This window comes from Enoplosus armatus, chromosome 18, assembly GCF_043641665.1.
Source record: "Enoplosus armatus isolate fEnoArm2 chromosome 18, fEnoArm2.hap1, whole genome shotgun sequence".
Classification (NCBI taxonomy): Eukaryota; Metazoa; Chordata; class Actinopteri; order Centrarchiformes; family Enoplosidae; genus Enoplosus; species Enoplosus armatus.
In genome coordinates this window covers 5,161,699-5,305,877 of record NC_092197.1, presented here as the reverse complement: position 1 = coordinate 5,305,877, position 144,179 = coordinate 5,161,699, and the positions used below count along the sequence as shown (strand labels likewise).

Below are 144,179 nucleotides of genomic sequence, written 5' to 3'. Positions count from 1 at the left end.
TATCAATTTGGGATCTAACAAAGAACTTTTTTTAACTACTAGGTACTATTCTGTCACATTTATTTCAACAGTTTATAACCTGTAAAAGTGTCTCCTGGTTCTTTGTCTTATACATTGCATCCTTTAGCTTCCATGTCTGTAGTCAGTTAATCCCATAAAACTTTAATACCCGACTGAGTGTCAGGTCTTGTGTCTGGGATACATAGATGTTTTGCATTAGGCAAAAGAAATGGCTATATCACTTGAGTGCAAACTTCTGTTTGCCTGAAGAGGGTCTATGACCCAAAACTTGTATGTAATATTAAGTGTGTTGACTGTAGCACAAGGGTGCTGTTCTTTGCAGGCCCTTTGTTGTTACCTCACCTGGACATGTTTGCCATTCTTCTATTCTCTGCGTAGCATCAGTCATATGCCAATGAAAAAATAAATAACTTGGGACATTGGGACAGCAGGTTTCCCTTTCTCCACTGCCCTTCATTCCGATGACTGAGGACTGTGTTTGTGTTTGCAACCCACTGGATTTTTTTTGTAGTTCATTTTCCCTACACCCTTTATCCAAGTACTCATCCACTCATCTTTCAAACCTGCTTTAAAGTCTTTTTGTTGTTTTCCAAAGGCTGTGCAAACAGTGGGGCTGGAATAATTCATATGGCAACTGGGATGCATTTGGTGTAACACTTCCTCGGGCTGTTCACCGTCCACAATCATACCTTTGTGTTCCAAAGAGTTTCCTGAGCATGCAGCTGGAGAGCGAGATACCCTGCCAGCTCATTCTCCTGTCCTTTTCTTGTGCTTTCCTTCTCTTTGAATGTAGTCCTCCAATTTCTGCTCAAACCTCTCCAAATTGGTTGTTTCCTTCACTTTTCCTAATTTTTGCACGACTGTCACCATCATACATCTGTTTACAGCTACATTTATTTCCTTTGCATTGAAAAAATGCTGTTTGTCCTTCATTCCTAGAGACAAAATGGTAGTAGTTTTTTCTGGCAACCTGAAACAAATAAGCTCTTATTTATCAATTACCAGTCTAAGCTAGGTCTAATTGTGCTCACCATAAGGAGAGAAAAAACAAATCTTGTTACTGGAGTTCTGCTTTATGTCATCATGACAGTGTGTGTTCATGCTTTATTTGGCTCAGTGTACTCCCATTGTAGCCAATCCAATCATCTGCAAGCAATAGATCAAAAGAGCCAATATGAATAGAGGTCCCTTGTTATTGAGTCATAAATTAAATACACATTTCCTCAGATTTCACTGACGCTCTAAACAGGACCGTGTGTGATGCATCATGGATGTGACAAAACCAGTAAATCAATTTGTGGCAGTCTTTCACAACATGGATAGAGGGAGCTAATTTATTTGTAAGCATGCTTGGCTACTATTGCAACACTGACTTAGATATGAAAGGATAAGCATTACCATCCACGGGTATAGCGAGTAGTTCAGTTAATCTCAAAATAGATTTTTTTTTTTTCAGTTTGCAAATGCAGTTTTTGTGCTCATGAATAATCAAACACTGTTGTCTTTCCTGGATGATGTTTTGGTCTATAAGTAGGCTAACACTTAATTGGTGACCAGCACTGAAAATGGTGTAGACAGAAGGGCTTTTTCAACTTCAAACTATTAAATTTACTGTTATTTATTTCAGTATATGTCTTGCAGTCAAATAGATATCTTAATACATATAACACTGTATTATCCATATTGTATTTGTATTGCTTTTCTATCCTTGAGCTAATAATTACATCATGATGATGTGCAGGAAACTGTTGCATATGAAACGACTGTCAGATGATAACATACTACTCACAGTTCAACTGACATCCACTCCCAAGTGCTTATTTTCCTTGTGCCATCCCATGAGATTTTCATGTCAGGACATACATCCATTTAATAAAGATGTTGGGGCTCCAAGCTGGACTGGAAGCCTCTTGTGTAGAGTTTTAACTAAAAGTAAACTAAAAGCCTTATCACACCAGAAAGTTGCCAAGCAGATAAGTCAGGATAGCTTCCTCCATTTTGGACTCTCCAGCTCTCTGTTCCCTCAAATGTCAACATTGTCATTGATTGGTCGACGGGCACATTCATATGTCAATAAGTTGAACTCAACATAAAATTGTGTGAATATCCACACTGCTGATTCCATGGGAATGAGTGAATTTCTGTATTTTTACTGTTTGTCTTCTCATAGTCCGGTTATGTAAAGTGTAAAAACAATGATCGATCAAGGACCTACAGCATAAAGCCTCTTTTATTGGGTGAGTTTTATTTTTTTTAAAGCAGCATTGCTGTCTGTCAGAAATGTCTAAATCCTACACACAGGAGAGATGGAGAGATTCAGGGAGAGACAACCAGACAGACAGACATGTACAGGTCTTACAGCCTTCCACATAAATTGCCTCATCACAAGTCAAGATGAAAAATCTATGAAAAATCTTAGCAAGAGTGGCTATAAAGTTAAACTCCCCTCTCTAAGTGGAAAAATGCAGTGAACTGTAAACGTCATTTTGAATGAGACAATATTGAAATGGATGAGGCTTTCATGTTGTTGCTTTGTCTGCTGGATAAACAATATTAAGATTAATGTGTAATTTATCTAAACATGTAAGCACCTGATGAGTGTATCTAATTTTCCAATTCATAAAAGCATTTGAAGTCACACACACAAAGAAAAAACATGACACAGCTGTTCTTTAGTCACAATAATCAACAAAACCACCATAGTTTAAATTTGTGTTTCTAAAAAGGAATTCCAGGATCTGGGTTTACTGGGGTGTTTTTTATATTATCAGATTATTATATGATCAGATTCATCATTGTATACATCTTTGCAAAACATCTGGCACAACATGCCAAGCCAAGACTTTCTTTTAGGTGTGTGATTGAGGGGAGTGAAACAGCCAAATATGCTTTTAGCTTGTAGTAGGTGGACGCCAGTCATGCTCCAGACCCTCACTGTGCCAGGTTCTTCGTGGGAGAGGCTGAGTAATTATTGTCTGCTCCTGAGCAAGCGATTGGCTGTTGGCCACCTCTCTCTCTCTGTTGCCCTGGCAATACTGCACTGTTATTGATAAAGTTGATAAAGAAATGCTTGGGCATGCACCTGACAGATTAGACCTGAAATCCCCTAGGTGGGGAACAGCAGCAGCCAGACAGCATACACTAAGTCCCCTGACAATCAGTGGCTCACAGAAAAGTTTGGCTCAAGTGCAGGGACTGGGAAAAAATGTCATCTCCTGTAGATTTGTTTGCTTTGGTTTGTCTTGTTTATAATGTTGGTTTTAGATACGTGTTTATGGCAGATTCAGAGGCTGTGAGCTGAAGTATGAGAGCTTTGTTAGCTGAGGCAGCATTGATTGGACATAAACAAGCACTGACTGGCGTTTGAGAAAGAGACTAAAGTTCTCATCACTCTAAAGACTAAACAGACTAAGCAAACTGAAGTTCCCATCACGTCCCCATCTGTCTATGATGAGGACTTTCAGATGCAAACAGTGCGAAGCCATGATTATTCTTGTAACTACACACACGTGGTGGATTTGTAAAAGCTTTTCTTTAAGCTCTACATTTGGTGGAGTCGTCTGGCTACAATGGCTGGTATACAATATAATGGTGCATAGTAAAGAAAAACAAAAAAAAAACTTTAAAAACTGGAAACAAAAATGTGAATTGATGATTAGAATGTATTTTAACATATGTGCTTCATAAATACATTGTAAGTACTAAGGCCATGACAAGTACTGTATCTTCTTTTATATTTAACATCACGTAAGGATCTCTGTGCCATATTTGTTACAACAATTTGACAGTTTTATCATGCAGCCATATTATTCACAGTGTGTGTGTGAGAATGACATTCTGTATTATAAACACCAGAGTTTACTGGTTCTATACCAGATGGTATAGTTTACAGTTCCAACCAAAAACACACAATACATTTAATGCATTATGCAATCAATACATTACAAGAAAAAGTATGAGCATGAAGTGCAGCTGCATTCAGAACTTTGTGTGTAAAATCTATTTAACTTCAGAAACCTGAACTGCCGCAGAGCCCCGAGCAATAATGAATCCATTTCAACTGCTGTTGAGAATCCAATTAATGTCCACCAATCTATAAATTAGATAGGTATTTCACCTGCCAGTCAAGCTGTCAGCCTGATGACATGGTTAGTAATAGTGGGCATAAATATTAAAATTCTTAAATGGCTACGCAATTTGCAGAGATGCTTTGCAAAATACCACATTATTCCGTTGGAGGACTTGGCGAACTTGAAATATGAGAGGAGGTGAGAGGTGAGTTTCTGTTGTATTTGTTCCCTTTTCTGATGCACCCTGAACTTAATTAAGCATGTTTGAATAAGTGAAACACAACAGGTGGTCAATGCAGATTCACAGATCATGTATCTAGGAACTGGTTCATAAACATAGTATCCTACAGTGTGCTCTCAAGTGACTCATGCAGGGAATTACAACATGTGGGAATTATTTTTAGTCCTTCCCTCAGCATCTAGTTGTTAGCTATTCATTTACAGCTATTTCCTGACTTTTTCCCTACATTTTTCTTGGTGTGAACACCAGAGGAGGTAGATTATAGCCATCTTACTTAGCTAAATTCATCAAGGCTGTAAAAGGATTTATTCTGATCTGATCCCCTGCAGGTTACCAGCATGACTAACAAACACAATATAAGCTACTTGTGTGGCCATATGATTTGTTCACAAGCTGCTGACTTGTAACTGAGCTTCGCTATCTCAACAAACCAAATCCAAAAAATGCAACAGTGCAACCTTACATGTTGGACACTAGCACAAGATGCTGCATGCTTGATTCTTGATAGTCCTGAGGGCTGCAGGGCATGGAGCCATGGTGAAGGCCAGGCCTTTGTGGCAAAGCAATGAGGTGGCAGGTGTTGTGTGGTTTGGCACGAGGAGCCCGGGCTGTCTGCCTGTGGGTGCTGATTGACAGATGGGTAAAATAGTGAACCCTGTCTGGAGAATCCCCGCCGTGTGATGGATGGTGGTGTGACCGAGTAGCACCGGAGCACATTTGGATGCAGGGTATTAATCTGGTTTGACAGAGGAGGAGCGGTGCGCTGATTCTGCCAGCTAATGTTGTTAAGGCCAGTTTTTAATCTTGTACAGATTTCTCCTCGATGTGCAAGTTTATCGATGTATCTAATATTATAGCAAGTTTTTCTCTGCAACATTTCAAAGGATAAAAGTTTCCCTGCTACATTTACTACTATCACTGAGCTAATACAGACCAAGGAGGAGAGATCATCTTATTCCCCCAATCTCCTTAACAAGTAAAACTGATGTTGGGTAGTTAACCCACAATAAACATCAGACGTCTTGTGTCAGTCGTGTTGAGAGAAACTACTCTCTGAAACATCTCTGGCAACATTACTTATCATGTTACTTTCATTCATCAAGGTAATCGTTCCATCCACTCATCTGGTTTTCCATCCATCAGTCTAGCCATCCAGACAGACAGCTGTTTTCTGATTGCATGGAGACTTTCAGGCTATTAATATTAAGTATTATAACAGAACTCAACTTGAATGAACGCAACCAGTATCAAATGCAGTGACAAAACTTCATGAGTGGCTGGTCATTTCAGTAACCAATCAGCAAAGTAATGATATAATAGGACATATTTGCTAAATAATTTGCAAAAGAAAGACGAAAAAATTACTGAGAGCTGAATGTTTTTACATTCACACTATTGAAACTATATCACCTGCTGGCTTACATCATGTACATACATACATCACAGTCAGGAGAGACTTGAATGAGTAAATAGTGCATAATAAAGATAAGAAATGTGAAAGTCTTTGGTGATTAGTGACGGCATCATATTTTGAGGGGGTAGTGAAGCCTTTAGTATTGGATGAGGAGTGGACTTCTGATGAGCGCAACCCGGACACTGGATGTGATGACTGGAGGTGAATGGGGTGGAGGAGAGTCGCAGCGATTCCGCACTGAAATGACAGCTGAAAGCAAGCCAGAGGAGAACAGATTTATGTTTTGGCAGCAGCAATATGATTGGCTGATAGAGATTGGGCAAAATCTGGTTGGATAGTGAGAGAGTAAACCCCCATGATTAGCTGATTAGAGAAACAGGAAGAGAGAGAGGGAATGAATGAGCAAAGGAGAGATACTCCTCCTGATTGAACTGAGCTGAGCTTCATAACCATGAACTTACTTGGCATTTGCTGATCTTAAATTGTAATTTAATTTTCTTACAGAGTGGTACTTGTACAGTTTACAGAGTGGTACATCTAATCTCATGGATACAAACAATTATTTCTGCAAGACAGAATGACACACTAGATAACAAAAACCTGTTAAAAACTGAAAGTTTTTTTGGCAAGACATCCCTACAGTGGTTATTTGGATTAGATGAGCTGACACAGACAAGAATAAGGTTTGCGTGAGGTCAAAACACATCTTCCCCCCCCCCCCCACTGTGTTGGGCAAATATTTTAGTATTTGTATTACTAAAGAACCCACAGGTCATTAGTTTAACCCCTCAATTAAGACTGTATATACATTGTAGAGTAAATCTCAACATAAACACTGAATAAAAATGTGTTTTATTTCTGTTACAGATATGACAATGTGTGTCTATCCAAATGATTGATTTGACAAAGCCACTCATCATAACAAATCCACAAACGTGCTCTTTCCTGATCTTGTCAGCGCAGACAGAAGGTCTCTCAGCAGGATCAGTTTTCCAACAGTTCACCTGTCTCCTGAGTGGGATGGATGCACCTTGATCAGTGAGCGCGGCAGATGGGGATTCCCCAGGTGCATTTGAAAGGATATGGAGCAGATGAGTCAGTTTTATTAATTTACATTTAGTTCATGTGGGGTTTAATCATGTGAAAAAAGACATTTCATCCCATTCCTGTACTGTAGTTATATTTCGCACAAGCTAGCCAACATTATTAGACAGACAGAGTGAATATCAGTTGCCACAGGCCACACAGACTCTATGCTGTGATGTTGGGAAATATGGCAGGTTGGACACAGCGGCTGATGTAGCTTGCAGATCACACACAGATTTCTGTGCCATTAAAAACCAGTGAAGACGGCAATTTTCATCAGTGATTATCTTGTCTGGATGTCCCAAAACTTTCTCCAGCTAAATGAAAACAATCATTCTTGTTGGTCCAACAAAATACAAAAACATCTTAGCTCCCTGTCTACAAATGTCAAACCTGCAGCCAGAAAATTTGGTGTAATATTTGACAGTGACCTTTCACTCGAAAAACAAGTTACAAAAGCAGTTCAATCATGTCTTTATCGACTGAGGAGCATCTCAAAAATCAAGTCTTTTCTCTTGACCTGACCTCGAGAAGGTCATTCATGCTCTGAGTTCATTGTGATAATTCATTGTAGTCAGGGTTAAGCCCAAAAAACGATCTCAGGCCTTCAGCTTGAACAAAACGCAGCCGCTCGACTTTTAACAAAAACTAAAACTCCTGTTTTCGCCTCTCTTCACAGGTTACCGGTAAGTTTTAGAACTGATTTTGAGATTTCACTGATTACCTTTAAAGCCCTTCAAGGCTTAGCTCCCAGTTATATTTCTGAATGATCCTACCCACCCTACCCCCCTCACCAAAGTCATCTCAACCAACCAGCAGGAGTCACTAGTGCAGCAATGAGGACATGATCGCCGCCAAACGTGTTTGATCAGGATGGTGATTGATCCTGGCTCAATGCAGTGGTGGGTGAGTGTTTGTCTCTGGATCCCCTGGGTGCACTTTCTTAATTAACATCATTAGTATAAAGGTTAAATAAATTGTAGGCAGTAAAGAAGAGTTAAACACACATATAACATGATATAATTCAAAATAATTACTTTACAAATGCTCAGGAAGTATTGAATTAGATCTGAAGTTATAAAGAAGAAAGTATATATAATATAAAGTACAGACAAATCCATTATTAAGGATCATTTACTGTTAGTGATATCAATAACATCCTGCTGATCCATAGATGTTTTTGAAAAACCACCTCATAAATCAAAATGAATCAAACGTTACATACTCATGTTTTTCCATCTATTACCTCCAAATGTGGCTTAATTATTACTGCAGAAACTCTTTAACTTGGCCATAACCCATCTCAAGTATTAGACACTGTTCATTACACTCTACCTCATGGTCTACAAGCATGATTTTTCATTACCTTGGATAAATCACAAATATTAAATTGAATTAGTTTAATAACCCGCATGTATCATCAGCAAATTGAGCAGTTCATTCAGTCAAAAGTGTCGCTTAAACAGTCTTGATTGTAATTTGATTTGCTCTAGTCTCACATCCTGCATTTTTTAATGGGGCTTCCATATTTCCACCAGATCACCTCAAGATCAATATTTGTTAGATTAGCCCCCTCAGCTCTGCTCTCCTTCCAGTTAAATATGCGCTCTTCAGCACATACAGCAGGTACATCTCAGTCATACATTTTTTATCCTTAAAGATCAGGATCACTCAGAACCTCTTTACTTTGAAAATATTGAATTTAAACGAAGAGATCACACAGCAGATCAGTTCAGTTTTCATATTGTACTGGAGGCTCATCTCATATATATATATGATATCACAACAATAGAAACATATCGATATGTAACAAGTTGTCATTACTTTTAAAGTGACTGGTATTTGTTAAAGGGGCTAAGCCAACGCTTTAAGCCACTGAGGCGCCGCACCAGGGGTGACCTAATTGATTCCCGTGTCTGATGAATGAATGAAAGTCCGGAGCAAACTTTGCTGTTGAACACTCAGTCCATTTGTTTTTCTTTGTAAACTGAGTACTGCCCATTTAACTCGAGCGTCTTTCGGCAAAAAACCAAACAACAGTTACCTTCAGAATACCAGTATCTACCACAGCAACACGCTGCCTCAGCTGTTAAAAATGTTTTCTCTTCTGGGCTGAACACCTAACCAAACAAAGATTGGTTCCTACTTGTAGAACACAGCACTAATTACACCTTGAAACCTGCTACACCACTCAGTTGACAAATCTGTTAAATTATGGCTCCTATAGTACTTATATATAGGAGCTTTTTTTAAGAAGAAAACAGTGTGAGCCTGTTAAAGGTGCCTTCTCACTTCAATCCAAACTCTATGTCTTCACACAGCGGCAGGATCGTATCACACTGGCTTTGCTTTATTAAGTAAAGAGTGGGCAAAGTCTGCTTGCTTGTCCCTCACTGTGTCCACTTCTAGCCTCCCATCTACTTTCATGTGCTGGTATGTTTGATCCCAGCAGGCTTTAGTATCACGCAGGACTGAACTTTACCCTTGCACAACTTACAGCTGATTCCATGGTTTCTTGTGACATTGGACCATGAGTCATCTGTGTCCTATGTGGTTGGTGTCAGTGGTGTGCGCAGAAGCGATTGGCCGTGTTGGGACTACAGAGCAGGATTAAACCCTTTTCATTTATTCTGGAATCCGCTGCATTAAGGGTGTGAAAGCAGTACTGCTGTACATCCACCACTATTAAAATTGATGAGCCCACTGTCTATACAAGTCTTGCTTAGTTTTTTATTGATTTCTGCACTACTCACTCATTTCCTATATGCAGTATCACCCACTGACTCTCATTAGTATTCTCCTCTGTGTCCCCCTTTACTGCCCTTCAGCGCAAGCAAACATGCAAGCTTCTTAGTAGCCAAAAGAGAGAAATTCATATTTTATCATTTTTGGCGAAGGTGACCCTGTGTGTGTGCATCCACCAGTAGGTGTGTCATTGGATATCCATCTAGATGGCGACCTTACTTGCATTGCACATTTCCAATTAAAAAAGTTATTTTTATTTGCATTTGCATAAAGCAGGATTAATTATTGTCCGATCACTGACGTGTCAGGCACACCGACTGACAGCTACACAGAAATCTATGACACAGACACACTCACACACACACACACAAGACTGTATATCTGCAGTCAAACTACACACACAGTACAGGACACATTAGCTTGTAAGTTAGTCGCAGTGTCTCCTTTTTCCTATTTTGCACCACCAAGCTGATCAGATGGGGTAATATTATATCCAAGTTTCTAAAAACCAACACCTGATGAAGGCAAGAAAGATTCTGTCTAAACTGCAAAAACAAAGCGAGAAAACACAAGGCCAGCACCAAGCTTTTCAAATATAAATAAAAAATATGGCCTCACTGCCGCAAAGACAAAGGAGGGGCCTGATGAAAAGCCAACTGCATTTAAGCAAAAACAGCCTTTCCCGACTGAGTGAAGGTGTCCTTTATAGCTATATCAGATTGCCTGCACACAAAACCCACACACTGTTGGTGAAGATCTAATTCGACCTGCTGCCAAAGCCATTATTCAGGGAATACTGTGTGATGAGGCTTCTAGGAAAGTTGATAGCACTGTTCTCTGACAAAACAGTAGCTGGGGACATAAATGAGATGGCCCAGGACATTTCATTTCAACTTTTGGAGGAGGTGAGAGCCAGCTGATATTTAATATTGTTTCTGAATGAAAACACATTTGTAACTGATGCTGCGCAGCTGCTTGTTTATATTCTCAGTCTCTATGAGGAGCATTTTGTGGAATGTTTTGGTCACCATCCCACTTGGGGCAGTGGACAAGCTCTCTCTCACACACACACACACTCAAAATATATTAGACACATTATTAAACATATTTACTGATCAGGTGTGGCTTAACTGAGATAGAAATGATTTCTTGAAGATAAAGAAAGATAATGATTGCTATCCATCCCCAAACTTACTCTCGAAGATGTGTGAGATTAACGAAGAACACATTGCTTCATCTCCGCATTTGTGGTAATTTCCTGTGATGACTTTTGGTGCATGATCTGCTGACTGCGTGGATTAGTTGCGCTATCTCTGATTCTAGTTGTTTGTCCCTTCATCATCATCTGTTTCCTCGAACAGATCAGAGCAGATTGGAGCCGGCCTTAATCTGAGAGATCCACATTGCTAAGGCAGCTGCTGGCTAGCCAAGAGGTTGGCACTGCCACCACCTTGTAATGACCACGACAGCTGGTATGGCACAAACTCGCGTCATGGAGTTTGAAGACACAAGTGTGCTGGATTGTTCCACTTTCTCTGTCTGCCATCTCATAGTTTATGAGCATTACTGGATTCTGGATGGCAAACCTTTAGTTATACCGGATTTACTGCATAAGCCTGTGTCACTGAATTGTACTAACATTTGAATTGTAAAATCAATCATGAGACAAAAAATCCCAGCATACCATTCATCGTGTTTTGTTTTTGCCCTCCATACATTTAAATCACTCAGTTCCTTTCTTCTCATATCCTCTGCTATCCTACGCTACAGACCCTCCGCTCTCCTCCTCTTCTTTCCTTTCCTGCAGTACAGACCCTCTCTTGGAGTGTGCTGCAGCAGATGCTCGCAGGGCTAAAATCTGGATGGATTACAGGATCTAACAGATGCTGCTACTGTTTCCACCAGCCATGGTAGCTATCCCAAATCAAGCAGAACACAGATATGCATGTGTGCATATACTGTACAGTCACTGGAAGGCTGCATATATTGAAGACTGCAGCACTGTATTGCCAGCATTTATGAAAATTATAGTTTCCAAGACACCATTTGTATTACATGGATTGCTGCAGAGAGATACAATTCGGGAACAGACTATTGAGTGGTCATTAGAATTCTACGTTGACTCAACATCTTTTTGAAGAAACCTTCTCTGCTCCTTTCTTAGTGCAGCTTAATGCCTCCTGCAGTGGTAGCTGCTGGATGTGGTGGAAATACAATTACAAAACTGCTCTGATCTTAATACTTTCATCCAGAGCCCCCTTCACCCTGCTTTCTCTGACAACCCAGTCCAGCCAAACAATTTGTGAGAATCCTCTGTAAGTCTTTGCCCTTTTCCACCCTCTCACTTCTTTGCCTTTGTCTTTCTCTAAAAAAAAAAAGGATACTGTTGACCAATGAATTAGGTGTCAGACCGAGTAGAGTTTCTGCACACCAAACGTTCTTGTTAGGCTTTTCCTGAGGCTCTGCTAAACTCAGCATTATATTAAGAATATGCACACTTACAAAATTGCCATTTAGTGCAACACTAATCAGAGACGCAGAATAGCTCATCCATATTCATACCTGATTTACAGATTTGAAGATGTGGAAAAAGGGGTACGCATATAGAAAATACATCACATCTAAACATCTAATTATCATCATGTTTATGTCCTATTTACTATTCACTGACAGACTTTGACTCAGACTGTTTGAGTTATTTAATCAACGAAATACAATAATAATATGAAGGAAGCATGGTGGCAGAGCATGGTTTGGAAATATTTTGTGTATAGTCTGAGAGGTTTATATCTGATGTGATACGTTGTGTTCAATCTACTTTGTATTTAACCATAAACATATTTCCTAATACAAAATAATGAAACTAGGAAATGAGAGATAACCTTTACAACACATGTTTCCGCCCACTCTCACTAACAAATAACAAATAACCTGAGAAATACAGATATATGTATCATGAGCCTTTGCCTAAAAAATGTTGTTTCAGTCTGATTTGTCTACAATAAAATATTGTTGGGGAAAGTAATTTGCAACAGATGGCTGGATGTAATTTTAGACTGAAACTATGAGAGAGGCAAAATACAATTCAAGAAACAAGGCAGATACAAGGAAGGGAAATATTGCTTGATGCAGAGATACATATGCTGTTAGTGGAGCAGTGCTTCAGTCTGGTTTTAGGGATTTTGTGAAATGAACACTGCAATGAGCTTGCAAAATAAATTGGGTGATGTATGGCCCTTCATGGCAACAATATTGTATGAAGATAACATTAATAAGAACAGATAGGAGTCTGACATTGAAATAATAGTGTAAAAGAAAGGGTGTCATGGTCAGGTGGGGATGAGGCTGGTTGTATGCATTTGCTTTCAACTCTGACAAACCATGCTTGTTTCCAAGATGCAGCTTTTAATAGTGGTTCTGAATAGTGACAAAAACTTTTTCCTTAGCCTTCACCAAATAGATTTAGTTGCCTAAATGTAGCAGAAGTTGTAATTGCACAAAATACAATTAACTTATTTAGTTAACTATTCCTTGCTCGTTGTTTTACAAGGCTAAACTTTGTATAAAACAAGATATAATGTAGCTGAATACTCACAGAATCTAGTATAATATCTAATCTGCTTTTCAACATGAATAATACTTTCACAACATTACACTAAGCTTTGTTGTAATATTGTACAATGTTCCAGACATTTTCTGTGCAGGTCTGACATCAGGGACAGTGTTAAAGACGACAAAACACCTTTAGAATATGCTGTTGAATACAAAAAGAGAAACTAATGAAAAGGACTTTCCAAAATGCAGTGCATTTAGACATTTACTTTAATTCTTAGCTGCAGGATATGCAGGACCTAAAATCCTGGTCTTGTACTGTGTTAGCAAGAGATCATCATCTTTTCAATCCCATATGGATCTTCATGAAGATGCAAACAAAATGGAACAAAAGTCAGTCAAAATATCAACACAATTGGATTGGCTTTTGATATATATATATATATGTTTATTTATTTAGTCACATATGTGGGAATAAAATATTAGAAAATTAGCTTGAGCTAGCTTCAGACTCTACTGCCATGAACAATTGTGGTATTGTGGGGCTGAAGCTGCATATTGTGCTTTCCACTGTAGGTGCAGCATGTTGCTAAAGTGCCTGAGGGTTCATATAATGAACTGTCATATTGTGTTTGCCTGTACATTTCATATGTGCTGTAAAATGTATCATACACATTGAAATAAATTCTGAATATTGAGACACTTGCGTTGTATGAACAATTCTCATAACTCACTATGGTTTATTCTTTATGAACTACCTATTATTCTTTTCTTTTATGGATCTGTACTGGATGAAGACAAATAAAATAGTATCTTTCTGCTCCTCCATGTATGTTTACGATCTACTAGGGCTGGATGAGACATAGCAGATATATTTTGGATGAGAGAAATCAAAGATATGGGTGATACAACCTAAATATGGGGAGAGAGGAAAACAAGGTGAAACAGACAGTGTGAAAAGAGAGAGGCTCTCAGTGGAGACCAGTAACACCTGTTAAGTTTATATGAACAGCTGTCCCAATGGCAACCTCAGGGAGAGCGCAGGTTTTGGGACTGAGTGCAGTTCTGTTGTAAACATCTATAATATATGCGCTGAAGGTGTGTCTCAAAGCACAGAATACCAGTAAAACAGAGGTGTGGGATGAAGGTTTTCAGCATCCTTGCGTTCCATGTATTGATCTTTATTGGGCTTCATTTCCCTCTTCTTCATAATTGATTTCAGTCACAGTATGGCTGTTGTGACGCTCGTTATCTGAAATACTGATTGCATTACATTTAATATCACAGATGTGACAGTTTTATGCCCTCTCTCTCTGAACTATGAGTCACTGAACGTTGACAATTATGGAGGGAGACAATTAAAATTTAATGCTACCGCTAATTCACTCAAATAACTATTTCATTGGAAATATTTTGTAAATGGTTAGTCTCAGCCATTCTACTTAATGACTTCCTATTACTGTGCTACCTTAAGAATAGCATGAGGACAAGCTGTATATTCAGACAGCTGTTTATAATGAAACTGTGTTACTGACTTTACACTGTTTTTCTAACTTGGACCTATGGCCTCACAGGTTAATTGGATCTTTGATGTTTTCACCCTGCACCTCCTCCTGAAAACCAAGACGCAACACCCACCACCTGCTTACCATCAATCCTAATACCTTGCAGGCAAATGTAATTAATTTCCTGGTAAATAATCAGCAGACTCAATGATCCTTTCACATGTTTAATTCTCACCTTTTAAAAACAGTGTGAATGACAGCCAAACCACCTCCTGTTCATATAGTACGCTCTACGCAAGCATAATGTATTGAACTAAATTGAATGAAGACAATGGTGAAAGTCAGAATTTCTGGCTCATGTGTGAAATGTTTCTTTATTTTAGTCAAATAGTGATATCTTGTATCATGGCTATTGGCTTTGCAGACACTTCTTTCTTTACTAACCCCCACCCCCCCAACTCTCCCCAAACACTACATATCACTCTGACTCACCATCTATGACTCACCAATTACAAATGGCTCCATAATCCTTATCTATCATATCCATTCATTGCAAACTGCCCTCAAGTGTTTTCTGTTGTTTCTCTTTCTTCTTCCTCCAAGATGGGCTTTGTTCCCTCCCCATTGTTTTTTTTTTCTGTTTCTGGTTATCTTGGTGTCCCTGTTCAGATTAGTGTTCGCATTTCAGTGTGAGTTATTGGAGTTAGTTCTGGAGGTCACGTGCATGTTTATTCAAGTAGGTATGTTTATATCTAAAACATTTTTCAGTACAAGTACATACACATATGTATGACAATATGTGGATTTGAGCCAAATAGGAAGAACAAGTCTGCCTCCTCTTCATTCCCCTGTGGAGGTTCAATCAGGTGTGACTCATGGTGAATAAAGGCTTGGAGGGCAAATGGAATTCACAGTGAGCCGTCATGCTGACAAGCTTGTCATCTTCTTCTCCTATAATTGTCTTTCCATGTCTCAGCAGGTCAGCAGCGATACAGCTGAAATATGTAGTGTTGCATTCATGTCTCCCTGTCATGTCCAAGGAAGGATTTTAAAAAGGCGAGGAAGAGATTTTGATCGTTTCTTTAGATCCTCTTACTCTCACACATAGGTAAATGAGCTTGGGTTCCAACTATTAATCCCACAAATGCAAATTTATTCAAATTTCCTGCACAATACTAAGTCATAGCTGTTCACACAAGGCCCTGGTCAGCAACTGGATCTCTGCTAAATGGGGTGACACATTTCACCACCATTAAAATTCATCCTTGCTCAGTTGTTTTGTGCTGAAATCTGCAACAACAGATTATTTGGCCACCTGGGGGCTGCAGAAACAAGCTGTAAACACAACACTGGCATATTAGCGCCTTAAAAAGATGATATGGAGAACACGTCCAGCTGATATGGGTTAACATTAGCATTCATTCTGAGTTGTTTTTCTCGCCACCTGATAAATGTCCGTCCAATATTCACTCTCTTTTGCTCTCCACCAACTTCTGAAGGAAATCTGTGGCTCTTTAGCTACTAAATGCTCCTTTATACACACACAAAGCTAGTCGGTAGCTTTGTCTGGCTTGGTGCTGGGCAGGAAGTGTATAGTGGGTTTTTACAGCTTTTTCGATGAAAGTAGCTGCAAGCTGCGTCTGACTATATGTGGGTTTTTCACTTTGAGGGACACTGTTGAGATAAACGTGCAGGAGTCATTTGATCCATTATTAATATAAGAATATTGATTACAGCAGTTTTAAGATTTAACAGGGTGGGAGGTGCAATCTGGTGTTTGGTCAGGCAATCCTTGTCTCTATATCATTCACTCTTCTCTTCAGCTGGTTGCCTTAGGAAAAGTTAATGCAACAGCATACTCTCTTTAATCGTGTTCATTTATAATATGGACAGGTAGAATTTGTCTCAGAGGGCTAAAACTGGCTGCCAATTTCAAGGGAGGACAAAGGCCTCAACACACTCCTTAAAGATGAGCAGTGCCACACCGGTGCAAAAACCCTGGTTGACAGCAGCATTGAAGACAATGCATGAACAAATCGCCAAAAATGTTATTCACAGACAAAGAAATGCACAGTTTGTTATCCTATACAGTTACGCTTTTTATGTTTGGGGTCAATGAGATAGTAGAAAAGTCAAACCTTCAAACCTTTTCTGTAGCAGACTTCTGAAATATGTTTATAGGCTATAAGTTTCAAAGTGTTAAGATTGTTTTGTTAAAGAGGCATTAGGCTTAAATGTAAAATGCAATTGGATTAGTTAGATTTTTGCAAGATACCCGTGCATATGTGAAATCAGTGAAACACCCTTACTGAATTGATCATAACTTTCTATTAAGACGCAGTGTGGTGAAGGTACAGCCAGCTCTGATCATTTATCAATATGAATACAACTCCTACATGATTTATAATGCAGTGAGAACTTGATTTGCGCAGGAGTGAAAGTGAAAAGGACGGAATGCAGAAACATTTTATACAAGATGAAGATGATTTATGCACTAATTAAAAAGAAAATGCTGGGCTGAGGAGTTTTTGGAGAGAAAACCAAGAGGTCGGCTTTTTCAGAGTACAATACGTTGACATGAATGAGAGGACTTGTCTTTGCAACAGTCCAGGAAGCTTTGAAAAAGTTGCCAGCATGATTGACAGCTGTCAATGTTCCTGAAGTGTGGATGATGAAGTAGGGTGGTTGATGTAATATTATGATAAAAGCAAAAAAGTTAAAAGTTAAAAAGAAAATGTAATCAATGTGGATAGGAATACACACCCATATCCATTTTCTAAATCACTCATCCTGTTCAGGGTCATGGAGAGGAAAAAACATTTTGTCCTGAAGATATACAGCTGACTCGCAGTAAAAATACTTCAGTGTTGGAAAGTAACTCAACGCAAGAAATTACACTCCAAAACCACCTATATTTAATACTTTACTCAATGAGGAAAGTATCCACATTACTCATTATCACTTTTCTTTCCAACAACTCTTTAAGTTAAATACAAGTATGGGGCATTGTGTTATTTTTAACCTTTAGGTCTCCCTAACAGGGTTAAGTAAGAACTAATAACTCCGTAACTTTAACCATTACCCATTTGATTACAGGAAAGCCACCCCACTGATGTGTTCAGCAGGGTTGATCTTGCCAGATTTAGTCTTTCATAACCATTGGTAAAGACGTTCTTTGACCACTTAAAGATGACGCAGGACTGATTTAATGAAAAGTTCAATAACTGATTACACTGACCACTTCCCCGCTGTCCAACCAGCGGGTGGCAACCGCTCTCTTTCTCTCACCTTTTACTTTCTTCCTTTCTTCTCTGCTCTCAAAGGTCTCTCCTCTCTCACACTCTGCCAGGCTGCAGCTCGCTCAGATCTTACCCCCCATGTACTTTAGCTATAAAGCTGTATTCATTTGATGGCTTGTGATCTTATGATGAGATGAATCCTAAATGTCTTCACTCTGCGGATGCCTGGGATGACTCTCTCTTTCAGTATCACTCTCTTGGGTTAGGGATTGGTGGTATGATGATGGCCCACAGCTGTGCATCATCAGAGTATAATCATTACCTCTGAAATCTGTGCTAAAACAGATGCCCTACCTGACAAGTCTTGACAAGGCTTCCCTAATTTCAGCTACATATTGCCACTGTCAGCGCTGGATGTATTCCAAGTCTCTGTTTTACAGACCAGTGAATGCTGCATTATGTGAGGAGATTCTTTTTTTCTCCTTTGTATTTCATAAACAAAGGTGAAATTAAACTAGGCACGGGAATAAATAAAATGACTTGACACACAGCATGAAGAAGGCTACATTATGAAAATGTTCTGAAGAACAAAAGCATTAATCTTTTAACGAGAGTGAAAGATTATTAGTAGAGGTAGTGCATGCTTACGGTAGTTGGTATCAAAGTACTAGTAGAAGTACAAACAGAAGTCACAGTCGCTTTAAGTACCAGGTATTCAGTGTCGGCCACGTTACTTGAAAAATTTATTAAATTACTCATTACACATTCAGCTATTCATTGCTTAACAGCAATTAATTAGCCTATTTACATTGCTCATTACATTATTTTCGTTACGCAGCCCACCTTCATTAAAGGTGCCTTTAAAAAAAACTCCAATGCATCCACATCCACACGTCAGTGATGTCACATGTAATGTGTCTTACATACAGGATTTAACACTTGTAGAAGCCAGCTTACTGTTAGCACCAGTGACGTCTTAAAAGGTTTGTGTCTTGTGTGCCTTAAAAGGTAAGGTTTTAGGGGAGTATAATTTTGCCTAGGAGAGCTTTGGATGTGGCCTTCTATTTAGACAGAAATGTCTTTTTTTCACTTCATTCATTTATTCATTCATTCATTCATTCAGTTTTATGCCTTTATTATTCATCTATTCAAATTGCTAAAGAAATAAGAGATTTGGGTGGAGATTTTGAGATCTGGAACCAGGCTACTTTGGGTTTGAGCAGGTCCCTCAAAGCTGCCCGCTGCTCCTTTACCATTAGGAGGGGTCAACTGCAGAAGACAAATGTCACCATGGGGATAAGAACTTAATTTGACTCCAGTCCCACACATTAAATTAGATCCGTGTTACCATTTACTGTAGAATATAACACAATTGAATTCTGAGCTATCATAAAAATCTAGCAGATAAAAAGAACCGAGGGTGCAGCAGAAGACATGTCTAAATGTGAAGGAGATTAAAATTGGATAAAGAAAAAAAGAGTATAACATCCTGCATTAAAATGATAAGGCACTTAATACGTAATAGGTTCACAGCATTTAACGCAGGACACACTTTAAAGTTAGCTGCAACAGTATGGAAAATGAATAATACACATTTAAGACTAGGCCAATGCGCCTTGAGTCATTTACTTTAGGACATGGAAAGTGAGGCACAAAAATGACGATGGCATTTTTTACTTTAATGACAAAAGGGAGAATTATCCAATTGCTGTAGTGAAGTATGTCTACTCAAATCTTGCACCATAAAGTAACCAAGCCAGCAATAAATGAAATACAGTTTCGGATATATCAACATACTCCTCCATCCACCGAACACACACACGCTTTGCAGTGCATACACTGTTAAATCCACTTGGCAGGATGAGAGGAGGTCAAGCCAAGGTTATCAACATTTGTCTTACATATTGATCAAAATGTGCCACTGGGAAATGAGAGGTCAGAGGGTGGCAAAGTAAATCAAAGGCAAATACTAACAGTGACTAAATGTGGGGCAGGTGTCTCTCCACCTGCAGTTAGCCAGTGTAAATTCTGCTTAAAATTTGTGAAGTGACATGAGCTCTGAGACCAATTAGGCTCAAGGCCGCAGGGCATTACCGCATATACCCTTGCTGCACCTCTCAAGAGCATGTTTCAGGTCAGAGAAAAACAACATACAAAACAAGCACACACACGACCAAACGCACAGAATAGAAAAAAAACATTTATTACCCCACCTAAGATACATTATGCATGATTTGTAATGAGTTGGAGGGATTCAGTGGAGACTGTTTCTCACCTATGTGTGACCACTTTTTTTTTTTTTTTCGACAGAGGTTCATGCATTATTTTACAGAGAAAACATATTATCAATTCAGCCACAGCAATGCTTCACAGCTTGTGATATTGATCGCAGGATATGAGGTCCAATTGCTTGTTCAAGCACATTTCAGCGGGGTGAAATGCTCACTGTGAGGGGGGACTTGAGCAGATTTCTCCAGTTGAAATGCTGTATCACATTACAGTGTATGTTGTGAGAATAATAGAAAGGAGATAACAAATACATGACTTGTGTAAAAGTGCATTCAAAGCACCTTCTCCAGTTGAGTAAAGGCTAAAAATCTTAAACTAGGATAGGGCACATAGTTATCCATCCACTGTCTCATTCATAACAGGACTATTCTTTTAGTCACGGAAATTTAAATTGAAATCTTCCCTTTTTGAATTTGTGGAACTGTATATTATGATTAGTCATGTAGCCATCCTGGTTGTTGTTGTTGTCTAGTGTCTTGTGAGTCTACATGGCTGGGCACCATATGGTGCAGGACACAATCAATCAATCAATCAATCAGTCAATCAAAGCATTCAGACAGTTATGTTACCCTGAATTTTTTTTGTCTCTGTCTTGTTATTACAATTGCTGTTTTCAGAATGGGAAACAGCTACCTCACACCTTTTATTGATGTAAAAACTGTAATAACCTTTTTCATCAAATAACCTAATAAATACAATAATAAATAAAGAAAATTATTATAATATTTTAGGGAAAATTGTAAATTTGTAGAATACGGCAGGCAAAATTCTGTATTTTTAGCTAGCCAGCTTGTTTTTTGGAGAAGCTGTTGAAGCCAAATGTGCATCATTGTGTGAGTATACTGTATATGTGTGCATATAAGCGTGCATGTGTTTGTGACTTCAACCAGGAGGGCATTCTGGGAGAACACCATGGCATGTCTTTTCCTGATTTCCTCCCTCTTTAATTGAACAGACGGAATACATGGATAAAATTTGAGACATGATTTTGATTGGATTTTTATATAAAAATACTAAGACATTGATTTTTTGTAATTTGTATGGACATATATTGTTTAAAAAGGTGCACAATATGACAGAGGATGCCATCTAAAAGGGTTAAAAAGGTTTTTCCATTATATCTCAACTTTAAATTCCAGTCCAACCATTTTTATATTGTCAAATGTGTTTCATGTGTTTCATGTTTGAATGGTTATACTCCATTATAGCAGGCTGCAGCGATTCAACAATAAACCTTTTAGGTAGGCATGTTGTTTCATTAAAATTCATGCATATGAAAATTGCCCTTGACTTTCACTGGCTCCATTTTATTCTTTTACAGTTCCATCAGTTCAGCTGCAGCATCCAATTATTAAACCGATTTCAACCCATCACGAGCCAGCCGATACCTTTTTAAATGATAAATGAAGCTTGTTCGGTACAGCGTTACACTACTGTATACAGGCTACACAGACTGGTTTAACTATGTAGATCACTCACAGTAAAGAACTTGTAACAACAAATAAACTCCATACAGGGATCCCATAACACTCCAGTGCATCAAAGGATCAATCAATCAAGTTTATTTGTCACATGTAAACATATAGGGTAATATAATCACAGTGTTCCTTCCATGTGATGTTTCAAGCATGCAGACTCTTCTTGAAACTAAAGTCTGACAAAGACAGAGGACTATAAATCATAACAGTAAGACATTTGGAAAGTAGACTTTCAGTGGATCACCACGTCAACGCTGAACAAACTGATAGGCATCATCATCACAGGCCACAGGAGAGTGTTGGACAGGTGGCTTAGACAGGTCATCCTTCATAATTGTCTCAAGGACCATTGCGTTCCATTGAGTCCCACTGTGTTAATAACTTTGACCTTTTCTTGGGTGAGATCCATTCCTCTCAAGCAAAGTAACCTCCATCCACACAGTATGAGGCTCAGTGCTGCCTGGGATTATGGGCTCATCAGCAACAAGTAGGTGCAATGGGAAATAATACTCCAACTGAACCACCACTTGATCAACAATAGGTTTAATAACATCATGAATTCCATCAAAATTACACCATGTAATAAATATAGTGTCACATCACAGAGGAAAGCATAGTTTGCTATTGTGTTAGTTCCTTGTTTGTTATTGTAATTTTCCTATTGTAATCATGTTCAAATTGTTCAACATGAAGCATAAATTATCAGCGAATGATACATGATGTGACATTATTCAACCAACTTCATTCCTAGTCATTATTACAAGTTCTACACTCATCTCTGGAATTTATGGTGTTTAGATCTCAGTTATCTGTATTAATACCACTTGTTTTTCAGTAAAAGAAAGTTTTGACTATAGTTAAGACCTGAGGAAAAGGTACTGAGGGATTGTCACAGTTTAGCCAGGATACTAATCTCAAACCACCTAAACAAAATGTATTAGTATCATAATCTCATTTGGTGATGAAAGCTGACAGATGTGATTTTATTCATTTCTACATGAACATTTATTTCAAAAACATAGAATTAACCTAAAAACAGATTGTAATAAAATTAACATAAAGCTGTCTGTGGCAATGTGTGATCCTTGTAAATGTATGCATGGCATTTGTGGCAGGTGAGGCTGGTTTTGATGTCGCTTGGAGCACAGCGCTGGGTGTTTTCCATCTGCTGCTTGAACATAATATAGTCTCACACATTCATTTCCTATGGCCGGCCATTTTTGACTGGGAACACCGCAGATGAGTAAAGTGGTCATCACTAATTTTACATGTTCAAGTACCTAGTGTATAGGCATACATGAAGTCTTTGCTCAGTCAAATGAAGTATACCATATTTATGACAGAAGAAATCCCGGAACATAATAGAAAGAAGAAGAAAGGAGGCGAGATACAAAAAACAATGAGTTTGTGAATTCATGTTATCAAGACATTTTTTCCTTTTCTGCAGCAACAGCGGTGACAGCAGTCACTCCTCCACTTATAGCCTGAGTTGCAAACAGTAGCAAGTACCTACATTACCAAGAGAGGGATAATCTTTTCCACAAGTGACATCATTCACTGAGACGAATTTGGCATTGCAAGAAAGAGTCCTGGAGTCAAGTTGATGATAGAAAACATTAAAACATGTTTTTTCAATTTTTGTGGCGCTCATCTGGTATCAGAGTCTGAAGAGCAAATCACGCTGACATACTGTAAACATTTCAGAAACAAAATGAAAGTCCATTTTACAAATCTGCTCCACCTCAACAAACTATAAAAGTAAAATCCTGCTTTTACATGAGTAATAAATAATCTAATGATATAATAATAGTATAACAGTCACAGGGGACATTTTTCTTGAGCACTTTTACTTTCTTGATTATATTTACATACTTTTACTTAAGTAAGATTTTCAGTGCAGAACATTGTGGTGTTAGTACTTTTACTTAAGTAAAGGACTTGAATACTTCCTCCTCCCCTGGCTATAGAGAGTGAGAAAATCTGCACAGCTGTCCAATGTTGACAAAAAGCTGTGTGGTATGACATTAGCTTCACTGGCAGTGGAACCAAACTGTTCAAATATATGCTTAGCATCCACTCCAACTGTTTTTCTGTAAGTCATTATTATGTTTCTGTCTTCATTTGTCTGCGTTCAGTTTTGAATATACTATAATATAATATACTATAATATCTGGTGAAACATTAAGTTGAAGAATATGAAGGGTTGTTTCTGCCTCATTTATATTTTAAGTTGCAATAAGATGAGAAGTACCTCGTCCTTCTTATCTGAATTAAGTGAATTGGGTGTAAATGTGTTTCATAACTAAATCATAATGCATCAAGGTCCAACAACAGTCTGCATTAGGACGATACGTCTTCGCACTGGGTCACCCTTTATGAACCAGTATCTATCTTTTCTTTCATGAGGACTATGTGGTTAAAGATGAGTCCCACCATTAGCTATCTGTAAGAATCCATGAATATTTATTTTCTTTGGCATCAAATCAAATAATAGCTTTTTCCCCACTACACTCTATGCTGTATAATTACTGTAGCTTATTAAGAATGTGCATTAGGGTATCATTAATATGCCATGACATTAGACATCAGTGTCTGGTGTTCCTTTCATCCTACTATCAAATGAGAGGGCAAAGGCTTTTATCATGCATTCTATTTATCCTTATTATGCATGTGGTGACTCAACATAAAGTGTTTCTGTTCATACTGTATGGTCCTGCTGGTCCTCATCCATTCATTGTACACATGGGATCTAGAATAGAAGAGAATAAAATACAGCTTCATTGTCCAGCCAAGGCCAGAAAATCTCCTTTGGTCTCACCAGATACAGTAAAAACATCACAATACAGCAAATCTCATCACATCACAATTGTACAACAATTAATACGACAGACACACAGTGTACAGCGTACATTCAATTCACAGGAGCGCAGGTTAGTGCAGTTTGTTCATGGAATTTATTGGACTATAATATATTTGCCAGGGTAGCATCACCCTGAGGGGACGAACTCAGTATGGGGGGGTGTTTATTGCCACCAATGATGGATAAAGCTTTCCTATGTACAGCTGTACAGCAAAGTTTGTCCAATGACTTGTTGGTGGCCTATCTTTCCTGCTGTTTTGACAACATTAAATTTTGTGTGTGTGTGTGTGCGTATGTGTGTGCGTGTGTTTATTCCGAACTCTTTATTCACTCTCAGAAAGTAATTCTTTGCAAATGTGATTAGATGTGAGTAGAACTCATCAATCCATGAAGATAAGGCAGCTGCCCTGGAGCAAGTGGATTACAGCCAAATGAGTCAGTATGTGGTGGAAAACAGCACCAAGTAACTCTACCCACCACCCAACTACCACTTTGTTCATGGCTCAGTTGCCAGCTGAGAATGAGTCATCTGGTATTGATGCTTGTGTACCTCCAGCTGAAGCTTTGTGGACAGCCACTGCACTGAGATCCTCACATGATCAATCACAGTGTGAGCAGCTATATTTGAAAACACCTTCCCCTTCATCCATATTTGTCTGTCTGAAAAGCAGCCCAGTAACCCAGGGACCATATTGGACCATTTCACACATCACGATTTCCATCCAATGCCAATGGCAGAAACTAAGAGTGTGGAGGTTGAGGTGTAGCTTGTCTGACTTTCATGCAGGAGTCTGGGCCAAGAGCCTTTCCCTAGCCTTAATCATGTGTTTTAGTTGCCTAATGCCAACAATATCTTACAGATACTGTGTTTTTGACCATAATAGATCTTATGGAGCAATGTTTTCAATAGTTGGTCAACGCACACGGGTGATGTGATACATATTCCTGCCAATGGTTTCACACTATTCAACTGATCTACAGGTTGCGGCAATGTGCCAAGAAACACAGCAATGTGCCAGCAAAGGCAGGGAAGGAGAACTCTGTCAGCAAGTAAAATTGATGTAAACAATACAGGTTTCAAAATTAATTTCATTATTTTATTAGTTCACGCTAAATGTAAGCAGAAACCTTGAAAACTCGACAGAGAACCTTTAAGTATTTTAGTTGCCCAACCCTAATCCTACCTTGACCATATTTCATTTGCTATAACCACAATCTTTGGTTGGGGTGGATAGGTTTGTGTGAACAGCATGTAGTCATAGCTTTCATACCTGCTGATGAAAGGAACTGTGCCACCTGATGAATACAATCATCTGATTCCCTGAGCAAGATGAGAGTAACATGTAATTTTAATCATGAATATAATGCCTGACCTGGCCGAGCCCTAATGTAAAGGAATGGCTTTCTCAAAGCACTGTGGGCTACTAAGCAACTCCACGGCTTGTATCAAATAACCTAGGCTTTAGTTTAGGTGCAGCACCATGTCTTGGAAAGAAAATAGAGCACAAGCGTGGATCCCAAGGGGTCTACAGAGTGTGGATTGATTGCTTTTAACATATCTCATCTCGCTTTACCCTCTCCGCAATGTTAGGCAAAGTCAAGGGCTTTCTACATGTCCAATAGATATAGGCTTAACAGCTGAAATTTACAGACAGAATTTTGTTTTAGATGTTTTACACTTTCTCCAGCTGGTATAAAGCTGTTCATAAAAGCAGGTCTCTTTTTTGAAGCTGACTGCTACTGAAAATGATGATGCTAAGTGTAGGTTTTTGCAGTTCTGCGACTTTTTCAGAGATACAGTTAATTTCAACATTATAGAAAAGAGTATATTTTGCTTTCCCGGCTCACCTACTAGAAAATAAGTGCTGAGTCTTGATGGATGCTGAATGGTTTTTACATAAGGACAGACATCCTCTTTAACAGTCGAGGAGCAAAACTATGTACATTTACTCCAGCACTGTACTTTAAGGAGCACTCCACCGATTTTACACATGAAGATCAGTTTACTTGTTTAAACAGCTGTGTTCTGTCTTCTGCCTTGTAAAGCTTCTGGTAAAATAACTGTGATGATGTCATTAGGGGTTATCTCAAAATGGGCTTGAGACTACAAATGTTTAACAGAAAGGCTGTCTGTACCATGCAGGGTGAGTTTAATGAAAAATGCTGTTGAGTTGCATCAATTGAAGTGTAGGAGTGTTTTTGGAGTCTCTGCCTCCGCTACATCGATGTTGACCATAATGTTTGGGCACTTAATGCAATACTAAATCACTGGAGTATCCTTTAAGTACAGTTTTTAGTTTCATACACTTGGGTATCTTTGTTTTATGCTACTATACTATACTATACGTATACTCTAATACATTTCAGATCCAAATATTGTGCTTTATATTCGTCTACATTTCATTGACAGCTGTAGTTACTAGTTACTTTGGAGATCAATGTTTTAGATACAAACTTATGATCAGCTTAGAAAATATGATGCACTGTTATAGATCAAACTAACCAGTAGAAAATCATCAAATGATAAGTACATTTACTCATACTGTACTTAAGTACAATTCAGAGAAACTTGTACTTTATTGAGTATTTAAATTTTATGCTACGTTATACTTCTACTTATATACATTTCAGAGGGGAATGTTGAAAATCCCTCTTATCAAGTCATTTTTATCTGTAATTAAGTCCTTAAAGTCATTATCTATAGTGCAGAAGAAACACATTTTCACTGCAAATCAACTGGTAACAAGTATTTTTCATAATTGTTGTGCAGTAATCTGCTTGTTTCAAGATATGGCCACTCAAAAAAAAATGTTTGGCAGATTTGTTTCACTTGCTTTAGGAAAAGTTAAAGGTTTTTAGGATTGCATTCTAAACAGAAATGGCTTCATGAGATTGGGGTGTTTGCATATTAATCTTCAAAAAAGTATAAAAAGTAGTTTAAGTTACCTCCATCTTGTCCAACGCAACAGTAAAATGCTACTTAGACACCAATGCATCAGTAATAATGATCTAAACTAACTAACTGAAAGGGTCTATTCTGCATAATGAGTACCTTTATGTTTGATACATTTTCCATTATTGTATTACTGCTTCTACTTAAGTAAAAGATCTAAATACTTCATCCACCACTGATAATGAGTACTTTTACCTTTTTGCTAATAACACTTACACTTAAATAAAAGTTTCACTACTACTTTAAGTGCTAACTCTTCCTTTGGGGCCTGCAGTCTTCTTCTTTAAAACAGAGCTTGAATTGTCCATCGTCTCTGAGGAGAGGACCCAAAAGACAGAGGAGGGAGAAAACGAAAAAGAGAGACAGAAAGGGAAGACAGAAGAGAGACAACGGGGAGAAAAAAGCAAGAGCAAGAAATATTGGGCCAGTGACGTCATTATTGCCTTCACTGACAGGTGTCATTACATTCTCTTATAGTCCTTCCCCACTGGGTCATAGGCTATGGCTCAATCACATACCATCAGCTGTATATCTCCCCTTGTTCATCGTCTCTGTCCTCATCCCCATCCATCCATCCTGATTACACCTCTAATGGTTCCTCTTCACAGCAGCCACCAACTGTAATGGAATTATGCTTGAATGAACAGCCGTGTCTCGCCACTTCTCCCTTTTTCTCTCCTTCCTACTTTTTTTTTTCTTCTTCCCTCTCTTAACACACACACACACACACACACACACACACACACACACAATCTCACTTCCTCCAATTTTCATTTACATAAAGCTGTTTGCGCATTAAATACTCCAATGCATTAAACACCATTGGGGCACATGAGGGGGAAAAAAGAAGAAAGCATTACTGTCAAATTTTCGGATTTCGAATATTTATTTGATAGGCCTTAGTCAGAAGAGGGAAGAGAACAAACGCTGCAGAGGCACATACATCCAGTGTGTGAAACCCTCCATTCAATAGGAAAGATAGTTCATCCTCTCCGACTTTGCCCTCCATTTCCACAAGAAAATGCTTTTATAATCGCTCACATTTAGCATTATTCTTTGATTTCACCCTCTCCACCCCCTGTGCTTCTGTCTCTGTTTCTCCAAGTCTGTATTGTGACACTGTAGTGTAGCTTCCTCTCTCCTCAGGGAAAATCATCCTTCCATCGTCCAACCCTGCCAGCCTTATCAGTGACAGGGGAGAGATGAATAAGGGATCAAAAGAACCTTTCTCTCCCTTTTTTCACACTGTCAGGTTATATTTACTCAGGGTCCCAGTGGCTCAGCACAATGCCGCCGCACACACCAATTACACATGACGGGCTTTTTCATTTCTGGGTCCTGGGGTGGTGCACTTGTGTGGTGTCGCAATTGAAACCTTTCTACCAAACATGTCCAAGGGCAGACTAGGAACATACCTATGGGTAAATATCCCCCTACTGAAGTCTTAAAGTTGTTGTTTTTACAATAACTTGATTCAATTGGAATTCAGGGTTAAGACTTAGTTTTCAGGCTTTTCGTGGAAGTTTGTACATTCTGTTTCACAGCCAGACTTCTCGTTGTGTCCCTCTAAATGTATGATTACAGCACGCTAAGGCCAAAATGTGTTAACATGAAATGATATGATTGACAGAAAAGTATCACTAAGCTACTGTTACTTGTGAGACCAATTATCATCTTGAACCACAAATGGACAGCTTGTTTGGTGGGGCAATTCATCCGTGGACTCTCTGTTGGTTCAAACAATCCCTGCTGCAAACGGAAAATCCCACAAATCATTTAAAAGGAAACAATGGCTAACAGCAGCAGGGAAGCCAAAGTAATGACCCATGTATCATTATTTTAAAAGGATAAACGGATGCCTCTTTCTTTTGTAAAATCCATACCTTCACTGCGGCATCACCACATGTCCCAGCACTGCACATCTGATGAAGAACCCTCTGACATTTAAACAGGATCAAGGTTAATAACTAATCCTCGATAAAAACAGGCAATTTAGTTTTGCAAAAGTAAAGCAGGCCAAGATTCCCTGTGTGTTTGAGTGTTTACCCAGCCCCCATTACAATGTACTAAAACCTTGGCTCTGATGTTGAGGACTGGCAATAACCCACCACTTAATGAGTAAGGCCTACTGCTGCTCCTGCCAGGCGATAATCTTCTCTTGGCATAACCAAATCAAGCACAGAAATGTTCTTATCAGGAAGGAACAGCACACACCCCCCCCAAACACCCAACAGACCCCCGACTTAATTGATTTTCACCGTCCCAAGGCTGCTCATTCCGTGCATCAGACTATTTTATTTACTGGACTGCTTGTTTGGGTGCTAGATTGTTTTCTGCCTGTTTTCCTTGCCCAGTTGATTTGATGATGCGATTCAAGCCTTGATGGTGGCTGTGCAAAAATAGCCTAGACGTGGGCGTTTTTTGTTGAATTCACTTATCAAACGAGTCCTGTAACTTTTCTTCAAGTACAATTAAATCGGTGGGTAGATTGCTTACAAAGTAACCCTCCTTCATCAAACTGCTGTATGACGAAATCATAATTAAATCTTTGTTCAAGTAGGCGTTCTTTATTTAGTCCCGGTAGTAGAATTCCTACAGATTCTACACTGTACGATCCAATTTGTGTATACTTTTACAAGGCGTCTTGATGATTCAGTTGTGGAACACAACAATTATATTCACTAAGATATAGATCATGTTTGCATTTTTTACATTAGACCGATGTGCATTAATGTATTAAAGCCTTTCAGAAAAGAGGGTCAAAGAACTGTCAATGAGCTCTTCCACAAAAGGTGTTTTGACCACATCCTTTGACTTTATCAAGTGTTTAATTCAGATGCAACAGCCACTGTGATTGGAAATCATTAGATCTAACAAAACAAAGCTCATCAGATTTTTTCCTATTGCCAATTCCACTTTTGCTCTTTAGCATTCAACTCATTATGTTTAGCCATCTCCTTGTCTTTTTCATAAAATAGTGCATGTTTTCAGTTGGACTGGGCAGTGGGGTAACAGGTCTATCCTGTTAAAAAAAAAAGCAAATTATATCTGGTCATGTAATAGGTTTCTGATTGTGCACTGACACAATCACTTTTGCTGTACTCATGAAAAACCCCTCAACAGAGTGACAAAGGACAGACTATTGGTACAATTCAGCACTGATACAAATTAGTTTGGAATAATGAGGCAGCCCTGCCACTAACTGGAATTAGGTACAAGCATGCTTATACACTAATGGAAGAACAAGTCAAATTCTTAGCATTAATAAATACTTATAATGTTGTGGTCCTAAAAGTCCTCAAAAGTCAAAGTCTAGAGAGGTTTGACCAATGTCTCTGTGATTTTTTGTAAATTTTTCTACCCGTTTGTAATAGCCAGTTTCCCTCTGCTGGGGTGCTTGTTACTGCAAACTCCTGCTGTTGGCCTGGGGACCTCCACATAGAAGCCAAAGCAGCACCTAGAGGCAAAGGAGCTTTTTTTTTTAGCATTACAGGAATTCTGTGCTCCTCTCAGTATCATAAAAGTTCTAAAAACTTAAGTGGTACTATAGGACATGAAATGATGTTACCTGTCATAAAGAAAGATGCAATTACTTTAATTGAACAACTTAGTAACATTCAAATGACATATTAATTGGCTTTGGGTATTCACAACAGTATAAATATAACCATTCCTCCAAACTGCACTGCACTCTCTTTTCTGGTAGAAAGTTACATTTTTGTGGCTGTTTTTGAGATAATTAGTTAAACATATGTTTTTGGACTCTGTTTTGGTGGAAGTCCACTGCCCAGTCACTCGAGCACATTCTCGATAGATATCTGCTCTGTTGGAGAACAAATAACCAGTGCATACTAAACACATTTTCTAAATATTCCGATGTCTTCAGTGGCCCTTTAAACCTTCAGCAGGTGAGTGTAGAAGTTGGATAATTGTTGTTTCTTTACGCCGTAGTCAAAGTCTCCTGGGTGGGTTCAGCTACTTGGCTGCCCAAGAAGATTTGTTTCCTGGAAGTCATTTTTTATGTTATTTAATTTCACTTCCAGGTTTGTCAGATTGACAGTACATTATAGCAATTTGGCTGTGCAACAGCCTTGTCAGCAGTAGACCATCAGCTCCTGCACTCCTTTACCTCCCTCTCCTGCTGTGGAACAAAGTGCATAAAAAGTGAGAGAAGAGCAGGATACAGTCTGGCACTCTGTTGTGTGCCTCAAGTAAATTTGCATTCACAGGGAAGTTTTCTGTCTATACCACTGATCATCCATCGAGGCAATTAAAGCAGCTATAATCAATATATCTATAAACAAGATCAAATGGGCTTAGTTAGCGACTAGCTGGTAAAAAATAGTGAAGTATTTAGCTGCTACAGAAACAGATATTTCCCTCAGGAGTTGGTGGTGACCAAAACAGAGCTAAAAGGAGAGTCAACATTCATCAGGTGAACACGAACATGACTCCAAATGAATGTTTATGCTTCTCTCTATCTGATGGATACGCAACTATTTTCCAACATGTTCACCATATCAACTTTATTGGGTGATAACGTGTCAATAATGTGTTAACGGCACGTTTCTGCTGCCCCCATGTGGCCAAGAAATGTTGTTTTTGCAGGTTTCAGTCAGATAAAGACAGCAGACAGCTGAAGTGGATGAAGCGCCCACCTGCTGTCACTTTCAACAAACTTAATAACAAACACATAGTGTATCCCAAGATACATTTGTAAAATAGCTGACAGTGACTTGTCTTTACCTTCCTTTTTTTATTCAGTAACTTTGCATCCACCACATAATGTTTTCAATGCTGCAACATTCATTGAGTAGAGATTTTTGCTTTGTACACTAATATGTGTTTAGAATGTTAAATACTGTTTGCAGACACTCACATTACTTCCCTGTCACTCATGCATATTCAAATCTGGCTGTTGGGCTTGCTGAAATACAAATGTTCATATTGATAACTTGCTGCTGTCTTAAAGACATCAGACATCTTTCCAGCTTGCATTGTACAATGACAGTGCACTTCTTTTACTTCTTTGGTACACAGTAGGAAAGGGTTGACTGATGAAGCAAAAGCAATTGCTATGGATATTGTGGTTTTCTGAGTACAGCTGTCATCCGATCTTCTTGGGCTTATGTCTGTGACTGGAGAGATCCCACTTTTGTTTTCATTTGCTCTCATGAGAAAAAAAAAATCACAGTATTTGCAAGTTAGAAAGCAAAATATAGATGATACAAGACAGCGTGTGCTCATTCTGTCCCTCTGAGAAAGTATTTAACAAGGGGACCGAGCCATTTGTAACGTTACCTGTGATAAAATGAGTGCTGCAAATGACAGTTTATGAGAGCCCCTCATCTGCTCTTGATGCCTGAAGTGCATCTTTTATCTTCCCTGAGCATTGTAATCACCTCTATATTTAGAATGAATTTAGTTTTTTCCTCTTTTCCGTGTTTTCCTGTAATTTGTTTTCAATTTGCCATCACTTGGTCTAATCAGTTGACTACATGCTTTCACTCATCCTGAAGCAACATCAAAGCACTTATATCAAATTGTGTGTAATAAATCAACTCATATAACTCACAGTACCCGTGGTTACTGTAATTTGATTTACAGCAATCACATCTATGTTACATTCATCATATTGCAGTCCTGTCAAAAAGGTTTGAGGGTTATTCATAGATATTTTTCATCACCATTGACTGACCACTCCTGTTACAAATACACAATGTAATATGAATGTGCACAACCTTGAATCATGGAACATTTTACACACTTCCTCCTTAAGTTCATGGCTGCTATTCAGTTTGTAGTACATTAGTTTTAACCCCATGGGTCGAGTAACACAATATAATACCTGACAGATCCTGGCTTCTGCAGCTGTGGCACTATGTGCCTGGACAGCTGGTAAGCAGCTCTGCAGCCCCACAGGGAGCAGTCCTGTCTCCTTTCATGTTCACACTGTACACTGCAAAATTCAAATGCAACCAGGAGTCATCATGTCTTCTGCAGAATGCCTCAGATGACCCTGCAGTAGTGTCAAAGCTGAGCTGAGCAGGACTCTGAGTACAGGGACCTGGTGGACTTCTTAGTTTGAGTGATGTGGTGTGAGCCATACACAGCTCATTGTGGAAAATACAAAGAACTCCTGTCATCACTCTTAATGTCTCACCAGAGAGTAACAAAGCAAAATTCTTCCGTGCGTCTTTGTGAAATATTCACGTAGGGACTACTTGCAGGACTGGTTGGTGAATCACTGTAGCTGACGAGGTAGTCGGGACATGCTAGCACTTAATAAGAAGTTATATTGAAGAGGCTAAACAAGCTCTCCAAGCTAACAAGCTTGCTTACTGCTTACTAGTTGAATTCAATCAGGCAACAATGTTGAGTTCAGGCTTTCTTTCACACCTGTGGACAGATCAGAATGTACCGAGTCTGTGAAGTCCAAGAAAAGCTCTGCTACTTTTATCCCTGTCATCTGGACTGTGTGTGCATGCATCACGCTGACTTCCTAGAAACCCGGCCTCCACCTTGGTAGCCTGTCATCTATTAACAATGGTCTGGTTCAGGCCAGCATACAAAAAAATCACTTATCAACATCCAAACAGCATAAAAAGATATCAGCTTCAGAACGAGAGGGGTGTTCTTTTTATTTTGTACAAAGTAATGATGTGTTTATTGGTTTAGTCATTGCAACAAGAATTCCCCAATGGCAGAGTATCAAAGGGGCATGACAATACATTAACCCAAACTAAGGCGTTAATTGGAGGACTGCCAAGAGCTGGCACAGAGCCAGAGTTGAATTCTGTTTTTTCATTGTGCTTTTGCATGTTCATTCCTCAGGAGCCAAAGCTGGATATGGAAGATGCGTCTTCTTCTTTCTTCCAAATAGATAGGCTTAATTCAAAATATTTCTTTTTACATTGCTGTTTTTGTAAAAGATGTGAGTGTAATTATTGAGTTTACTGAGTTTAAGGGGGAAGGTAACTTTGGTTATTGTCTGTGCTACTATTCCCTCATGCTCCTCCTTAATTGAGGATTTAGGGTCCAAATGCACTTACAACCAGGTGGAAGTCCTTTTCAAACAAACAGAATGCTTCTCAGGTTGAGCTATTAAAGCATGTACATGGTCTATATGCTGTGTCTTGTTTTGTGTTGTATTGTTTGTCATGAATTGGAGAAGGGCCCATGCCTGCAACGTCATGCTTTGATAAATAATATATTATATAAATATTTCTATATACGTATATAAGTATTGAACCCTTCTTTTTTCTTCATGATGTTTTCCTAACCAAGTGGTTTAGTTCCCTACACACGACCATCAATGCCTTAATTATACTTCATTAGCCACACTTGTATATTTAGGGAAAATAAATTAAAAGTGAACATTTTGCAGAGAAGTTTAATTTTACTATATAGCTGGTTAAAAAACTTGGAAGCATTATGTCCCCAGGCCTCAAACATTAGGTACTGAGAGAGAAACAGTCGCTAACATTTAGAAAGTCATCACTCATTGACTGATGGCAGGATTTAACTTCAAACAGCATCCGACCTGTTTAGCCGAGTATCAATTATTCAAACTGTTTATATATATTATTTGCTGGCATTGTATATTGTAAGATGGAGATTCAAGATAGAAGGGACATTTATTTAAGGGAGCCAATGCTTTGTTGGAGAGCAGACCCTTTTACCTTTGGCCTGCTCCTTAACTCAAAAATGTACAGTATTTGTACACTGATTGATTTCCCCCCACCCCCCCCTTTTTTTTTTTTTACTAGACACAAAGATGAAAGAGTTTGAGTCTCTTTCATCTATGGCCACTCAACATACACATCCCTCTTCTTTCAAGATACCTTTTTACCTTCCTCTCTAGCCAGGAATGGATTCAGTGGGTTGACATCTGTCCTGGCCTATCTGCCATCAACTCCAATAGCTGCAATATTTCATGCAGCAAGACTGTGATATTATGATTATTATATATCATTTTCATTCTTCTCTTTGGTTCCGTCTCTTTGGTTTCACCTGAAAGTGCACTGACACGAGCTGAGTGAAGTAGTAGAATTTCGTCTCCCATTTTTCGGTATTTTCACACACATTACTGCATAGCACCATGGGAGAGACTCTCTCTCACACACACTCCAACTGATTCTTTTTCCTGAGCTCTGGGGTCACACAGTGGAGTCTCATAAAATTCTGTGAAATGATAGCAAACTTTCAAATGCAGATTACATGCTGTAGACACAAATTATGTACACATTACATTCCTCCTCCAAGAGGAAAGGCTGATTATCGAAGAGAGGGGAAGGCAGGCCACTGAATATCATTTCGACCATTTCTACCAGCTCACACACAGAATACAGCGTACATGGTCCAAAGGCACAAAGAATGTGATGACAGGACTGCCACTGGCTGCTGCTGGTGCATGCTAGTGGTAAACATCACTGAAGTGTTGGGTAACTAGACAACACGATTTGTGCCACAAGCCAAAGCTTGCATGGTAGGTCTAAGCAAAACGTATGCAAGTTACTGAAGATTTTTGAAGTGTTAGATGACGTGCCTGCCCACCTTTTCAAAGTGTTAATAGACTGCAATTCCAAGTGTGGAATGTGTCACTTTAGAAACCTATATCTTCAGATGTAATAAGCATAAGCAAAAATAAGACAAAGCAACCATTGTGACTATAAGAGAGGGGGAGGCTTTCCATATTAATAAAGTCTGATCATTTACAGTCACGGCCAAAGAGGAGAACAGTCGAACACATGTGATTTGGAACCGCAAAGAGATTTAATGGAAATCAAATAAGTTGCATTAAGGGTTGGGCTACACCACAGGTACAGGAATGTCCCAGTAGGGGGTAAAGAGTCTTAATGGAATTATAAGACATTACAAGAACAAGTATTTTTGGATTACCTCCTGCCTACTTAATTCCCAATCCCCCAAAGAGGTACAGATTGGACTTAAACCACTGTGGGAGTTCAGTGCTACATGTAATACAGCATTAAAGACCTTACGAGAGGGCAATAGGATCCCATACTTGTGTGTTATTGGTAGGTAAGCTTGTTTGACGCCATGCAGTACAATGAGTTGAAAAGGAAGAGAGATTGAGGAGGCGAGAAGAAGTACGTGAAAAAGGGTGAGATGTGAGTGTTGATTGGGGAGGAAGATGAGGATGCAGGTAAACGGTTGCGTGTTTTAATTAGCCTCTTATACTTTTCTTTTATGATGCGCGTGTTCCCAGTCCTCCTGCTGCTCTCGTAGCTCCAAAAGAAAGGGATCATTGGTGGGTGGAGCGGTGTATGCTTGCCGGGAGGTGCCCGGGAGCATTGCCCAAGGGAGACCTGCGGATAATTACAAACCATTCAACAAACACAACTCGGCGGCTCAGGAAGGCAGCCTGATGGTGAGCCAATAGGCAAACAGAGCTCTAACGAGACAGAAATTACAAAACATGGAGAACATGAGTCAGACAACATCAGCTACCGGATAGGAAACATGGATCGAAGTTGCAAAGGCAACAAAGGAACACCTGACTCACTGAAGAGGATGGAAGCCGAGAAGGGGACGACAACAGCAGAGCTCAGAATATGATCAATCCTGTAAATACTGTAGACTTTCACAGATCGCACATAATCATCCTGGCTCATAATCATTACAATCACTTTTGTGATCATCATCATCAGCACCACCACCACCACCACTTATGTAATTCCATCACCCAGATTTAAGTCTAATTACCCCCATTAGTAAATGTCACCTCTATCTGCAACCAGACTCAGTGTACTCACTGGACCCTCAGTCCTCAAGAATGTGTGTTTGCAAGTGTGTGTATGTGTGCAGTGTTTGGTGAAATAGCTTTGCCCCACAGGGTTGATATTCTAACTGAAAATGGGAGAGGGCAGAGCGAAGAGCTCTGCAAAGAATCCTATGTATCACTAACCTCAATCATGTCCCACACCTATGGCTAACCTCGGGCTAAGTTAGGGAATTAACAGAGCAGCCGGGGAGAGATGCAACACTGCCTTTGACTTTGCACTTCAGAGGTGCGAGCGCTTTGCCCCTCCTCTGGAGATTCTTGAGAAAGACCATCATTATACATTAATAACACCAGAGACTTCTCCCTCAGTCTGCACAACCTCTGTTTGTGTCCCCTATTGATTTTTCACTGAATTCTTTTGATGAGAGTATAGGGACTGACACTTTGATTACGTTTACCGTTATTTGGTGGGTGTTTGGGTGTGCACTTGTGTGTGTAGTTGTACGTTTGTGCATGTGTGCCAAAGTACAGTGAGTTTACTTTGTAATGTGTGTATCTTTATGCTTCTTACTAGGTTTTTCCTATACTTGTTTAGTAATCTCTCTGACAATGTTTTATCCCATATCCAACTCAATGCCACTCCTATAACCTATAATGTAAATTCTTCCTCATCCCTTCTTCCTTCACACTTCATTTTTTCTTGTTTCCTCCGTTTTCTTTCTTTCTTCTTCTTTTCTTTTTTGCAACTCAGTCATTTTTGCAAATTATAGGCTTGGCATTTTGGGAAAGGCAGTTCACCCTGTTGGTTCTTCACAGTTCTGTGCATTTGTCCTACTGCCACTCCATGCGTAAAAATTCAAACCAACACAGCCAAGGGGAAAAAATCTCAGACAGCAGCGCTGAACCAAGTGCAGAGCTCGAGCAAAGCGTCACACAAAATACAAACACACATGCTTGTTTGGATATCAGGACACGTAAAACAGAAAAGCCAATAAAGGGCTGTATTGTTTGGGCTAATTGTAGACATAAGCAGCTCTTCCTGGGAGACTTCTCCTTTTTCTCTGAATGTCTCTGGCTGATCAGGTTTCAGTGACATTCAAAGATGTGGCCAGCACTGAGCACACATATGAACACACACACACACACACACACACACACACATACACACACACACACCTGTAAACACAAACATTATCAGGCAAAGACATGGCCACCAGCTGGTGTGACCAAAGTTCAACCTACGATGGTTTGCTCGGCTGTATATTTGGCAGTCCTCCATCATACCTTCTCCCTTGACATTAAAGTCATGGCTCATTCATTGTGAGGGAAATCGTTATATTATTGCAATATTTGTCAAAAGCCCGGAAGGATATCGGCCAAATTGAATACCCCTACAGTTTGTCAGCAAATGTGCAATGTTTGCATATTTCTCTTTTCTCATCAAACAGGAGCCATGACCTTGGGGGGGTAAAAAGACATTAGGTGTAAACTGCCTTTTGTTCCAGTAAGCATAAGTCAATACATAAAAACGCATATGAAAGACGACATACTCATTAAAATGTGTTTATGATTTCCTACAAAGGAAATCACCTTACTCTGGTTCAAAGCGAATATAATTTATGCAAATGAAAATCACTGAAATTGGTGTTGGCAAACATGTCAAGTCTACAATTTAACATGTTATGAGAACTTCTTCCTTAATGGGATCTCGATGTTTTCACAAGAAGTCAGTGATAATATCTACATAGATTAAGGAAGCAAAGCTTCAGAATATACTCAAAGTAACAAAAGTGCTCCTTATGCAGAATGGCCCATTTCAGAATCACATATATGATATCACTGAAATAAAACTATGGATGCTTTGAGCATTACTTTAGTGTTACAGCTGGTAAAAGTGGGGCTAATTGTAACTACTTCATATACTGCTGGGTAGTAATATTACATCATAATATATTAGTTGATGTATACTTTTATATATAACTAGTAGCTAAAGCTGTCAGATAAATGTAGTGGAGAGAAAAGTGCCTCCGAAATGTAGTGGAGTAATATTATAAAGTAGCATGAAATGGAATTACTCAAGTAAAGTACAAGTACCTCAAAATTGTACTTAAGTAAAGTACTAGAGTAAATGTACATAGTTATTTTCTACCAGCAAATTAAAGCTCTTCTTAAAGGCTCAGTTTCTTATTATGATTGGTGGTCCTACATGAAACACATTTTCTGCCAAAGTTAGAACAGTTTATGGTATTTCACAAGATTTTTCTGCATTTCTAATTTCTCTTTTAAAGGGGGCGGAACTTATTTAATGCCGTCACCGATGTATGTTGTTTTATGTTAGTTTGTGTTTTTATTAGCATTTGTTTTTACATATTTGTATGATGCGTTATGTATTTATTATCTTTTACATTCTGTGTGTCAATAGAACATTGAAATCAAAATGTGATGACAGTTACGGTTGTTCACTTATGTTGCCACGCCACTGTCAATCAAATCTGATCAAACCACATGCTCGCATCCCTTATGAGACAAATTTCATAAGTTAATAACAATAATAATGTTTTAAACCATAAAGAATAGTGTGTAGGGTTGTTTTTCTCTTATGCAACTTATGCAATGATGAATATTTAATGTTGGGCTTTAAAGAATACATAATTCAGCAGGTGATACGATTAAAATCTGCATGGTAACGCTCAGTCACCCCTGCTCTCACAATGGGATCCTGTGTGCTGGTTGCAATTCTGTACCAAAGACCATTTATTCAATTAATCTTTATTAGAAAAGAAAGAGACAACTGCACAGAATGTTCACACCTGTTTAATGTTATATGTCATAACATTTAATTAGCAAATTTTGATCCTAGATGGGCTGTAATCCGTGACAAATTATTCCACCTTGACAACATACCCTCAGTTCACTGGCGGATGTCAGACCTGCTGACAACGCACATTGTGTAGCAGTGACCCTATTTTGCATTATCTTCCTTACCCCTCCCCCTTGTGAGTGCAGGTTCATCACAGGGATGAGTAATCTCACTCGTGCCTTGGTCCCAGCACCTAGTAGACCTCTCATCTGTCCATCAAACTGCCTTAACTGAGCAAAAGCACGACCACACTTGCAGGCCACAGAGTCATTCTCTGCGTACATGAGAGGGGAGGGGGTCTATGTGTGCTGCTGTGCTGTCTGTAATCAGGAACTGAGTGAAAAACTGAAAACTGTTCAGGTGGAAATTGATTTCTGTAGGAACCTGTTGGTTAATTATGCCTGGAGTTCAAACACAAGAGCTCTTATGTTAACCCAGCTGAGTTATTCATGTTCCCTATGATAATCCTTTATAATAGTCAACGGTGTGACACACAGTGAGAGCGTAACCTGCTTGATGAAGTCAGGCCGAAGGAAAATCCTGCTTCTGTGACACGAACCTCTAAAAACAAATCACAGCCCGGTGCATTTTCTTCCATTTTTAATCCTCATTATTTCCAGTCTTCGCTTAATGTAAAGTGGATAGCCATATGCTACTGTGCAGCTATATGTTTAGTGATTGTTTACTGTATGTCTCACGTTGTCCATTAAGTCTTGACCCAATGTTCAGTGATCTCAGGGCTCACCTCAGATAAACTTGTAAATCCAGGGAAGGACTCTGGGGTTTTTTAATCTGATTTCTGTGAAATGAGGCAGTTGCTTCAGTTTAATATTCTGTTTCATCTTTTTTTTTCTACTATACTGAGGTTCCTCTGCTTTAAACTCCCAAAACAAGCAGCCCTACTTCTAAAGGCCGTCACTCCAATTTGAGGTGCTGGGTGATGTCACACCCAGTCATTAACACTTAGAGATAATTGCGCAACCCAGTCAGGTATCCGGGAATAATAATGTACGCACTGTGGCGTGACAAGCTTTGTAATTTGTGGCAACCTTCAGTAGATTTGCAAAGCTCACGTTTCTGTTCCTGCAGGAGGATTTTCTCCAGATTATGTCACATTAACTCATTACACAGTGTGAAGTCTACATATCAGGCACGCGTTTGCCTCAATCTGCTGTTGTTTGAGTTGCAGTGGAATACGAGGGTCCACGGTGCGGTGGAAGTGAAGTAGCAGGCGGGGTGGCAGTGGCGCGGCAGTCGAGGGCAGGGCGGCACAGGGAAGGAGCGCTGCCGAGGAGCGCGCCGCGAGAACCGAAGGGACGCGTTGATTGACAGTCCGAGGCACGGAGCGCCCCGCGCGGCACACAGGCGGAGCACGCTAATCTCCCCGTGCCCGTCTTGTCAAAGGCATCTCTGTGAAATAGCAGCCAGGGCAGCCTGGCGCAAATAAAGGAGTCTCTATCCATCCCCTGGGCTCGGTATCGGAGTCTTCTCGCCGAATAAACGAGTAAAAGGAAACGCGGCAGCTCTGCGACTTTGTCCCATCCTGTCTTTACCTGTTCAGTCATAACTGGACACAGTCTGGGCTAACCTGGCGTCTCAAAGTGTCCTGGAAACGGGAGTGGATGGACAAAACGGTCAGGTTGCACTTTGCAATCTGAGCCAAAGAAGATTTTGTCGATTCCTTTTGATGGAGTAAAAGGACTGCGCCCGCTGCTTTCAGGACCATTTTGGGGGTTCATTTTTGTTTTCGTTAAATACAGTATAATTGTGATGTGTTTGTGAGTCAAGTGACAAACCCTGGAGCCTTTAAACACTCCTTTTTAATCTTTTTAATTGGAATAACTGTCAGATAACCAGGAGACTCTCGGGGGGGATTTTGGTGCGTAATTTGTGCGGTGTGTGCGGTTGCTGAGCCGCAGAAGTAGTTGTACCTCCCTTCTTCTTCTTCTTCTTTTTAAATACCCATTTTTTTTCCCATGGAGGAAGCGAAATCACAGGTAAAGACTTAAAAAGAGCGGGTTTATTCTCTGTCGCCTGGAACAAACAGGCGGGTCTGATGCGCAGATTCTCCGTAGGATGGTAAATGACCGATGGGGAATCATGAACAGCTCTTCTGAACTCGAAGATGGGACTCGGCATAAAAACCAGGTATGTTGACACAACCTGCGCTGTGGGTTCATGAGGAGTGGTGCTTCTGCTTGGTGCAGTGTTGCCACGCCGGGTTTGGTGGTGTGACTCTCGGGCGAATCTCTCGCACTGTAGAGACAGTAGCTGCACATGAGCTGGTCTCCGACTGCCCGGGCACTGGCACTTATGTTCCTGTCATAATGTCTAAACCCACCCGCAGATCACGCAATCCCCATGGCTACGCGTGCCACAACGCTTCAATGTATTAGTTAGACTACTTGGGATAGAAATAGATGGACTGAGGAGAATAATTTGTAAAATCACGGCGGGAGATTAATGTGAGTGTGAATCAGCCGATAGTTGTTTGCTCATCTCTGCTGCACCTTCAGCAATTCTTCTCAAATCCCCCCCCCCCATGTAAGCCTGGGCTGCACTTGATTTGAATGTCTTGGAAATCGCATTTGAGAGTGTTGAAACATGGCACACGCAGACATCCTCCGGTAGCTATTAACACCCCAGAGCTCTTCAGGCCAGTCCTCCCGCTCGGATGAACTGAGACAGCAGCGGACGTGCGTTGTGTTGCAGCTAGACAAGCTCACTTTGGGGAATAGTCGATGTGTTTTCACAAGGTCAGTAGAGGGTTATTGATGGCCCATGAGGGAGAGGGCTCCCTTTGGAAACACGGAATCGGATTTCGCCTGGCGCCTTTTGGAAAGGCAGAATGATGCACCTTTCTTATTCTCTTGCCCTGTGGGCATGGACTTAGTTATTATGCGACACCACTGAAGAATAATGTAAAGGTGCAGACGTGAGAACTTCCTCAGAGCCAGTGCAAAAGGTTTTGACATAGAAGAGGAGTAAATGACACCAGGAATGTTACATTTTTGGCATTTGAACTTTGCACTTTTTAATAACTGGCCAGGCCTCAGTTTGCTGAAATGTCCAAATTAATTTACCTTAAAAAAGGTAGCAGCTGGGAATATAGATCACCTAATGACTACTCTACTTTAAATAAACAGTTTGGTTCCCTATAAAGGCTCTTTCACCTCCACTTTCACTTCAGCAAAATCAAAAATACACGTGTTTGCTCTCAGCTGGTCGTGGACTGAAGGATGTGGGTTGTACCTTTCATAAGCTACAAGGAAACATGCCTGTGGTCATTTACAAAGCTCGAGAGGTGTCAGACAGTACGTGGCTTCCTGTCTTGTGCTTCAGTAGATTTCATGGCTCGCTCTGAGTCATTCACATGGTGGCACTCTGAACTGGGCCTGTGTTTGAGTATTGATGTATAGTTGCATTAGTATCGATTAACACGAGGCTGTAGTTAATGTTTCATACATTAGAGTTGACTGATTTTCATATAAGCTTTATTCTTCTGAGGTGGAGCTGATCAATGACTGAGAGGATGTGACAAACTTTTAGCCTACTGCCAACAAGCTGCTTTGCCTCTTTTATATCCATTTAAAGGTCATGTGAATAGCTAACATCTCTGCCCTGGATTTGATGATTGTGTGTCCTGTAATACCTGAATTTTCTGTCTCAGATCAGTAAACTTGCCAGAAAAAAGTGTGATAAATTTTGATTATTTTTCATTTCTTTGTTCTTGAAGAAAAAAATCTGAATGACTAAATGAAGTTGCGATATGCTGAGTGGTAAGTCTGGAGGATGAAAAGGCGAAATATGTCCCAACACTCAGTCCTGATCAGACAGCATTGGGGGGATGTTGGATGAGAGGAGAGGTTATGGGAAATGGGGATGGCTAATGCTGATATCTGTCCCTCTCCTATCTGTCTCCTTCTCCTGCACTTGTTATTTTGTTATCACACACAGACACACATAAATACTCTGTCTCTCTCTCTGTGTCAGCCTGTCTCACTCTGTAATCTTGAGCAGTAACACCAAACCTTTATCTCCAGCCTTGTGCTATTGACACAGTCATTTCAGACCCAGTGGGGAGGGATCGGTTAATAGAGATCTGTGGTCTCTTGTTTGTATGGATATTACAAAACACGGCCCAGTATTTGTCTGGTAACTCTGCATATTTGATTTGCTGCTGTAAGCGTGCTGTCACCCGTGCCCTTTTGTAACAGATGGAGGCCAGTTAGAGTAAAACGGAGCTTCAAGTGCAACTTAAAATCAGCCTTGAAATCTAATTCACCGGATAATAGGCAATAGGAGACTGAGGCTACGCGCTCCAATATGCTTTTGTATACAAAAATGAGACACTTGAAAGAAACAAAATGGCTACTATGGATTACAGTATAATAAGAGGATGCAACAGTGACACATCCATACAAAGTATTTGTAATGAAAAGAAAAGAAAGCTGAGATAAGTCAAGGTTGTTGCTTGCCATTATCACCATGTGAGGAAAATTAAAGTGATGGGTCTAAAAATGTTCTTCTTTTCTCCAAGATTGCTCAAGAAAAACAAAAATGTAATTCACACGAAGAACAAGGGATGTGATATTGTGCTGTGAAAACACCAATATTGATTTTTTTGGTATAGCCGTTTCCTTGGCATCATTCATGTCACATCTATATGTCTGTTTGTTTCTCCTCATTACCACACATGACCCATGCATGCACACACACACAAACACAAACTATAGCTGAGAAGTCAGTGAGTCGCCCACTCGTGTTGAAGGTAATCAATAACACTCTGAGAACTCCAAACTTTCCAAAGCACTGAAAGGACTGTTTGTGTGTATGAGTAGAATACAGCGATGACTTACCAGCTCACACACTGAAATACACACACGTTGCACAAAAGAGGTATATATTAGGTATATATTTCAGAGATTTTTATAGCCCAAGCTTTATTTACAACATTTACCCAGTCACAAAATCACATCAATAGGTTATCAAATCATTTAACTAGTTCAGATGTTTATGTATCTCCAACACATCACACACAAAGCTGCAAAAAAAAGGAGGAAGGTTTGCCTTGACAGCACATGCACACACACACACACACACACACACACACACACACACACACACTAGGCTCACATCCATCAAAAACACACTCGGCAGTGACCCAACCCAGAAATTATATCAGGCTTGTGTGACAGCCATGGCACACACACACACACACACACACACAAACACCTCTGCCAGGATTTATCAATCTGCACTAACTCACTTTGATACACCTCGCCAACATGTGGTAACTGTGGCTCATCAGGCAGAACCCAGAGGCCTTGACTATCCTCCATGTACACATCTTTCTACATATCTTATAATTAGGGTTGGGCAATTTTTGGAAAGTATCTAATTGTCTAATTTCTGGCCAATATTGCAAATACAATTTAAATGGTGATTATCCTCTATAAAATAAACTATAGGCCTATACATTAAAGATGATTGTACCAAGCATAATCACAAAGGTATCTTATTTCTACATGAATAGAATCACATTGAATAATGCAGTTGTTTGGTGTTGAGGACCTCCCAACGTTGTTTTTCTTTATTAACTAAGATATGACATTAGTGGTATACTTGACATGAGTAGTATTCAAATGTAATCCTGATGTTCAACTTGGCTTTATATTTATTGGTAACAGCTGCATAGTTGGCCACTTATGATAACGACAAACTGCTGGTACGACTGGTTTTTAACATAAATAACGATACAGAGTGGTGTTTCTTCTTCCTTAAAACCATCTTTGGTCAAGTTTAAATTTACAGACACCAGCATGCTTTTTTGTTGTTTTGCCAACTCAAAGAATTAATGTTAATTAACTATAACTGAGTAAATTTGCAGTTGTCATTATATCAGAAGAAATCAACAACTGCAAGCTTAAACCTTCACAACAGTTTGTTAAGACACTGTTATTTAAATGATAAATATTATGGCAGCTCTTGCAATTTGAAAATGGTAACCTTTCAAATCGCAATTTTGATCAATTGTTCAGCACAGCTAAAAATGCTGTATTATTTAACTTTAAGCCGATACATGTTAAGTATATGTGTCTTAGACTTGTGCCATAATATTTCATATTACAAGCGCGTGAGACATGTTTCTAATTGCTAGGTACCGCTAACGTGAAATGACTTTTCAATCACAATATAACAGTGACTTGAGAGGTGAAAACTGTAGCTTTCTACTGTATGTGTGAGATGTGGGATGGCTGGTTTTGTGGGTATCCTTGTCAAACTAATGAACCTGCTGAGCTGGCTGGAGGTATAGGAGGCAGTGTGGACTGGAGCAGAGCAAAGCAGAGAGAGTTCCCTGGTTCACTGAGCCTGTGATTTCCCTGTGGGGGGTCCTGCTATGGCAGCAATGCAACTCTAACAACCTCGGCTTTTGTCTCCCCATGCCCCGCTCTGGGTGGCATCGAGGAAACACCCGCCAGCAAAAGTTTTCAAGCCCCAAAAAGTGCTTCATTCATTTGTCTGATCACTTTCTCACGTTTAGTTTATGTGTGGGCGCCTTTGTCAGTACAGATGTTAACTCTCACAAGAAGACGTACCACTTGTAATATGAGTGCAAGGTTTTTGTGTTTGCCTATGTGTGTGCATCCAGCTATACATAGATCGCTGTTGAGGAGAGATTGATTAAATTAGGCCATGTCAGGCTGTGTTTGTTACAATATGTGTTTAATATAAATATATAAAAAGACAATTGTGTGGGTCTGTGTATGTCGTGCTTGTGTCGTCATGTGCTTCTATAAGTGCATTGTTCCTTTTAAACAAGAGCAGAGAGGTGGAAGTAGAGGGAGAGTTATTCAATTTGTCAAGAAAAAAACAATCCTTCAGTGTCATGGATTTCCCTTCTTTTTCAGTTCTTCATAACAACACCGCCTTTTTATTGGCATGCACTATAATGAATGTCAAAGCTTTAATGTTACAGAGTTTTTCATCTTCTAGTGGGCATGTTCTCCTCACACACAAATGCTTTTCTAATCGCCTCTCTTCTTTTGATCCTTTTTTTTAATCATTACATTATCTTCCTTTTAGCATTGGACACATCTATATATCATATAAGCTTTGTATAGCTGAGACCAAATGTTTTAGTATTGTTGAATTGTGGGATCAAAACCTAAGTGGTTCACAGGAGTGTAGGCCTATTGTTAGAATGAAGTTATGAATGTGTGAGAGGAGTGTGTGTGTTGGTGGATCAAAGCGGTAACGAGCCATTACTGTCAAGTTGTTACGTAAGTGAAGAGTGCTTTTACATAGAAAGTGATATAGTGCCTTAATGGAGAAGTGTGCTATTTTGTTTAGGTTTCTGCTGGAGACAGATGGGGCCATTTTGTGAAACATGCATGTACAGTAGCCCTGTGAAACTAGGGGCTTTACCAGTCTGAAGGTTATAAATGACGGCAGTTGTCCCATGTGCTTTGGGCCTTGCTCATCCTCTATCCACCTTTGTTATCTGACCCTCACGCTCTTCTATGTCTTTTTTTTCTCATTTCCTCCCTTCTACATCTCTTGCTGACATGAGGGGACAGGACATTTCAATATCAGATTTCTAGTGCTGCAAGGTGGCTAGGAGGCCTTGAGAGACAAGGAAGGACAGGAACAAGAGCGAAAACAGGAGTCGATAAAAGCAGAAGAATAAAAATAAGAGCCAGAGTAGAGACACAAAAGAGTAACCCAGAGTAGAGTAAAAAGGACACAGGAGGGTTGGAAAGTATGAATCACAGTGGGTCCCAGATCAGCGTTGAGCAGAAAGCAGGCTAGCTGGGGGCACTTGTACCTTTGCAAGATGACGCTGATATATTCCAGCTGCTCAGAATCCCACATACCTCCAACAAAGGATTGTTATCAGATATACCACACATTGCTGTTGGAGGAAAGACAGACTTTTTCCACAGTCAACTCTTGGATCAGTTACAAGGCTCATCACAGAAGCCCCAAAGCATCACCAAGGGCTCTCTTGCATCCAAAACAACAGTTGCAATGGAAAGTAATTGTGTGTAATTTATTCGTGATTCTTGGTAATTGTGTTGATTTTGTGCACTACATATGCTTTAGCGCATTTGTGAGTGTGAGGATGTGTGTTGGTATACACACATGTAATTACATGTCAGTATATATGTGTGGGCGAGCATAATGTACATGGTCACTCTGAACCCTCTGTGCCTTTGTGCCTTTGAATGGATATGAAGAAAGTAAAGCTCTGAAGGAAACATTAGGAAGGTACCGCAGAGCAAGGTTATACTCTACCTCCCAGAGCATGTATTGACAGATGTGTCAGCAAGCTGACCTGATGGGCAGGGTTTCACAGTGGAAGAGCTAAAAGTGTGAGAGAGAGAGAGAGTGAGGGAAAGAGGGAGACTAGGCAGGGTAAGGCATTAGATTTCCATCTGCAGAATCCAGCCTCTTGTGCATGTTTGTGTGTGTGTGTGTGTGTGTGTGTGTGTGTGTGGGTGCCATATCTGTTCAGAAAGAAATAATCATGAACGTGAAACACTCAAATGGAAAGATAAATGTGCATACCCCCCCCCACCCCCCACCCCACCCCCGTGCTATTTTACTCTGGAAGACAGTAATATCACCATTCTGCAATTTATCATTCACTTCTCTGCTAAATCATCATTAAAATGCCTCGGAAATCACCTGTGAGAGACAGAGGAGAGGTGTGCAGATGGAGGGAAAAGAGTGGGCTGGAAATGAGGTAGAGTGGTGGAGTGAGGGATGAGAGAGACACAGTGTGTGCATGTGTTACAGAGTTCAGTCATCTTGATGGACAACTAGCCAGGCCCATTCCACTGACAGATTGGGCTCTATCTCCATAGTTGCAGTAAGAAGTGTCCAATTTCCTCCTGGCGATTTCAATCTAAGAGTTAAAGAGCTCCGCTCATGTGACGCTTGAGTCTCAGACAGACAAACAGAGATGTGAGATTAGGGGCCTGCTTTTAAGGGTACATACTTCCCACGACATAATGTACTTTTTCTTTTTTTTCCCCTGGGCTCGTCATTAATCAACGCTCGCAAACACTCATGCATGCAGGCGCGCAAGCACAACAAATCACGTACACACACAAGCACAATTCCCCTTTGTGATGGGTTACGTGTCTGACTAAGAATGCAGACTGAACAGTAAATAATAAGGGAATTAATTAGACTATGAAAATCCAGTGAATAATTTATGATAAATGGAGAAGTTTAATCAAGCAATCAATCTACTCTGGCCACCGGATCTGGAGCAGAAGAATATCACAGGAGGACGGAGGGAGGGAGGATGGGAATGTTGTTTTAACTAAACATAAACCAGTTTAACACACAATCCCAATGAAAACTGCTGGGATGCAGAGAATGCCTACTTAGAGCTGACTGTTAAAATAGTGATGCTAGAGTGTGGCATCTGTTCCTCTGCCAGTGTACTGAGGGCCTTTTTATCTTGGTGTTAAACTGCCAATGCACCTGTGATTGAGCTGCGTTCCTCTCTAACTCCCTCATACTTGGTAAATCACATTATTGGTTCTCCTCTGAGCCAAATGGAGTCATTTCCTCAGAAAACTGACTTCATATATTTACCTGCTAATGACTTGTTTAAGCTAACGTTGACAACATAATAGCATCATTATGGGCCAGCCACCATCAGGTGTCTCAAGGTTAATAGCAACATTAATTGAGTAGAAGGATGAAGGCCGAGAAATCCTTGTTGTCCCTATTAAGTAGTATTCTTGATCTGTGAATTGGATGCAAATACTTTAAGATTTCCTCGTTATCCGTTGCCACATTGACTGAATGTATCAGAAAAACACAAGCCTCAATGACCGATAATCATTTTCACAGATAGATATATATATATATATTTTAGGTTCAGGGACAAGTACTTTGCTTTTATAAAGCCAAACTGAATTTGAATTGATGAGATCCTGCACCAAAAAACAAGTCTTTCCTTTAAAAATGTGCCAAGGATAATACTGACCACAAGCCATATCTCATTGTCAGCACATCTTCAGTATCATCCGTGCATAGCAAAACAGTTCCCACTGACGGATACAGCATGTTCACTCAACTGAAACAAAAATTAGTTTTTACATCTGTCATAAGCAGAGTGAGACGAGAACTTCATGAAAGAGGTTAGGTGACTGATAGGAGGATGAGAAAAGCATTAGGAACGAGGATAGTTTTAGGGGAGAGATAAAAAGTGAAATGATGCATAAAAAATATTCAGAACTAGACAGAGAGGGAGGCACAAAGAGATGCAGAGATGTATTTATTGCAGCTTTCCTATTAAACAGTTATGACAAACTCATGGCTAATATATTAACAGACTTATCCACCAACATCCATTATTTATTCATCATCAAAAATTCAATCTGGCAGACTGTGTGCTATTATTCAGATGTGCTGGGGGAAAGTGGCACATTTGAATAAATGAAGAATTGTAGGACTCACTCCCATGGCTTGTTGTTATTCCGAAACCCTTGCTTTAAATTATTCAAACATTAAATCAATCAAAAAATGTAGGAGATGGATTGATGTTGAAAAAAAAAAATCCACCTCCCTAGCTCACATAGCGGGATTTATTATATCTTTGGGAAGAAACATTTTATTGTTCTTGGCCCATTAAAAAAAAAGAAATCAGACTTATCAAAACTGTTGGAAGTGGCTCTGTCGTACACCATCTGGCTTGTGTTTTTCATTAGCAGGAAAGGAAAACATTATGTTTTCTGCACGTTTCAACTTGCATCCCATTTCAGGGCAGTTTCTGACCCCCTGCTATGGCCGCAGAAGCCAAATTTATATTTACTATATTTGGTTTGTTGCATCTGGTGAAATTGTGCACCTCTCGGCAATACCTAAGTCTGAATGAGATTGGATATGGAAATGTAGAGTACTGCAGACCAGTAGTTTCTGCTGATGTTGTGGAACTTGGCAGGGTGGAGAGCAGGACATATTCCTCAGAGAAACAAACACTTGCGCATACAGACACATGCACACACATACTCTTCAGTTGCTGTAGTACAGTACAGGAAAACAGGAAAAAAAATGGATATCATTTATCTTTAACTGCAAATTAACGTAATACTTTCTCTAATCTCCCTAATACTGTCTAGAGTCTACAGCCATGCTAGGGGCTCTGTGAGACATTTGGCACAACAGTGAGCTAAATTAGAGCTAAAAACTTTAGCATGCGACATGCTCACATTCTCACAATGACAATGCTAACATGCTGATGTTTAGCGGGTATAATGTTTACTTTATTCACCGTCTAAGTTGAGTGTGTTAGCATGCTAACATTTGCTAATTAGAACTGAACACAAAGTTCAACTGAGACGGATTGTAATATAATTTAAGTTTTGAAGGCATTTGGTCATAATACAAAGTATTGGGCAATTTTAAATTTTGACCTGATGACGGCACTAGATGAAAAGTTAAAGGATCACCAAATGTATACTGGTTCATCCTGTGGGGAATAGGAATGTCTGAACCAAATGTAATTGCAAGCCATCCATAAATTGTTGAGATATGTTGAGTCTGGAATAAAGTGTAAAGACGGACATTGCCATCCCTAGAGTCCTGCCGCTAACATGGCTAAAAGAGGAGTATAATAATGTGAGTAGTAAGTGTACAGCACAACCAACTGGGCAGTTTTGGTTAGTGAAATCCCAGCATACTTGTCTTTACTGACATTATGTTTGACTTAGCTGAAGTTGATGCAGGCAGTAGACATAATGGCCACCTGTACAATAAAATTCAATGTAATACAATCAGTCTTTCCCCTAAGATGGAGTTGTAGCAGCAGAGGTCAAGCATCAAAAACAGTTTTGTGCATCTGCTAGCACCAGAAGGGCTCTTGAGGGCCAAGTCCATAGGCATACAGTATCTTGAGCATAACTTTCTTCTTTTGATCAGCCAGTCTTTTAAACTCATCTGGAAATTCAGTCATGTGATTTGATAAACAAGCTACTAGATTACAAGAATTGGCTAGCTAGCTGTCATTCATTGTTCCAATTATTCACTCTCAACTGGCCCTTAGTCCAGAATTAACTTGCATCACCACATTGTTGTATTATCAATGTTCATTTACATGTTTCTTGTTTATATGTTCACAGGTGTGTGAATTGACCTGGTTATGAAGCGTCCTTAGGGCAAAATAATAACCTATAATGTTAGTTTCTAAAGAGATGAGACAGAGCCCTCTCCTACTCCTCGTCTCCTCAGCAGCGGCGGTCATATTTATAGGGGAAACACTGAACATTACCCAGGTCGTAATAGTGTCAATAGTGTTGAGATTGTGTCAGAGGGCTATTTATTAAACTCTGTAGGATTTGTTAAAGCCTTAGTTCTGTTGTTGTATTTGATTGCAGTTGTTTTTGTAACAGTATCCAAGGACTTGGCCAACATATTGCCCAAACACTGCAGTGCTCAGTCACTTGGCTTACTGTCTGTGGTATATTCAAGTGCTGCAATTGGATCTGCACAATACAATGGGATACAATACGCTTAAATCTCTCTGAACTTTAGAAAAATTGGCCAATAATGGAAGACAGGCTGACCAGCTTTGTGCTCTCTTTTTGTAAGTATCTCGCTGTCAATGATCCTCGACATTCTGTCTAACTTATGTGTTCTCCCAGCCTACGCTGTGTCTTGAGGGGCTGAAAATAAAGTCAAGCAGGTCAAGTGTAGTCTCTTTATAACAAGGCACAGCCTGTCCAGTTCCAGTATTTCCTGTTCACTCATATATCAGAATCAGAAATACTTTATTGATCCCCGGGGGGATATTGCACAGTACCGGTGCTCCCATTTAAGAGTAGAAAGTAGCATAATTTAGAACTAAGAGTATGTACAAAATATAAAAATAAGAAATAGAAAATACAAAATATACACATTTACAGTATTTAAGTGAAATATATATATATATATATACTCGTTTTAGACAAACTTGTTCATAACATTGAGGTATCAGGTTAGATTTGGAGTCTAGAAACTAAATCTTGGCTTAGATATACAGTTCAGAAGCAGTACATGAAATAATGACATGAAATATTGGATTGTTTCAGTATACAGCATACAGAGTATGAGTAAGCATAGAGAATGGACAACAGGACAAGGGATTTTAGTATTTCCCAGTTTTGTTGTCCCACCAGCTGTAAAGTGCTTTGCGAAACGTGAAGGTTAAAAAGCGCTATTTAAGTGAGATCATTTACCATTTTAAAATATAGCTTTAAAACGGTTCCATTTTCATTCTACATGATACGCTACCTCACTTTCATCTTTAATCTCCATTGGAATTCTAAAATGAATCTTTCCGGCTACGTGGCCAGATAATCAGGTACTTGTAGTTCCAGTATAAGTTAGCCTGGTATTGTAAAAGCTCTTATAGAGCCTGTCACAGCACAGCACAGTCTCGGCCATTTGTCTGCCACCTTCAGTCAAATCTTCCTTACAGATGCAATGTCTAATAGATGAAGTTTGTAAGAGATGGGGATGGACTACAGAGAGTGTGAGAGAACTTATTAGAGAAAAAAGTCCGATACCCAGAGACTTTTGAGAGAAGCAGGGCTTGGAGAAACATGTAAAAAGTAAAAATATAACACTGAGATGTCTCAGTTAGCCTCAGTTTTTATTTTTTTCCACCCTGAATTTGTGACTAGACAGAAATGGTAATTGTCACATAATCACTGACAAATCTCGAAAATTGTTCTTCAGCTTTGTTTTGGTGCCTTTCCTTAATCTTCCTTGCATGTTAAACTTATGCTCTCTCTCTCTCTCTCTCTCTGCCTCGCTCACTTGGGGAATAGAATCTGGCAGGCTTCTCACAGGCGTCTATAATGTGCTAACATAAGAAATCAATCAGACTCACAGTATTTCTACAGCCCCTCAGCTCACATTGATTTATTGCAAATGTGTTGAAGATGAAGAGAGAAACTCTTTAGCACTGTGGGGCAGAGTGGTCAAGGGGAGTGGATGAAGGAGAGAAGGATGAGGGGACGGTGACAGCTTTGGAATGAGAGGTGAGGGGGAGGAGTGAGAAAAGAGGAGGGATCTCGGTCTGCTGACCTCTGTTTTGGTAGGCTGACCTTGTTCACCTCGGGGTCAACTCACTGTCTGTCATCAACCAGCCAGGCAGAGAAAATGATGATAACGTACTTTATATTTTAGATGGTTGTGATGTGTTTGCTGTGTGCTGTGGTTTTTCCAGTATGTGGGGGCACGACAGCTGCTGTCAGCCTGTCGCGGGATGGGTCAGGGGTCACAAAGATGGTGGTGGCTTGGATTCCCACCAGACATTATCAGTAAACTAACCTGACAAACATAACTGTGCAATGGTATTGAGCATTGTAACTTCAGCATCTTGTGTGTTGATACTACTCCTGATATTATTTGTCACCTTCGTGTCATAATTCACTTAAAACTTTGACTTGACATGACCTTTTTTAAATGTTCCCCCGGATTCATGAGCATCACTGTTAAAATGTGGGATCTTTTTTAAAAAATGTCTGCTGTTTTCTAAACTAAATCATTACCATATTAAAGTGGTAATCTGTACCTAATGCATTTTGTAATGGGTTTTTGACTGTTGTTACTGATTTGAGTCACTTTCAATCTTAACATTTTTTTTTAACTCAAAACAAATTATCTCGCCGTTGCCACTCAATTATGACTCAGAGCAATTTCATATTTCATGCTCGCACAGCTCAGGGGGGATCTGGAGGGATGCCTCACCCGTAAATTTTGTTTTCTATTTTATACATCTCAAGAGTGAAAGGCTTATTTATCCGTTTTGGAGAAGATGACGGTTGGAGGGGGGAGACAGAGGAAGTAAGAGCTCAATAGTAGCTTGGTGTATTTATATCATGGGCATACACTTAGAGACACCAAAGGGGGCTGATGGAGATGAGGATTGAAGTGGATTACTGAGATAGGACAGCACCACCGAGAGAATGAAATCTTATGTTTATATTAGGCTTTCATAAAATACATGAGCAGTAAAAACATACGCTTGTCCTCGGCCATATGCAGCTCAGCAGAGCGGCTGAGGCCCTCTCTCTCTCTCTCTGCGGGGGCTGCAAGGCTGATTGAAGGGGTTAAAGAGGAGATTAAAGTGATAATGTACATCTCTAATCCCCAGCATTTTAAGAGGGCAAAGAGGCGAAACTGCCTCCAACCACAGAGCCGGACATAAAGATGGTGGCCATCGGGGTCAGCCATTGCCATGGCAACAGATTATTCAGAATAATTATCTGCCATATGTGCCTTGTCACAATTAGAAGTTGGCTGTGAGCTGGGTCACGGGTCAAATGCTGATCAGAGTGTTTGAGGTAACCCCCCATACGCCATTTATTAGAATAAAGTTCAGCTTGCTTATCGCATCTGTCACATGAGCCACAGTCACGTAACCTGCACTCCTCCACTTCTAAGCAGATATTCTTAGAGATCTGATGCTACCAGCTACACCACTTTGTTGCAGTGACTTGCTCCAAATGTCATTGCATACTGTGCGTATTGAGCTTTCAATAGCCTTTTTCTTTTTTTCAATAATAGATCTTACAAAATGAAAATCTGGAAATGAATAAAATGGATTTATGATTTCAATCAGAATACTAAGCTTCTTGAATCGACTTTTTGGCTGAGTAGCAAGGAACGGAAATGACTGTGAGAGGAGAGTTCGCAAATGTGAGCTGACAGAGGCTCGGGAAAAGAAAAAAGAAAAACTTTTGTGGTTTGTTCTCACAACCAAGCCTTCCATTAGGAGTCCAGACGTTTTAACTCATCACTGCTTCCGTTCTCCCGCAGGACTTATACAGAGAACGCTTCATTTCCCATAAAGCAGTGTTCACACTAGTACCCTGGGAAAAGCAACAACAAGGTGCAAAGTGGTTTATCCATTATAGTGGATCATTTATTCTGTCACTTTGGCCCACGTGAGAAAAGTCATTTGGAGTGAGATACCTCTCTACACTGTTTACCATCCTGTAAAGCAGAAATGGGAAATTCATCTTTCAAAATCGCTGTTAATTAATTTGGAAAAGTTACTCACCCGAATAATACCAAGAAAAACAGCTTTGATACTTGCCATCTACTGTTTTCTTCTTAACAACTTGGTACTTCTTACTTACTCATTTTCATACTGTAGACATATACTGCATCCAGCAACAAAACATCTTCAAGTGGCAATCTCTATTCAGATTGAGTCTCTCCATCTGACTGTGGATTTGGTATGAAACAGTTTGAGGCTCCCCGGGGAAGTGCGAAACGCGACAGCTTAACCAGTTTTTAAAACACTCAGGATACCTTGGGCTTATTACTGCAAGCTGTCAGATTGTGTGAGATGCACAGTGACACTGCTCTTCTCTGATCAAATTTGTCACATCATGCCAGGCAGGATCACAGGGTGGAGGCACTGCCGACACGTTTAGGAGAGAGCCTGGATGTGTTCAGACAAGCTACTTACGTTTAAAAACCAATTAAGCCCCATGCACTACTTCCATCTATGGTCTATTAGATTGTCACCCATCACTATTAGGAGACACTCGGAGCCCTCTGGCATTCTGGGAAAATAATTACATTCTTTCTGCGTCATAATTATTGCCTTGAAAGTGTCTCTTTCGAACACTAACAAAGCAAGCTCTTGCTCCTTCTGTCTCCCCATTCCTCTCTCTCCCCAAGCTCTGCCTTTCTCATCTCGTGCCTGTTGTCTCTCGAGACACTAATGAAGTGGTTTAATCTCGTAACTCCGGAGAAATTGTCAGCAGAGGAGCGCATTCATTAACTTCCTGCTTGTATTCCTTTTAAAGTTTCCACACTTTCAGAATGCGCCTACTATATAAACATGTTTACCATCATCACTTACTGTTACTTTTACACTCATCTAGAATTGTCGTAGCGTTTACATGCATTTTTGGGAATTGATTAGTCAAAATGAAACTAATGCAGTTTTGTGCTCTGAAAAGTTTGGTAGTACATTCATTTCCATTCGCAACTTTACTCAACTCTATGAATCCTCACAAATCCAATCTGTTACCATCTTGATTCTATTACTGTGTAATGTCTATAGGAGGACTTCAGTTAGCTGCTCATCTGATGCTGTTGTGTTAATGCAGAACAATTAGAGAATGTATGTACCGTATGTACCTACACATTGAGGCAAGTTAGACATGTCACATGAAGTTAGTTTGAGTTATTACATACATGTAGTTCCACTTGGGTAGTGAACAGCTTGTCTGTTGCTTCCAGAGCGTGACTGATGTTTAGCGCCGGCTAACCACACTCAACTGGTCTATTTATGCAGTCACTCTACTTTGATTTAGTCCTTGCATTCTTCAGAGTGTTCATTTGGATTACATTTTCTTTGACATTGCTTTGCTGCATTCATGGGAAAAAATGACAGTTGTGGCAGTTCCTTTTACAAACAGCCAGAGAGCAAGCCACTGCTTCTGCTCTCATATTTGCCAGCTCCTGAGTCCCGAGGATTCAGACTGTTGACTTAAGATCTTAGCTTTTCAGAATAAAGTGTACCTCCATTTTACATCTCTCTGCTACACTAAAGCTGTCACAGTTCTTTCTTTTTTATTTGGAGAATAGTGTTACAGTATGGCGCTTTGTGCTAGATTTTCAATTTGGATTGCATTAACTCTGCCTTCATCAGTTGTTTATGTAACAGCTTTTCAAAATATGCAACATTATCTCTCCATGAAATGTAAGAATTTTGCTGTATGAAGTCTCAAACTGCTGCATGATTTCTGTATGATATAACCACGTTAGATTAAAATGTTGCATTAACCAATGTTGAGGAGATGTGAAGCTTGCATGCATCTAGTTTAGTTTCTTCAAATACAAAGGCCAGATTATCCTTATTATTATTAACAACCTATTATTAGTTTTGTGAACTGAAAATAATAGAAAAGAAAAGCAAAGACTGGATACATTCTACATGAAGCATACATCTAGTACGTGTTTCTGCCTTAATTGACTTGATTTCACACTCTTATGACATTAATAGTTTCCACTAAGGTAACTTTCCATTGCTTTCCGAATCTATCTCCATGTATTTACTTTTTGCAGTGTGTCTTGTGTATAATGTTTATTCATATTTCTTCAATTGTTAGAGCATGACTGTAAGCTGTAAGAGTTGTATTTCACATTTGCCAAAACTAAACATGTACTCACACTGAAACTGAAACTCAACTCATTTTCAACAAGTTGCACAGTTTTATAAACACTTCCCTGTTGCTGATTCCACCTCTTGAAAAGGCAGTGATCAAACCCCCGCACTCTGCATCAAGGGGCCCCTTCATCCCTTCATGATGCACGCATAACCCCATTCTACACTATGTATTGCACTCATTGACCATTGCTTCTGAAGGGTTATTTTGCACAGAAATCTGGCATTATAGTGAAAGCCCTTTTGAGAAAATTGCTTTTGTATTTACGAGTAGTGCCACTACCAGTTGTAACACTACACTGTTGGCATGCTGGGTACCTAACTAGACTCCAGTCAGAAACAATACTGTCACAATCACTTTTAAAGATAGGAAGTCAGGTTTAAAAATGGCTCACCATTGACCTTAATGAACAGAACCTTGTTAGAGTCTTTTTACCCTGCTGTGTAGTGAGTGAGAACAATTTGTTCTTTTATTTATTTATGTTCATTTTGTATTTCATGCTCCATCTTTCTCAGCATTGAGAGGCGAGATATTGTACTTGATGGGTTAAGGGAACTGTTTTGTTTGTTTGTGATACCACAACTTGGTTGTGTGATAGGAAAGTTGAGTCATATAGAAACCCCTGACCTTAGAAGACCAATATCCACTGCAGCACGACCTCCCCCTTAGGGAGAGAGTGAACACGCAGCACTTACCACCCGATAGCACTCAACCAACACATCCTTTAGTCACGCAGTGCCACACACACAATCTAATACAAATACTTGCAGTTTTTCACATAAATGAAGTACTGCATACACACTCAAACTCACATACACACATATCCACGGACAGTGTGAGTAAATGAGCAAACACTACATTTGTCTCGCACCATCAGCATCAAAATCTGATCTCTTTGCCAAGGTCAAACTGTCAAGATGTAGGGTATCCCCTGCGTACAAACACAGTCAGAGACATAGACATACACAACGAGATAGATGGACTCAAAGAGACAGACCGATAAAGACACACACACACACACACACATACGTAAGGCCACCCTGATGTGCTACTTGAGCTACAACCATAAGTCATTGTGCAAGGTAGCTGTACCATGAAGTGTAGACAGCAGTATCCATAACATGCATGTATTATTTATGAGTGCCTGTATGGTTTGCACATGCCGATGTATGCAAGTGTATACATTAAGGAGAGGTGGCTCTTCATTTCTGCCAGTTAGAAGAAGTGTCTGCCTTCTTATCACACTGCTATTAAAATAGCAAGGCTGTGGGGCGGAGATCCATCTTGTCTTTTAATGGCATGTCGGTGTGTGTGCGTGTGTGTTTTCAGTGCATAAAGGTGTGTGAATGCGTTAGTGTGTCTAGGTATGTGTGGATCTTGTGCTTGCGTGATTGTGCTGGTGCACTTAACTGTGCTTGCAACTGCAATCAGGACTGTAAGTGGCCTGCAATTTCAAAAAGAGAAATTGAAGTGGGGACTGGAAAGGAGGTAGGAAGAGATGTAAGCCTGTGAAGTTAAAATGTGAGGCATCCTTGATGAGAATAATTTTGATTATTCCTGACAAAGGTAAAGCGAATAGCATCATAATTCCCTCTTTGCTATTTTGTGTAAGAATGAGTGTGTTCCTTCAACAAAGACACCTTTGTGTGTTGAAGCAGCATCAGCAAGGTGGCCATTCTGTTCTTAAGGACCCTCGCAGTGCAATAAGAGTGTTTTTACTGTCGCAGAAGTGCTGCTTTTGCATTTATAAACACCCATTAGAATACATTTCTGCTGGATGTGTGTGTGTGTGTGTGTGTGTGTCTGAGTCTTGTGGCATTTTCCACAGTCATACTGAAATCCTCCTTACTTGGCCTGCATCTTGCACATGAAAGTTTAATTTCAAGTCAAGACAAGTCAAGTTTATTTGTATAACCCAATATCACATTAATGTCTCAAGCCTACAGCTGCAACAGTTCCCAGCCCAAGACTGGTAAAAAACTCCACAAAAAATGGTAGGAGTAAGAAAAACTGGAAATAAAATCCTCTGGACAGGAAATTCATAGAGAGATCTTCCATCTGCAGATGGCTGGGGATGGCAGGACCAGTAGCTGGGGAAAAGGCAATTAAAGTGAAAATGAAAATGAAGTTGTAACAATTACTAGAAGTATGTAGATACTGGGGTGGTTGAGCTTTTTAATGTCTACATGTTTGGAACCTTGTCATATTTAGGCTCCAATGAATAAACATTAGCAGATAAGGGCGCACAAGCAAGAGCTGATCATCTGTGTCCTGAGAGAAGAGAGGTAACAATATATGCCATAACACCCGTGCGAAATTGAAAGCCCTCTTTCAATCTTGCTGTTTCACTTCACGCTCACAAAGCAGCCATTCTGACCTCACAGTGATTGTGTGCTTTATAATAGCGGCTGCGGTGATATGTTTTTGCATTCCAGTGTGTGCGTGCGCCTCAGGGACAGTGGGTGACAGACTCGCTCCCTGTGTGTGGCCGATTGCAGTGTGAGCTCCAAGGACAAGCAGTGGAGGGTAGAGCGGGTGATTTGTCTCTTAGGATTGAACTCATCTCCCTGGTCTCCCGCAGGCCTCTCCTCCCTCTACTCTCTCTGCATGCTGTCTTATTTTGAAGGTGAAGAGCATTTCTCTCAGTGTTTGCGTGCATCCGTTTTAGCTGATGCAGCTGATTGTGTTCTGTGAATTTACACAGTTTATGTTGTACTCGAGGACACGTCTACACACAGATTCAGACATTCACATTCATATATAGACATGCTAAAAAAGGGAGAAAACTAAATCCATGAGATTCTTCCTTGAGCTACTTCAGCCAATGGAGCAGAGGTCATGATACAAATACAGTGCCACTTCCTGTATATATCTTTTTGGATTTTAGATTATTTAACATAAACACAGAATCTGGTATTCAAAACAATAGGACCCTTTAGTTTACCTTTATAACACTAAGCATCCCCTCACTTAATGCATTTCTCTCCAATGTAGATCTCTTAACTGACTATCTGTTCTAATTGTGGCGTGTTTAGATGTGTTTGTTTGTTTTCTTTTGGCCAGAGGGCAGCCTTGATAAGGTGCATGAAAAGATATTTGTTTACACCTCTGAAATAGCTAATCTCAGAGCAGATGCAACCAATCAGCAAAGGAGAAGAAATCCTCTGAATGTAGAAACTGGCAAAACAGCCTCATAAAAACACTCATGGACAGCTCGTCCCCCAGTTATTCACTCTGTGTAGCCAAAAAGCAATTGAAAAGTAAATATAAATATAAACTGGACAAAAGGCATGAAAAATAGACCAGTGATGGATCTGCCTCATGTACTGCGTATTGTTACCAAATCCCAGCAGTGTTCGCCCTGTATAACCATTATTTATGCGCCAGTGGCCAAGTAATCCAAAAAAGTGTCCAGCACTGTCATCGGCCACCAGCTGCACGGGGAATATTCCCTTTGAAGTCTGTAAAAGCTGCTATACTGCCCATCATCCACAATGGCAGTGGCCTCTAAAACATCCAGACCCAAATCGCTGCGGTCTGCAGAACAGAATATAGATGCTGGCAAAGTAAACACCTCTCTCATCATATTCAGCAGTCCATGCAACAATCTTCTGTTTGCCACTTTTTGAATTCCATTTTGTTTTATGAAGGAGGTGGTGAAGGTTGTTATATTATTTTGTCTAAACTGTGTGGTCAGTTTCATGCTGACTTTTTTTTCAAACCGTATCTACTGCAAATTACATTCATGTGTAAAGTTTTTTGCTTTGTTTGGTAAAGGTTCTGAAATGTTGTGATCATGGGTAAATAATGGAAATGTTGGTATGAGGTGCATACACATGAAATATCAGTGTTGAAAGCAATCATCCGCCAATCTCATCCACCACCCAACCTTCACCCCTAACCACATAGCTGCTCTTTTAACTTTCCAATAAGGTACAAAAAATCTCAAAATCATCATCATCTGTATTGTAAATAATGACAATTTGCTTGAGAACAGCGTTAATTTAATGATCCAGTATCTAATGAGTTTCTAGATCTAGTTTCTAAATATCTGTGAATCTGCATACTGACCATCTCCTAAATGAACCATTCTAGATTAACTCTCAGCTGCTAAATAGCACATAACCAATAACTAATAATTACTTCCTGATTACATACGGTTCATATTAATTACTATTTTTTGTGTCCCCTCAAGTGAAGCAGCACTTCATCCGAGTCAACTTACAAGTACTGACTTTTTATTGGGAATGCGTCATTAGTTTAGGATTTATTAGGTCATTATATAGCAGCTCATTAGTCAATGAATAATGTACCAGAGTCCTCAAAAAAAGATTTTAATTGTCAAATTCAAAGAACATTAATTCACTAGTTCTATGTAGTCCTCAATCAGTTATCGAAGAACTTTAGAAATGTTGTGTAGCTGTTACATTTCCACCCAAATATCATCACTAATGTAGAATCATGGTACTGTCTTATATGATGAGTCACCAACATGTCTGTGATGAGCAATCTCAATGCAATGTCAGAGAGTGAGATAAAGCATCGAGTGAATTTAAAGATGTTCCATCATTTATCTGAATGGCCTCTTAATTTCTAATGGCAGGTGGGAAATCCTCTGCATTTATTCTCCCAGGGTGTCACAGCTCTATTCATTCATCCACCTATTCATTTATTAATTCACTGTTAACCCCTCTCGTTCCTACTGGCTTTGAGAAGGCATAGCATTGTCTTCAAACGATACACACTTAACAAGATAATCTCTTATATGTAACATGAACTGTGTAATTGCCTTCACAACTATGACACAATGTCCTTGTGGTTTTTATTCTGCTCCCCCTTTTCCACTCCTTTTTTCATCATTCTGTCAGTCTCGGTCTCCTCATTTAGCAGTCTGCAAGTCCTATTAAATGATCAGTAAGCCCACAAGTGAATATATGCAAAGCCTCTTCCACTCCATCGGCTTAGCGAGCAGCAGGTTTAAACACACCTTGCTAAAGTCCCTGTCACACACACACACACACATGTAAAGGTATTCAGCAAAGTGAGCAAATATATTCCAAGAACAACACATTCAAACAATCCAAATATTCTTAGATAGTGCTGGGATTCTTGCCTTGAAGACTGTCCTCACATGCACTCATGCAAACACGTAGGTACACTCATTCAAAAAGAGCGCACGTACACATTCAGTCACACCCAGGATAAGTCTGAACCCTTCCTGTCTTCGAAGACGTGGCTCATCAGATAGGATTCTGCGTGTAAGGTCCAACCAATAAAAAGCCCAAATATTCTATTAAGTGTAAATCCTCTCTGCTGGTGGAGCTTGTGGAGTCAGATTAGGACTAGACAAGCACTGCCAAGCAGTCATGCCCGCACCGGGACCACTGCCAACAAGAAGCCCCACAGATATTGGCATGTCACTGTGAGTGTGTGCGTGCGTGTTTGCGTGCACAGGTAGCAAAGAACCCCAATGTGAGCATTAGCAGGCAGGGGGGATGAACAAACTAAGGCTCTGATACGTGCTGCTCCGTGTAATGGGAAGACTGTGTCACAGATCTGACTGGGTTGCAGCTGCAACACACAACCTTTGTTCTGTGCGCATGTGTTCATATGTGAGTGTGCGTGTATGTTTTATATCTCTTGGCCTGCCTGCAATGAAGCGGGAGAATACCTTTGTGTCCATATCTGTTTTGGTGCACACGCGCACCTGGGAACTTGTGCAACAGCATAAAATGCACGCACCTATTTTTATTAGTGAGTTTTTAACATAGAAATGCTATTCCAATTTACTTTACTGTGTGGCTGACTTGTTAGTCTGTTTGGCCGCATCACTGTGGGGTCTGTGTTTATTTAGTAATGGTAGCTCTGTAGCTCCTCTGTGTACTGCAAGCACAGACAGCTGCAATGTTTTAGGCAGAACAGACATAGATTTCTATCGCTGACCCTAAGGCTGCTCATTAGAATTCAGAACACCTCTCCTAAATCTCCCTCCCTACTTTTTTTCCCTCTTGCTGCCTTTTTTTTTGTTCGTCTCTTGCTGTCTTACACATTGGAAGAGAATGCTTAGAGCAAAAGTGTGAACTATTGGTCAGCCATCATAACAATGACTGTGTGAGCTGCATACACAGCAATTCATACTCACTGGCAACTGACAAAACATACACAAAGACAACCACTGCTACACAACTGCATGTCTGTACACACACACGCACACAAAGTTAAACCTGCAATCTTTTTGACATTAACATTGAATCAAATGACTCCAATGTGAAAGGGGGTCACACATACCTGCTGAAATCAGAGAGAATTACTACCCAACTCTACGGCTCCAAGAAGCCTTTAAACCTCTTTAAACTCAAATCTTTTTGTTAAGGCCCACACAATTACTGTGTGGCTGCGTCTGAGCTGCTCTCATTAGCCCCCGTAGGCAGCCGTTTCCACATAAAAAAAAAGCTCTGATAAACTCATTGTATACTACCTGCCGGCACCAAATGGCAGTCAGACAAAAGCTGCTTGCTGGGCGAAGAAAGCTGAGCAATTAGCAGCTAAAGAGCCAGATATTTTTCTCAAGTGTTGTTGGAGTGAATATTGAACTAACGTCTGGTAAATGTTTCGAAATGAATGCTTAAGTTTCTCTTTGTCTGCTGGATGTGAAAGTTGGCAATTGTTCGCTAAAATATTAACAAAACCAATGTTAGTCTCCGTCAAAGTGAGCTTGTTTTGATGTTTTTCTGCCCCCTAGTTGTTAAAAATGGATTAATGCAGCTTTAAAGTAACTTTGTTACCCTGCTGCCGATGGTACTAAAACATACAGTGTCATAACAAGTGTAAATAGCATATTTAGTCTCAGTCATTACATTCACATACACACAGGCTTATGACACCAGGCTCAGATCGAGAACACATTCGAATGCAGCAAACATTAATTGCTAATGTTTGCTGCATCCATTCTTGAGTAGGCAGTTGTGTGTGCCCACTTGTGTGTGCTTTTGTGTTGGTATTATTGTCCCAGGCTAATTGAGCAATTCCACAGTGGGAGCAGTGGAGTGTTTAAGGTCACGAAACGATGTGCTCTCCTTGGAGCAGTTAGAAAGCCCCCACTTTCATAATTACTCCGCTTTTATCTGTGCAGCAGCACCGACAACCCATGTACCGAAGCATGTAATGTTCAGATATTGTATACAAACACCCACATACACCTGCATATGTGAATGCTTGCTTCTACACACATGCTGTACCCGCTCACATTCAATGAAATGGTCTGTTCCATTCTTTTTCATTTGGAGTAGGAGGAAACTGTAGACTCAAGATCTTGCAAAGGCATCTCAGGGAAGACACATTGAGCTTGTCATAAGCTATTGAATTCAGTGATACCTTTGAGATGTACAGATGCCTGTTCAGATCTGTCTATGTCAGGGCGCTGTTATGTGCGTAGGTGGTTGGAGTTTATCAGCGCCTGCACCATTTATCTCAAAACAATGATTTTATAATAGATTTGAGGTTTGGCTTAGAAAATGTCCTGAGCCCAGTACTATTTAAGTACGAATCCAAAACCTTTGTCTCTCTGTGTTTGTGCATGCATGTATGTGTGTGTGTGTTTGTGCGCATGTGCTTGCATGCTTGATTGCACATGTGACTTGAACAAACGCCAACACTGGTGGCCCTGTCTGTTTGTCCCATGCAGACGTTCTGTGAGTGTGTGCCCAGCTCCTCCCAGCTCAAACATCGCTGGTCAGACTCAGAAACTGCCAGGGAGACCCCGGCCAAGGTAAGGCCCTGTCACCACAACGTACTGTACACATGCACACGCAGGCAAATACGCATGCACACGCACACCAACATATGCTTTTGTTTCATGGGTTATATCATCTTCAAATGGCTTGTTTGGACAGACCAACAGTTCAAAACCCAAAGATATTCGATTTGATGTCATACAAGACTAAGAAAACAGTAAACATTCAAATTTGAGAAGTAGGAACCAGTGATATTTTAGCATATTTCTTTGAAAAATTACTAAAATGATTTATTGATTATGAAAATGGCTAAAAATTGATTTTCCTGGAATAACTGTCTAGCTGTGTATGCTTCAAACTAATAAAGAGCAGTGTCCATTTATATACTGTATGTTCTCTTGTGTATATATTCCACAACCTTCCTTCCAACAAAAACAGGGGAACACTTTGAATAGTGACTAGCTCACCTGCGGAGGGGATTAGGTGTCATTGACGACGATTTTCATCACAATCCGCTCTCTCACTGCTTTGGTGATGGCAGTGCGAAGGATTATTGCACATTACACATTACATTTTGCCACCGAGCAGCAGTGATGGCACAACCTCAGCTCTAGTACCCAAACACACAAGAATTAGACAGGATTAGGCTCTGCAGATTCTTTGAACTGAGCGGAGTGATCATGTCTGCGCCAGGAAAAGCAGCTTGATTGCATGGCAGAATTGGGCGCTATATATCGAATACTGATGTGAAAGTGGTATTCAAGCTTCAGGTGAATTAAGTGGGAGTGGAATGGCTGAAAATCCCTCTTTTTAAAATTGTGAGTTGCTATACATACAGTATGTGTGCCAATTCAGCATTTAAAGATGTTTGTACTTTTCTATGTGCGTTAGTTGGGTAGCATCAACATGAATTTCTTCCTGTGTATACATCAGTGTTTGTATATATGTGTGTATATTGCATTTGTGGTTGAGAAGGAGAGAGAGAGAGAGAACGGGAGAGAGTCAGAGCTTGCAAGAGTCCTGCTGGTTTCCTGCTTATCTAATGAGCAGACAAAGCCTCTCATCCAAGAACTGTCTGCCAATGCTTCTGCGTGGGAGGACAACATCATTTTCATAGAGAGGAATTCTCTCCCCTTTTCTATCCATCCATCAGAATTCCCCTGTTGTCCTCTCAAATCCCGTGGTGTGGCATGAGTAGGGACAGGAGAGGATCTGAAAGTCAGCCACTGATTAAAGAGTCACCTCCTGCTGTGAGATTTAGGGACTCATTTACAAATACAAGTCTTTGAAAAGGCTGTCTGGGTCCCATTCTCGGCGTCATTACCCCGCTGCAACTCTTGAGCTGAGTTGAGAGGTGTATTCCGTTGGGACAGCAGGTTGTTGTTGTGTTTTATTCTTATTGACCATCGAAAAAACAAATAAGGCCTCCCCTGACTTTTTCTTCCTACAATTCAGTCTCTCTGACTTCATGTCAGTCTGACCTCAGAAAAAAGTAGAATTCTACTCAGCTTGATGCTGGGCCAGTTCCTTCATATGCTTACAGTTTTGTACCTTTTCTTAGAAGTCCATTTTTGTACCCCTACCATTTGTACCTTCACAATTTTTCAAGTACAATTTTTTGTGCCAACTGACCAAATAATAATAATAATAATCATCAGGCGCATGTTTTTTCCCTTGTGCCACCCAGGTGCCACAATCAACATGCTACCTCAACCGACTTAGGCTGAATTATTGTACAAGTTGGTACCTTAAACTATCAAAAACTGCTTTATAGCTTGTGGCTTCAAAGGTTAACATCTGAGCAGATCATTATGTGCCTGTTACAATATATCTGAGAAAAGTTTCAGAAATGCACTGCTCCAGTATGTGTATTCTGGAGTGTGTAGACGTCTGTCAGTTCTATGTGTGTCTCGCTGTCAGCAAAAGGGGGTCCGTCATATATCTTCTCCATGTTAAGTTAACAATCAGTATGCTAGCAATGAATATTTAGTGCAGTGCCGATGATGGCTTGCACTGATGTCGTGGCCCGCTGGCGATAGAGCTCAGTGAAACTGTTCTAATGTTACATTGCTGCCATTGTGCAGCATGTGGCCATTATGCACATTATGTGCAGCACAGACACCCTGCGCCACACACACACACACACACACACACACAGCCAAGCCCAGTCACACAGTCACAATCACTCAGCTGCACCTGCACTCAAACTCACAGGGGAATAAAAAAAAAAAAAAACACTGTTTGACATGCAAAGAGAGATTTCATAGTGCAGTCAGGGTCTACATGTTGAGTTAGAGCAAGGAGACAAAAAACTGTTACGTGCGGCAATACTCCCCTGGAGCTCTTTTCTGTGGTGATGTATTTGGGTGTAAAAACAGGAAGAAGTGGGGAGGTTCTGACAAAGTAATGCTCCATTTTTTTCATGTGCAATATGTGCATGTGCTTGCCTGTCTGTTGCAAGTATTTGGCAGGAAGGGCTATGTGCAAATTATGTGAATGTCTGTGTGCATCAAAAATGTAAGTGGCATTAGTGCATGTTGTGTATCTAGCATCTGTGCGAAGTATATGTTTGTGTATGTGTGGGTGCGTGAATACATGTGTACACAGCTTCCAACCCATTTGGACAAAAAGAGCCTAGGGGCAGTTTGCAGTGACAGTGCTTCCATACATGCCAGCGGTGTCCAGAAAACAGTGGCCACAGAGAAGTTGGCTCCCGCAGAAAAACAATAATGCATTAATTTAATCAATGTACTCAGCAGAACCCTGCCGAAGGGCTTTTTCATATTTCAGGAGTACAAATAAAAAATCAACAAAATAGAAGTATGTGATGAAAGTGGTAATTTTCCAATCACCCTCTCAGAAATGTTTTTGTTCCTCTCCAGAATTACTGAACAATGTATTCTTGGGGTTATTTTTCTTCTCTACTACCCATACACATACTTTAAGCTTTTTTAAATGCAATAGTCCACCAAATTCATCTATTGTCCATGTGTCCTTGATGTTTGTCTTGTGGGTTAGATTTTTCAAAATCGCTACTAAAATTGTTTTATTTTTTATTTTTTATGAAGCATTGAAGCATAGGCATCCAGCAGGGACTCGCCAGGCCCAGCACAAATTTGCTCACTGGCTGTAGGCCCCATGTGTGTCTGCCTATGTGGGTTGTGAATGATGCCAGGGGGATACAAATGGGACCAATATGAGAAAACCATCCTCGGGCCCCACATGAACTCCTTGTGTGCATTTAGGTTATGATTGGACCAAGGAGGGCTACAATTGAGGCCCATGTGAGAAATCATCAACTTCAAATAGGACCCTTTCTGTGTCAACAGACCAACACTATGTGGGCTACAAAGGACGCTTATGGTTCTCACATAGGGTATCCAATCCCAGAGAGCCCACATTTCAGCCCCCACATGTCCAAGTTGTTGGGGGAGTTACAACTTTTTTATGTCTTCTACCCAAAGACTGGGTGGGTAAACATCATGGATAGGAGTATTTCCTGGACAACACAATTGATTTTCTTCACATTAAAGAAACCATAAACCTCTCTCGTAAAGCAGACCATTAGCTGTCTATTAGTGTGCTTCACTGTGCTTGTACAGCCAATTTACATATTAATGAGCTTGCACTCACTCACACTTCCACATACAAACAAACAACAAACACACACTCACACACACACCTGCCCACATATTCTCACGGAGAGAACATCCTCCTGTGTAGAAGATAAAAATCAGTAAGAGATCAGTTGCTGATTCATTTGGAGGAAGGTATGGGGGAGCTAGGCTTTGTTAAATATGCATAGGTGGACCATATTGCTCACTCCGATCCATTGCTAATTCTCTTCACCAGAGTGGAAAAATGGAGCTGGATCATAAAGGGCCATCATACTGGCCTTTTATAGTTCAGTTAATGGAGACTATGTTACTGGTAGAGGTCTGCCTTCTTTCCTCTAAGAGGATTCTACTCTCTGTTCATTCATTTACTTTCTATTGGCTGTCTGAGTGACTTTTGTTTTACTTTACTCTACCATTGGTTGAGGTTTTTATTGTTTTCCTTCCTGTCTCAGAAATGGAAAGACAGAACATCGGTGCCTTGACTACCATGTGTCGCCCAGAAGTGTCTCAGGCTAGCATCCTACATACCTACACCACCACCACTCTAGTGACATACTGGGTGTTTGGACAGAAATTGTCTGGCTTTTCTTTAGTTTTAGAGAATTCATATTTTTAAGAGGACTGGACGTTGAACGAATCTACATTATGTTGCTACATAAATCATTCAAAACGACATTTTGACAAATGGGAATATGGTTATATCGCTGAGTACGGAGCAGCTGGCATTCAAAATATCCCCAGTGAGGGACGAAAGTCATTTCTTTTTGAATAAAGCAGGTGTTTTGCTGTGATTTTTGGTGTTCAAGCAGCTGTGATCCTAACACTTACTTTTTCTTTTCCTCCCTCCCTTCGACCCTCCTTCTTTCCTTCCTACTTACAGAGGATGAGCTGCAGCTACCTGCTTTGCACTATCCTGCTCTTCGTGGCTGTATTGCTTGCTGTCACTGTAACTGGCACCATCCTTTTTATGAATCACTACCAGGCCCCACCCATGTCCGATGGCCTACCCCACATCTCTACCAATCAGGATGAAGCCAACGCCCTGGTCACTGTTGAGAGAGGCGATGGATCTCGTATCAATATCTTCATTGACCCCAACTGTCCTGACTACAACAGTAACTTTTTGCGTCTGGAGGGTGTGCAGACATCACTGCTCCACTCGCTAACCGACCACGACTCTGACCTGAAGTCAGTGAAAGGCCAGGATCGGGCTCTTCTAGTCAGTCTGGCTGAGGAGGTGGCCAAGCTGTCAGCCCACGCGGGGCAACTGAAAATGGACTATGAATCCTTACGCAGGGGGCAGGGAAGCCTGGGGCAAGACCTTAACACACTGCAGACGGAGCAGGGACGCCTCATACAGGTGAGACACATACACACAGTCACAGATACACACACACAAACACACACACACACACACACACACACACAGTGAACATGCAACGTTATTGTAAGGTCATATAAAATACACCACCCAGGTGAGAGTGGTAATTGAGGCATAATACAACAAACAAATAAAAAGACTTACATTAAAAAGCTATATTTTTCCTTACAGTTTGCTTGAGATTTGTTAACAGTTGCTAAGACTGCCATACAAATAAATTAATAACATGAAATAGCATATAATTGTATCATACAATCATTATCATGAAACTGCCTAACAAGGTATGACTTTTAATTGATATATACAAAGAAAAACATATATAATACACTTTATAGACAAAAGGCAAAAAGCAAAAATATGGGGCCTAATTGGTGATAATTAAAAAAAAAGTTAAAGTTGGTATTCTAAGGTAATTCTGTAAGAAATTAAAAGTGATGAATTTACAGAAGCCATAGCATCCTTCTCCTTTTTATATATACTATATATACTATATACATATACATATATTTTACATATACAGTAGTGTAGTGCAATGTAATATCCAATTACTAGTGTAATTACAAATGTGTAAGTGTTTGAAAAGGTTTTTATTGACTGAACATAAGGATGATTGGTTGAGCAGCTGACTCCAGTGTGCAAGACTCACTACTGAAGTCGTGACTTTAAGCACTGTACAAAGTGGATTGTGAAACACCTATCAATATGTATTGATTGTGAAACCACCTTAAGACGCGTGACAGCTCATTTCACTTGAGGGTTTTCTGTTGGTTGGTCTTATTTAGTGGCTTCCTTTTCCTGACTGCAAAATCAAAACACCATCATTTACCAATCCAATGCCAACTCGACCCTGTTAAGTCCTCTTTAAACTGTACGAGCCCAGAAATGGCTAGCCTATGTTCCACTTAGAAGTCTAGTGTTTGAAGATGAGGTCACAGGGGAAGAAATGCCCATCATGATTCAAGAAACAGAACAATTTGCACATTAATTCAATAAGATAACATAATGTTTTCCTAGATGTGTAAGACAGACTCCACATTGGATGAAAACATAATTAGACCCCCTTTAGTTTCGCACTGTCCACATTGATTTATCGACGATGCATTTCCTAAATGTGCGTGGAAAATCTTCACACTACATGCTCTTTTAATTTTGGCCCATCAGACTCAGTCTCTCTATTTTGCAGTAAATAGATTTCATAGCTGCCAACCATACAGCTCAAACAACTGAATGCATTCAGCTTTTGCCAATCCTTTCTTTAAGCCAGGGTTCAACATTGTTTAGAAATCACTCAAAAACTCACTGGATTGGTCTGCTTTGCCTCTGCGGGGTAAGAAACCATTGCTGTGTCTAAATTCAGGGGCCGTATCTTTTGAAGGACGCGGCTCCTGAATTGAGACACAGCTCTTGGGTGTTCATTGGTAGCACAATGGAAGCGGAAAGAGGGCCTGTCCCCTTACTGCTGTTAATGTGGTGTAGGTGGAACAGTGCAGTGGGCACTGAGGCTAAGTGGAGGTGGTGCTGGCAGCCCAGACACTCCAGGTGATTGATTTCCTCTTTGGAGGCAAGGCATGTGGTGTGCACATCCGCTGTTTCTGCCTGACACCATGGTGTGACTGTGTGATCTATGGGCCACCTGTGGCCAGGACTTCTGATTTATTCGATGACACAGAGCTGACTGTGCCAGTGTTAGTAATGGCTCAGTGTGCACCGCAGCCCCCTGAAGAACAGTTTCACCCTGCCATACAGAGAGAAACCCTCCCACATGCCTCTGAGGAGATAAGCAGGAAAATCTGATTGCAGTGGGTTTGGGACCAATGTGTTTTGATTTTTAACAAACCGACTTTCATTTTTCTCAGTGACTGCTTGTAGACTCAAAAAGAAAGGTACACCAAAGCACACACACTTGCATTCAAATAAATCACACTGATGTGATTATTATTTAGCAATAAAAGAATACATTTAACTGATGGTTAGGTTTCAGAGTGTTGTGTTTGCTCACAACAAGTCAAAACTCTCATATGATAATGGCAGTATTAGTCTTTTTTCCCATTTCCGAAACCCAATATACAGCAGACAGAGCATCGTCAATTTCTGTTTTCTTGGGGTCCATCTTGTCGTCAGTTGCTCCATACACAATACACAACAATTCAAACATTCATATCTAAATATGGGATCATATTGATTCAGTTTACATCAACACTGTAAATTGAATATTTGATTATTTTCCTGTTTTCTGCCATTATGACAAATTATATTTATTGTCACTGTAAAACTCTAGAATTATTTTAAATGCGTTATTATTTACCAAATACGTACCACCGTGTCAGTGTCTTTCCCCCCTCCTCCAGTTACCCCTGAGTATTAGAGGCTCAAGAGTTGAACCCGTTGGGGGGCTCTATGTGGCTTGATCTCCTCAGATTCACAAATGCCAAGGCAACAACATTGCCCATGATTTCTAGTTACAACCTGAACTGACTGAGGACCGTAACAGCCTGATATTTTTCCTGATAAGGGATTTATCACACACACACACACACACTCAAAGCCACCCCACAGAAGCAGCTCTCTGTAGTCATCACATGTAGATGACTAATCCACCAAAAACACAAACATTATTAGCCTGTCACCACCTTACAAAAGCAATAACTCCCTGACATTTGCCTTGCCTCATTGACATAGTTTTACATGTAAAAAAAAAAGGGTGTGTGCTGTTTGCTTTGCTACCTGTTGACAGTAACAGAACTGCGTCCCTCTAGCATGAGCTCAGAATCACAGTTTATGCAAATTCAAGCAATATATTCAGCACAAATCCGAACTACTTCCAGTCTAACATCCTCACATTACTGCAGCGTGAACCTTCAAAAGTGCTCTCATTACAGTCTCCTCGATGGCTCTCAGGTTGTTGTCTCCATTGATCTTTCTCATGGTAACAGGTGCGGAAGTCTGTCAGTGGTATGAATTACATTAAAAGTTTTTAATGTATGTTTTAGCTCTGCCAGCAGTGGCAGCCCTGTGCATAGGCAATGCTGGCAACCATGTATAATGCCTACGAGCAGGGGTAAGCATGGAGGCTTCATGGCCTGCTCTCATGCACCCCTTGGAAGGAAACAAAATGGAAGGGCTAGACCCATAGTAGGTGTGCATTCAGTTTTGCACAATGTCTGACTGCCAAAAGACTGCAAGGAGGTAAATGGGAGGTAAAAGAAGAGCATGACTTACTGATTTCCTTGAACCATAGGTGACAGTTTAAACTGAGTTATGTGCCTGTGGAATGTTAATGTTTTGGACAAGTGACACCCATAACCTCTTCTAAGGATCAAGGCGCGAACCTCTGCTGCTGTAGAATAGAAAGCCATATTGCCTTAAGACGTTCATTCTGGTAGACATAAAGTCCTCTGAGGACGTGAAAAAGTAAAATTCAGAGTGTTTGTTGCAGCATTTCAGCCAGGGATGTGACACAAATAACTTCAAAACCTCAATAAGAGTGGATAATGATAAAAGTCACATAAAATATGGAAACCTAATTAAATTAAGCAAATGGGTAGCTTCAAAGATACAACTCACCAATTCAAAGGAATAAAGAATATCACTGTTTTGTAGGGTCCAAACCACTGTCATTAAACAATACAGAACAATGCAAATTTATATACAGCATTTTGTTTTTATACAAAGGTACTTAAAATAGCCAAAACATGTTGTCTTCTAATTACAGAAAACATATAATAACAACAAGCCATTTTCCTACAGCATGAACAATATCCTTTAGAGGTTGCTTATGATTCACTGTAATATAAATGACAGGAAAATGGTACCAGGTGGCACACTTATATACATATATGGTAAAACTGTGATAGCACATTGTGAGACAAAAATACAATACAGTAAATACTGATGAGGGATTATTGCTCTAGGGAGACATATGCCCAATAAATGTGCAGAAAGGCACTTTACTTCCTTCATAATGATTTAAGTGTACAGCTGGACTCTTTGCCCTCCACTCCCTCCACTAAAACACACATCAATCAAAAACCTGATCAAAGATCAGAGGCTCTCCGTGTGATATGAGTCAGATTTGCTATGAAAACACTCCCTTATTGTGTGAAGGTTCTGTCAATCATCAGGGTAATCTTTTATTCATTGTTTCTGTGCTTCAGAGGCCTCTCATATGTCTAGGATTTCAGACTATTTAATTAGAGGGATACAGAAAGTGAGGTAGAGGTCAGACTGACATTTGTGTTACACAGTAAGTTACGTCAAGTATTTATTTATAGTTAATTTAAGGACAGCTGTACTATTATCAACTAGCATTCACAGCTTGAGGATGGGAGGAGCCTGAAGTATGTGAATGGAGAGTATGAAAACTCTTCGTCCTGTGAATCCAGGATGGTATCTTTAGTTTACTTTCTGGATTCAAAATGTGATTTTTTTCTCTGAAAAAAAAAAGCCCTATTCATCTGTTGCATATTGGCATCAGAGAAACATCTCATAGGGAAAACAGCTAGTCACCCAGATGCTCCTGAGAAGGAGGTGCAGTGAGATGAAGATGAAGATGTGTCTGCATCACAGCCACCAAAAGATGTAAAAGGTGAGGAGTTCTCTAAAATGCAGGATGTGGCACGATCTGAGCAGAGTGATGGATGATTGCTTCATGACTGGCAGAGTGCACACAACAACAAAGGATGGGGTTAACTTTCAGCTTGACTGTACCCTGTGGATATCTGATGCTGACAACTAACATCATGAATTTATTTCTTTAACTCTGGCAGGATTTATTTCTGGGATCTGCCCTCTTGTAGGATGTAGGCCTGCAAGTAATGATTATTTTCATTATCAATAAATCTGCTGGCTATTTTCTCGTGGTGTCCAACCACCAGTCTGAAGCCCAAAGACAGTTAACGCTAAATCATCACACAAACTATAAATCAATCATACAAGTAGTTGTAGATTAATGTTATGCAGATGGACACATTTTTTACAATTTTCAGAACGTGACTTTAAATTCATCCAAGGTAACTTTTCAGTGGAATAAAGTTGTTTTTTTTTTACATAATTTAGCGTACACTTTGAAAAAGCTTCATGTTAGCTGGCTTTCAAAGCATTGATTATTAGGCGTCCAGCCCCCCTCTCTGCTCTGTGACTTTACCCCGCAGGGAACATCGGATTATGGACAACAGAAGCACACCTTTGTTGTGTGTTTTAACGAAATAATTCAATCATGTTAAATGCAGTTAAGTTTAGACACATCAGACAAGCATAAAACAAAACAGACAAAAACAAAAAAAAAGTCACAACCAAAAAACTTGATTTTGAGTGCAGGTGCACTGTAAGTTATTGTGTGAATCTTGTGGAGATTTGAAAGAGACCTCTTCTTAAAAAGTGAAATCCAACCCCTTTCATGAGTCTCACGCAGATGCGCCAAAAAAGCTTGACTCACAAACGCAAGCCTCCTTCGTGTTAAGTGCTGTGGTGTGACTGATTTTGCGAGCCAATTGAAAGGCTGTCTAATGAGAGCTAATTACATCATGATGCTAATTGATGTGTCAGTCAAGGCTTAGAATTAAGACTGCGGACACTCCTCTGCTTTTGTCTCTCCCTTTGAACACACATCAAACAGTGTATGCTACAATGAAACTACAACACTAAAAGTAACGTCAAACTTGCACATGAGAAAGAACCCAACACTTAGCGGCAAACTCATTCCTTAAATATTTTTAAAACCTTTTAAACCTTTTCTGTAAAAAAAACAACAACAACTCTGCCTTACCTCTCCATACAAACACAAAAAAACTGTCTTCTTGAACAATAACACACTCACAAAGCAGAAGTTTTTTTTAGCTTTATCCTGCCTAACTGCAAAGCACAGTGGGCCGTGTCTGTAGTGTGTGCTTGTGCGTGCGTGTGGTTTTCTTTGTACTTGCATGTGGGTATGTACATAAATGTGTTGTTGTTTATGTCTGTGTGTGTGGGTTAAAGCCCCAGTGCCCATGTAATATGATTGCAGTGCAGCTTGCTGTGCCTCAGAGGTGTGTTGCATAGTTATTGAGGCCAGGGAAAGGCCACTGGGGTTTCTGTCTAATGCAGTTTTAACACCTGAATATAGCTGCCCAGACATACCTTTGATAGAAAACTCTGAACCCCTTATATATGACTTTGGGCCCTGCAGGTCTGTGTGTGTGTGTGTGTGTGTGTGTGTGTGTGTGCATGTGTGTATGTGGAAGAGAGAGAGTAGAGGAAGATGAAAGAAAGGCAGTGAGAGACATTGTGGATATGTGTGAGCGTGAGAAAGAGCAAGAATATCTCTCATGCAAAAGTATAGTGTACGTGTACATATGGGGCCCAACACCTGGCGCCTGCATAGGTGTTGGCCAACTAGGGCAATATGTGAATACGACCTTTCTGCAATGAACAGCACATGAAGGGCTGCAGGTAAGAAAGTGACCACAGCAGATCAGAGAGGTTACCCTGCTCTCTGCTAGTCCAGGCACACACATTCATCACCAGCCTTCCCACAGGGCTCTTTGTGTTTCACAGCATTCAGCAGGGTGCATTATGGGATAGGGTACCATGTGGTGTCTTTGCTACATAGGGCAGTCTTTGCAGCTGTGTGTTTTTAAAGGTCCCCAAAGGACTATACTGTGCAAGTGGCTATATACTGTATGTAACTATCTTTTACCAAAACTTTTTAGGTAGACTTACCCTCCTTCAAGGCAGCCTTTGATTTTAACTTTTCTTCCCCTTCAAATTATTTTTTCAAAGTCACATTGTCGTCACGTGGTCATGCAGTTGAGACTGTGAAAACCGTCTTTGGTGGTGTGTTCAAGGATGCTCTGACATCTGCGTTTGCTGCTGAAAAGCACTGCATCCACAAGCTAATAACATGAAAATCCAGAAGACATACACGGACATTGTGAAATAGATCAAGCGAATTTGGTCACTTCTTACATTATAAAGATTCAGCTCCGCACTAATTTAATGCTTTTTTAATTAATGCACTAATTTAATGCTTAAGATTGCAGTTCTTGTTGATTTGGTGACACCTGTGCTTACTGGTGATAAACCTAAGAACTTCTTAACAATACAAGTCCCAGAGTTCTGTACAAAATGGTACTATTGATCACTTGGGGCAAGAAACTTTGAGCAGCTACTCAGTCAGAAATACAACAGAAGAAGACTCCATAGTTGTCCGTCCGTGATAAAATTTAGAGTCTTCTTTATATTGCTATACTTGTACCGATGGAAATATGATTCCTCTTCAAAATGCCCGGGGCCGGCCTCTGCTCTTCCAGATTTCATACTTACATGACTACGTGCAATGTGTCAGCACTTGAAATTTTTGTCCAGTATGTGCATGAATTGAATTTGAATCCAGTGCAGGAATGGTGGACTCCGCCACTGACAATGCACACTAATACATAGGGAGGTAACTAATGAATAAACACATTTAATGACCATAGTCAAATAAAAATAAACAGTATCGAAAATTCAGTTTGATATGAAGGAAATCTTAAGGATTACAACTTCAAGAAAGTTTGTCATATTTTATAATTTAGTGGAAATGGAACAGGTTTGGTGTAATTACATTGCCAATATAAATGTAACAGTGTATTTTTCTCTCCCACTGTGTGTGTGTGTGTGTGTGTGTGTGTGTTGCAGCTGCTGTCAGACAGCCAGATCAACATGGTGAAGGTAGTGAACTCAGTGAGCGATGCTCTTAACGCCATGCAGAAGGAGAACGTGGGCCTGAAGGCTCGTGTCAAGGCCGACTTGCAGAGGGCTCCAGTCAGAGGGGCCCGTCTCAAGGGCTGCTCCAATGGTAAGAGAAATGAAGCATGGCTTAACTATCTGTATCTGTCCGGCAAGATTGGATTCTTTCTTTGTAGATTTGTCTGTCTGATATTCAGTTTGTCTCTCTGTCTCTGTATATATAATTCATACATTGCTGACTACCTATATGTTTGACCTTCTGCTACTGTATTCTACTCAGTGTCGTGATCCCACTCTCTGTTATCCCGAGTCCATCTTTCTGTAAAATTATATTCCAGTGTGGTCTGTCTGTCATCCATCATACCACATATTCATTCAACCCAACCTCTCCTGGTGATATCAGTATGTTTCCCTGGGCTACATCTCATCCACATTATCCAGTGGCCTTCATAGAGATGTGGAATTTTTTTACTGTAAATGAGAAATGACTGGAATGTCCACTGGGCTGTGGTGCTGAGAGGCAGAGAAGGGCCCGAGGCATCAACCCATTGGAAAGCTTTCAACCAAGAACAGTGTACCCAATGGCACTCCCCTGTTGGATTTGTCCTGCATTAGTAACCAAGGAGCACAGCGTGAATGTTGTTAATGTATGGCATACAACATACCATAACAGAGTAGGAGAGAGCGTTTGTGTTTTTTCTGTGGACGGCACGACTTGGGAATGTGGCAGATGTTTCATAAATCCAAGTGCGTGGACATGTACTCAGAAAGAGTAGAGGTGTAACAGAGGTTTATTTTCAAGCTTTGCTCTAAGGAACTGATGCAACTGAGCAATTAGCGTGCACACCTGCTATCTATTGGCTGTTGTTTCGTAAAATTCCTACCTGCTCTGATGATGGATGAAGTTCATCTGAAAGCTTGAACAAGCCTCTGCTTTTATTTTGTTTGGAGTAACTTTACACTTTTATGTCTTTACCTAAATATATGTATGTCTATATCTAAATGTACATGGTTTCATAGGACAGCATAGACAGACTGGGTGAAGCTCTGTCCACGGTGCTGAACATTTGCACTTATGGGTTGGGCTCATATGCACCACCTTTAAGAATTTTCTTGCCTTAACCAGATTATCTGAAGCAATCTCTAAACACAACTTGAAACATTACAGAATTCTGGGTTGCAATGAATTATAAATCAATTGATAGAGAAATTATTTCTTAGATCTCAGCAGAATTGTTTTGTTCACAGTAGGTATTACAGCTCAATTGTGGAATAATTTCTTCAAGCTTTATTTTAATTTGCTGTCTCCTGGCTCTATATTAATGGTAAAAGCAAAAGAGACAGAGAAACAATATTGTTCCCCATTGCTAAGGACATCATTAGTCAATTCATGAGCTGCATAACATCCCTCCCCTTCCCCTCATATGCACATTGTATGGGGAGAACATAATTACAAGAACACCTCACAATATGATGCAATGAGATGTGAAGTCTGAAAAACTTCTAAAGAGAAAATGAATATTATATGGTAATATGTATTGTAGGGCTATTGTTATGCATGCGTTTGTGTTATTATGTTTATTAGGGAAAATGTCTTGTAAAGTGTCCATAATAAGGGATAATTATGTATGAGTTCTATGTGTTTTGAAAATCCATTCCTGTACAACACGGTGAACTCAGCATCCGGTACAAAGTTGTAATGATGATCACATCAGCCCTGTTGTGGCTGCTTGAGTAAGGCTCATAGGCTACTCCTATTCTCATTATTTCATACTGAGCCTCCTGGAAACAGGTGTCCAGTTCAGTCAGCTGTCTGTCAGGGATTATAGCTCATTATTAATATTTTTCCTACATGAGCAGCAACTTTAAATGGGAAAAAGAGGTCCTATGTATTTACTTCAATCAATCAAATTTAAAAAGTTCCTGTTTCAGTGAGTCTGTTTTACTCTTAAAGTTTAAAACAAAATAAAAATGCACATACATTATTGAGATAAAACACAATTTTTGGGGGGATATGGGGTCTCTGAAATATGCAGACCTTTTCATCAACCATCCTACAAAGGAGGCAGCATACTAGACTGTTGGATACACCTAATGCTGAAGGCTTTTCTATTATTTGTGACAATGATGATAAATATGCCCTCGTTTACTTTGTTTATCATTTAATGTGAGCATTCTAGAGACCTATGATGATTACCTATGTATTTCTGTTCTGTATGTTGTTTGCAAGGAAAGACAAAATATAGAAAGAATCATTTAATTTGAAACCAAACTCAGAATTTCTTCTTAATGTTAATACTTTCCATGGTGCTGAATCTGTCAAGCATTCAATGCCTTCCCCATGACGAATATTTTTAAATGTTCTTCAAACAGCAGCAGTTTTCCCTATCCCTGTCCTCACAGCTGAAATACCAGACCTGGCATGACGTCATACTGTCCTGCGTCCTCTATACAGGCAAGGGAGGAGGAAATAACAGCCTAATATTAAGCAAAAATAGTATCACTATTATTTGCAATGTCATGCAATCTTCCCTTTGTGGCTTAGTTTATAGCTTTTGCCTTTTATATAGAGCCAGGAGTTAGCTAAACAAAATACGTTTTTAAGAAATTGGTTCCCAATGAGGCTATAATGATTATTTTGCAATGGCAATAGCGCTAAGCTTTCAGATAACACGTCTCTGTTATTTGATTTATAATTGATAGCCACTTGAAATTCTGCCATGTTTCATGTGAAAATCCAGAGTGCTTCACATTGACCTATTTAAAGCATTGATATCCTAAAGCTGCGTAAATGTCACAGGTAAAGCTGTACAACATTGAGACTAACTGACTAACCAGCACCAAGGTTCAGCACCACTGACAGAGCTTCACATATTCTCTGGTTTGCTCTGCAGGATTCTTTGAAAGCACTTTTACATACGGTCTCTGTTTCTGTATGAGATAGTATAATATGCAAAATAAATCTAAAAAATAACATAGTGTGACATTAAAACACACACACAAAAAAAACTACTCTCTAAGTTAAATACACAAAATGCTTCTTGAAATGTAGTTCTGTGCAGGTTTCTGCTCCTCATAGCTACAGTAAGGACAAAACAACAAAGCAGCCAGCGGCAAGTCAGTGTTTTTTGGAGTGCAGCCTTGACATTTTATCAAAGACATCTACACTGAAGTAGAGAACAGCCAGAAAAACAACAGAAACATCAGTGCTGATCACAAATGATATCTTCTCTAAATGCCCATGTTCAGTTATTATACAAAATATCCTTGTTTTTATTATTACGGCATTCTTGTGTGGGTTGTCGTGCTTTAGGCTATCTGTACATCTGTTTATAAATGACAGCTCAGATGCCTGATGTATATGCTGCACCAGAATAACAGAATAACAGATAATATGATAGTGCTCCATGTACTGACTATATATCACTAACACATATGTATGTGTTCATTCTGACACAGTACTCGGTACAGACTATTTAAAGGTTCCATATTTTGCTGATTTCAGCTTTATATTTTTATTTTGGGATTCCACTAGAGTAGCTTTGCATGACCTTATATAAACCTTATATATCTTATACTGGCCCTTCATGTAGCCCCTCAGTCCACCCTCTGTCTGAAACAAGCTGCTTTAGTAAGTGACTGTATAGTTGTGACATCACAACCATACGGAAGTTGAGAGGCACAGTTTCTGAGTACGGGCTGTGTGCATTTCTGCATGGAGTGTTCTGATACTTTCACGGTATTTATACAGCACATAGACCTGCTTTATAATCAAAGAAGACATGGAAATCTCACTTCACCCCACAATATGGGACCTTTAATAAATGAACTGGTCACGCTAAGGCACAAACAATAAATAAATAACTGTAAGCACATTTACACAACAGCGCATTTTCAATATTTTATGTCTATGTCTGTGCAGCTGTGTATATGTGTTTAAGTATGAGGCACAAATATGAATATCTTTGACTGTCTGTCTGTCCCACTGTGCCTGTGAATATTTGTATTCATCTCTGTACTGTTTGCATTGGATTCCCATAAGAAGATATTAGATTTTCAAAGTCACATGAATCCAAACCTGACAGCAGTGAAGCCCGTCTCAGCTCTGACAGTAGCAGTGTTTCTGAGTTGGATAAAACCACTGTAGAAGTCCTACTTTTCAGTTCATGAACTGCCTGACTTTGCTGTACTGTTGCACAGTGGCATGAAAGTGCAAGTATTGGCTTGACATTTGGTAGTTTTCTATATTATTATTTTTGCTGCCACATTGATTATTCAGTTGTAGGAGTATTTCATTTTCAAACAAAAAAAAAGAGAGAAATCCAAAACAAATAAAAAAAGTCACATGCAGGACATGTGCATGGTTAGAAACTACTATAGTGCTTGCCACTAGATGAGCAGTTTTAGCTGGAGATGTGAGGACAGGGTGCATTTAAATGAGTTCAGTTCCTACTGTGCAGTGCTGGCGATGTCAGAGTGACTTACTTTGAAGGGTTTATGTGACTAAGGATTTTGTCGCCAAACAGATGAGATTCAGAACAGATACTCTCCTCAAAGGTCCCATCTCACCCCTATCACACGCAGCAGCATAGGTACGCACCCAACCAAACCATACACACATCGCTAGAGACTCAATGTCTACTTTAAAGGACAAGCTGATGATATTCATTATTTGCTGTTACTGTTAACTGTTAACAAATCCCATGAAAAGACAAAAAAACAACAACAATCAATTCTACTAACAAGTATTTTTTGTGTATCCAAAGCCTGATATACTGTAGCTTATTTTACTAAATACACATCATTGAGCCACTCCATTGTACTGGGTGACATGTTAATTTATTACGATGAACGTGGGCACTGCAGTTTATTATGGCTCAACACTGTCCTGCTGTCGTAAATACTCATGCACACCAAATCCGTATCTGAAAATAGTCCACAACAAATGCACTATTTACTCCTGTTTGAGTTACATTAGCTGAAAACTGCAGTGTTCAGCTGTTTTGGGAAATTCTTTAGCCTTATAAATACATTGAAAGTATATGTTCGTGACCCATTTTTAAAGATCTATGTCTTCAGTGGAAACCAGAAAGTTCAGAATGTATGGGAATGTAAAGGCCCTATATAGTAGATTCAGAGCTATGTTTACTGTGTCTGTAATTCACGGTTCGTCAGTGGGGGATCAGTCCAAACAGGCAAACACAGCAAGCAAGGTATGCAGGCAAAGACCCTGCATGTTGATGCAAGGTGTAAATGCACACAGAACACACTGTGATATGACCATCGTCAGATGTGGTCTGGCTCGCATTGTATCTCAGCAGGGTGTAAATGCAGTCCTTACAGAGCAACCAAATTCTTACCAGCAAGTTGAATGGTCACCTAAGCCCAGCAAAAGATACAGTATATAGTAGTAGCAGGAATTAGCAAGTCCTCCACCCATTGATGGCATTGTTGTTATTATTAACAAGTCCACCAGCCCCTCCTAACTCATTTCCATATTGAAATCTGACCACAATGCCGGCAGAATCAAGATAGTGAGAAAGCTTATTATGACCAGGTGTAAATGATCGGATGCAGATCATATGTTAATACCAGGTGTAAATGGGGCCAACAGGCAGAGAAAGACAGGCAACAGGTAGGCTGGACAATGAGCCACAATTCACAACGGACGACCTGGCAGGGAACTGGTGGAAAGTGGCCGGTGTATATGCTCGAGAGCTGATTTCGGGATTGGGAACAGGTGCACAAGTGAGTGTGGCAGTCAGGTGATGAGTGAAGGCAGGAAACACTGATGACTTTGAGGACTAATACCTACTGCAGAGCAGGGAGGGAATAGCAGGCTCTGAAATGAAACTTTGTGAAACATCATTTCAATTCGATAGCTAGATTACATGTTGTAGTCGTCAGACCCACTGGAAAGGAAAGGTATGAAATGTGATGAAATTAGCACACAACGGAAGACCAAAACTGTTAAACACTGTTAAACTGAGTAGGAACAAAGTTGTGAAGCAGGCCAAGCTCAAGTGGACCTGAAATATCAGTACAATCACGAGGGGGGTCCTTGGAAGAAGAATTTCTCTGCTGTAAGGGATCATTAAACTGAAAAACTTTGAAAGCCCTTGTTAGAGAGGACCAAATTCTTAAATAATGATGATAGTCTCTTTTTTTAATGTCCCAGGGAACCTAGACAGCTTCAGTTTCCTGTAATGAAAAGAAGAACTGGGAAATGCTACCACTTATGTGTGATGGTGATGAAAGCCGGAGCTTAGTAGTCAAGGCTTACAGGGAGAAACGGAAAAGCTCCGGGGAGACCAAACATTCCATATCGTGTAGGGACTGTACAAAACCTTGTATGGCCTTTTCAAGACCTCTCCTGGCTGTTTTAAATTCAGGGGTTTTGACCCGGTGAAGGCTGGCATGCATAATCTATGACACTGTCCTCATCACGGAGTGCCTTTCCTGCTTCCTGGGGAATAGATTTTGTATCCCTTGTGTAAGATATCTTTCTCAGTCGCAGACAAGGGTGCTACTGTTCTGCTCTGCTGTAGCTTACAAGCTCCCTCTCTTCTTCTCTGCACTAACTTTTCCTGAATTCTCTCTGTCTGTTATGTACTCTCGCCACTCGTACTACCTCTTTGTCTGCAGTGTATCACTCAAATTGTATACATCTCATCACTAAGCCATGCTTCTTCCTCTCTGATTTCCATATGTCTTGTTTTCTCCCTTTTCATAAAACTTGTGCTATCTCAAATCTACATCTCTGTGCTATAAATCTGCTTCTTTCTCTGTGGCATCACGTCTGCGCTCCACCCTTGTGCCTTTCTGTCTTCATTTCGACCTACTTGCATTCCGTCTTTTTCCGCGTTTTTATCTTCGCCGCACTTAGACTCTGTTGTCCCACTGTGTCATCTATCACCCGCCTATCTTGCTCATCATCTATCTTTTTTGTGTCCTCCCTCTCAACACTGCCAATCTCTACCTCCTCATTGCTCTTTCTATCCTTTTCAAGAGCCATCCTTTTGGGTAAGCTAACACTTCATTTTGGTTTCATTTTGACAGGATGACTTCACAACATAGATCCAGAACTGTTCCTTCGTGTTTATTGGTCTTATGTGCCTCTCTATAGTGCCTGGCTGAAGACAGAGGACAGAGTGTGACAAGTGTTATTTCATGTTTTCGTCATCTTCTCTTTATTACTGATTTCATTTTACCGCTCCGAGCATTTTTTCCCTTTGCAAGCCATTTGGACCTAATTTATTTCATATCTTCTTACTTTCACCTCTCCCTAGGCTCGCGTCCCCGCGACTGTGGTGATCTGTATGCCAGTGGTCAGAGGGAGGATGGCATCTACTCCGTGTTTCCTGTTCACCACCCCGCAGGCTTCCAGGTCTACTGTGACATGACCACAGACGGAGGAGGCTGGACGGTGAGTCAGAGGAAAACACACGCACGTATTACAGTTGACACACACACACACAAAGCTTTTTATCTGTATATGTGTCTACCTAAAATAGAAACATTCACTCAGTCGCTTCATTTTAACCATGGTTATAATCAAGATGAAAATGAAAACAAGGAAATTAAAGGGAATTGAAGGCCTTTTTCGCTGTGTTTACAAATCTGCTTTTATTTACTAAATAACCCCGAAATAAGAACGATTCACTGAGCATGAATTTATGCAGCAGCAGCATCAGTTCCATTTAAATCACCTTCATCCAGTACATGAGACTCTACACTGTTTTTCTGGGCACCTGCTGTGATTACAGTTGTACTGCCTTGGGAGTCTCATGTATCAATCCGAAAAGGTCTCATCAAAGTTTTATCACAGAGGAGCAAAGAGATCTCAAGCACAAGTTTCATGTGGACCTGAAAGCAGTTATTTTTCATGAGACAAAATATGACAGAATATTAATTAGTCATATCCTAGTGAGAATGTCAACAGGTAGAGTGCTGAAAGAAAGAAAAATGAATAAAGAGGAGCGAGACAAAGAAAGCCAACAAAACAGAGCGCTGAGAGACACAACAAAAATGAAATAAATCTAATAAATCATGGTGACATTTTAGTTCAGGTCAAGTAAACTGTGGCATAATCGCAAGCGTAGAGATTCAAAACCTGATCACATAACATAACTAAATTATGTAAATCTAATATAGGTGCTGATGCTGAGATAGCTGTCCTGATATAAAGACAGGATGACTTACAGTACCGTACAGGCAAGACAAAATACAAGGCAGCCAGCTCATAGAAATATAGCTTCCAGTTTTTTTTTATATGCAGATCAAGTTGTCATTGTGCTTCAAACTCAAACAAAGAGAAACTGTTTCCGTGATAGCTGGCGAATGTCTGACCTGTTTATGTTTTGCTTTTGTAAATCTTGAATTCTTGTCTTTGTATAATAACATTTTGAGAAGATTTTGTATTCTAAAAAGGTAATACAGAAAAAGGTACTTAGAGTGTCTTTAAGTGTGTGTTTTTTTCTTGATCAAACATCTGTCAGTTGTCTGGCCTTGCTAAAGTAAACATAGTTGTATAAGTGAGACTGTATACTGGAAGCACTGTGTCTTTTGGGAATGAGAGACAGCGAGGTGAACAAACATTGACACAGAGTTGTTTGAAGTTATATTTGGAAGTGTGGTTTAGATGTATTTTACTGTGAGTGCACACAGACACACACACACACACACACACACACACACAGACACACACACACACACAGCATCTCACTGGTTAGAGCCATTTATTTCCCTTTGTTCTGAAGTGTACTGTAGCAGTCCTCAGGGAAAGAAGAGCAGTTCTTGATAGAGAACTGAGGCCCTAAAGAACCCTCACAACACAATTTTTACAGGTTGTGACCTGTAAAATCATCCAGGGGCTGATTTTGAAATCTGTCCAAAACTATTCAGGGGTTGATTAGCAAAATCTGTACAATGAATTGTTATGGAAATAATTTGTGTTTCTTTCATATCATGCAAAGTGATGCAAGAAGCATCATGTTCCACATAAATCTACTGCATTTAGTCACAAAATCAAATCTGTTACCTTGTTTCCACTTGTGGGTGTGATGCCGTCTTGTTGACAACATTTTGAGGGATAATTTAATACTTCTTAGGATGTACATTTTAAGGCTTCCTCCCTTGAATGTGTGAAATTGTTAGAAAGGTGTAAAAATGTCTCCATATTTTCAATAAAAATGATTTCTCAAACCTGTAAACAGCTTTGCTAGCAATCTGTAGCTTCAAACATGCAAATTACAGACATGTAATGTATGTCTGTGGTTTCTACTATTCTGAACTAGTGCTAGCATTAATGCTTCTACAACAGTAATTTTCAAGTATAATAATACTACTTATAAGAAGATGAAGCATAGCAAAACTAAACATGTTATTATCCCATTCTGCCCACTTTATATTGCGCGTCCACTACAAACAGTACAGCACATATCAAACTTCCAACTCAAGTCTGTTACTTTTACATTGGCATGGCAGTGAATCGTGCATGTATGTGTGTGCACTTGTAAATTGGTGACTAACTGTGTGAGATAGGCAAGGTCGTACCCTCCTATCATCAAATAAAACCAGACTGTCAGAGTGACAGAGTGCTTAGCACAGCATGATGGAATAGAGCTACATACAAGCCTGTCAGTCCGTAAATGCTTATGTGTGTGTGTGTGTGTGTGTGTGTGTGTGTGTGTGTGTGTGTCTATGCATGAATTAATGTTTCACAGAAATAGCTTGTGATTGCGAGCACGCTTTCATGTCAAAGTTTTACTCCCTTTTCTTGCGATACATTAGTGTTAAGTAACGGCTCTTTGCATATTGTCCTATAAAAGGATTTACATAGCAGCTCAGATTGAAGTGATAATGTAGCAGTTACTTATCCCGCATGGTGTGTTGAGCTGATTGTGATAATGCTTGAGCCTCATTAAGAGATCAGCGTGGTGTGATCCAGCAGGGGCAGGTAGGTAGACGGGATGCTTGGTGAGTTGAGTGGCTTACTGTCTGTCTGACGGCTGAGTTTAAATAAGGAATGAGCCATATGCTGCCACCTCATTAGCATACTTTGACATACCATGGCACTGTTGCAGAGACTGCTGCAGACACACTGAGGGATGAGCAGGTTACTTAGAAGAGGGAGGGGACAGAGGAGAGGAGAAAGTGTGACTCAGAGGAGACAAAGAAGAGAGGGCCCGATAAAAACATTAGAATCTGATGTGGAGAGAGAGAGAAAGTGAGACATACAGATAAAAAAACACAATAGGGGAAAAGCAATTTCATTTTTTTCCCTATGCTCCAAAATGCATTAATTCAGATATGGCCTGTGATAAAAATCTTTCTGTTTTATTGTATTTGCCGTAAAAAGGTAGCCCTTAGGGAGCCTCAGGGATAATGCAGCTGTCTTAAGTAATTGTGACAGGAAGAGACCAGAACTCTAGATTTAGATGTCTATCAGCAGAGCATCTGTCAGTGATGGCCTTTAGGAGGACGTTTGTTCAGTCTGTTCGTCTACATCTCTATACTGTATCCACATTCACTGGAGCTCACCAAAGAGTTGTTTTAAATGTGTGGGTGTGTTAATGCGTGGGTACACATGCAGGGTCTGTGGTTCATTGTCACAATGCCCAACAAGGTTTCCTTTAGTTTGAAGAAACTGTCACAAAAATCCATCAGAGGCCGTCAGCTATATAGTTTTCTATTATCAAAGAAACTATTGCATATTGCATAATGCTCTGCATGCTGCACAAACAGTCTAACCCAAACCCAAACCAACCACCCACAAATGCCACAGTTTGAAATTTTATGAATGTGAAATGAGCTTTTAAAACCTGGCAATTCTGGTATAAAACTATACACTGAAAGATGAGGTAGACAGTAGCCATTTTGATCTGATCATGCATACTATGAACTACTAAATGCTGTATTTCTACATAAATTATAGTGCTGACTCGTCAATAGTTTTTGCAGAATGGTTGAAGCACTAAGATGGAACTGTTTGCCCCAGGGTTCGGGAAAAAAAGACATGGCCGTGTGCCACACCTGTCAGGTGGAGAGATAGAAAGAAAGAAAGACGCAGGGAAAGAATATTAAAGGAAATGTATGGTAGCTCTGAGGAGTTGTTGTTGAGTAGAGGGATAAGAAAGATGCATCGACAGTAATGAGTATAGCATGCTAGCCAAGTTTTCTTGGCTGTATGGATACAATGGTAATGCAGACTATGAGGTGCCACTGACATCACTAAAATCACATGAATATAGGGAAGAACATCCTCTAGGGCATAATGACTCATAGATCACAGATAAATGTATGTCTATTTTTTTCCCTTTTTATGTGAAGAAGCCAGACAAAAGTAAAAATAAACAAGGGGAAGCAGTGGAGGTGTCTAAGAAACTCTTTGGCTACCGTTTGCTAGCTATAGCTACTGATTACACAATGCCAGGTGTTTATTATTGACCCATAAGGTGTGCCAGATGACCAGTTTTGCCAGTAGAAAGTGTCTGCTTTATGGAGCCGCACATTATATCAACACAGAGATAATAAATAGCATAGCGTACTAAAATATGGAGATTGATTCTGAGCTTACAGTCATTTCCGGAAATTTAAATTTAGGCACAGCTGTGCATCCTGAGTAGAGCTGAGGTGGGTGGAGTAAGCAGTAATCACTGCAGCTAAGTGTAATAGGCTGAGACACCATCCTGTCAATCAAAGCAAACATGACCTTAAACAAACTTCTCCTTAAAGTGAGACTATGTGACTTTTCTAAGAAGAAATAACAATCTTCCTTAATCAAATGAAAAGTTGTATTCATAAGCAATATAATGCACCACATCCCACTTCAATACGCTCAGGTGTTTTTCCACTACAGCCTTACATGGTCTGGTATGACCAGTAGCTTATGGTGGCTAATGTCAGCCAGTATTAGCACTCTTTAGATAGATGCTGTGTAACTGGTGAGTACATTCGCTGACTTTACGACTCTTGTTCTACTTGTGATCCTATTACATACACTAGCATGTCAGTGATATATGCATTTAATGCACTTGTGGCCACAGGGGCATAATAGAATAACTCCCATCACCAAGAAACACATAGGAATTGTGACTTGAAGCTATTGAGACTTAAGCTTGTTTTAAAAGACACACACACACACACACACACACACACACACACACACACACACACACATTATCTTCCAACAACAAAATACAAAAAACTGAAATACTTAAAGCTAAAATGAATTAGTAGACACATCACCAGCATCTCCACCCATAACCAGTAGGTGGAAGAAGTACTCAGATTCTTTACTTAACTAAAAGTACCAGTACACACTGCAAAACTCCTCCACCTGCAGCAGCTGTGCAAAAATACTTTGTTACAAGTCCTGCATTCAAAATCATACTTAAAAGTGCAGAAATATTATCAGTAAAAGTCCTCATTCTGCAGTAAAATGTCCCCTGTTGCTGATATATTATTATATGTTTGATTGTTGATCCTGATGCATCGATGTGTGAGCAGTGTGAAATACTGGATCATTTGAACAGTTATCAAATGAATGCAGTGAAGAAAAACGTATTATTTATTATTTACTTTTGAAATGAAGTAGAAGCGTGGAAGTGTAAAGTAGCACAAAATGGAATTATTCAAGTATAAGAACCTCAAAATTGTACGGTACTTGAGTAAATGTACTTAGTTACTTTCCACCACTGCCCAAAACTCATAACCTCCTCACAGACAGTTTTGGAGGAAGTACTCAGATCCTGTTTGTGTAATTTCCAGGTGGAGCAGGGTCACATTTCCTGATGTGTCATAGAGTGTGAGATCTGCTATGCTTTTGCTGACACTTGGTAGATATTTTGGTATTATTCAGTCTTTAAAAAGGTTGAGAGAAAGAGAGAGAAAATACCTTTTTGGGTGCACGATTATTTTTCAAATTTCATGTACAACTAATACCTAAGTACATTTACTCAAGTACGTAAGCATGTAAGTACAATTTTTTTTTATGGCACTTTATATTTGTACTCCACCACATTTAAGAGGGAAACATTCAACTTTTTACTAGTTCGTTTTCGGATTAAGATTTTACATAAAGAAAAATATGATAAACTTATAAAATCCAACACGTTAAATTCAGTGGTTTGACTTTGGACCTCTTACTAAAAAGCAGTGTGCAGTTGGCGCTCTTTGTCACATTTCAGACGTCCTTGAGTTGTTGGCAGTTCCACCAAATATCATATTATATATATATATATATATATATATATATATATATATATATGTGTGTGTGTGTGTGTGTGTGTGTGTGTGTTTGTGTGCTGTGCATTTTGTGAGAAAAGTTGGAGGGGTCCTTATCACTTCAATACAGTCTAAGTCATTAGTGTCCTTCAGTGTCCATTCGAAGAACTAATATTGAGAGAAGAGAAGACACATTAGTACAGGTTGATGTTGATGGTTGTCAGAGGAAACTGGTCAGTATTTCTCCACTGCCATAACTCACTCCCTGGAGACTGTCTGACCACAGAGGTAGGAGGGATGATGGCAGATAGGACATAAAAAAAGACCTGTCATTACAAGGCCCCAAGCCCCTTCAAAACACACATGAAAACACACACACACACATCACACACTCTGTGGAGAAAGAGTGTACTGACTATACCAAAAAACATACATGTAATCAGAGAAGCATACAGTAAATGTGCGTTCATATGTGCTTACAAACCCACCCACCCAGCCACACACACATACTGAAATATGTATATACACAAGCCCCTCACTCAGATAAAGTAATCCTTGGGGCATGTGGTCTACCTGTTTCAGCAAAGAGAGATTTCAAATGCCATTTAAATACAGCCTCACGGCTTAGGGTAATGTCTTCTATTATTACTATTTTATTTGTTAAAAGGAAAGGACTAAAAATGACCGCGGCATAAATAGTGAATGAGAGTGGATATATCAGAGTGCAGTGTGGGGCTGCATTATCAAATGGTGCTTTTATCAGAAGTACTGCAATCACTCTCAAATATTCAATTCAGCTAAGAACTGAAATGTAAAAGTTTTAGATTGAATGTACGATTGTGTGCATGTTGTATCACTCTTTTAGAGGCTTGGAGTGCCTTTTGAGCATTTCAGAGTGTACGGTATAGGCTTTTCAGTGTCTCTATCTGGCTCACAGGCTCTTCAATATTTCATCTCTGTTAGTTTATTGGTTTGGAAAAAAAAAGAAATCCAGGATGGATATTTTTTCCAGTTGTGTCTTATCTGTAAATGTTTTGTAAGGCAGGGAAATTGAAAACTTCAGAGTACAAACTTTTGTTCAAAACATAATTGTTTTCATAATGTTTGGATTCAGTGTACTTGACTGAGTTTATTCACATGTCTTTTTTTATCTACCTTTTGGGACAAGAATGCAGACATCTATTTGTGCCCTCATTAATTGGCACGAGGAAACAGTTTATTGTGGAGCATGAGCTGTCCATTGGTAGCATTATCACAGGTAGTGTCAGGCATGTCCTTAAGGATACGAGTGCCATTAGCCGGGGCTGGGAGCAGGTTATGGGAGGAAACAGTAGACAGCTGTGTGAGGGCTGCTTTAAGAACATACAGTGATTTTATATTTTCTCTCTGTTACATGCAAAGGCACACAAATGGGCCCCCTAGTGAGATTGCAGCTGTTGGAGCGATGTATGATTTAATGTTTAAAAACCCATAAAAAGCTTGTAAAAGCTTAAGCAGTCTGGTTTACTGCATTTACATGCAAAAGAAACATGTTACTGTGAGAACACATGCTTTTACAAGTTAGTCTGTGTGCTAGAATAGTCAGATTACTCCTAAACCCCTTTTTACATTCAGCTGGTAAGTAATCAGATTTCCGATCTGCTCCCTACCACATGTCTGAACCAGTTTAGGCATATTTTGGTTTACAGTTTACATTTTCTGTATTTTGTTTACTTTTTAGCCATGCAAGTAGCGCAGCTCTAGGGATGGCAATATTGGATGGTCGGACATTTTGTATGTATATCCATAGTTCCCAGAGCATGAATCCTAATGACTTTGGTGATCCCCTGACCTTTCCTCTAACACCTCAAGCAGTTAAAAATCTTCTCTTATTCAGTGAAATATCTCAACATCTATTTGGTGAATTTACACCAAATTTCATATCTATAAAATGAATGGCAATACCATCAGCCTCAGTTGCACTTTGTATTTAGTGCTAACATGCTACACTGTATGTTACACCTGTTAAACATTAGCATGTTAGCATTCTCATTGTGAGCTTGTTAGCATGCTGACATTAGCACTTATCTCAAAGTAACTCTGTGCCTAGGAACAGCCTCATGGAGCTGCTAGCATGGCTGGTCTTGTTTTCTTAAATTTTACAAATAACCTGCTGTCAGTTGTGGAGATTTGTCTTCTCTTTAGTTGTTAACAGATTTTTATTTTAGTTGGAGTTTTGAGTGATTATTTTGGATATAATTATGCCCATCCGTTGTGAGCTTTCCTTTTGTCCTGCTACACTGCTACCAGTGTCTTTCTCTATACTGGGTCTTTGTCATGCCCATGCACAGATTAAAAAAAATGTTTTAAAAGCCTTAGCAGAACTCTACCTGTGTTAACCTGCTTTCTCTTAATCCTTTAACCCAATAAGGAAAACCAGGTTTCTTGTTTATGATGTTTCAAAAATCAGGTTACTGCTGAAAGCCAGGAATAATCTTTTTACTTAAGTACACGTAAATGCAGAATTATGTTTGTGTGTGTGTGTGTGTGTGTGTGTGAGAGAGAGAAAGAGTGTTTGTGGATGATTGTGTTCTGTTCTTGTTTGCTGCTGCTGTGTTCAGGGCACATCTGTCTTTCTGATAGGATTATAAAACATTCACTAACAGATGTTTGCAGTCCTCTTTGAAGATAGCAATTCTGCAGACTGCTGTGGATTTATGAATACTTTCATCAGACAGTGTTGAATTTGTCACCATATCATCAATATTCTTAACAATGTAATCAAATTGTTAGCAATTCCTCTGCCCGTCTGTTTTGATCTATTCTAAGTCTATGACAGGAGGTGTGAGGCAGCTTTTGGAGCAGATTCTGTTAGCATCAAAGCTTGCTTCATTTATTTATTGTAAATATTCCTTTCCTTTTGTATTTCAGCATTGTGCTCATTATATATATATATATACATAGTATATGAGGAAGTATATGTTTTTCTTTATTTCTGTATTTTTTCCATTTCTTTATTCCGTCTGTCTCTCATGGCTGATGTATTTATCACTCTCTGAAGATGTTACCAATTATCTTCAGTTAGTCAGTATAGAGCAGCGGTACGAAGTGACAGCTGCTGCCAAAGCACCAAACATATAAACATAGTGTGCGCACAGTGTGCACATGCCAGGAGCTAACAAGCTATTGGCACATTTTCTATTTTCCACCCAGTCACATGCCAGATTGTAAATCTCCCCCAATCAGCTTCGGAGGACATGTGTTGATTCTTCCCTGCGTTCTGGTCTGTCAGTCAGGATGTCCGTCTGTGCATGCTGTGGGCTCCCAGTAGTTGACAGAAATCCTGCTGAAGAGCTTAAGGCAGCTTGTTAAGTAGTCTTCATCTACTGCAGAGATTACAGGGAGCTTAATGTGATCATGCCAGCGCAATAGCCCTTTAGCAAGTGTTGGGTGAGATGGTCGTTAAGGATTGGAGATTTTCTTAGAAGATAGAATAGCTTACGTGTAACTCAAACGCACCATTTACCATTAGCAGCTTAGTGGATGCTTACTGTGTGGAATTTATTTATATTTACATGCCTTTTTTCTGATTCTTTGCTGCATAGTACTTTTTTTTTCAATAAGCTACAATGGGGTTGCTGTCTTGGAACACAGGTCTCAACTTTTCTGAAGAACTGTCACAGAGTTCCCTTGACTGGGGAGGCAGAGTACAAGAGACTTTTAACTGTCAATACTTAGTTCATGGCGCCTTGCTGACACAGACACTCTGACAAAACATGTTACAGCAACCACTCTCCCCCTCAAAAGTACTTCCCTTCATCTGTATGGCCTGTCTGCCTTTGTGCTGTACTGTTGTGTTACCATGCATGAATAAAAAAAAAGGCTGGTGCAGAAAGTATGGGGAGAAACAGTTTCTGATGGTTCAACTTGACAGGACTTGGCAACTTTCTGATTCAAAAGTGGGAACAGTAAAGGAAAAATATGTCATTAAAATTATAGCTTTTTATGCCTGGAGATAATTTGGGGCTCTTCAACATCATCAGAAAACACAAACAAGTATAATGTTTACACAGTATAATGTTTGTGCATAAGCTTACATTTTTAGGTTAAGAAAATGGAGCTAATGAACTGAAAGATAAAAAGAAGGTGAGCATATAGGATATATATTTAGCAATTTGCGGTTTGCCAGCTGCTCCTCTTGGATTGACTTGTCTACTAACTCATTAACACACACACATAACCATATTGTGAGCTAACGCAATTAAACAAATTCCTTGTATCCTTATATATCTGCTTTGTGATGCATTTCTTACAGTAAATACGTGCTGCTGCAGAAATTGTGGTGATTCTGAAAAAGTTGCCTCTGAGAGATGGGTTGTTTAGGCTTTGTGGAGCATGTAGAACAGCGTGTATAAAGAATTAATTACCTAAGAGCTGCAAGGAAAAGGGATAAAGTAAAAAATACTGCAATATGGAAAAAGACTGATGGAGAGTGCGTGGGCTACAAGATGAGAGGAAGCTAAAAGAATAACTGTCCCAGAATCACCCTTTACTTTAACTGTACAGACAGTGAACACAAAAAATATTTTGCAATACAATAAAATAGCAATAAATAAAATCTTAGTGAAGCTTATAATTGGTATCTGCCAATGCAGAGTCTGTCCCAATACTAATATTTACTTAAATGTTGATTTAACGTGTCTGACACATTGAAATAACAGTTGCAGCCTACTTCATCTCACAGTAAACAACGCAATTTTCACAAGCTATTTGATCCAAATACAGAAGGTCAAAACCAATACATTTATAAGCTTAAATTATTGATATGATATGACTGAAAATTTAACTGGGAGAATGGGACTCCTGAAATTGATGTGACGCAATCCGCTAGAGAGAAAACTCTTGTTGGAAGTACAGAGACACTCTGTCCACTTGTGATTGCACAGTGGTATTATTTAGTGGAGGTTCTGCGCGAGCACAGATGCTGGCTTGCAGAGAGCACACAAACCCAACAACAGACACATTCATGGCCTGTCATCAAGTTCCTCATGGAATTAACATTAATTAGCAACAGCTGATATGATCTGCTGCCATTTGTCATTTTAACCTGTGAAAGCACCGTCAAAAATGAGATGCTGTTACCTGAATGTTTTGTACACTGCTCTTTGTTCATGATAATTGGCGTCATAGCTTAGCGAATCCATGCATCTTGCCAATCTTACTGTTGAGCTAAGAGTCGCTCACAGGTGCTCCCAAATAATGTTTCACACAATAATTAATTAATAATTAAGCCCGGCTGTGGTAAAGGAGAGCAGAGCTGCAACACTCGCAGGCTGAGATGGCAAAACTGGAAAGAAAGGATTGGATGCTGATGGACTTTATTTTAGCTGATATGGACCCATTAAAAAAGGCCTGGATCGGCCCAGACACCGATTGGTTTGGGACATGTCTAGATTGCAGTGGTGGAAGAAGTAGTTACTCTCCACCACTGCTAGATTGTGCCACGGAGTTATTACATTTTATCAATATTAAGTAAATAAAGAATTGTTGTGTGTTAAACAACAAAGTAGCAGGTACAACATTAAAACAACATTTGCAATATTTGGAACCTTTTGTGTTTGACTGCACTGGCGTCCATTAGCTATTATTATTGAGTTTGTTTTTGGCAGACTAATATGAACACATGCTGTAGCCACTATTGATTTTTTAGGTCATTTTGTGGATGGTTCTGTGGCCTGTTTTACGTTGTGAAACACTGAGACCTTGCTCAACCCTTTACTAAAAAGGCTGCTGTGTCACAACTGAAGTGCTCGTTATGTGTATGGCTAGAAAATCACCTGCCCCCCCCCCAAACAGAGCAAGTCTGTGAGCTTCTGACCTTGACAGAAACAACTTTGATGTCAGGCTGTGCCCTCTAGCCAGACATTGTGTGTGAGGATTTGTCAGTTGGGATGTTAAGCTGCGCCCCAGTGGAAATGTGTGTGTTTGTGTCTGTGTGTGTGTGGGGGGGGGGGGGGGGGGGGTGACACAGTAGTAAGCCCAGGCTCAATAAAACACAAGCATTTGAGCCACAGTATAAACATGTGCAACTGTAAAGTCCATGCATGCACATTTATAGACAGATACACTCTGAAGTGGGAAGCTGACTTTCTTTAAAGGTTGTTTTGTGGCGCTAACAGTATTTGTTTTGCCCTTTCCGTTCTGCCACAGTGCCGACCAATGTTGGGGCCAAGTTCTTTATGAGTAACCATAATGAAAGAGTCAGAACAGATTGTACTGTCTGCTCATCTGCCTCGTGGCTGCATATTTCTGCATGTTCTTCACTTACATGTTATCAGTGATAAAACAGGCCAGAAGCAACAGAACCTTTTCATGGTACCCACAAACTTCAACATTAACACCCACACGCTTGTACATGCAGTACAGACATACAGTTACAGACACAAGCACACACACACTCACAAACATAAGCAGTTGTGCATGCGCAAACACACTCGTGTTATACAGAGTGTCGTACGGAAATTCAGGTGAATATGACCCTTTTGGCTTTCCATACAAACACAGGCATACATGCACGTTTACACTTGCAGACATACGCACACATGCAGTATAAATACAAGAATGCACATGAATGTTTACATGAACACATACATATAAACAAAGGACAGACACACATATATATGTATCACATGTATATTGTCACTCTAATGGCATTGCCACCCACTCCCAAAATCCCATTCTTCCCTCCACCTCCCAATTTGGAGCACTGCCTTTCCCTCTTGAAACATGTGAAAGGAAATGATTGGTGTCTCTGTGAGCTCCATGTTTCCAGGGGACATACACACACACAGATAGACCTTCAGGGTCAACCTGCAATTAAACCTCAGAGGGGCTCTCCAGTCTTACAAGGATGCTAGACATGGAAGGAGGCAGGGCCAGCAAGACAAGTGTTAACCCTAATCTGAACTGAACCGCTTGCTGGTTAACCTGCTGCTGTAGAGTACTGCTTCATGTGACCACTGGCCAGTGATTCACAGTAGCAGTTACTGCTGGTACACTGGTGTCTCAGGTTTCTCTGTCAGAGCAGCGCTAAGATGAAACGTTAGCTGAGGCATGAAAGCCAACTTCAAGGATGTCTGTTGACCTTAAATACCAGAGTTACCAAATGGAAGACTAAAACTATATCTAAATTTAACTTATGGGGTTTGTCTCGTAATTGTGCTTCTTTGAAAAAGTAGATGGGGTCTATCTGCATCAATGGAACAATGCTAGTATGAGAGCATACTGCTATTCATTCTCTGTTCTTTCCATCTCCAGTCACTCAGACATCTTTGTTCTGAAAAGCCACAGATGACTTGAATAAAAATTAGGAGTTGTCAGTGTCTACAATCTTTTCATAAAGACTGGCTGAAGTCTGACACATCTGTTTGGCTTTTGATGGTGTACATTTGTGTTTTATTTTAGGTTTCTTGTGATTTATGGGGTTGAGTGGGCACTTTTTTGCAATTTTCTTGCCTCCTAAACTGCTGCTAATACAGTGAGTGCCAGGGGAGCGAGAAAAAACAATTAGGGATGGATGAAAAGGAAAACCTCATTTTTAACATAGCGTTATCAATTTGCAGTCTTCTCTATTTCAGCTAATTTGAAATGTAGGGACGAGGAGGGGTAAGAGGAAGGAGGGAGAAAGATAAGGAGGCTGCAAGGTTATTATTGCAAGGAATTTAGTGACATGAATGAATTTAGTGACATGAATGTTGTCATTTTTTTCAACCCCCAGTTGGCCTCAGTCGTGCTTTGCTGCAGTGCCTTTACCAGAGAGTTGGTATTTTGCTGAAATCTTTGACGTAAATCTCGGCAGTTAACCCAGGCAATCAGTAGAAAACACCAGCTGCAACAGGGACAGGCTCCCTCACAGTCCTTGAGTGCCCTGCTGACATATCAGTAACATGATGATGATGCATTGTTTGCACTGTCAGATGCCACATCCTTTTTCCCAAGGTCTCTGAATTGGTTTAATCAGGACATCATTGCAGTCAGTGAACACACTGAAAACACAGAAGAAATGTCTCTACCAAAAAGTAAAGAGGTACTCTACCAAACACTGACGTAATGTCTTCCTGATGTTGTTACCACTGAACTGAGATGGGTCATATTATAAATGAATAAGTGTGCTATATTGGGGCATTGCTGTAGAGTTTTATTCATTGTTTTATCATTTATGTGTGCATTTCCTAAGACACATATTCAAATGACTTAAAATCTCAATACGTATGTCTGAAATATCCCTGAGATCTTATTTCATTCAGACTATCCTCATTCAGCTGTCATGCCCTGTGACTGAGTGCACATGATGCCATGTGTTAAGTATAGTAAGTAGAAAATTTAGAAAAACAACACCCCTGTCACTGGCTCCACTCTGACATGACAAGATATCAGTATACAATGTTAGGACTGTTTTATTACCTCAATTACAGACTAGTTGACTCCACTCCATCTGTGCATTAAGCTGTTCGGCAGCATTGCACTTGTGAAAATGAGTTATGAGGGCTCCAGCCCCGTGTATGAATGATTGATAACATTATATACACTGTATACTATACATTAATATTGAAATCTGCAGCAGTAATATATGCCTATCTACTAGATAGATGCGGAAATAGCACTAAGCTGCAGTTTCAATTCTCAAACCACTCAATGGTTTCTTATTAGACAGGGGATACAGTTTCCTATACAAGATCATTTGTAAATGAGTAACACAGGACTACAGTAAATTATTACTCATGTTAATAACAGTCAGTCACAGCGTCATATTAATTAGCTTTACCTTAGATTCAGATTTAATATAAGGAGACTAATTCTGTGGAACTGTCGAGTTAGATTCTCGTGTCAGCTTAAGGAAGTATAATCACGGACATCGTTACAGATAGCTGGGACACTAGTTTCATCGTTTAATGCACTGCGACTGAGGCAAAGCCTGTGAGAGTCTTATGCAACAGCTGATACAAATCCCTTTGTTTCTGTATGTTGATCATGCAGCACTCTGCACACGATAACACGCGGGAAGGGGGGGGGGGGCGGGGGGAGAAGTAACAAATGTCAACTGTATCTTTCAGCTGCATTAAAAAAAGACTGTAATGGTGTGAACAGATTTAAGGATAAGTGTGGTGATATAGAAATCCCAAGAAAAGACCTAAACAACAATGAAATGATCCTACTTACAAGTTTTGCCGGGTTCAGACAGGAGGCGCCGCTGCTTCCTTTTGGCGCCGCTGCTTCCTTTTGGCGCCCATGTTAACCAATTGGGCCATTCAGACAGGGCTCTGCGGCTGGCTCACGATCTACAGCGATAGTTTCGGCGTCTGGTCTATTTTATTTTCACACTGATAATCGATGACAAACGATATAAATGATTTATTTTATGTGAGATAAATTGTCTGATTCTGGTAAAATATACATCTCATGCTTGCCATTGACCTCCATATTTGTCCTAAAACTATTCAAAACATATCAATGAGCCACACCTTCATTACTCTGAACAAGAACACTTAAGTAAGTATTTACAGCAGCAGGACTGTGTATGTGTGAATGAAGCAAAATACAATATTGACTTCTGTCTGAGTAACTTTTGCTTAGAAACTACAGTGCCCAGCTGTTTTGGGAATTTATTTAAAACTTAAATTTTTTTAAAGCCAATTTTATCTATATCTCTCTATATATATATATATATATATAGGCAGATATTAGGTTATTGCAGATTTATTGGTATCTGTGTTTTTGTTGTTGGCTGATAAGTAACAGCAGTATAGGAAAGCCAAACTAGGTTTGAGGATATTAAGAAACAGTGTCACCACTGCATAGTCTGTCCACCAGAGAGCACAGACAAGTTGGCTTTACACTGTAAAATGTCCCCATCAATATGTATCATGGTCACAATTTACAGAATAAAAACAAATCTGAGGGATCCATATCAAAAATGTTTGTTTATGTTGTGTGTTTATTTAAAAAAAATCCAATATATCATATCGTGTTTTTTAAACTCCTAAATATCGACAATTGTTAATGGCCTCCAAAATTCACCATCGTTCAGCTATAGACAATCTGAAAAATATAGAAAACTAAATATAGAAAAAAAAGCAAGACTTATCATTAAAGGAGTTTTAGCTTCTATCTTGTCTTGGATGTAGTGGCTGAAAAGAGATGAGGCTCATGCAAGAGACCTTTGGAAACTTTGAATGGGAAACCAGCAGGACCCACTGGGTAGAAAGACCTGGAAATGCCAGAGAGTTGAGTGTCCTGAAAAAGACTGCTGAACTGATGAGAGGAAGGGGCTTGACTCTGCCAACATAATTTAGGTTTGAATTTCTGGAATAAGGGAGGAAATCAATATTTGGAATAATGTTGGAGGAATTCAGAGAGCTCCGATGAGGAGACTAGAAATCGAGCTTCTTTGAGGATAGGGAGGAAAATCCCCACAATCCCTAGATGGTGTTGATAAGTGATGATGATACAGTAATGATGATTAAGATGATCACAATGGAGACAATTATGAGGATGAAAAAGATGAGTATGAAGATTTTGCTACTGCTCTGCAGGATTTTCTTCTTTGTCTGCGTGGATGTTAAAAGCAAATATGGCTGTTGGTGCCATCTGGTACCTTATGGTATGTTAGGGGATTAGTCACGCTGAACATAAACTGTCTAAGGGAATTTCCTTTGTCATTTCAACATTAACAAAGCCTTCCAACTGCGAGTCCTACACTATTTTCCATCTGCATGCATTTCTTCTTCAGGAGCATATTTCCAATTTCCCTTCATCCTCAGCCTGACACTTGGAATGTCTTTTAATGGATGGAGTATTTTATACACATACTGCACACGTGGGCACATACACACACACATACACCCACACGGCTGAGCTAAATCGCTAAATATTTGCTAGTATTTCTTTTGTTTCTCATACTGAAAGGGTTTCTACACACACCATTGCTTTATAGAATTTCATGATTCACAGTGCAGAAGAAGAAGAGCTATCTCATCTCTCTCTCCGTGTATTTAGGATTATTGTTTTATGAATATCATCTCTTTCCTGGGATTTCAATTAAGGATGCAGATTCCATGGCGATTTGATTCAAAGTCAGTCAAGATTTAATGGATTCCTTTTATTAGCTTCCGACAAATTGCCTTCTTAGTGGGAAGAGAATTTGCATTATTCATTTGTGAAGGAGCAAGCATTTATGAGTTCATTTAGTTTAGTTCGAGATGAGCTCAGCGACCAACAGTGGGACGTAGAGTGACTCATCACAGCGGAGGATGAAATGCTTGGTGTGAGATGAATCTCATCTGACCCCCGACCTCTTGCTTTGCTGTCTTGGCTGTGTAGGTGATCCAGCGCAGGGAGGATGGCTCGGTCAACTTCTTCAGAGGATGGGAGTCCTATCGCGAGGGATTTGGCAAGATCACTGGTGAACACTGGCTCGGTAAGTGGCTCAGGTGTGTGACTGTGTCTGTGTGTTTGGCAGTGTGTGACTCATGCACGAGTACTGTGCTCTGCAGTACAATGGCAGGCCAAATCCTGGAAAGTAGATTTTTACACAGTATTGTCAACTTTGGTCAACTAGCTGTTGCTGTATTTTGATAAGAAGACTTTCTAAAAGAATTACCTCATTAACAACATAGTTACAGCCACTATGACATGAAATCACAAGTACAGCTCTCAAACTCAAAGCAGAAAGAAGAAAGTGATGAGTGATGGAGCGAGACAAAGAGACACCCAAAGAGGGGCAGACAGAGAGAGATTAGAAGACTTTGACCCCTCATATCATCATTCAGTAAAAGCTGTTGTACTGTGACAATGAAAACCACTTCAGTGACAGTAACAAAGAATATTGCAGCAAATTAAAAAATGGATGTAAAGTGCATTTTATGAGAGCTGTCCGTTCAGCCCCACAAAATCACAACACACGCCAAAAGACCAGCAATTCAATTACAATATTTTTATTTTTCACATGACAAACAACACAACAACAGTATATTTTCTTCTTCTTTTTTTTTTAACCCTACAGCTTTTCAACTGTCGGCTTCTGTTTAAAATTTGTATTTTTCAAAGCATGCTTGTCCAAATCCTTGTATTTCTTGCTGGCAGCATGACACATTGGTCCATGCCTCCCCTCAAATTTGACAGCAAAAGAATGCCAACAAAGAATGAATTCAAGTGTGAAATTATCAACTTTTCCAAAGCCAAATTCCCCGTCTTCACACCACTTCTCATTAGATGTACCAAAATATTTCTTCTTGGGGGGATACTCTTCAGCTCCATCATGGTCATTCTTGTGACTCAAAAGATAGCTGCTTTCTCTGGTGAAGTATGCTTTTGTGAACAGCGATGACACCCACAAAATATTCAGTACATCTTGATTGAATTAGACTTTCATATCGTATTTAAAGAGTGGCCTTGTGGCTTCTTTTTAATTGGCCTGACATTTGTTCAGTTAGCAGGAGAGCATGCAACAGAGTCCCAAAAGCACATCTCTCACATCAGGTGGGAAGTATTAAAATAGACAACCTAAAAAAAGGCACATATGAGGGTGAATACAGGGCAGGTGACTTAACTAGAAACAACTTCAGCTGAGAGGTTTGACTCTGTGGCAACATCTAATCACTGTTTTCACAGACATAATCAACGTCTCGCTGGGATCTCAGTACTTAATTGGTACATAATCTCAACTATTATCCCAGTATACGCAAACATCCCCAGTGACGTGCCTCAATTCTTTTCTTTTTTATATAACGTCCAGTCCATCACGTCACCACAATTTCCTACCGTCTACGTATAGAGGTGAACTGTGCTAAACATATATGGAGAGATCTTTGTTCTTTAAACACCGGACTTCTGAACCATTAGCCACCATTCAAGCACTCGCTCTTTTAGTCTTGATCCCAGAACCTTCAGGGCTACTATACTCCCGCTTGCCACATGTCGTACATACTTGAAACAGTGAAATTGTGATGGTGGCGAGATGCCTACCAGTGATGACTCAACACATCAAACAAAGCTGATAGTGGAAACAACTTTGCTTAGAAACTTCACAAAACCTGTCATTAAACAAGAAAGTTCATTGCCCAATCAGCAGTCATGGGGAAAATATTGGGATAATACGCTTTTTCATGTTCTTATGAGTGCATTACTGATCACCAAATCTGGACTGCTTACACAAAAACACCAGTCCCAAAAACAATAAGCATTTGCAGAAATGTTTTTTTCCTTAGGACATTTGGCTTGAATAGCAGAGTGTTAATGAGCTATCGCCATGGTAAGTCTGTGTAACTTTAAAAGCCTCTCATCACAGCCTGCTCAGCCGACTGGTAGAGTAAGTGGAGCTTGAAGAAGTCTATTTCTATAAAAGCACACACTGGGTCATGGTCAAGGTCATGGACGTGCTATACCACAACACTCATCAGCGCTCTAGATTAAAGCACTCTTTGACGTGCACACATACATACACTATAGGAGCAATACTGTGGACATCATTAAGAGTCTGTGGACAGCTCAGCTTGCGGGCATGCTAAATATTGTACACATGGCAAATTATTTGTTTCATTTTGTGTCTCATCTCTGTTACTATTACTTTTATTACAATCAAATCAAGAAAATGTTTCACTTAATCTTATAAATTACAAATAAAGGAAACTGAATTGTAAGTATATGATATTTAGATGGCCATGCACTCACATACTCACTCAAAGCTAACATGCAGTAGATCCTACACATACCATTTCTCCACAGGCTAATATAATTAATAATATATTTTTAACATATATTAATAACAGTAATTAATAATTCACAATATGTAAATAACATTTGGGACTGCTGTTCTGTAATTCTATAATGTTATCTGAGCCTGCATAGTTTTGGGTTCTTGGCCACCCTTCACCACTCTGTGTCCTTGCTAGACATAGGAATGCTTGTATATACTATAGAGTTTGCAGAGTTTATGTGAATTAATGGAGATCTAGGTCTATTTGCTGACCTGAGGCCATTACAGAGTGCAGCCCATAATAAAAAATGTGGTTAGAGTGCCTGCTAGATCTCCCTATGGTATGCTGAACATGGTGGGAATATGGAAAGCTCAGGATTTAGCAGACTGAATATAAATGAGACGGCAGGCTACTTTGAACCTTTCAGAGTACCCTTGCTCATTCAGGGTTTGCTGTTGTCTCGTCACCCCCATCATCGATTACCCTCAGGGCAAAAGTGAAAAATGGATCCATGTTTGCCTGCAGCATAGAAAGAACTTCAATGCAACTACCACCTCCAGACCAATATTGCTCACTAATGCCACCCGCCACCTCTGAAGATCTGTGAATTTCTCATTATTAGTTAATTGATATGCAGCTAAATTCTGATTTCATTTCATATTTTTGCTAGATGTATTATACTTCTAATAGTATGATGGTAGCGGCAATAATGAAGAGGTGAAGAGTCGTGATGAGAAAATGAAGAATAGCAGACACAGTTTTAGTGTTGAAAGTGTCCACCTTCACTGCATTTAATGGCTCCTAAGAGATGTATGTGTGCAGGATGACACAATCACATATGTGAGAAAATTCTAGCACATTTTATACCACATGCGTGAGGCACTAAACTTAATTTAGCACCAGAAATAGGGCCAGTTATGAGAAAATCAATTAGGATAACTTTTCATTTGGCACTTTGGCAGCTCAGGTGTCAATTAGTTGAAAAGCCTATAGAATTTAATTGGAGTGTCAGTTCTATCAAGAGTAATTGCAATAATCTTTCTCACTTGGAAAGGAATTTGTTCTACTTCTATTTATCAAACTGCTACAGTAGCATAACACTTAAGACAGTGTGAAGTTATTGTTTAATGATGAAGGTATAGTTTTATAGTGACTCATGGGTAATGATTAGGCCTGCAACAGTTTCTGTTTATATGCGGTGGGTTGCTTGCTTTGACGTCAAACATGAGTCTTTGATTTTTTTCCCCCTTTCCTCTTTAAATTGAAGGACATCATGGGGTAGCAAAATTGATGAGACATGAGGACTTTGATTACGTAAATGTAGAAATGAATGGTTTCTGCTTTATCATGGGTGGCACGAAGGGCCTCAAGGGCCTTCATTCGTGTCCAACTGTGTGTGGGGGGGATGCGGGTTATTCGGTGTGATTAGAAAGACCTTGAAGACGTGCTCTGTTCCCTATATCACATGCGTGCAAAGCTGGTTCTGTCCATCAATTGGAGACACTGCATCTGACCTGTTTAAGACATCTCATCATGTGTTATACAACGCCTTTAGGAGATATAAGCTGAAGCCAAAGTGGAATAGTTTTTGGTATGTCCGTGACGATGTCTACATGCTGTACCAAGATCTTCCCTGATACATCAGATTTGTGTTGAATAAACCATATAACCTCAACTTGGGCTGATCAAGTTATCCTTTTATTCATCTGTTAATTCAAATATTATCCTGGTATACACTGTTTACATAGAATTGCTGACTCTCCTGCTATTAATCACACTACTGTCACTTTACCTTGTCATTTTGGGTTCTTGTATAGTTTCTATTTTTTATTCTATTCTTATTTGAGTTGTATATACCTCTTGTTATTTATTTCTTTTTACTTTCTCTATTTATCTGTATTTATTGCTTTCCTTGTGCTGCTGCAATAACTAATTTCTTCGCTGGGTTCATCTTATCTTATCTTATCAAAGTGAAGATTAACCAGAGGTTTTCTTCCTTAATCACTCATCTTCAGTTATTTGGAAACACTTTATGTCAAGCAAGCAGATAGCAAATAGAATTTGGGCCTAAGGCTCAACAGCAAGATATAATTTCTGCATGCTGCGTGTCTAACTGTAAAAACATATTGCTGAATAATCTCTCCCAGAGGAGCATGTTTAGAGAGCATAAAACTGGGTCAAGGCAACGCCATTGTTGCCATCAAATCTATTAGACACCTGGTCTCCAAGGCTGATGTAGACTTGTCTACCTGTAATATAGGTCCTGAAACAGTTTAATGCTGTCCCAAAGAGACTAACCTAGTTTTCCAGATGGCCTGTTACAATAACATACCTTGGTCTGTGGTGTTGAAAGCAGCACTTAAATCCAGCCGGAGAAGGACAGACAAATTGTCTATTGTCATATTCATGTATGTCTCTCCTGGCCTTGCGTCCATAAACTGCAGCTATAATTTATACAATAATTGTGTACAAACAAAAAACTGTAACAAAGGACATTTTGTTCTTTGTTGGGTTTTTTTTGCGAAACCTATCATCAGGAGAGTGAGAGAGAGAGAGAGTTGTTATTTTAGCTCTCACTGTCAGGTGTACGGGGTATAATTGTTGGAAAACCGTATCAAGTTTGAAATTACACTTTTTGTGATTCGTTTAAATTAAACAGAAAGATTTTCAAGTCCGTATTATCATATTATATTTATACTAAAAACAGAAACACATCATTCTTGAGCAGTACTCAATTTTATTAATCAGTGGAGCATTAACAGCTTAATCAATACCCCTAAGTGGAATTCTAGTTTTCTGGTAGCTCAAAGTAATAGGGATTAATATTCATTTGTTGTCATGTAACTGCTGGATTGGATTTCTGTCATTTGTTTATTTATTTAGTAGAAAAAGATTTGCCTTCCTCAGTTCAGTTTTTTTTTTCATTCAGTTTTTTACAACCTTTTTCATACTTCAGTCCTTTTGTCATAGAAGTCAGTATAACTACAAGAATTATGTGAATAATCTAACAAAGAAAACCTCTAAATTTAGAAATGAAGCCAATTCTCTCCTTTCATTGAAGCAAAGAACTAACACTGCACTCTAATTCATGAAGCATTTTGGGAAAAACTGTTTTTGACACTATATTTCTCACACGCATGGAGTTTTATGGATGTTCTAGTTTGAGGAGCAACAGTCCTCTAAAGAAAAAAGGACAACAACTGCTAAAGCTCCAACCATGGGGTTTTCAGTCTGCTCACGAGTGGGCGACTGATGAATCTTTGCTCTCTGTGAAATAAAATAGACACGCTGTTACTCTTCAACTGAACCAACAAGGACTCCTCACTCTGTTGCACTTTGAGTCACGTAAACCTGGCGAGGTGAATCCACCCTGGACATTGCATTATATCTGCCTCTGTTTTCTATTCTTAGGAGTGGACCACGAGTCAGAGCTGGTGTATCAGTGAAATTAGGGGGGGGGGGCAGAATCTGCTTTTATATCAGTGAAGGTTGGTGTATTGATGTCACAGTGTTAAAGAAAATCTGTTGCCCTCTCCCTCCATGCTCTTTTCATTAACATTAAGGCATTTTATTCACCACAGGAGTTTTACTCCTTTATTCTGCCCAGTGTTTACATCCCGCCGCAAGCCTGTGTGAGCAAGGCGCTGCAGCGCTTGGCTAACCAGATAACCAGTATGGAGCGAGAACACCCAGAGTCTCTTGTCATTATTCTGGGGGATTTGAACAGAGCAAACCTCAGCCAGGAACAGCACAAATACAGCCAGTGTATTAAGCATCCCACTGGGGACAGAAACATACTGTCACACAGTATCAAAGGATGCTTACTGCTCTGTCCGCCATGCAGCTTCTGGACACTCTGATCAGTCATCTTCTCACAACTTACAGGCAAAACCCAAAATCCAGAGAGCATGTGGTAAACACTGCGGAAAGATGGGCCAGTGCTCTGATTGAGCTTACATACCTGTGAAAATGAAATTAGAGCAGACAAAATAAGCTACACTGAAAAGCTAAAAAAAAAAAAAGCTTACACATCTCCCCAGCCTCAACTACTCAACCTACAATTCCAAATGATTTCCCACCACTCTTGCCGTTCAACCTGCATGCTGCAACAGTGAAGAGGATGTCTTGCGACTATTTCAGAGACAAAAGACCAGGAAAGCCCTAGGCCCAGATGGCGTCTCACACTTCAGTCTGAAGGCCTGTGGTGACCAACTGGCTCTTGTCTTTGCACAGATCTTAAGCAGATCACTCAATTTGTGTGAAGTTCTCTCCTGCTGCAAATGCTCCATAATCATACTGTTCCCCATAAAGCATGCATGTCAGGAAAAATGGCTACAGGCCAGTTTCTTTCACGACTGTGGTCACTAAATTCTTTGAAAAAACTAGTGCTGGCCCACCTAAAGTACATTACAGCCCCCCTGCTGGATCTCCTGCAGTTTGCCTACCAGGCAAACATTTTTGGTTAATGAAGCAGTCATTATGGCACTGCACTCTATCCTGCAACATCTTTAATGGAGAGTTACTGTATGCAAGGAACCTTGTTATTGTCCTGGAACTCCTCAGCTCAAAACTCACTCACTCAACTCGCATACAGTAATCCACTTCTACTGGTGGATCACCAACTTCCTGAAGGACAGGAAGAAACCGGAGAGGCTTGGGAAACTCTCAACCAGTTCTAGCTATGAGTCTCAGTGACTCAGCTCCCTATACCACCTCCCTCATCATACTCAACACTGTGGCTGCCATGGAAATATTCAGGTTTAGACCAAGCTTTGTAAAAAGGCCCAACAGAGGATGTACTTCCTGTGCCAGATGAGGTTGTTGTGACAGGACTGTTTATGCAATCCCGCATCCGCCTTCTCCCGTAATTTGTCCAACCATTGCCGCCCACTCCCACAGATGCACCATGCCACTCCTGCATTTTCCTGTGGAGATTCTGAGTGTCAGTGTCGCCCATAATACCATATTCTGGTGAAAATCTCTCTGCCCCATCCCTCAGGGAAAATAAGACACATGTAGCCCTTATGGATTGTTTTAATCTAAAACAAAAATGCTAATACAGTTACTCAGCTGTTTAATAAGCCATCTGGAGAAGACGTGAACTGAAAATAAGCCTTATTAAATTCCTTTTAAAAAAAAAAACAGCTTTAGCCTGAGGCAGAGGGGACCAGAAAAAGATGAAAATGTTATGGATCGTGTCCTTGTTTCTCTGACAGTTTATGTCTTTTCCTATAGCAAGAGATGCAAACCAGATGCTGTTATGTCAGACTTCAGGGCAGCAGTAGTAGTGTTATTTGGCATAGAGATTGCAATTTTGGCTAAATGTTACTGATGTTTAAACAAAATGTATGTATCCAACTGCACAACTAGTGTACAAAAAGAGAGAAGGAGAGCGAGTAGGTAAACAACAGAGGAACTAAATGTAATTTTATTTGGTACCATATTTGGAGGCTCTCACATTTTCATATATGAACTTTCATCCCGCTCTCATCCTGTGGTGATGATGATCCCTGGGTAAATGGATATGCTTGTATTTCTGGTGCAGCCCTCTAATTCAGATCACTGGGTACCAAAACAAGCAGACAGAGAAACAATTTATTTCCACGTTTCTTTACAGCAATGAACAGATAACTCTGAGCAAATGCCTCAAAACAATATCTTATGCAATGCTATCTACCCTGTTCATACAATTCAACATGCTGTGCAGCTGTAAACCACAGTTATAAGCCCACAGCTGCATGCAATACACAGTCATGTTATTGATTACACGATATTATTTATTTAGACCCCTTTTGTTTTCATACTTCCTGTATATACAATTCCCAACGAGACCAGAACCCTGTATTTACAGTGTACTTGTCCTGTATATAGTACATGTCTGGCTGAGTTTTGCCCTTTTCACTGTATAATAACTGTATATGTGTTGGTGTGTTTGTACATCTGTTTTTGTCGCTGTCTAATACACATGAAGAGGCACTGACCACCAGAGTCAAATTCTTTTCATGTCTGAGCAGGCAAGCATACTTAGTTCTGATTCTTTTTGGTCATTAGCGTATGGTTTTAATAAAGGAAAAGCAATAGCCCAATAGGCAAAACAACTGACAAGTATTTAGTGATTCTCTTTTTACTGAGGATGCCCAGAGCATGTCATATCATCATATTTTTGTGATGGTCCTCAGCAGTGTGTGAGAGGGGGAACAGTGTAATAAGACCCATGTGTCTTGACTGCTCTGCCTGGAAGTTGTCCTCTATCTGACGAGTGCCTCGTTGTGATCAAACATTCCTCGGCTGACTGCCTCATTAAAGATACACTTACAGCTGCCACTGAGAAGAAATACAGAAGCAAACTCTGCTTTTCCTCCCCTACAGTCTTTTCTCTTGCCTGTCACTAAGATTGCACGAAAATCTGCAGAAAATTGCGGAGTTAACCACTTTACATACTGCTCACCTTTAACGAGTGGGGCATATGTGAGTGCTGTAATTGAGCTCTTAGCCCGCCCTGCGTAAGCTCATGTGATTATAGGGAGGTGAGCCACAAAGAATAAGACATTTGCGTGTTTGTGTGTGTTTATGCAAAAGTGAGGGTGCAGATGGGTTCCAGCCACAAGGTGATGACTATAATTTGGAGATGGGCGTTTGGCTGGGTTGGCTGTCTGTGTCAGTCCTAAGCGAGTCAGGGCCACTTCACATCAAAAGGGCAGCCTGAAAAGGAGAGAAAACAGTGTATCGTGACAGAGTCAGAAAAAGCAAATTGTACAATAGAAAAATGTAACCATATCTTTCTTGTAAGTAACTTCACTGATGCTCACTGAAGCCCCTTTCACACATGCAGTCTGTACATGAAATGTTCAAGAACATTTCCTGCGTTGGATCACGTATGAATGGGATGCAGGGGTCGATATTCAGGGACATATGTGCCGCCAATGTCCCACCTCAAGACCTAGTAACATTTCATGGAAAATTCCGGTTGTGTTGTGGGTTATGAAAGCAGTAACATTGCAAGGACAAGCACGTACGTTCGTCTGACAAAAGGTGCTTTCACGTGGAGCGAGCGAACCAATCGCAAGACTCTGCTGATGACTTATTTGAATCCTCGACTTGTTTCCTTGCCCATCCAATGCTTTTGCAGGTAAATTTTTGAATATTAAATACAGTACAAGAACACTGGCACCTCGCCCTCCACATTCCTGAAAATAATAAGAGACGTCTTCCACCGCGTACGAGTACAGCCGGCCTTGCCCCATCTTCTTCTTCTTCTGTTGAGTTTTGTGTCGGTTGGCCTGCACAAGTGTTGCATTACGGTCACCTGCTGGACTGTCCCTTGCCCCACCCCACCATGTGTGAATAGTGAAAATCACGAGCAGTTATCCCATTAATTTACCTGGCAACTCTGTGTGGAAGAGGCTGAAGGAAGAGGCACTATAAAATAAAACACACCCACGCCCATCTGCACTCACACAGTAATACACATGGTGAACCAATAGGTATACTGTGTAATTGCCAAACTTGTCTGTTGTCTTTCTTTTGCTCTGTCACTCCCTTCATCTCTCTCCTTTACTTTGTATCTTTATCTCTTTTCTGTGTCAGGAGTCCTACCCATGTTTCTCAGATCAATGTGAAACAGCACAGAGTCTGCGGCAATTAACTCCCAGCCTGTAGAACTAGTCAGAGCTAAGAGAAGCAGAGGACCCACACACAGCAGGGTAGCCCATTCATCTTCAGTCTGAAGAGAACACACTGTCCACACGCACACTAGAACACACATACAATGGGACTGAACGAATAGATGTGGTGAAAAAGGGCCAATAATGCTTAAAGAGGGCATTTTATTCACTTTAATCATATACTACTCGGTTGCTTAACATCTTTTTCTGTTGAGTAGTTGGTTTCCTGAGAGAAAAAGAAGGGCAGGACATTGAAAGGTTACCGTCTGGTGTTGTTGAATCACAAGACCCATAATAATGTGGTGATTTAGCTGCCTTTGTTAGAAACTTTTATCCATCAGTTTCAAGGGAGTTGAACCTTAGTTGACTTCTATCACACTGCATGGTGCACAACCCCATTCTCTCTTATGAAGGGCTCGTATGGGCATACAACACCTAAACAGAACAAGGCATTCATAGACGTGCTGCTCACCACCATCAAAGAACGTGAAAACTATTTTCTTATTTACACAAAATACAAAGCAAGCAATGCAATGCAAGCAATGCTGCTATATTGTACAGAGTAAGTCCACATGTTTACCTTATACAACTATTTCCCTGTTCTCATTTCATCATTTCATTCCTTCTAATCTTTTTCTTTCCCACGGACCCATGCTTAAACACATTCTTACACACATTTATCCTCCACAGCTTGCCTGTACCACAATGCTGCATCCTTAGGCTTGTATTTATATCCTTGTCCCGCAGTAGAAAATCTAAAGAGGACTGTATCTACAAAAGAGAGCACAAATCAAAGAACATCACAATTCCTGTGAGGATGACAGGCCATTTTGCCTTTCTTTGTGTATTTTGTTTTTTCAATTATTTTGTCTGTGGACAGTTTTGTGCAATTGAAATGAGCCACAGAAGGTTGACACGGCCAGGACAGGAAGGGCCAAGGGTTTGAAAAACCATTCAGTCACACTCATGGGGACTATTCATAAACCTCCCCCTTTTCTCCACCTTTACTTTGCATAACCCTGCGTCACTAACCTGCAGACTCGTCCTATGGTAGACAACAGAACTGATTACTCTGAAAGCATCTCTCTATCTGTTCTGAGAGATAGATGAGTGAAAAACGCAGTGAAAGCAATTGCTTTAGACATGCCTTGACCCTGTCAATGGTTGATCTGTGAAAATCTGCCAAACACTCTAATCATGTGTTGCTGCTTCTTCTCCCAGCTTGGCAGCAGTACCACTGACAGCAGCAAGGTCAAGGGTCAGTGCCTTTCACCGCTCACAGGTTAGTGAAGAGAGGGGGATGGAGTGCTGATCGATTGTGCTTTGGGAGATTTATTACTCCGGTCTTTAATAGATAGGTGATGCTGCTGCCTCATTTAAAGGCAAGGCTTTCAGCTGCACTGCTTGCCAATGTCCATGTCCACATAGTTGTGAAAATATATATTGAGACATTAAGAGAGTTAGACAGAGGGGACGGGTGAAGAGTGCAGAAAAATTGATGAGGTAGCTGGAAAAGGAAACAGATGAGCAACTTTAACAAGGATTTGTTAGCAATTAAGCCGGTGCACTCTGAGAGAAAGGTAGAGGCAGTGGTTAAGGAGGGAAAATAATCCAATCTCCAGGTTGTTAGTACAGGAAGAGATGTATAAATGGAAATATGAGGGAAAGAGGGGCTAAAGCTAAAAAAAAAAAATGAATTTAAGAAAAGTTACATTTGATATTTTTATTCATACAGAATTTATGAAACAAGTAATGGACTACTTCCAGGAGTAGACTACTTTAAATGTTTTTCACTACTTAATAATAATAACATAATCCTGCCAGGAGTATTGTATTAGATGCAAATGCACACGCCTTAGTATGCACAAGCTTATATGCAAGCACAGTCACAATGTGCATGAGAGGCTGATTTGAAACTGGCGTAGAGTCAATAAAGGCGCCTACCTTGCAGGAAGGTCACAGCTTGGAGAAACTCTCCATAAGGCTCTACACAGTCTCCCCCTGAACTCTCTCTGTTCCCGTTAGAGGGAATAAATAGCCTCATTATACCGCCAGGTGTTCACCATCCATCCCTGTGTGTCGCTTTCATTGTTTCTAAAAAAAATTCCCATCACGTTGCAGTCAAAACTCTTCATTCTGTTTGCTTCTCACAATGGTCCCCATAACCATATTGTAAGATTTATTGGACATTTTAAATTGTTCTCACACATATAATTTTCCGTTTGTATATTGTACAATGTAGAACTAGTCCTTATGATGCTCCTTGTCCTTGTTCTGTCTGAGGAAGCAAATATTTAATTCACAAGCCTGTGAGCTGTTTACAGCAGGTGACATCAGATCCCCCAGACTCCACTAGAGAAGCAAGTTGTCAGTTTGCATATCCTCCAACACATCAGTGTGCTCTTTTAGCACAGTTATGTGGTAGTTAGCTGGTAGTCTTTTTACAACTCATTAACCACTCACGTCTTCATGTCACTGCCGTATTGACAAAGCATTGATAGAATAACTGTCTTACACAAGAAGTCATCTGCTTCTCTTAAGCTGATTTCTTCAACATGTTTTGGCTCTACTTGTGATTTTCAATGCAGCAGTTAAACAATGATGAGCATGGTGATCTTTCATTACAGTGGACCATCTTGTATAAGGCCTGTAGCCTAACGTTCCAACATGTAATGTCATCTTAAAAATATAACAACACATGTAATGATTAGCAATTAACAAAGAAGAATAGCAAAATGTTACCAAAACACTATAACACTATTTCAACTGTGATTTTCATTTTCCGGTTGAATAACAAAAGTAATTGCACCCTTGGAGTAGGGAATGCCTTGCATATTGCCAACATGTGCAAATCTTGACAAATCTCATCCAAAATGATTTGAACCCAATTCTGGGTTGGTAAAACAACATTTGTGCCCACACTGACTTTTTTTAGTTTTTAATTCACTGAACTGGCTGAGTAACATGTTTAAGCCACTTAATTCTACAGGACCATAATGTATTCATTGTAGTGTCCCCACTCAGTCCACAATTAAACTGTATCTATAATACAGCTTACAGTCACTGTGAATATGGCATTTTTTAGTAATACTATAATTCCATATGTGTAGAACCTTTCACAACACAATTACAACATATTGAACTGAAGCAAAACAGTGCTTATTGTGATCACCTAGAGATGACCCTAACATCAGGGAAACAATTGTTTTTTACTGCCTTGTGCAGCTCTTTATAGTCGGTGTCTGCCCACACACTGTACCCGTGTGGCTCATACTGCCTGTTTGCTTTTTTACCCTGCAGATTTCCTCCCTCCAGCCGTACCCACTGATAATTATAATCCTGAAAACCATTTCATGTGGTAGTACAACCACAGCAGTTTGCTAACATTATGTTTAATTCCTCACTATGACACAGTGTACAATTTTAAGAGTGGTTCAGCAGAGTGTTTCATACAATTGCTGCCATAATAATTGGCTCCACATGAAAAGGGCTTTATGAAGCTTATGTATTACATTGGCCCTTGCTATTCACTAAATACTTGTAAAGATGAGTAAAATCCTTGGAAAGGTAAAATACTATGCACTATAAATGCATATACTAGATAAATGGTGTCTCTCTGAGGTCACTGGCAAGTGTCTCTCAATGTGGGTGTGTGGGTGCTACGCATTGTCACATGGAGCTCTCTGAACTGACTCACATGAATAACTGAATATATAGAGTTTACATTTCAGAATCTTTTTTTCTCTCTCAACATCAAATCACCGTACATGTCTCTCTCTTCGTAACTTTATGATTCATACTTACAAATCGCTTCATACATACATGCTCATATACTCGGTCTGCATCCCCTAATGCAGGCAGATGCAGATGGATATTTGATATGCCTTTTCAAACATGCATGAGTATGTGTTGCATGTGACCACAAGTTCATGTACTCTTCACCACTTGCATCTCTTGGGCAAAAGCTCCACAAATCTCTTACTCTACAAGGAAACCTTATTATTACTTAACACTACTAACTACTACAGTATATGGCATTTGTGTGAGTACATGTGTACATGCCCGTTAAATGTACATAATATGCTGATTAAAGTGCCAGCACAAACTACAGAGTGCAAATCAAAACATACCAGGGGAACTAACTGAGATCAGAGTGGAACCCAGCTGTCAGGATGTACAGGATATATGATATGATACCATATCCCGCATGACAAAGGGAAATATAAACTACAATATCTCCCCGGACTCGAATCCCCTGCAATCTATTATTTAGAGCACATGTAAGTGTTTTCAGTTAAAGGTCCTCCAATACTGCATTCATATCCAATCAATTATTCAAGAGTGTGATTCCTCTTCAGTCAGTCCGACACACTGGTGCTGGCTGTCCAGGGATCCAGTCAGACAGCCAGCTGAGGTCTTGCCAATCAGCCCTGATGCTGACACAATGATGCCTCAGCCTCCAGCTCTGCCTCTGCTTCCTTCAGGAGGGTATGCTGCCTCTGATTGGTGTGGCTGTACCCTGGCAGACACTCCATCTGCACTAGATTGCACTGCTGGAGTGGAGATAGCTGCAATTTGCAGCAATTCTGCCAGTAATTTCGATATGTATGAGGACCAGAGCAATTCATAGCCCTCTCCACAAGGCCCAGGTACTTTATTTGATGCCTCTCATCACCAGCCTACAGGTATATTCCTCCACCTCTCTACTTCTGCCGGTACAAACGTCTGGTTTGGCTCATGCTGCAGAAAAGACTCTTTAAAAGTGGAAGGGATTTTATTTTCCAGAAGATGTAAAAATGTATGAGAAGAATCATCTCATAAAGGAATGTTGAACGAGAACAGATGGGTTGATTGAAAATTTGATTGAGGAATGATTGAACGGACCTTCTAATGACAGTGACAGAAAACTCTTTATACCAAGATCCCAGCTTCTCGCCGCACAATTCCCTTTCTGTTTTGTTTTATGTAATAATTCATTTCATCATTCGTCTGGGTTTCCTTCAGGGCTTTCAATTAAAAAATAAGTAACACTTTTTCAATGCTTTGTACTTAACAGTGCCACATTGCTCATGTCTGGTCAGATGTTAGACAACAGAACAACATATAGATTAACAATTCATCATTTCTAACGCTGCCTTGACTCCTCTGAGCTAAGGCTAGCACACATTTCTGCAGGAAGGCGTCCCTGCTGTGTGCTGCTGCATTGTGAATTTGAATCCAAATAAGGGGTGAGGCGATGGTAACTGTGGAAAGCATGTTTCTCTCACTGAATTAAACATATGTCTGACACCCCAGCGCCACTTTAATAGACTTTTTCTCCTCATTCAACTCTTGAACTCTGTCTTAGGAACATTTGTGTCCCCATAGCACTTTTGTTGGCCATACTATTATAGAATAATATTGCTTGTTTTTAAATACTGCAATCTGGCTTCTATTTCAGCCTAATTTTATTCCATCAGTTGGGGCATTTGTGGATGTTTTTAGTAGAGTAAATGGTCAGGAAAAGAGCCTTTCTGTTGATCATATTAATATTTGAAGGAGAGAGCCATGACTTCTCAAATAATCATAGAATTCTAATGATGCCTGGTGCTTTATTAGTGCTGAACTCTTAGCAACCTCATTATAGTCAAACAGCGCTGGACGGTCTGAAGATGTGTGGCCCCTTCGGACACACTCTCTCTCTCAAGCCCCTCATTACCCTGGAATTGTGGGGGGTGGGGGGGTGGGGGGGGGGGGTGGGGGGGGGACTTAGCAAGACTATCACACTGCCCTTGCCCAGCTTTGATGGTGTCATGTGCCCATGATCAAAGTCTTGATGGCATTTCAATGTTCTACTCCATGCTCATCATGCCTTGCCCCATGTCGACTCTCTCCCCCTGTTTTCCCTCCTTGTCTTTCCTTCTCATCCAACACATTCCCTCTCTCGGTTAGATTTGCTGCTCAACAATCCTTTTAATGCATTTCACATGTTTATCTCTCGACTCCCTAAGGACTCAACCCATCAGGGCAGATTAAGAAGTACATGGTAGAGTTCTGGTCCTCTCCCAAGACCAGACCAGTAACACCTGAGTTGATCCAAGTGGATTCGCCCTCAGCTCTGTTTATGTGGTGTGTTATAATCATTGCAAGGGGCGAAAGTGAATTGTGTCAACTGTGTCAGCATGCTAACATTCTCACAATGACACAATGTTAACATGCTGATATTTAGCAGATAGTGTTTTTTTAGAAGGTTTTGAGGCTCACCAAAGTCAGTAGGATTCATCCTCTGGACCATTAATCTGTACAAATTATATGGCAATCCATCCAGAGATATTTCAATCTGCACCAAAGCGGTGGGCCGTCTGACCATCCGTAGAGCCAAGCGGATAGCATGGACTGTTTGTTAATTAATGGCGCATTGTGCTTCTACCAGTGTTCGTGTTCACTGTCTATTTCGGTCTGTTTGGGACGACCACAGTTTGAATTATCTTTATGGCTATTTTGCATCGGTTCTGACTGTTCTTGGGTCCCTTTCGGATTGGATCTGTTTTTTGTTTTATTTTTTTATGTATTTATGCACGTTGGGTTTAGGTAGGTTTTCCAGGGGTCTGTTTCAGATCAGTTTCAAAATTTTGTAGCCGTGAAGACCCCTTGTGGATGGATCTCTACCTGTCTTATACTGTGTGTATGTGCTGTGGCCTGTTATTGTTAAGTTTCCAGTTTTTGATACAAATTTACTCCCTGCCAAAGACAATTGTCAAGTGTCTTCTACTGCTAAACCTTGAAGCTGTGTCTCTGTGCGACTGCTGCATACCCAGTGGATCTTTATGCCCTGACTGTTGCCAGTCTTTCCCGTCAAGCTGGGGCTGCTCTGCTCATTTTGTTTTACCTGAGAGCACCTCTAAATATTAATGTGGTCCTCTCCCTGAATTACAGCCTTGCAGGCCTGCCAACTCTCTCAGCATTTGTCTACCTGCCTCTCTTTCTCTCCTCTACATTCCCTCTGTATCTCCCTCCACTACTCTTGGCTCAGTCTTTCCACCCCGAAGGTTAATTTGTGATGATATCAGATGTGATGGGATGTTGGCTCTCATTCGTCTCTCTCATGATTTTATGACTCTAATCCTGCCACTCGAGCAAAATCCCCTCCTTTATTTTGCCCGGTGGATGGCATTTGGAAGCATTTAGTTTCACAAAAGCGTGAGTTTGAAAGCAAACCTGAAATCTAATACTGACATCAATCTGAGCTATCTCACTTCAGATAACTCAACCTTATGTGGTGTTAGCCAACATTGAAATCAGCTTGACCTCAGAGATTTAAATTTGTTGTGTCACGCGTGTCTTACCTTCCCTTCTTATCACTAACAAATGAATCCAGTTGGAGTTGGATAAACAATGGCTGGCCTGGCTGTGGCTGGGACTTGAGCATCAATTCTGAGGATTTCCGAATTTGGCATGTTGCAGGTTTTGAAGAACATCTGGAGTGGATAACATGCAGCCCACTTACCCACACACACTGTCATTGAAATACTCTCAAAAAGACATTAATGATGAGGTGCACTAGTGAAGTGCTCTGAGAAACCAAAGCTAATAGAAAATGTTTAAACAGACAGCACAATTGCAAACAAATTCAGTGTATATCAAAACAATCTTTTCAAAATCAGCCACTCCAAATACCATCATTAGAAAAGAGCCAACTACATATTTGCAACTGGAAGATTTTATAGTTTATTCATACTACCCTATTATTGTACACTCATTCCTTCAAAGGCACTATTCACTCTTTCTTACCCAAACATTTGTCAACATGTGAGCCCAAACTGCATATGCTATATTATCACCATCAATGTCAACGGCATAGTCACAGCAGACATTTTGACTTCCTCCTCAGTGCTCGATTATGTTTGCATGAATTATTCTTAGAGCAAAGGCAATGTTTTATGCATAATATATCATAACAGGACCTGAATACACGAGGAAATTTCACGTGGATCTTACCGGTGAAAAGCTGAGCTGATGAGAGGGAAATAAACATGGAGGGAGTGTATAGTATATAGTATATATAGTATATATATATATATAAGTATACTGTACATCTGTAGGTTTGTATGTGACAATGTTTAAGTGTGTGTGTCTTCTTCATTGCCATGGTTGCTTGGTTAAACTGTGGCAGAAATGTTAGTTGGAGGGGTAAATGCATGACATTAATTTTAATCAGGACTCATCGCTACTATATACGTCATTGTGACCTGCCAATTAGCTTTGCATCTCACGCGTTACACCAACCTCTGCCTGTCCCCATCTATTAAAATAGTACACCCGCTCATTATTAATAGTCATGATAGAGGAAGAATGAAGAGGTTTTCAAAACAGATGAGTGTCTGCGTGGAAGGAGCTCCAAATCAAGCTCACTTGCAGTAGTTAAACCATTCAAACATGAGATTCAATTGTTCAGCTACATTATAAGCAACATGAGCAAACTTGTCACCTCCTCCATGTCTTACTGTGAGCTCACACTGGCAGCGGCAACAAGAGACAAAGCGACCGGTACTCATTCATTTCAAATGAGTACTGGGAGACGTGGTGCGACAGAGAAGGGAGTGACAGCTGGCGGAGAGATTTCAGCGATTCAGCGACGGGAGAAAGTTGAGCAGAGTTCAGGAGACGTGATATAGTCACAGACACCTCATCACTTGTAAAGATCGTAGAAAACAACATTAACACGTCTTTCGATTTTCAATAACTTAGGAGTACTATAACTAGCTAGGGTTTGTGTACTTCCTCAAATATTACACACTATGAACAGCAATGACCGGTGAGATAGCAGCTTCTTGGCAATGCACACCCACAAAGTCACTGCTGGTCTAAGTGCATGGTTAGCCACAGCCCACAGCAAGGTTTACATTGGCCTGTAACTGACTGAATATCTCCCAGAACTTGACATTTTTTATTACATGGTCTGATCATTTCAGACATAAAGCCACAAAAATAGTTTATGTATGCCTATGCTTTAGAGCAGTGATTCCCAATCAGGGGTACCCCAGGGGGCAAATCATTCTGCAGTTGCTGGGTTACAGGGAAAGATTGTGGAGTAGCTTAACGAATATGAATAGAAAACAAAAATACAATTTGACTTAAAAATATGTATCGACTGCTGTAACACCTGAATGCTACATCTCGCAATTGAGTGTGCATGGTTAGCATGCTATTTAGAAAGCAAACAGAGAAGGCTGAACAGTTAGCTAAAAGCATTGGATAAATGTTGAAATGGATAGCTACAAGTAATGAATTAACAGTTAGGAAAATGTTTGAAATAGTTAACGAAATAGTTAGCGAAAAGTAATGGATAAACTGTCCAAATGTACGCCAAGTGGTAGTAGTACAAATACAACCTTTCCCACATATATAACTGATATAATTAATAGTGTTAAATAACTTCCAGTTTAGAAGTTAATTAAAATGAACACATTTGAACATGACTAGTGCTGGTGTTAATGAAGAGTTATTTCAGAGTTCATCTGACAAGACTGTGGGGGAACATGTGACAGAACAAGTTAGCAACATAAAGTCTCCACAGAAGAAAAATACAGACTGACACCAAACTGCTGCTAGTCAGTGCTAAAATAGGCCATGTCCTAATAAGCTAAGGTTTGTTTCATAATGAAGATAACAGTAGGTGTGTTATTAAATATGAAGCTCTGACAAATTCATATTTACTGTTTTGTATCATCAAGTTAGCCTACGGGGGCTAACATAATTGTGGGGGTTGCTTGAAAACCTACAATGATTTCTGAAATTCTGCTTGAATCTGGAGGGTTTAGTCCCATTAGCTTCCTCCACCTTTGCATTGCTACACTGATGTTCATTTGTGTTTTTGTCATTGACCTTTTTTTGGTTTAAAACGTGTCTTTAGGCACTGTTGAAATATATTTCAAAGCAGGGTATATCAAAATGTTTATTCCCTCATCTCATGTGTTTTAGTGTGGTGGGTTTTCTTGTAGTAAAGGTGGTCGTCATCATTTGGGGGCAACAAAGAAACATACTTGTACAATTGGAGGACAACTGAGCATCATTATTCTAAAGTAAATGCTTTCGAAAAGGACAGGAAAGCATTCTGAATTATATATGCTTTCCTATCCTTTTCGAAAGCATTTACTTACATATATACAAACTCCATAGTTTGGAGATTGAAAGTATATAACAGCATTCCTTCTAATATCGACCACATTCAAGAAGACTGAAAAGACTGAGCAACTAATATTGATCGCTACCACTTGCAAACACCTGCTGATTGATATTGTCCTCACTTAATGAAATGAGGCAGCTAAAATAGTTTATTTCATTGCTTTAAACAGATAAAAATCACCAAAATACTTCCTGCCACTTAATTTCATTGCAGTCAGAGCAGTCCCTGATGGAGAAAGAGAATTTTCAAGCACAGAGTACATGTGTTTCGTGGTGGATTAACATTTAATTATACCTTACATTTGAGCTCCACCATAATAACTTTCTCTCTCTGACTGCCTCTCTCTGTCACTTAATAGCTCCACTGGACTGCCGCAAAAACAGCTTTGCTTTCAGTTGCTGTCTGCCTTTGTGATTCTATATAGCTTTGTCTGTACACACCGTCCACTTAAATAGGACCCTTGACCATGAAATAATAGTGAACAGAAGCCAAAGCTTAGAACTTGATTTACATATGTCACACTGCTCTTATGATTATAGTATTAACATCTCTGTGCTCGGTGGGGTTGCAAAATGAAAGAGTCTCAGATTAGTGATTAGTTGTATAATTCCTTCTTCATACTGCCATCCTACACACCATTCATCAGATCGACAGAGGCGCATTTTCACACCTGCACTCATGCTGAACCACCTCCATACGTGGCACTGTGAGACAACTATTAAAGCCGCTGGATTTCATTCTGTGAAAATGCTGCAGGTCTGAAATATGCGGCTCAGGGAACTTTTGTCTGTTCAGAAACCCATAAGGATTCAAAGGAAACAATATGTATTAATAATCTATTGCAAAATGTATCTATCTTCAAAGATGAAGCAAGTGACTCCTGAGAGCGGTAATGAGGGTGCTGTGGGCAAAGTGAACAAACATTCCCAAGATCATTATTCCCAAGTTAGACTCAGCCTGGGGAACGGTACTGTGTGTTTGCGGCTGAACAAATAGTACCGCTGAAATGTTCATTCAGTTAAAGAATATTCTGTATTCGGTCTTGAAATGCTTATAGTGGAATATAGACTCTTATGTACTTGTTTTATCAGTCAAATGCAGGGTGCCTGTGTGTGCACGAGTGCAAACGAGCCAGCAAAAAAAGTGCAGCCCCCACACTCTTTTTCAGTTCCTCAACAAGCATGAAAGAATTGGGACCATATTAGCACCCATTTGATCTACAGCTAGTCTGAACATTCACCATTCAAAGTGAAAAGTGAGTGGGTAGGGTTTTGTATGTTTGTACGAGGGGGATCAGGAGCTTACACTTCAAAGCATATAGCAGAAAAACATGTATTAAAACTAGTATATCTCTCCCTATAGCCAGCATTAAAAAGTCCCTCACCAGGGCTTAAAATGATCTCACATTTAGTATCTTCCTCTTTATGATAAATAAGACGCAGTTCCAAGGAAAAGTGACAGTCTTGAATGGGAATTGGCAAAAGGAAATTTGCAAACAGGCACAGACATGTCAGAGGTGTGACAGTTAATCTTAAAATTCTTTTGCTTTTTGTCCCACCAAATGTCACAGTTGGCTCCGAGGGAGCAGCAAGCCAGAGAGTTCAGCACACACCTGTCTCTGCTTTTCTCCCTGCGCTCCTATCTTTTGATGACAAGCGGAGAGCCAACGATAGCAAGCCTTTTTTATTCCCTAAGAGCGGACGACAGCAAGCCTTTCAGCAGACGTGTGTTCACAGACCCCTCAACAAGCCTAGCCCCAATGGCAAAGGACACAGCAGCTGTCCCCGTGGCTATCAAAGTAGCCCATCCCCTTCTAACTCCTCCCCATGCACGACGGCTGTAGAGTAAAACAGCTTGACAGGAAGATTAAGCAAGACGGTGGGATGGAGAAAGAAGAGAAAAAGAAAGAAAAAAAACGAGGGAGGGGTTGAGTTACGGTGGGAGGAAGCGGGAGGAGGAGACGGAAGAGTGCTGCTCCTTTTCTCCTTTTCAGCTGAAACAGTCTCAGGAGCTGCCCCCCAGCAACAGAGGGAGAAAAGCATGATGAATAATTAACTTCGAGAAATGTCACAAGCGGCAGAGAGAAGTGTAATCATTTCTCTGTTGGGTTTAGAGATCTGTTTTTTATTCTTTTCCTTTGTGCCCTGTAGTGCTGCACTACGCTGAGACTGTGAGCGCAGGATTGCAACCCGTCCCCTAAAAGCATCCAATACATCCCCCTACATACTTTTCAAATAAAAGCAAATAAATCATTAATATTTGGGCCTTTTAGCGGCATCACAGAGACATCTCGCAGAGGTCTTCTACATTTTTAATCAAGTCATTGATGTCAGTCTCATTAGCTGTAAAATCACATTTAAGGAGCAGGGATCTCTGCTGGTAATGGCTTAATCAATGTCAGGAAGGCTTGAGCTTTGTTTCGTTTTAGTTCTGCGGAACACAACATGCCCTCTCAGAATGAATAAAAGATAAAAATGACAAATTACTGTCTTCATGTTCTAAACAAGCTAAATTTGTCCTCTTCCCTATAAACCTCAGAGCGGTGAAAATGAGTTATGGATTACCATGACCTAGTTTAATGAGGTAATTGCAGATATATATCATTTTTATTGTCATTTTTCATAGATTTAGATACCAAAGAGAACCAATAGTTGCTCCCGCATGCATTAGTGTGTTCTAAATTTAATGTCAGCCTGCTTTTTATGTATAGAAGAGAGGATACTGGAGGATAATGGACATGACGATGGTAAAGTTTAGCTTTTCAGTGGACACACTATTTTTAACACCTCACAGGCCAGAGCTGTGTCGTTACTGCAGCAGACATTGTAAAGGAGACTGTAATGACATGGGTGATTTAATGCCAAAGAACGCTTAAAGATTTTTGTCCCATCAATGTGTTCGTTAATCAAGCACGCTCTAAATGAGATTCCCTATCAGTAAACACATCGATTGTTCAAAATGAGATGCTGATTTTGCCAGTATTATTTATCTTCTTTTTAGATGGCATTGAGTAATTGTGCCTGTATAGTACTGCTTATGTAATATGGAGATTTATCGGTAGAAAGACGTTTAAAGAAGCTACCCAGCCATAATTTGTTATTTGAAGTGTTGGATAGCATTATCAAGACCATACAAATGTCGCCGTATGCTCAAGAAAAACGTAACTCAAGGCAGGGCCCCAGAGCAACAATGAGCCGTGGGCCCCTTTTTAGAACCCCCCGACAAACAAACACCTTCCCACATTTTGCCCAGAGCTACAGAAAACAACCAACCGATATTTCTGCCCCAGGTTTGCTGCATGTTAGTTAGTATGTGATCATTTGACTAAACACACTGATTTAAGAATATGCAACATGTAAGAAATATTGATATTGAAATAGTATAAAAATAGATATTGACACAGGGCCCCTCTTTAATAGTAGGAATAAAAAATACAGGAGCCACCTGAGCCCTTACTATTTCAGTTATTGCCATACAAACAACCTGATGCTTTTGGGGCCCCTGAGGGTCCTGGGGCAGTTGCCTGCTTTGCCTGGTTCCTAATCCACCTTTGACTTGAAATATTTCGCCACATCACACCTGGTCCATGAAACAGTATTTTTTTCCACAATAAATTTGATCTTGCTGCTTCTTCACCAGATTATATTTTGAAATCTGTTGCTTTAGCCAGATATTTCTTAAAAAAGCAAAACATCTTGAAATGTGAATGTAGAAAGGGACAGCTTTGGTTACGGTTGTAACTTGAAACAAATATGTGTTGCATGGACATTTCTAGCCATGCTAGTGAGGTGACAATAGGGCGACGTCAGTCTGTCAGTCAGGCCATCACTTTGGTCCAGGCTAAATTATCTCAACACCTATTGGATGGCTTGCCATAAAATTTGGTACAGACATTCATGGTCCCCAGAGGATGAATCCTGCTGACTTTGGTGCTCCCCTGAGTATTTATGTAGCGCCCCCAGAAGGTTAACATTTGTGGTTTTGAGAGGAATATCTTGGCAGCTATTGGATGGATTGCCATGAAATATGGCACAGATATTCATATTTCCCTCAGAATGAACAATAATAACTAGGATGATCTCCTGACTTTTCATCTAGCGCCATCAACAGGTCAAAGTTTGAATTTGTCCAATGCTTTGGTTTATACCGAATACCTGCAAATCTGGTCAGCCCACAACTGTACTTTTTCTTTATTGATGATGAGCAAATGTTAGCTTACTAACACGCTACACTCAGATGGTGAATATTATACCTGCTGAGCATTTTAACACTGGTATCGTCAGTATGTTAGCAGGCTAAGTTTAGCATTTAGCTCAAAGTGCCACTGTGCCCAAATACAGACTCAAAATAGGCACTAGCATGGCAGTCTTGTTCCCATACCCGTACTAACTCAAGTGAATGCAAACATCAGCATTGACACATTGCTATTTTATTTCTTTGGCTCTGTCAAGTTTTTCGTTTTATATTTTCCTTTCAGAAATCCAGACATCTGTGCTACCTGAGCAAAGACGTAAAGACAGTGCAATCAAAGCAAACAGCAATCCAAAACAATGTGCCTTCATATGGCCCAGGTATAAAACCAGTCAGAATAGACGGAATAAAGAAAGCATACCCTAATTGCCCATCTAAAGCGCACAGGAGTAGAAGTTATTTGACTCTCTGCTAAGCTTCCTTTAAATGGCAAAAATCAGTGAGAAGAGGGAAGAGTCTCTCCCCGGTGGAGCAATCAGCATGTTAATACTGAAGCAAAACACCTCAAAACTCTCCCTTGTATTAGAACCCATTTTGAATAACCTAACAATAGCATTTAATTAACAGGGAGTTACACCTGAGCATTTAGATTTTAAGGAAAAAAGTCTCTGTTGTTATTTCACTTGTCTTCCTCTTTAATTATTCTGAATTAAAGTCTCACTGAGATTCTCTGGGGCTTTAATTAGGGACTGAATTAAAGTTATGTAAATACAGTTGGAAGCCGCAGAGTCTTTAAATAGAGTTGTGTTGCATCTGGTGTTTTATTTTCTTTTTTTTTTCTGAAAGGGAAAACATCCTAAGTCTTTCTTTTGAAGTTTGTCAAATCACTCCAGGGTACTTTTCCCTTAGGTGTTTGTGTGGATTGATACTTTTTCTCAAAGGGCTACGACACGAAATCTATTTCTGCAAATGAGCCATTTTTGTTTCTCTGAATGTGTGTTGCATTTTGCGTGTGTTTCTGTGTGTGTGTTTTCTGCATATATACTTGAGTATTTAAATGCGTGTGTAAGAATTAACTGGGAACTGGGATGCATAAAGTTACCTGCCTATGAACGTATTAATGACCAATTCTCCACCTCCAATTTGCTGATCCACTGTGAAAATGAAAAGAACGGGATCAACCTCCCATTGGGCTAGATTAAATCCAAACTAAGTGCCTGGGCCCAGACTGCAAGCTTCTGTCTCTGAATAATAATGGGTTCTTTCAGCTGTGTTTGTCATCAAATTAGCCCTCTACTTCAGACGAGGCGCTCTCAGAGTGCAATTCTTGACAACGACGGAATTCAAATTAGGCGAAGTCAGTTTGAGGTTTGTAAGCTTTAGAAAGGAGAATGAGTTTCAATTGTGAAGGTGATGATTGCTGTAGGAGGTAAAATGACAGTGTTCAAGTTCATAAAAACACCTTCTTTCCTGTGGTGCAGCTGCCTTCATGCTGATTCTGAGTCACGTTACAGGAGAGACAGTAAAACAAATCTTAAACCAGCAGCCTACAGCTTTCTCTATATGCTCTAAATCCAACCCTCCTTCTTAACCATGAAGCCTTTGAAGCTTCTCCATCAGTGCACGCTTTAAAATGTTTTTTTTGTCTTTTTTGTCTGCCAAATAAACACGGCAACTGTATAGAGTGCATTTGTAAGCGTGGAGGAAGGCTGTTAGTCTTGATGCTTTGAGTTCACTTTTGTTTGTCTTCCTGCCTGGAATTTTGTGTTCAAGAGACCCAGGTTGAGTTCCTCCTTCTCCTCTCTGCCTGACGCACTATTCTTCTTGTACCTTTGATCAACCCAGGAGAGGAAAACTTGCCCTGGGAAGCACCATCACTCCAGCACAGCAGGGAGAAACACAGAGCAGGAGGGGGCAAGGAAGAAGGGATGGAAACCCCCTTTCCCTCCAGCACTTTCTGTCTCATACATTCTCTCTAAAGGATTGAGCAACAATTAAAAGATCTGTTCGGGGCATCCGATGGAGTGACGGGGAGCTTGAATGTGAAATAGCTGAGGAAGGAGGATGTGAACTGCCAGTCTGTCTTTCATTTATAAAACGGTCTTCAGAAGGAATTTTATCATAAGTAATGACTCCAAGCGTAGACCCCCAATCAAGAATTTATAAAAACATACTTTGACATGAAAAGGATCTTCATCCAAACTGAGGATGCATAGTAAGGTTAATTCAAGCCAATGTAATAACAGGTGCTTCTTCCATTCATGGATCATTTTGGGCATTAATAAGCTGGGACCTGACTCATAATCATATGCAAGAAATCAAAAGATGATGAGGATTTATAGATGGGTAACTGAACATATTTTTTTCGATAAACCAAATTGAAACTCTTTAGCACAGTAATTGCACTAATGATGACTCCAACCACATGTTGCACCTCTTTTTTTGGTAACGCCTCCTCCAGCAGAACAAATTACACATCTACAAATTAGCCTATTGAGCCTTTATCTCACGGCAATGGAGTATTCCAGGCCAATAAATGAGGCAGAGGTGTGTGAGAGAGAATGTTTCAGAACGAGGTAATTCCAGCAAGATTTAGCTGAAAATATTGTTGATACAGAGTCATGTTGATGCAGGTGTTCTAATGCAATTTTGTAAGTGGTTGTAAGTTTCGTATCATACTTCTTGTAAAATCACATACATTTTTTCAGTCTCTCTTTCCTCATGGCAAACAGTTGTGTGAGCAGTAGACACTCCGCACACTTTTGAAAAGAAACTCTAATCTTGTTTTGGAAAGAAACCCTACACATGCAGCGGGAGACTCCAAATGGGACAAAAACCATGTTACATCTTATTTCCAGAAAATGTACGGCGTTGAAAGGCTGCTGAAATAGCTTTAAATTGTTTGCTGAGAACAACGGTAGTACTTTGTAATGGATTGTTTTGGTCTGTGTCTCGCTCTTTTTCCCTACAGGGCTGAAGCAGATCCATGCCCTGTCCATCCAGGGGAACTATGAGCTGCGTATCGACTTGGAGGACTTTGAAAATAGCACCGCATATGCCCAGTATGGTACCTTTGGAGTGGGCCTCTTCTCAGTGGACCCTGATGATGATGGATACCCTTTGACTGTGGGAGACTATTCTGGCAATGCAGGTATGTATGCTCAGTGAACTAGTTAGACTTTATGCTTGTTCTCTGATTAGAACTATTTTTGCTTTGCACATTTCTTTTTCTTTATTTAACCTAATTGTGAACAAAGACGTCACAGCAGTCGGTGAAACTTCCAGCCAACTTCCAGTGCTACCTTCTAGTAAAATAATAGTATGTTACTTTTACAGTGCAGTAAGTGTGTCCACTTGTTAAACCATGCAGACAGTTGCACAGAGAGAGGGACTGCTAGTGTCTCTGCTCACCACCCATCAGATCCAAGCCAGCTACCTGTCACCTTGATTAAATTACTGCCAATTAATTGCACTGCTTGACCTGCAGCGTAAACAAAAACCCGCCGTTGAAATGAAGAAGCAATTTAAAGAACCTTTGGGGAGCGCTGCTCCGAGAACACATAGAGAGAATGGGGACAGATATGAGAGATGGAGCAGGGTGGAGAAGTGGAGAGGGCCGGAAGAAACTAGGATGGAGGAACGAAGGGAACAGGTGTGAGAGAAGAAGAGAGGAAGCGGTAAATAAAAATGAGGATCCAAGGAACAGAGGAGGCAGAGAAGTAAAAAAAAAAAAGTAAACCATAGGGGAAGGAAAAAATGTGTTGTGTGTGTGAAAGCTTTTTCCCCAGATATGGTGTCTGCTAAAAAGTCCTGTAATGCTGCTGGCTTGTCCTCAGCATGGCCTGACCTTGAACTCATCTGCCTGTTGGACATTTGAATCCAGTCAAATTAAGGGTACTCAAACTCTCTCAGGATGATCATGCTCTCACCTCGGCTTCCCTCTGGCAGTGCTACTGTTATTATTATTATGAGTATTTTGCTCTGCTGTGGCTGCTTTCTGATCAGCTGACAGGTGCTCATTTGGGCTGAGAGCAGCTGGATCTTAATGGGCATCAGAGGAGGCTGCTGGCCTCCAGCCACCAAGGTGACATCCAGCGCCTTACAAATGAGCCTTTAAGTGCTTCTGTTTTGTTTTGTTTTTTTTCCCCTCTCGTCTACCTCCTCTGGACATCATCCCACTGTTGATGCCATTGAGCTGCTTCTTTTTCTTCTTTTTTTCCTCCCCCACCATCTCTTTTCTCCTAATGTCAAGCAGCACACAACATGAATATCAGACATGCCTGTCAGATTATTTTTCCTGCTGACTGGTTACCATAGTAATGCCAAATGGAGAGCAGTGTAGGACAGAATGTGGGTAAGGAGCTGGGCGGCCACATCCTGGGCAATTAAGGGCTGTTTGATGCCCTGACGAGCTGTTAGCCGTCACCTGATGGCTGGTGAGCTGTCTTTCATTATGCTCTCAGCTTTATCCTTCTATCCACTTTTGGTCACAGTGTGAAGCCTGCTTTAGAAAGAAAGGAAAGGACACAGACTAGATATTGGGAGTTTATTGGACATTATGAGCTCTCTGAACATCCAAACTTTAGTTCGAGGACGTTGCTTTCATGTTACCTGTAAGTCTTTTAGAGCAGCGGCTTGCAAAGCAGTTATTGATGTAGAGTGAGACAGCTTTATATAGTGAATAGATACTTTCAGCGCAGTAATTTGATTGTGTGAATCGGACTTACCATGCAGACCATGATTAAGGGCATTTAGATGATTCGACTCGTCTGTGCTGCATCCCTGCAGTGGTCTTAAATCACTGTCATATTCACAATCACAGCTTGCAGGGAAGAATGCTCTCTCATTGGCTATTGTGTATGCTTTTCAGGATTTCAGTACCAGTTACAAAAATGCCTAAAAGATGAACATAGGTGCTACAAGAAAGAATGAAATTAGCATATGTGCTTTTTTTCTCCTCTTATAACACTTCTGTCCACTAAATGACAGACATGCTGATTAAATCATGTGGGGGTTTGTTATTAAAAAGAGGAAGATAAAAAGGTCACCACAGAACCTTTGATAAATTGGCTTTAAAGCCATCTGATCTCCTGCTTTAGATAATGAGAAGCAATACTCCGGAGAACTGTGGTGCTATATTTTTTATTCTAGCTTGTGGATATGTCTAATTACTGGTTTGTGTCAGATGTTGGACACAGAGGAGATGCAATAGTTATCTTCAAACTCCCAGCTCATAAATCTGAATAAGCATACATCTATATCCTACTTTTTGGTATATGTAGCGACGCATTCAAATTTTGTTGCACATCTTTTCCCACCATAGGTGACGCTCTGCTGAAGCACAATGGGATGAAGTTCACCGCCAAAGACAGGGATAACGACCACTCAGAGAACAACTGCGCCTCCTTCTACCATGGTGCCTGGTGGTACCGCAACTGCCACACCTCCAACCTTAACGGCCAGTACCTGCGCGGTCAGCACACCTCCTACGCCGATGGCATCGAGTGGTCCTCCTGGACTGGCTGGCAGTACTCCCTCAAGTTCTCCGAGATGAAGATACGACCTACCCGTGACGGAGATAATAAATGAGAAAGACAAAACAGAAAAAGAAAGAGAAGATTTACAAACATTACAAACCACAATTTCTGACAGCTAGGCGGAGTTACTTGTCTTGATATTGTTTATTCGCTAAAACATACCTCTTTGAGTTTAGTTGACTCTCCTGTTTGCCTCCTGATGTCTCCCTCCCTTTTTGCCCCTCTTCCTCCATCACTCAGCTACTAGCGTCATGCTGGCTACCATTACCCTTCCTCCTGGTCCCTTTCTTGAAAAAAATATGTAACCATCATCCCTTTATTTTTGATCACTCAGTTCACAAAAAAACAGCATACCAGAGCTCCGAACCCACAGTCCACTGCGCTAGTCTGACATGGTGGTCCAGCCATCCCCTGCAGAATCACACACCAGTGATGTCCCCCTGACATGTAACCCTGACCTCTCATCTGTGCTGACACGGCACTTAGATTGTGGTTCAGTCTCACTTGCCATTGCTGTATAATCTGTGAATGGAGAGGGTTGCTCCAAATATAAAAAAAATATGAACAGGAGATACAAATTCTCCTTTTTCCCTCTCTGCAAAGGAAGTCCAGAGTTTCACCAGTGAGAAGGGACAGCGCAGTGGTACACTATGTCACATTTACATCCTTGATCTGTGTGAATGAGACCCAGCAGGGTAGTGGCAAGAAGTGCAGGGCCTCAGATAATGAGAGGGAGACAGAGACAGAGAGAACGAGGAAACAATTTGACAAGAGTTAAAGTAGTTGAAGGAAAGGGGGGCAGAGTGAATCAAAGGGGAGAGAATAAGTGGAAGAAAAGGAGGTGCAAAAAGAATGAAAAAGAGAAATGAGAGAAAAGACAGAGACAACGGAGGATCTCATTCATCTGACTTGGGCCATTAGGGAGCATATTGGGCACTTTGTCTGATCTGCCTGCCAGCTGAGTACTGGCCAACTGATGCAGCACTCACAGATGGTAACCCAGCACTTTGGGTGTGTGTGTGTGTGTGTGTGTGTGTGTACGTGCGTTTGTGTGTGTGTGTGTGTGTGTGTGTGTGTGCGTGTGTGTCTACGACAGAGAGAGACAGACAGAGTTCTCTTAACACTATCAATTTCCTGTCATGAGTTCAGTAGACCGTCTCGACTTACTACAATGTTTAGCACAGACAGACTAAACATGATGTACGTCTGGCATACCGTCACTCTCTCCATCGAAGTAGTTAACATGAAATAACAAAGCTTGTCGTGTTTGTACATGTAATAGGAAGGAGAAGACGACAATTTGAAGGAGACAGATGGGATCACAGAATGAAAGAGGAATCAAAGACTATGTCATACCGACCCCGTTGATCTTATTTTCTTGGACCTGCCAACAACCCCCATTCCCACCTCTCTGGTTTGTCCTCTGTTTTCCCTTTTCCAGGTGATTATTATGGGATTTGTTTGTGTGAAACAGTTTCTCTTGTCATGCAAGCAGAGCTGCTGTAAAATAAGATCTGATGCTCTCAACCTCTGTTTTTTTCTTATGAGTAGGAACTCTACAATGGGTTATGGCAAAAAATAAAATTGCCGAAATCAAAAAAAAAAAAAAAAGACCAATAAAGGAAAAAAAAAATGTCACGAAGAAAAAACAAAAAGGCAACATGTGGGCAGAAAATAGTGCAATTCAGATTTTTTTCTGTCTCTCTCTTCTTTTATTTTAAGTCGGTGAATCAACTTTTTTCAGTTTCATCGAGTTTCTTTGGATGTACTTAAAGCTTTAAAAAATATCTGTAGATTTTATTGTACAGTGTGTATGACTTTTAGAGCATGTGAAGCTGTTTTCTTACTATGCTAAAACACAAAGAGTACTCAAGCACATGGACTTAACAAAATCCACCATTTGAAAAAAGAATAAAGAAACTGTTTCCCTTCCTCCACCTGACGGACAGGTAGGCGTGGCCCCACGTCGCTCTTAAGGTCGAATGTGAGTGAAGAGGAGGAAAGTGATTATCCCTCAAGCACATGCCCGTTCAAATCTGCAGCACAAAATCTTTTACGGAGGCACAATATGAGAGAGATTTCAAACCACTTGGCACATTAGCTGCCTTGCTGGACACATGCGATCTTTGGCTTTGGAAAGTCCCGTGGCACTGGGAGACAGTTTTGAATGTGTGCTGAAAGGTGTCGCCGCAGCTTACAGTGAGTTAAAGTGCAGCACCGAGCAGTGTTGCACTGAATACCTCTGACACTGGACCAGCTGTGAGCTTTTCTTTCATCACTGGTGCTTGGAAGGATCTCCCATTGCTGTGTGTGTGTTTCTGCAGCACCTCGGCTGTGTACATACAGCTATACATCTTGTCTCGGTGGACTACTGTCACCTCTCTTCAACATCAAAGCACAGACACATGTTACAAATACATGCTGATGCTATTATGGCTATTATGGCACAGAGTATGAGGTATGACAATGTCAGAGGATATTGCCAATTTAAAACAAGTTGGAAATGTATGAAGTCACAAGGAGAAGGAACTGGACTGCGTGTGAGAACGTATGCAAATGTGTGTGTGTGTGTGTCTCTGCTAGACAGAGGGTGTGTGTGTGTGTGTGTGTGTGTGTGTGTGTGAGTGCGTGTGCACATGTGTGCGTCTACACTGTCTCTGTGTGTACACATATATGCACATGCTTTGGTTTGTACATGCCCATGTGCATGAGCCAGACGAGAGCGGGAGGCTGAGTGCGTCTCTGTGGAATTTTGAAGTAATGTGATGCTTATGTACAACTTGCCTCCCCTGCTATTTGTGTTGATAACAGAGAGATTTACATAATTATAATGAACTATTACTTATTGTGATTGTGAACCCATAAGAGTGGACACCACCTTCTGGTACTGTGTTGAACTGCGCTCGTACCCTAAAACCCTGAGAACCCACTCCCAAAAATCTTTATTCACCTCAACACAACGTTGTGCTCACTGTATATGTTAATGCTATGTTGCCCCTTGTTATTTAAATGTAAAGACAAGTATTATTTGCCATGCCCCTTTCTGTGTTTTTGTTGAGTGAATGCCTTTATTGTCACTCTCTCTGCTGCGGCTTGCTAAGTCTCCAACAGAAGAGAAGATAAAAGAGTGAAATCAGAGGCTCTAATCATTCCCAGTTATCCCGCTCATTACAGTGCATCAGCACGCTCCTGATCGATCCCCCAGGTCCCCAAACCTTCTATCTTTCTTACTGTGTACCTCTTTAATTGCCTTAGCCTCTGCTGCCAATTCCCTCTCACTCCATACTGTAGCTCCTAAACTGTCCTCTCTTCTCTTTCCAGCTCCTGACTCCCTGCCTCTTTATTGCTCTGCTTTTTGCCCCACTCTCTCTCCCTGGCCCCCAGTCCTCCCATCCCTTCAGTCCCTGCGCAGAACTAACTCTGTTTTCCTTTTTCTTTTCTTTTTGGTGAAGTACTATAGATTGTTTTGCGGAATCTTGATACTGTGTTTTAATGTTCTTGTCAACATTTAATAAACATTCACATTTTATAAATGGGGAACACCCTGAAGTGAGTGGGTTTTTGTTTTGTTTTGTTTTGTTTTGTTTTCTCAGTGCATCCATGCGTGCTTATAGCAGTGTGGTCATTATTTGTGAGTTTGTTTTTTTAATCTGAAAATGCTGATTTGATCAAGCTGAATAAAAACAGGCAATGAACATTTAGTAGCCTTTAACCTGTCAAAAGAAAAACCTGTTAACGTTTTGGAACATCAACCACAATAAAGTAACAATAGAACATGCAGCTTGGTGTGAAAGGCAGGCTAAGCAAACCCAGAATGTAAAAATGCATTAGGGGCCGTGCAGAGAGTTTGGGCTTTATTTACCATGGTTTTGAGATAACATCTATAAGATTTCTGCTGCCAACCCAATGCAATAGAGGTAAATTGAATTTTGTTTGCAGAGCTCAAAGATTTTTTTAAATGGCATTTTGAAAGAAATGAATTCAGCTGCAACATGTCTTTCTATAAACAAAGTCCCAGTTACTCTGGATATTCCACGGAACTTAAAAAAGTGTTCACTGTAATGAGTTTGCATTATCTACCCGTGTGGAGCTGTTATCCCCAAGTACAAGATTATGCGGCGCCATTGCGTACCTAGATTTTGGCAATATATTTTAATAAAAATAATAATAAGGCAAGTGGAGATATCAGAAGGAATTAATTAGCTTTTAATTAACTTTTTCTAAAACCATGTTCTTAATTTCCACAGATAAGGTGCCTTCACCCTACTGATGTGTAGCAGTGTGGGTGGAGTGTCTCTTGTCCGGCTTTTTTTAAGGACAGTCCTAGGTACCACAAGAAAGTTTAGTAAGTTTCAAGTGATATTTATATTTGTGTACCTATTCAATGTCTGGAAAAGAGAAAAAAAAAATTAGGGACATACATTTAAAAATGGGGTCATTGGTAGAAATAACAGTATGATATTATAGCAGCAAATGAGCAAGTGTCATTTGAGTATTGATCTGTCCAAATAAGCTGTCAGTAAAATGAATGGCTGTACCAGTTCCATAATAAAGAGGTTAGCCAGAAAACTTTGCGCTCAACTCTGGTCGTCAGGGCCTCAGCTGGCTCACTTTTAACTTCACATATCCTGGATATATATGAGTAACCTGTCCCAGAGCAGCTCAAGACCAAAGGATAAGTGTACCCGTAAACACTAGCTACATGACATATTATCACTGTCATTGTGAGCCATAAAAGCAAAACAATAAGGTGAAAGATGCTAAAACGCTACCATAGAACTGCAGAACTCGCATTAATTTTTTTTGGAGGGTTCTTTAATACAATCGTCCTCTCTCACATTACATGTAGTCGTTCGATCATTGTTCATTTAAAAAAAAAAAGGGATTAGTGCAGTTTTAATACTGCAGCTATGATTTAGAATGGCCAATAAACCTGTGTCACAGGTGTCTGGTTACATTGTCCATTACAAGAAGATACCAGCCAATCAGAATAAAGGATTCTTAGTGACCATGGTTTATTTAAGAACAGTGATCTACAACTGAAATAACTGTAAGAAGGCCTGTTATAATTTCACTAATACATCTGAGAGGTAATAAACATTTGAATCCCTTCCCCTGTTCATTCTGGCTCAGATTAGAGTTCCCAACAAATAGCAGGTAGCCAGTTGAAGTTATATTAAATAAACTGTTGGATATTAATTGCACTGATAATTCTTTCAGTATTCCCAGCAGTGGTTTGTTCAATGAAGCCGACTGCATTCATATCCCATCACTGCAGCCCTAGGGAGCGTGATGGAGACTTGTAAATACAAATTTAACTGTTATAATGTAGACACACTACTGATAGTTATCCATTAGTTTGTTCTGTAAAATGTTAGTGTTCCATTTCTTTCCCACATCCACATCTAGAGTATTTAAAGTGCTAGCTGTATGAAATGCTATAATTCCACAACTAGTGGAAGTCTTGCTTGACCAAGTTTATCGCCTTATTGCTTTCTGTTTACTATTTCTATTGCTTTTTATATTTTGGTTGTGTAGTTACTGTAGATTCTGTATCCTTTAGCCAACATATTACTCCAACAGCTCCAACAACCCGCATGGATGAGCAGTTTCATCTTATTTCAGGTAAAATACAATTATTGTCTGTCTGTTGGAAAATCCAGCTATAAGCTTTATGAGAGTTACTCTCCAAGATAACCAATGTTAGTCTATCAGGGTAACTCAAATAATTCCTAACGTTGAACATCCTTCCTAAGATCCCCTTGGTGTTCTGAAATCCTGCAACATAATGCAACCTGTCACTGATCACATTTTAAGTGTCTCTGTGGCCAAAAGCCAGGCCAATATGGTGCATCGACTAATTCCCTTGAAGGAGTGTGAGTCATGATAGGAAGGGTGCATGCTGAAGGAGTAACACCGAGGAGGGATGCCAGCCGTGTGATCTAGCTCTTCAATTCATAGTTCAAAAGAGAGCAAATGATGTCAGTGACTGACTTCCTATCTGTAGAGCCACTAGATGCACACAGCATTCAAGCCCGGTCTTGACACTGTGTGTGCTGGCTGTGCCATCTACTCAGCCCCTTCAAAGTGCAGAATTGGCAGCAAACATGTTGTTTGCTTATTTGTGGAGCAGTGTCAAGTTGTTTTAAACACCATTCCAACTGCTCATACAGAGATCGTCAAGGAAGGATGATACAACATCAGTGTACTATTTAATGCAAAACAGTATCCTGTTTAATTTCATGACTTCCTTTCGTAGGAGACTACAGCTTTCTGTTCCATTAAAACCAACAAGGAGAGAAGCCTGAAAAACTTTTGGCAAACTCAACCAATGATCAACTTTCATAGGGATGATTGGGGCACCGTCTTGGAACGCAGTATCTTCTTACTCATACTCAAACTGAAAAGATAATGGTTGACAAAGAGATGGTAGGTTTGCGTCTACATAGGTTGTTTATTTTGTTGTCAGGTATGAAGACTTGTCGGTTGCTTACTGAGAATCATCTTCATCTTTGCCACATAGTTCTGGGTTTGGGGGTATTAGCAGTCCCTCCCAGCATCTCTTTTCTGCATGCCAGCAGGGTAAGCATACAGATTACTGCAGAGCCATGAAAACCAACTGAACACATGAACACTTGACTGAAAGAGAGCATTGTATTAGTTCAGGCGGAGCACAAATGTCATGCTTTGCTAATCTATCAGCTAATCTCTACACGCGCCAATCTCCATCATTGTCACAAAAAAGCAGGCTACTTGCTGTACACTGATTGTTGCTATATAAACTGCTGCACCCCATTTTTCTAATGTAAAGCTTTACCCCTTCCTCCACAACCCTTTATCTGATATAGTCTATGCAGTGGCTCTGACACTGATAACACAGTGCTGTTGTTGCCGTGGCTTCACTCTGTGAACTCCCATGGGGGGGTTTGCATTACAGCCTGGCTATATCTTCCCATGCTTGCTGGGAAGGCTGGGGGCAGCTAACTGCAGAGACATGAATGTCAAATGGGACTGTGTTACCATTTGTTGCGATAGAAGGTTTTATCTTCTGACTGGTGTGTTTCCGAGTTAAATGTGTGTGTCTTTACAGTTAATGCATTGTAATGTGAGATGCAATCTTTTTTTAAATTCATTTTATTATACAAATGTGAAAATAAAAAAACACATAAGGTCCTTTGCATCTGCCGTTTGTGTGTGTGCACAGACGTGATACTGAAGTTGCTTTACAACTCTTACGGAGAACTGCACACTCCCATATCATATGTGTACTTGTCCACATACTCTGCCGTATAGGTGTTTGAATATTTAAAGTATTACAATCAGAAATGTGATCGCTGTTACGCTGTCTGTTCTTTTATTTTTCTCACAGTATGGTGCAGTAATGACAGAATACTTTAAACACAATGTAGTGTTGACAATTATTGTTCCAGCTCTCCTTACTTTCCTTATGTGTGATCAGTAACTGACTTGCCAACACAATGAGTAATGACCACTCAATGGCTGCCTTAGCGCCAGTAGAAGACCTTGAATAGAAAGCACGCTGATTTTCTTTGACAAACGACAATTAATAGCTTATGGAGCACTTCAGATTTCAGAGGGAGCTCTGTGTGTGTGTTTGTGTGTGGACTTGAAAGCTTTCTGCTTTCCCTGAATCTGAGCCAGTGCCCAAGTTTGCTCGGCAATCTCAATTTATTACTTATTTTTGTTCTTTAATGTAACTTTGAGGTGACATTAATTAAATTAGTTAATCTAATCACACTCTCCTTTTTGCATGAAAGAAACTCATTTCAACCTGCATCAGCGTCACCTTCAAGTCGGTGACAGATCACCCAGCAGCAGCACAGCCATATTCAAGTATATATAGTGGCTGTTTTTCCTTCCCTTTAAAGTAAAGGCATTTGTTCAGTGTATGGTGCTCTTATTTTACATTAATAACTGCATTAGTGATCCTTTGCCACTCTCTTCCTTTCAAAAAAAATGCCCTGTTTTCTTTTTCGTAGGCAGTTTAACATGCAAGCAACAAATGGAAAAAGTGTATTTATATATTTTGTAAGTGGAACATATTGAGCACACAGATGGTGAGCAAAGGGGTGGTTTATGGTGGGCATTTCCTCTGACGTCAATTAATGCACAATAAAATCATTGGCCGATTAATCAATAATGAAAATAATAGTTGCACCTCTATAGAGCAAAGTGCAACACCTTTACAGTCACCCTTCAAGCCTACAGTGGATGACTACTGGTAGCTGCTATAGATCCTGCGATAACATAAGCACTACAAAAGCACTGATTTCTCATCTTCCATTTCTTTCTCCTCTGTGCATTGATCCATACACAACACCTTTTGTTCCTCTTGTCCTACACCTTCCTGTCTGTATGATAATAGGTTTACCTCAGTCTTCAGAGAGCACCCAAACACACTACACAAGGTAAACTTTTATATTTCATCCACAGTCCCAAGGTAGGCAGTTTTAGAAGCGTTTCCAAAACTGCCTTCCATCAGATCATCTCAACATCTACATTAATTAATAAATGCATATGGTGTTAATCATCTAAAACAATTGTGTCTTTGTTAAATTGAACCTCAATTGATGATATGAAAGATTATGAATTCAGATCCAGTTCCATTTAAAATATGGTTGGCTTTCCCTTAATCCTATCTAAACTGGATATAAAAATAAAACTACAGTAGCTGTCATATTTTTTATGTTAACTATTTTCTCAAATTCCCACATTGCATAAACAAGAAATAAATAAAAGTTTCTTAGTGAGAGCTGCAGCAGAGACATTTGATCACGTCACAGTCGGTTCCTTTGAGCCTATTATCACATGAAGAGCTTCGGTGCTGGGCATTCAGAACAATGACGGGGACTCTTTGTGCTGATTAGATTGAGAGCAGCAGTCGTTCCTTGGCCTCTTCACGCAGCTTTGATGGTCCTGTGGTTGGTTCTGATGAGCTTTCAGATCTTCAGGTTTGTCAATAGGTGTCCTGTTTCTGCTTTGCAGAATGATCCTTGTGTTTTGGCATGGCTTTTATTTTCATTAATTTGGCTTTTAGGAAAAAAAAAAATGCTCTTTTCTTCTCAAGCTCTGCAGGGGTGTCATATCAAACTTGAAATGTCAGGATGAAACCACACATTTTATCACACCTTGTACTGAACAGTACTGTGACTGTTGCCAGCTCTTGACATGTCAGCTCCTTAATTAGAACAATAATCCAAGGAGAGAACCGGAATGGGTAAGGAAAAACCTTACCTGACAGACATCTTTCTTTAGAAATCAGATACAAATATTTGTTGTCTTGACCTTCTGTATGTCAATCTCTCTAATTTTGGTCTCTTAGACATAATTAATGTCCTTTTGGTTTTCTTGTCTTACAAACTGGTAAAACTGGCTTAACTTTACAAAGCTTCATATTTGTGGCATATGTTGACAAAGTTTTGGGTGACGACTGATTGATTATGTGAATCACTAGAACATTATAAAAATAAGTTTAGTTTCTTTTTATGTTGTTTTTTACTGTATGATATGAAATGTAGTAACTAGACAAAAAAAGGACGGTTCCCAATTTGTGCTTTTTGCCATTCTTGCAAACTTTTCAACTGCTTTTTGTACTTTGTAGTTTCGAGCCTCACATTTCATATTCATATTTACAACACTGCAAAAGGCATATTTTTAGCATTTTTAGATGTTAAAAATAAGGAGTGATGGAAGAAGTCACTCATATCTTTTACTTGAGTGAAAGTAGCAATATTGCCCTACATTCAAGATTTCACTTAAGTAAAAGTTAAAGTATTAACAGTAAAATATACTTTAAATATAAGTAAAAGTACTTGTTGGACAGGTCCCTACCAGAAAGTTATATTGTTGTATATATAATATTATAGGAATACTTTTACTGATGCAAGCAGCATTTTAATGTTGCAGCCTACTTTATATGTTGTTGGAAAATTTACTCTATAGCACAGTTTCATATTTTATGAACTGATCATATGTTTTGTTTGTAAAATCTTAATCTGTAAAGTAAGTAGTTATTTTCCACCACTGAAAATAAGTCAATTTAGTATTAGCCAAGACCAAAACTCTGCACTCTCCATCTGCAACACAACGAGTGTCTTCTGCAAAGAATGCATTCCACCTGTGTCCATTCAATGTTCATAGCTGAAAGATCCAGCCGTCCTGACCCAGGTGCTGAACATCCAATTGAACCTTCCCAACAAAAGAGTCTGAGACAGCCTGTCTCTGACACTTTTTCCAACAGACGTCAGACATGCAGCCACAATTGGGAACCATTTTTGAGGGTCCAGCTTCGGCAGCAACAGTGACAACCCTTATAACCGAACACTCACACCAGCAGTGACATCGAGAGACAAAATCAGCAGGAGTCATTCATTTCAAATGAGCGCTCAGACATGAAGAGTGACGCAGAAGAGCAGAGCAATACAGGAGGAGAGATCTCAGCTTTTCTGGAAACATGAGAAAGTTGAGCAGAGTTCAGCTTGATGCATGTGAGAAGTGATTTGGTGTAGCGACTGCCAAGAGAAGAGCAGAAGTGGGCTGCTTTAAAAACTCTTTTGATTTCAGTATCCATCAGGAGTATACTACTTGTTTCTGTCGATGTACAGGCATATTATTAAAACGAATAAAAAAGTAGAAATGTGGGTTTGAATATATTACCAAATAAAAAGCAAATTACATTATTAATGAAAAAAAACCCAACAACAACCGAAAGAAATCATGTCAGTAATGGAAGGAAATTGTTGTAATTAGTATGCAACTTTAAATATCATTTACTGTAAGAAGGGTTAACTTTCTCCCTGATGTCAAGGCTCCTGAAAACTGAAGTATTTCTCTTACATTACAACATTAAATAGTCATTAAAATTGAGTTTAACACTCAACAACCCCAAAACAACATCAACTGTCATGAGATTCTGATTCAAATGTTGTTATATCCTGTTTGGTGCAGAGAA

The 144,179-nt window shown here is 40.0% G+C and overlaps 1 protein-coding gene across 2 annotated transcripts; it reads left to right on the top strand.

The window, feature by feature from the left end:
* The first annotated feature begins 42,134 nt into the window (after positions 1-42,134).
* fibcd1b (fibrinogen C domain containing 1b) lies at positions 42,135-133,259 on the top strand. 2 transcript variants are annotated; one of them, XM_070924698.1, is made up of 8 exons: positions 42,135-42,206; positions 65,940-66,023; positions 70,486-70,965; positions 78,640-78,799; positions 85,980-86,116; positions 103,276-103,372; positions 130,642-130,821; positions 132,994-133,259. In XM_070924698.1, exons 1-8 carry the CDS (start codon positions 42,135-42,137, stop codon positions 133,257-133,259), a joined length of 1,476 nt encoding a protein of 491 aa, XP_070780799.1. The 2 variants fall into 2 exon arrangements, with proteins under 2 accessions (XP_070780799.1, XP_070780800.1); XM_070924699.1 differs by lacking the exon at positions 65,940-66,023.
* Positions 133,260-144,179: the final 10,920 nt, after the last annotated feature.

Excerpts from the sequence above, each read along its gene's own strand:
- fibcd1b (XM_070924698.1), top strand. The coding sequence starts at position 42,135 with ATGGTAAATGACCGATGGGGAATCATGAACAGCTCTTCTGAACTCGAA. Across the intron at positions 42,207-65,939 it reads GGACTCGGCATAAAAACCAG|ACGTTCTGTGAGTGTGTGCC; the intron begins GTATGTTGACAC and ends TGTCCCATGCAG. Across the intron at positions 78,800-85,979 it reads TCTCAAGGGCTGCTCCAATG|GCTCGCGTCCCCGCGACTGT; the intron begins GTAAGAGAAATG and ends ACCTCTCCCTAG.